General features: G+C 41.4%; 1 protein-coding gene across 1 annotated transcript; it reads left to right on the top strand.

Moving 5' to 3' along the window:
* The first annotated feature begins 30177 nt into the window (after positions 1–30177).
* On the top strand, positions 30178–142754 carry LOC143934811 (piezo-type mechanosensitive ion channel component 2-like). Its single transcript, XM_077458433.1, has 53 exons — positions 30178–30181; positions 33327–33428; positions 35847–35889; positions 46697–46859; positions 52866–53073; positions 54500–54713; positions 54813–54975; positions 55532–55621; positions 55941–56067; positions 59778–59890; positions 61030–61293; positions 61391–61496; positions 64242–64423; positions 65690–65838; positions 72407–72580; positions 72687–72728; positions 75719–75751; positions 82187–82290; positions 85736–85893; positions 86963–87139; positions 87627–87770; positions 89357–89557; positions 90607–90811; positions 94539–94640; positions 95897–96062; positions 99154–99397; positions 99714–99810; positions 100625–100787; positions 101156–101245; positions 102791–102891; positions 103900–103968; positions 105282–105394; positions 105876–105978; positions 106420–106488; positions 106577–106743; positions 107552–107739; positions 108812–108937; positions 109389–109607; positions 110233–110491; positions 111900–112088; positions 112537–112738; positions 119661–119790; positions 121793–121940; positions 122431–122645; positions 123485–123643; positions 126945–127092; positions 129829–130017; positions 132353–132445; positions 134311–134480; positions 135834–135950; positions 136710–136789; positions 137110–137338; positions 142298–142754. Exons 1-53 carry the CDS (start codon positions 30178–30180, stop codon positions 142551–142553), a joined length of 7767 nt encoding a protein of 2588 aa, XP_077314559.1. The 3' UTR covers positions 142554–142754.
* The last annotated feature ends 1425 nt before the right edge of the window (positions 142755–144179 follow it).

The raw sequence follows: 144179 nt of genomic DNA, 5'->3' as shown, positions 1-144179 counted from the left end.
GCCTGTGTTCCGCCTATCACGGACATCGTCTCATCCTCGTCCGTAGTACGAGGATGAGACGATGTCCGTGATAGGCGGAACACAGGCTGCTGGGAAATTCAGTGTTCCGCCTATCACAGGCGAAGGCGGAGGCGGAGGCGCGGCGTTTGAATGGTAGAATGTCCGCTGTCTGTCTGCTCGACACGCTGATCGAGCAGGCAGACAGCGATGACTCGAGTATAAGCCGAGGGGGGCACTTTCAGCCTCAAAAAAGAGGCTGAAAATCTCGGCTTATACTCGAGTATATACGGTATTTCTTTGTTTCTGTGACAGAATTATGCAAATAATTTTTCTTCATAAATTTTGGCCACAATTTATACTGCTACATATCTTTGGTAAAAATAACCCAAATTAGTGGATATTATTTGGTCTTTGTGAAAGTTATAGAGTCTACAAGCTGTGGTGCGAATCGCACACAATTGATCACATCTGATGTACTGGTGGCCTATCTCGCTTCTTGTGACCCGAACAAGTCAGGAAAGTACAAATACCCCCCAAATGACCCCTTTTTGGAAAGTAGACATTCCAAGGTATTTAGTAAGAGGCATGGTGAGCTTTTTGATGTTGTCATTTTTTCCCCACAATTCTTTGCAAAATTAAGATTTTTCATTTTTTTTTTTTCTCCACAAATTGTCATTGTAATAGGTTATTTCTCTCACATGGCATGTGTATACCACAAATGACACCCCCAAAAAAATTCTGCTACTCCTCCTGAGTATTACAATACCACATGTGTGTGACTTTTTCACAGCCTGGCCACATAGAGAGGCCCAACATGCAGGGAGCGCCATCACGTGTTCTAGGAGCATAAATTACACATCTAACTTGTTGACTACCTATTACACTTTTGAAATACCAGGACAATGACACGTGACACTGATGACAGATGGCACTGATACGTGGCAATGATGACACTTATACGTGGCACTGATGACACGTGGCACTGATGACAGATGGCACTAATATGTGGCACTGATGACAGATGGCACTAATATGTGGCACTGATGACAGATGGCACTAATATGTGGCACTGATGACAGATGGCACTAATATGTGGCACTGATGACAGATGATACTAATACGTGGCACTGATGACAAGTGGCACTAATACGTGGCACTGATGACAGATGGCACTGATAAGTGGCATTGATGACACGTGACACTGACAGGTGGCACTGATGACAAATGGCACTGATACGTGTCACTGATGACAGATGGCACTAATACGTGGCACTGATGACAGATGGCACTATGTGGCACTAATGACACATGGCACTGATGACAGATGGCACTGGGGACAAATGGCACTGACAACAGGTGGCACTGGGGACAGATAGCACTGAGGGCAGGTGGCACTGGGGTGGGGCAGGATGGCACTGGGGCAGGATGGCACTGGGGGAGGATGGCACTTTTTTTTTTACACTTTTTTTTTTTCTCTGTGCACTGACGGCTGCTGCAGCCGTTCATCTCTCCCCTCTCACACGCTGTCTGTGTGAGGAGGGAGAGCGGCGCTGAGAGATGATCTCATATGTTTACATATGAGATCATCTCCCATTGGACACGCTGATCACGCTATAAACGGCCGCTGTGATTGGCCGTTTACAGCGATCTGTGTTTGCCTGTCCCCGGGGGACACGGCGAACACAGAACTTCCGCGATGCGCGCCCGCGGCGGCGCGCATTGCGGAAGTAAACAATAGGACGTCCAGGGATGGCCAATTGCACGAAAGCGCCTGCTCTAAGGCCGTAAATCGGCTATAGGGCGGGCGCGAGGTGGTTAAAGAGGAAGTAAAGGCAACATTAAAAAAAAAAAAAAAAAAAAAGCACGCCCTGTAATGCAAAGGCATAATGAGCTAGTACGCATAGCATACTAGCTCATTATGAATAACTTACCTGAGAACGAAGCCCCCGAATCGGTCCTCCGTCTTCCTCTTCGCCGCTGCCATGTATCCCGGAGTGACTTCCGGGTCTCGCTGCTCCGGCGCTGTGATTCGCTGGAGCCGCGATGACGTCACTCCTGCGCATGCGCACGGGAGCCGACACTCGCAGCATATCGCCGCGATCTGTGGCCTGCCCCAGTGGGCCTGCGCGCCGCTATCTACGGCGCATGCTGTCTTCGGGTAAATATCTCCTAAACTGTATAGGTTTAGGAGATATTTCTTGGACCTACATGTAAGCCTTAATCTAGGCTTACCTGTAGGTCAAAGTTGGTTGTAAGGGTTTTCAACCACTTCAAAGAAGATATGAACTGTTGCTGAATGACATTTAAGGCGAGATTTACTAAAACTGATGCACACAGAATCTGGTGCAGCTGTGCATAGCAACCAATCAGCTTCTAGGTTTTATTGTCAAAGCTTAAAGTGTTACTAAAGTATTTTTTAAAAAGTAACAAACATATTATACTTACCTGCTATGTGCAATGGTTTTGCACAAAGCAGCCCCGATTCTTCTCTTCTCAGGTCTTCCACCGGCGCTCTGGGCTCCTCCTCTGCTTGCCAGTGGTGGCCCGTCCACTAAGGTTGCATTGTAGCCCCCGATCTACATGCAGAGATGTCGGATGCATGGATTCCAATGGGGTGGGGGGAATTGGTTATGGAAGCATGTGATTACAGCCAGAGGCTCTAATAGCCTTAAAAAAAAGGGTGGGCTCGGGGCACAGAGCACTGCGCTATGAGCCCACCCAGATGTGTTACAGTTTACAATAGCCAATTATTATTATTTAGGTTTTATATAGCGCCAACAGTTTGTGCATCGCTTTACAACATGAGGGCAGACATTACAGTTACATTACAATTTGGTACCATATTCAGCAGCGGTGCAGGATTGTTTGTCGCCCCTCTCCCAAAAACACTGCCCGCCACTGCCACTTGAGTGGAGATGCATAGAATGCATGAAGGTAAAAAGCCATCAGCCTTTAGAACCACTTTAATTTAACAATCTGAAGTTAGAATGTGATTGGTTACTACACAGAGCTGCACCAGATTATGTTTGCTCCAGTTATAGTAAATTTCCCCCCTAGTTTGCTAAAGCACTGTGTATTCTGAACAATTCTCATGTGATTTTTGGGAAAAATCTCAATTTTATTTATTTTTCTTTTGTGATACAGTGCATCACAACACGTAGTAGTGCAATAAGCCTGCAATTCTATTGGGGTGTGTGTGTGTTGGAAATGTGCCCAAAATTGTGCGTTTTTCTGACACACACAGAAATGCGCTGCCCTTTAGCAGACGGTGGCAGTGCCATTAATTTTTAATACTGGCCATACATGGTTCAGTTTATTTGTTTTTGTTTTTTTTGGTTCACCCAGCGGGTGTCTTGATTTCTTCATCTGCAAACTTATTTTTTTTTTTTTTTTAGTTGTCAAAAGTACTGAAACTGGAGTCAATCAGCAGGCTGCCAATAACATTTTAGAAGGATGTTTTTACTTGCTGTTCCTACATACTGCAATACATCTGAATCATGACAGTTGAACTGTAATAGGGGAAATATTAATCTTTCATAAGAAAGCCTGTACAGTTATTATTTATTTTATTTTTTTTTTTATTTTTTTTTTTTAGGATGGACAATCAGATTCTTGCAAAAGCCCAGTTGTGACAGCCTAGCTGACCACTGCAAATGTAAATATTAATTTTGCTACACAGCAATACCTTACGTAGATTATTCATAAGAGTGTTTTCCTGACAATCCGTGAGGCATCTCACATTAATACAATGCAGCGTCATCATATCAAGCCTCCTGTTGGCTCACTTGGAGCATTGCACGCTTTTCCACTTGTACATTGTGCAATAAAATGCTCTCATTACTCCACCTGTCATCAGCGATGATGAGAAGGACTTGAGTTTCCTTTCCATTTTAAAATTTGCTGTATCTAGTAGCTTGTCAATTATATACAGACATCTCAATGCTGATCATCGGCAGTTTTTTGTTCTGCTGATTACATTTATCCAGGGTCTGTTATTACAGCTATACAGACATCTGGAGCCAGGGAGGGAATGTTCACTTAAAGCTTTTTCCGTTGCTGTATATCAAAATATTAAATCTTATACCCACTAGCATGTTTTACTCAATAACTGAAGGCGAGAGTGCCCAAGAATGCAGACAGACCCAGGATAAACAGTAAGTCCATTGCGGGCTGTCCCAGCAACAGATAGATAGAAGACATATATATTTTTCCAGCTTCTACTCACCCAGTTGACAGTCTGGCTTTTGCGGTTCCCAGAACTGAATCAAGTAAAAATGCCAACTACTTTAACTTGATGTTTAACAAAGATGTATCAGGAAATGAAAAGTCTTAAATATTGCACTTACCAAAATATTATTTTTAAAGAAATGAACCTATTTAGATGCAGGATTAAAAATTATCACAGGCTGATCCTTTTTACCTAGCGTCCAGCTTTAAAGCGCAACATCATCTTGCCCCTGAAAACGCTGCAGTGTGTATAATGATGTACTTGCCTTTTGCTGATGTTTTCTGGATGGTCGCACGATGCACTGGGTCTTCTCCCTCTCCTGATCTTCTCTAGCAGTGGGCATTCCTCAAGGGTTGCAGAGAGTGGTACCGACATAATGTCATCAGCACCACCTTCTTAATCAGCCTTTTTCAACCTTTTGAACACAGAGGGACCTTTGAAATAACTTTACAGTCTCAGAAAACCCCTGCTAAAAATTACTATATCTACAACTCATGATACGCTCGTGTGATGGTCAGTGGGAAGAATGTTCCTTACACTTGTGGTCATTGTGAAGAGTTACCCCCATATAGATAGTGAAAAAGATCAATGGTGTCAGTGGGAACCTATCTGAGAGGCATAAAAAGCTCAAGGAACCCCTAGCATCCTTTGGAGTCTAGAGTAGTGATGGCAAACCTTGGCACCCCAGATGTTTTGGAACTACATTTCCCATAATGCTCAACTTCACAAGCATCATGGGAAATGTAGTTCCAAAACATCTGGGGTGCCAAGGTTCGCCATCACTGGTGTAGAGGAACCCTAGTTGAGAAACTCTGCTCTAAATTAGTACACTGTTAATAAAGGGCACCATGGTGATGCTCCTTCAGTGGACCATGACACTCTGCATTCGTAGAATGGCTTGAGCATCATTCAACCCAGAAGAATCAGAACATCTAGTGACGAGAATAAAGTACTGCAGGGGACAGTATTTGCAGCCTGAGCTGCTTTTTATTTTTGTAAACTGGCTAGGAACTCATATTGCATATTTTGCAAAAATGTACAATGCACCTGGTGTTGAGCTTTAAATTGCACCAAACTACCAAAAAGGTGAGCATAAAGCTTTTTTTCTTTTACAGGGTTGAAGCCACATGCAGGCAGGTAATTGGCATTTCCAGATAAAGATCATTAGTTGCAGCCATTGTATTACAGGTACCTTGTATATCAAGTCAAAATGTATTAAAACATTTTGCTTGTCTTGCAAAACACTCTCAAACCAAGGTTTTACTGTAATATGTTTAATTTAAAGCACTCTTCTGTTCCAGTATGTGGGTATGAAATTCAAGCTTCTAGGTCAACAAGCTCATTATTATAGGGGCAGCAAGGGTACTGATTGGCCACACTTTGGGGTGTGGAGACATAGCTGGGACAGGTAAGAACATTTACCAAATACCTATTGTCATCCCACCCCCAAGGTAAGCATTCCTTTTTTTTTTTTTTTTTTTTGCACATACATTTTTAATAATTTTAGTTCAGGGGTTTCAAACTGGAGGATATCCAACTGTTGCAGAACTAAAAATCCCATCATGCCTCTGCCTGAGGGAGTCATAACTATCAGCCTTGCAATGCCTCATGAGACTTGTAGTTTCCCAACAGCTGGAGGGTTGCAAGTTTGGGACCCCAGATTTAGATTGCAGAAAAAAAAATATATAGTATGATATACATTTGTTTACTTCACCACAAATGCTTAGTTGAATCTTTAGATTCATTTTGCTGAATATTTGCTATAGGTGCTGAAGTCATGGCTCACAACCCTCCAATCAACAGCCTTTGTAATTGCTTTTTTAATGTAGTGTGCTTTTCTTTTGCTTTGAGTAGCATTTGAGTTCCTTTTTGGTCTGTTTTTGGATTCATTTTCAAGTTGCTTCTACACTTCTAATTATTGTATGAGGAAGAAAAGCATTTTAGAAGAAGACAGATGCCCATGTACACATACCCTAGGACAGTGATGGCGAACCTTGGCACTCCAGATGTTTTGGAACTACATTTCCCACGATGCTCATGCACTCTGCAATGTAGCGGAGCATCATGGGAAATGTAGTTCCAAAACATCTGGAGTGCCAAGGTTCGCCATCACTGCCCTAGGATAAAAAGAGACCATAGAGCATTGATATAATGAGGGCCCTTCCCTTTTTGCTGTGTAAGCCCTGGTTCACATTGATGTGATTTGACATGTCAAATCACATGCCAAATTGGCGGCAATGCCGACTTTGTGCATCACCGATTCCCAAAAGTAGTTCCTGTACTACTTTTGGCGACTTGGGGGTGCGATTTGTATAGCGGCAACCGGCACAGATGTCTCTGAAATTGCCCCCGAAGTCAGACTGACATGCGGGTATGAAATTGTGTGTGTTCAGCTGATTTCAATCCCGCTGTCAGTGTTAACCTAGGCTAAATGTGACTGGCGTGTGTAGCATATCAAGAAAATAGCATAAAGTATGTAAAATCCTACACGTTATGCTCTGTGATTTTTAAAATTAAGGCATTGTCTATGGATTAGGCTTTATGGTGAGATTTAAGCATTAAGTGCAATTTGTTGTATGTTTAACCACTTGCCGACCGCCGCACGACGATGTACGTCGACAGAATGGCACGGGCAGGCATAAGGGCTTACATGTACGTCCTTGCCTGCCCGCCGGTCGGGGGCCTGATCGGGCCCCCGCCCAGTGCCTGCGGCGGTCGGTATTCGTTCGGGAGCGATCCCGGACGAGGGGACGGCCATTCATTCATGGCCACCCCCTCGCGATCGCTCCCGACGAATGAAAATGTCCCGTGACATCACTTCCTCTCCTGTAATGTAAACACAGGAGAGGAAGTGATGTATTCTCTCCTCCGTGTCGGTATTTTTTGTTCCGGCACCGAGGAGAGAGGTTCGGTGAGTTGCACCAACACACCACACATACAGTAGAACATGCCAGGCACACTCACACCCCCCCTTTACCCCCCAATCACCCCCCAATTACCCCTGCCCCCCCAGTCACAGTGACACCAATTGCTTTTTTTTTTTTTTTTTTTTTGCATTGGTGTCATTTGTGACTGTAATAACTGTTAGGGCAGTTAGGGTTAGCCCCCTTTAGTTATAATGTGCCCCCCTAACCCCCCCAATAAAGGTTTAACCCCGTGATCACCCCCCGTCGCCAGTGTCACTAAGGCTGGGTTCACATTGCAGCGGTTTATGAGAACGAATGTGATTCGCACTGCAGTGCAAATCACATCCGATCTCTGTGCGATTCGAGTTCAGCCATACAGATAGTATGGCTGAATTCGTGTCGCACCCGCCGCACCCGCCGCAAATTCGCACGGGACCCTTTTTTTGGCCCGCAGCAGAATCGGATCGCATGGGTGTTCACACCATGCGATCCGAGTTTGCAGATCGCACTGCGATATGCGAACTGATCTGGGGGTGTCATTAACATTTCACTGACACTCCCAGCAGTTCGCATAGGGCAGTGTGAACTGCCGCCGGGAGGCATGCGATGCGGGAACCCGCCGCGGATTCATGGCGTTCCCGCATCGCTCCAGTGTGAACCCAGCCTAATAAGCAATAGTTTTTCTGATCGCTGTATTAGTGTCACAGGTGACGCTAGTTAGGCAGGTAGGTATTTAGGTTCGCCGCAGCTTTTTATAGCGCCAGGGACCCCCATATACTACCGCATAAAGCCCCCTGATTGCCCCCTAGTTAACCCTTTCACCAGTGATCACCATATAACTGTTACAGGTGACGCTAGTTAGGCAGGTAGGTATTTAGGTTCGCCGCAGCTTTTTATAGCGCCAGGGACCCCCATATACTACCGCATAAAGCCCCCTGATTGCCCCCTAGTTAACCCTTTCACCAGTGATCACCATATAACTGTTACAGGTGACGCTGGTTGGTTAGTTATTTTTTTTATAGTTTCAGGGCACCCGCCATTTATTACCTCTCACTAGTGTACCCCTAAATTTACTACTACTGTCTACTTTCCAAAATGGGGTCATTTGGGGGGGGGGTTTGTGCCATCTTGGCATTTTATGGCCTTCAAAACTGTAACGCCCTTAAAAAGCCTGAAGGCGGTGCTTGGTTTTCGGGGCCCCGTACGCGGCTAGGCTCCCAAAAAGTCCCACATATGTGGTATCCCCGTACTCAGGAGAAGCAGCAGAATTTATTTTGGGGTGTCATTTCACATATACCCATAGCATGTGTGAGCAATATATCATTTAGTGACAACTTTGTGTAAAAAAAAAAAAAAAAAAATTTTTTTTGTCATTATTCAATCGCTTGAGGCAAAAAAAAAAAATATTCAATGGGCTCAACATGCCTCTTATCAATTTCCTTAGGGTGTCTACTTTCCAAAATGGGGTCATTTGGGGGGGTTTTGTACTGCCCTGCCATTTTAGCACCTCAAGAAATGAGATAGGCAGTCGTAAACTAAAAGCTGCGTAAATTCCAGAAAACTTACCTTAGTTTGTAGATGTGACAACTTTTGCGCAAACCAATAAATATACAATTATTGACTTTTTTTTTACCAAAGACATGTGGCTGAATACATTTTGGCCTAAATGTATGACTAAAATTGAGTTTATTGGATTTTTCTAATAACAAAAAGTAGAAAATATCATTTTTTTTCAAAATTTGCGGTCTTTTTACGTTTATATCGCAAAAAATAAAAATCGCAGAGGCAATCAAATACCATCAAAAGAAAGCTCTATTTGTGGGAAGAAAAGGACGCAAATTTTGTTTGGGTACAACATTGCATGACCGCGCAATTACCAGTTAAAGCAGCGCAGTGCCAAATTGTAAAAAGACCTCTGGTCATTGACCAGCAAAATGGTCCGGTCTGAAGGTGGTTAAAAGACAGCAGTAAAGACCTGGCAAAAGTCCAATAAACGCATTGAACAAGAAAAACATGGCAAAGGTTCTAATCCCTCCCCACCCCAATCCAAAAAAACAAAAGGTTTTAGCAACAGTTCCAATTTTTTGGTATTGAGAGAAAGTGGGCAGAATTCACTAAAGGTAATCACATGCGTATTACAGTCACGTAACCACTTAACGCATGCGGTAATTAAATTGTCAATTCACTATTGCTGGTATGCGGTATTTAGCGCAAACACTAAAAACGTTTGTTAAATACCGCATAAAAAGGCATTAGGGTCAATTCGCATAAGGAAATAAATAAATAAATGTATACGGTAATTAAGTACTGGTCCAAGCTTGCAATAACTATGATGATGGCCAGATCCTGGGTTTGAGCTAAGTGATTGGTTTAAAAAAATTGTCAGGAAAGTACAAGCTGGGGAAAGTGTCGGCTATATTCTACTCAGGAGTTGTCTCTGGAGGCTTGCAGACGGCACAGAGGATGGAGCCCTTTGAATCCAGTCTTCTGGAATATAACGTAATACAAAAGAGGAGGAGGTGAAGATCTTGAGTGGTCCTTTTTAAAGGGAATTTCTGGATAAATTCCAAATATCCAAGGCGCTAATCATGGAGCTGTATACCCAACTCATAGGGTATCTTAATTAAATTGTTGGCTGCCTTACACTTGTAAGCCCGGTACACACGATCAGAAAATCGTATGGGAAATATCGCTTTTGAAGTGATCGTATACTAATCGGATCGTTAGTACAGAGATTTCGAGAGCTGATCATGACAGTTCATCTGATAATATTCTATTGGACGTGCACAAATTTTTTTCGTACGATGCCAGATCATACGATTTTCATTTAACCACTTGCTTACTGTGCACTTAAACCCCCCTCCTGCCCAGACCAATTTTTAGCTTTTAGCGCTGTCACACTTTGACAATTGCAGTCATACAACACTGTACTCAAATTCAATTTTTATCATTTTTTTTTTCACACAAATATAGCTTTTTTTGGGGGGTATTTAATCACCTCTTGGGTTTTTATGTTTTGCTAAACAAACAAGAAAAGACAGAAATCTTTGAAAAAACAAAACAAAAAAACATTTCATAGTTTGTTATAAAATTTTGCAAACAGGTAATTTTTCTCCTTCATTGATATTCACTGATGAAGCTACGCTGATAGGCACAGATAAGGTGACACTGATGGGCACTGATGGACCCTGATAGGTTGCACTGAAGGGCACTGATGTCACTGATAGGTGGCACTGATGGGCACTGGTAGGTTGTATTGATAGGCAGCACTGGTGATGAGTCACTGATTGGGGACATTTATAGGTGGCGCCATGGGCACTGATGGGTGGCACTGTGGACACTGGTAGGCGGCACTGTTGTGTACTGGTAGGTGGCACAGGTGGGCACAGATGACTCTGCAGACCCTCTCCACAATCTGGACTGATGTCCCTCTCACAGCCACCGGTGTTTCGGCTTTTGTCACTTCACTAATAGTGCGAGGAGTAAAAATAGCCGATTACTGGTTCTATTTACATCACATAATCGGCTGTCATTGGTTGACAGCTGATCACGTGGTAAGGGGTTGGGATCGATCCCTTACTCCGATCTGTGATCAGCCAAGTCCCATAGACTCGTTGATCACAGAGTGCGTAGGCCACCATTTGGCTATAGCGCAGACGGGAAGAGGTTAATCCGTACAGCTATCAGTCGAAAATGCAATACAAATGCAGTACAACACATGATATCACTTCTGAATTTTTTTTTCTGTCATACGTGAATTTTCGTGACTTTAGTAAACTCGTCAGATTCGATCTGAGATTAGCATGCAAGAAAAAACAGACGATCATTTATCCGATAATCTCATTGTGTGTACTGGCCATTACACTTACACAAGCTTGTAAGATGCTTGCGATAAGGTACCTTTTTCAGGTATAATTCGGAAATATAACGCATGATTTTCAGGAGAGTTTATTTGTGATTGACACCAGTGTTTTTTAAAAATTTTTTGTTTTTTTTTGAACACTGTGTTATTTTACCGCATACTCGGATGCGGTAAAATATCACGCAGGGAATTGTGCCCAGTGTCATTTTCTGAAATGAGTATCCTACAACTAACACTTAGAGGTATTCCTCAACACATGTTCCACTGAATTATATCTATAACCATTCACACTGTCTGTGCTTTATTATTTAAAGGTTATTTAAAAGCATTCTGAGGTCAGGGCAAGCATTGGTAGAATTCAAAGTACCTCCTCTCCCTGTCCAGTTGGCAGAATGCTGCGGTTAAGCCTAGTCTTCCATTTTCTTTGCAGATGGTCGGAAGAATGCCTGGAACGGTATTTCCTATGTGCTTTTAAAAGCAGCAATGATAACCCAGGTAGGAATGTTCTATATATTTTATGTTTGTAAGGTGTATTTTAATTTGCCTATTACTGATGAAGGAGGAGACAATGAAGATTTGGTTCTTTGTAGCAATGAGATTCCCGATGATCTTTGCAGGTGAGCATTGGAAAGTAAGTGTCTGAATAGCTATGGGAGCCTGAGATTCCACATTGCTGGAAATTTCCATCCAAGTCTTGCACAATCCTGATGATAAGCTGAGATTGGCTTTTCAGCTGAACTACCTGTGTCACTGGCCTAGTGGAGTAGTTAGTATATGCCTGATAATAATCTCTTTAGCGGAAATACATTATTAATATTGCATTATGTCATCTTAAGTGAACTCTCCCCAAGAGGGTGTCAATCTTGGACAACAGCGATGTCCCATAGGAGATTCATAGCGAAAGTACTTGCCACAACAGAAACATTTTATTTTTGTGTGGAAATGCTCTTTATCTTTTTGTTTAGGTTTGAGCAGGAAGCCCATTTTGTTTAACTTTTCTACACAATAGCTATGCTTTACCTGTTTGGGAAGGGGAGCTGCAATCAAGTGCCCACATTTTGGTTATGCGCCTTTTACTACCTAAAGCTAATGTATATTTAGCCCATATTGGGCTTCTTCAGTAACAGTACACAGAGGAGGAGGAAGGTACAGTAGCCCATGGTAACTAGTCAGCATTTAACACCGTATTAAACTCAAAATCAAATGCCTATTATATTGCAGCTTACCAATCCCTAGATTTGATGGCTGTATTCATGTTCTCTTTTAGCCTTTCTTTCTTAAAGCGTTTGTTAACCCAAAAAAAATAAAAAAAGGATCCTGCTCCTTTTAAAGCATGTTATGTGACACAGTGCTAATTCTGTGTCATTTGGCCCCCTGTAGCACCTTTCAAAAAAACAAAAACAAAACCTGGCTGATCCTGCCAGTTTCTCCCCACGCTTCTGTAAACTGACCACGTTGTATCATGGCTGCTGAGACCAGATACCGTGGTCAGTTTACGTGCATCTGTCATCTGCAGCCTGCTATCTGTCTCCTCTCTGCTCCTGTGTCCTCCTCCTCCCCCTCTCCTTTATGTTTGTGTTTCAGCCACCCCTACCCTCCCCCTGCTGCTCTCATTACATTAACATGTATACACCAGTATTTAAATGAATAAGGATGTGTATCTATCACAGGGTGGTGTCTGTGGATACACTAAAAAAATTAAACAAAATGCCACGTCCTGGTTATCACTTTGTAAATATAGACATTAACAGGAAATGGGGGGGATTAGGGAGAAAAATAAAAAATATGGATGAAAGAACCTTCACATAAAAGACCTCAAGAGAAAAAATGTGGGTTCAGTTGGACTTTTTAGCCATAAAAGAAGTTGTAAACACAACCAATATATTCAAGAGAACTTATCTCTATTTATTATCAAAACAGAAAATATAAACAACCAAAAATATTTTTTTTTTTTACAAACACAAAATTTTTTTCCTCCTTATACATGCACATGACCTAATTGATCAGAGGTAATATAGTCCACTCAAAATTTCCAAAAAGGAAAAACAAAATACATATTTATATAAATATAAAATAGAGGATATCAACCATACAGTCGGAAATTACATATGTTCTGGTGCTCTACATGTTTCGCGTCTAATAGATAACGCTTCTTCAGGAGATGATAATAGTGTTATTTCTTCATAAGGTATGTCCCAATCAGGGAACCCAAGCCAACGGGGAAGGCAGAGAAGTTGACAAAATTTCAAACACCCATTTTTCCAAAAAAAGAAAAAAGGGGGGAGGGTAGAGATTGGATGGTAAATGAAAATATAGGTTTACAATTGGTGGGATCACTTCAACATTGTGTTGAGCCCTAGAGCTTCAAACATACGGTTTTAGTAGGTATTCATAATATGTAGGTAGCCGGGAGGTAAGTGGTGATAAATACTCTGGGTATCCCCTGAGCTTTAAGTGTAGTGATCTCCTCCAAAAAAATGGCGAGCCAAATTCCCGCTGGGTAGAGAGGGAAGACAAAAGGGGGAACCAAAAAGGCAGACTCTTCAGCCCGTTCGCCCCTATAGTGTTTGTTATTTGTGAAAATTATGGTATACACCATTAGCACTGCCTCCCATTGCAGTGTCCCCCTCTGTGAATGATTTATAAATATAAATGCTGTAAATACCTCATTTAAGAGCCAAGATTCCGATCACATTACCAGCCTGCTCTCTCCTCCTCCTCCTCCCCTCCAGACTGGCATCAGCAGAGGAATCTCAGCCCCGCCCGCTGCATCTCTCTCAGGCAGAAAGGAGAAACCTGGCTGGTCATGTGATCGCAATCTTGGCTGTGAAATTAGGTATTTGCAGTATTTTTTAAAAAAAATCACACACAGAGGGGGATACTTCAATAGGAGGCAGTGCTGATGGTGTATACAGGTTAGAATGGCTAAACAACCACTGTAATTTCATCTTGAGATACAGACAGTTAGGCCTCATGTACACTGCTGCTAGTAAACGGACGTTCGGAGGCAGTTGGAATCTTTTTTTCAACTGCCCCTGAACTCCTCCAATGTTATCTTATGTGTACATATACACAGGTTCGTTTAACGTCGTTTTTAGGCAGTTGCATATATAAGCTTTCCTTTGAAGGCAAAAAAATTTTTTCAGACACCAAAGTTTTTCGAAGTTTCATATGCCAAACACGTCTAAACGCGGCAACTCGCGCTTAGCCGCATTTCGTTTACAGGTGTTTCATTTTTGGCTAAAAAATGGCTTAAAAAATGGCTTTGGCTTAAAATAAATAAATAATAAAATTTTTTTTTTTCAAAAGCTTCTAAACACAAACGCGACATGTAAAAACACAGCAAAACGGACGTTTTAAACGTGGGTTACTATCTGTCAAGTTAAGTCATTCAGGAGAGGTTGTAAAAACGTCCCGTGTAAATTAAGCCTAAGTCTGTTATTTTTTAAAAGAACACGCTCTCCTGCAAGTGCAGCATGTTGAGATAAATCATTTACCATTGACGGGCTCAGTTCACACTGCCGCGACTTATTATAACACGTCACACCCCATTAACTGCAATAGAACCTTTCTATTCGGTGTGATTCAAGTCACCGCAACTTGGAAAAAGGTTCCTTTACTACTTTGGGGAGACTTCATCACGACTTGCATTGACTTCTGTTAAAGTGTTACTAAACCCAGGACCCTGCATTCACTTTATCTGGTCTCCCACAGTACACAGAACATGGAAATGCAATTATTTTAGAAAATATAAACTGATAAATACCTTTTCTCATCAGCAGTTAGAGCAGACAGACCCTCTGTCTGGACAGTGCTGATTGGCCCTGTGCTGATCACGTGCACTCTTCCTAGCAATACACTCCAAACTGAGCATGTGCAGCCTGTCCCCTAATGCTCTGTTAGATCAGGAAATGGTCTGGAGTCAGTGGAAGAAGATGACAATCAGAGAAGACAGGATCACACAGCCTTTTTACACAATGCAGAGGATTAACCCCTTAGATTCCACAGTGACTATAACAAGCATTCTTTACTGCATATACAGACAGATTTTTTTGCATAAAAGCCATAATAAAGTTGCGTGACTTCCCGGTCGCGGCAGTGTGAACTGGGCCTTACAATGACTGGCTTTTATTTATTTATGTAAAACCCTTATCCCAAAATAAAAATATTGCTGTAACTGCCCTGTGAGACAGAATTTGGCTTCAGTTTATTAGTGTATCTAAATCTGAGAGTCCGTCTAACACTCCCCTCCCCTCAGACTGACAATGCTGCTGTTCAAATTTGCCACCTGTGCTTATTCATCCAGAGTGGGGGCACTCTAATACAGGAGGTGTGTTACTGGCCAGATCACCAGGTGAAAACTAAGGGGAAAAAGCCTAAGGCCCCTTTCACACTGGGGGCGTTTTGCAGGCGCTATAGCGTTTAAAAATAGCGCCTGCAAATCACCCTAAAACAGCTGCTCCATTCACTCCAGTGTGAAAGTAAATGCCACCAAAAGAAAGTTCTATCTATCATATAAAAATGGTATGAAATGAATTTGGGTACAGTGTTGTATGGCCGCGTCAAAGTATCACAGTGCTGAAAGCTGCAAGATGGCCTGGACAGGAACGGGATGCCGATCTTCAAGTATTTCATTCTGTCCAGTCTCGAAATCTAGGAGCCCCTGCCAAGCAGCCTAGCCAATTCCTTAACATCTTTGCAGAATAGAAATCTATATAATCTTTGCAGAATACACGGCATTTAACCAGCACCTGAAGGTTCACAGTGTAATGCCGATCATCTATTTAAAAATTGGCAATCATAGATTCAATCTTTTCAAACAGTCTTTTGCCAGAAAACAAATAAAAGATTTATTGATCACATTTAATATAGAAAATCAGTGCTTTATGTAGAAAAAAAACATAAGCAGCTAGCACAGATGTTGCGAATAAAAAAAACAAACAAAAGCGCAGCACTACTAAATACAAATAATTATGTGAACACCTATCCAGCATATACAAAAGATAGTTATAATTTAGTGTGTGAACAATAAAAATATTGCAAATTTTTTGACTGTATTTTCCACAAGGCCTGATTTCTTATCAGTAAAAATGATTGATGACCTAACTGGCCATATGCACAGTTCACTTCTGAATTATGGAATTCCTAAAGTAATCATCCCTTTGAACAGATGTATCCGCAGCGTAAAACTGAAAATGCTGTGCAAATCTCACCCAGCCTTAGTGCTGCTGTGCAGAGTACAGGAAGCCAATATCAAGACGCATTTGGGTATTAATGATAGCGAATGTGTAAAATACATTGGGGCGGGGGATTCAATAAAGCTGCTGTGCCAATTTTCTGGCATTAATTGCTCCTGTTAATTTGTTGCTCTTAATTTAAAAAAAATCTGCAACAGTTCAGGTTCTGACAGCGACTCGTGCAATTCCAAACTCAGGTAGTTCTAATTAGCTCCACTTCTGCATTGTGGTGCAACACCTGTTCCAAATTCAAAATAAAATACAGATGTTCGTATCTTCCAAAAGTGGAGCTAATTAAGACGGACTTTGTTCTGGCTCTTGCATATAGAGAGAGAGAGAGATTCTGTGAAGTATTGTGCATGTTTACTAAGTGGCGCAACATGCGCTAAGTGCAAGTTCTAGAAAGGAACATGAATTTGCTGTGCCAATTGTAGAATGCACATGAGACACTTTTGCTAAATCTAACTGTGCCAGTCTTTATGAATTCTAGAGAATTATTTTTATTGAATACATTACTGGATGAAGTGATGGTCACACTTAAATGTTTTTAATGACATCCCAGTCTTAGTCCGTAGGGTTCAATATTGAGTTGGCCCACCCTTTGCAGCTTCAACTCTTCTGGGAAGGCTGTCCACAAGGCTTAGGATGGTGTCTATGGGAATGTTTGACCAAGTCTTCCAGAGGCACATTTGTGAGGTCAGGCACTGATGTGGACGAGAAGGCCTGGCTCGCAGTCTCAACTCTAATTCATCCCAAAGGTGTTCAATAAAGGTGTTCAATCATGAGTAAGCGCTAAATTTAGCGCGAAACGTGTCAGTATTTTTTCTTGTTCTATGTCCTCCTTTTCTGCTGTGGTTCATGTGATGTAGTGTTTTTTTTATTTGAACAATAAAGGCATGAACTATTCCAGATGCGATCCGGAGTGCGGCTGTCCATAGCTTTTTTTTCTTCCTTTATCTATTGGTTTGTGCATTTAGCCTGCACCTGGGACTCCCTTGTCTGGAAACTTCACAGTTTTTCAGGTAGACTGGCCTGGAGCGGTGGTCTTTCCCTCTCTCAATCAAGTTGAAATCAGGACTGCAGGACAGTCAAGCTCCTCCACCCCAAACTCGCTCATCCATGTCTTTATGGACCTTGCGTTCTGCACTGGTTCAAATCATTTGGTGGAGGGGGGATTATGGTGTGGGGGTTGTTTTTTCAGGGGTTTTGCTTGGCCCCTTAGTTCCAGTAAAGGGAACTCTTCAGGCGAAGCATGCCAAGACATTTTGGACAATTTCCTGCTCCCAACTTTGTGGGAACAGTTTGAGGATGGCCCCTTCCTGTTCCAACATGACTGTGCACCAGTGCACAAAGCAAGGTCCATAAAGACATGGATAGGGCGGCACAGTGGTATAGTAGTTAGCACTTTTGCCTAGCGGTAAAAAGGTTTGCTGGTTTAAGTCCCAACCACGACACTACCTGCCTGGAGTTAGCATGTTCTCTCTGTGCCTGCGTGCGTTTCCTCCGGATACTCCAGTTTCCTTCCACACTCCAAAGACATGTTGGTAGGTTAATTGTATCCTGTCTAAATTGGCCCTAGTATGTACGAATGTGAGTTAGGGACCTTAGATTGTAGGCTTCATGAGGGTAGGGACTGATGTAAATGTATAATAAATATGTAAAGCACTGCATAAATTGCCAGCTTTATATAAGTACCTGAAATAATAATGAGTGCGTTTTGGGGTGGAGAGTCCTGACCTCAACCCAATTATAACACCTTGGGGATGAATTAGCGCAGAGACTGCGAGCCAGGCCTTCTCGTCCAATATCAGTGTCTGACCTCACAAATGTGCTTCTGTAAAAATGGTCAAACATTCCCATAGACACACTCCTAAACCTTGTGGACAGCCTTCCCAGAAGAGTTGAAACTGTTATAGCTGCAAAGGGTGGGCCAATTCAATATTGTACCCCACAGTTAAAGAGTGGGATGCCATGAAAGTTCATGTGCATGTAAAGGCAGGCTTCCCAATACTTCTGACAGTAAAGTGTGTATATATACACAGAATAGAGAGGCCTGTGTGCAGCAAGCTTATCTTTTCTGTAGCTTATAGCCTTTACATTCCTCCCTCTAGTGGTCAAAATGATAGTTACACCATTTCATGTGTTTTTTTTTTTTGTCTTTGCATGACACTTGTATAATCACTTGATGCTTGAAGCGTCTCTAATCAAAGGAAAATATTTAAAATCTACTGCTTGATAGTGTTTAGCCTAGGTTCACACTGTTGCTGCTTTATAACCATGCAGATTTCAGTGCATTTTTGTGGTTTGTTTATGACCGTTTCTGTGTGCTTTTCATGTATTTTTGTGCTATATGTGCTTTTGTTATCGCAATGATTTGTAATATCATTGCTTCTAGGTGGAAGAGACTGGATTTCAAGCAAAAAAAATGCTTGTTCATTTATCATGATCTACCATTGAGGTCTATAGGGAGAAAAACGCACTGTATAAGCCCTTGTACACACGGTCGGACATTCCGCCGGAAAATGTCCGATCGGACCGTGTTGTCGGATAATCCGACTGTGTGTGGGCTCCATCGGACTGTTTCCGTCGGAATATCCGACAGACACATTTTAGAGCTGGGCTCTAAAACTTTCCGACAACATGATCCAATCGGACTTTGTCCGATTGTGTGTAGATAATTCCGATCGGACAAAGTGCCACGCATGCTCAGATCAAATTCCTACACCAAAGCTATTGGCTACTAGCCTGAACGTAGTCCCGTCGTAACGAAATAAAGTCATCACGTTACGTACAATCGGATTTTCCGACAACTTTGTCCGACCGTGTGTATGCAACACAAGTTTCGGACAAAATCCGTCAGAAAAAATCTGACGGATTTTGTTGTCGGGATGTCCAACCGTGTGTACAAGGGCTTAGACTAAAAGAAGCACATGCACCTTTCCAAAAAATTGCACCATACCATTTTGTATTGATGTGAACAGGCACCACAGAGAGTAATGTGATTTCCATTGTCATGTGTTGCAGCGTGATGGTTAACACTAGTGTGAACAGGTGTTACATGGGTAACATTATTTATTTTCTTTTTACACATTTTTTTTCTGTATATGGTATGATCCAATGCATTCAAGTGAAGGAACTGACCCCAAACATAAAGTATTTATGTGATTATACATTTAAATGCCTAGAACATGACCTTCTACTTATTACTTTAAGCCTGCATTCGTTTTAATTGATATTTATTTGATTCTAAATTTTGCTTTTCTTTTTATCCAGGGGAGGGGACTTTTCTAGCATTTGTGAGAATAATGCCACAATCCCGGTGTGGTTGCAGCTAGTCTATGCTGAATGGAGACTATGATGTCGGTCTGTAATGGCAGGTGGGGTAATATGAAATCTGGCTTCACTGCACAGCAGCACAGACCTTTTGACAATTGTAATAATGTCACATCACAAAATTGCTTTCAATAAGTAGAATATACTAGGTTTTCCCACTGAAAATGGCGGTGACCTTTTCCTGTAGCTGTCAACAATGCCCCTGCTAACTTCATTAGATTCCTGGGTTGTGTCTATAAAAAGAAGTCTATAAAAGTTTGTATTTTTTTATAGGAGTCTATAAAAGAATGCCTATCCCAAATATAGAACTGTGTAATGCTGCATTAAACATAAGACTTTGTGTACTTGTCCTGGATCTTATTATACTTGTCATTACTGTAATTTTGCTTAACTTGCCCCATGGTTAACAGGCTTGCTTGCATATATCCTTTTGAATGTCTTCTGGAGAACCCTGGAAGCACCAGAGTCCCTGATACTTCGCCATACAGGTTAAAAACACTTTGTTGTTGGGTACAGAGCTGGCAAACTCCTACCACATTTCCACTTGCCAGTAAGACATTTATAGTGATGGGCACTTGACATGTGCACAGTGGAGGCTGGTGCTCAAAATATTTTTAGTTTGTTTGCTAGTTAAGCTGTTAGGTGGACCAGTTCAGTGTTGTGTTACTGAATTTTTGGTTTACTTATGTTTGTTGGTGTTTGGATGAATTGTGCTTGCACTGTAAATAAATCTTCCTTTGAAAGAAGAAGTCCAGCCAAAGCTCATTTGGCTGGGCTTCTCCGATGGATCACAGGAGTGCAATTCATTTTGCATTCCTGTGACACGTTTTTAGCACGTACCCTAGATTGCAGATGTGTATTTTTGGCAGGATCACCAGGTTAAAATATAAGACAGAAATTCCTAAGGACTGTTAAGCTGCAATATATTATATATTTGTGTTTGGGATTAGATGCACTTTAATTCAACCCTTTAACTTTCTGTTATTTTTCTGGGGTAAGTGGAAACAGGTGCACACAATGAAAGTTCTTCCAAGTGTAAAGGGCTAGATAGTTGAAATACTAATATTGCAGACACTTCCCAGTAGTGTAATTATAGAAAAGTAGTATTCGTTGTGACAGAATCACCCAGGACAGAGGATTTTGGAGGGGACTGAATGTTAGCCTTTTGCCTACCGACTATGGGCCCTGGCATTTTGAGGGAGCTACAAGCATTTAGGAATATATTCTGTTTGTTATATAATGCAAAAGGACATTATTATTAGACAATCATTATTAGTGAAAGGAATGCCGATTAATAAGATCTGGAAAGCCCAGGTCTTTCACCCAATAGTTTATTGTGCTCATTAATACACCTCTGTTTCCTAGCGAACTATTGGGGCATATGTGTATTGTAAGTTGTAAGTGAGGAGACGGCAAGTCTACTCTGAAAGGTCATGTCTCTGAATTGCCAAGTCTGGGTAAATGATTCGATAATTGGCTCATGTTAATTTATGTTTCTGGTTACAGGTGTATTGTTATGCCCCATACACACAAGCAGATTTTCTGTCGGAAAAAACTTGGATGTTTTTTCTGAAGGAATTCCTCTCAAGCTTGGCACACAAAAGTTCTCTGAACTTTCGACCGTCAAGAAGGGTGAAGTACAACACTATGACGAGCCGAGAATATTAAGTTCAATGCTTTTGAGCATGCGTCACATTGTTTCCGAGCATGCATAGGAATTTTGCACGTCATAATTTGTACAGACGTTCAGAATTTCCGATCGGAACTTAAAAATAATGAAAAATAGAGAACATGCTCTCAATCTTTTGCTGGCTGGAATTCTGCCAGCAAAAGTCCGATGGAACATACACACAGGCGGAATTTCTGACCAAAAGCTCACTTGCGACTTTTGCTGGCAGAATTTCTGACCATGTGTATGGGGCATTAGAGTAATATGAGCAGAAGGGGAACCTTCACTTCATCTGTATATAAGACTGTATTCTTGTTCTAATAAACAGTTCATTTTCAGCAACCAAACGAGTATTGCCTTGTTTGTTGTTGGCAGCAGTTGGAATATCTGATATCCTATATTCAGACTGTGAGGAAGCAGTATATGACAAAAGCACTCAAGCAGAGTGTAGGATGCTTTGTTACATTGATGGCAAGCAGTGGGACGATTCCTGCAGTCTGGGACATCCAAACCTCCACCTTGGTCCAAGGTCCGGATAGCAGGAGAGGGGAGGTACATATACCACCTGCCATGGAAGAGGAATTCAGAAGGAGGTTGCAGCACAGAGGACCAGTATCAGAGCAGGTCCTGCTGGGATGGTATGATTCTATCCGCTGTGAACTCTGGAAGGAAACGCTAGTCCGTGAGCAGCGAAACCAGGGAAAAATTGTCACCTCCATCCAGGAAAAGTACTGATCGCAGTATGGATTGCGGGTGCTGTTTTTGGGAGAAAAAACCACAAGGATCAGACAGCTGAGTTTAAACAGGCTGGTCTGGACAGAAATTCGGCTGGATGAGAGCTACAGAGCCCTCCGATGGCACGTAGCCCAAGCATGTCCCTGGATAGCGGATGATAGCCCATTGGAAGGCTTTGGCTACATTGGCCTGGGTCTGTTGTACCAGGGACCCTAACTTTGGGAGTGATTTGGAGTGGCGGTTGGACGAAATCCATGGATTTCAGAGAAGAGCGACTGAATGTCGCGGAAGTGCACTGGGCATTGGAAGAGAGTTTCTGGCCATTCAGGAATGGGAGCTGGAGATCACCTACAGACAGCTGCTAGACTCTGCTCAGCGCCAGGGCTGTGCTCCCTTTGCCTTGGACTATCAGAAAATACCAGCAGACAGCTCTGAAATCCTGGCTGAAGAGTCGGCAAGATGGCTCCGCAGCTATGGACGTGGAGGTCTTATGGCGGATGCAGCAAGTGCTGACTGACCTTGACGAACCCGTTTCTGCACAGAGAATGCCAGAGAATCGGCAGTGGAAAATCTGGAGATTGCCACCCCCAAAGCTAAAGTACTGACAACAGGGCAGAGCTCTGCTAACCTCTGCCCAGCACCAATGGCATCTTCTGGGTTCCACAGACAGGAAATGATGAACCTCTATTCCCAGACACCAATTGCAGAGACAGGGGATTTGATAGACTTTTCTGCTGAGGAAGAACAACCTGGTGAGCCTTCAGCAGAAGAGCTGGTATCGGGGCCAAACTTCACTGAGCTGTGCCCAGCACCAACAGCAGTATCTGTGGAGTTATAAGGAACTTCCCCAGCTGAAACGCTGGCCAGCGGACAGAGGGTCCAAGACCTCTGCCCAACATCTGTGGCAGTCCCGAAGGCTCAGGGTGAGAAGATAGCAGTCACTTCCCAGCAGCAGATCAGGATACAGGGGGAGAAGGGAGAGGAGGTGTTCGTTGTCCCTCCCCAACAGTCGGCCAGGGTGGAGTAAATGGTCTTTCCTCCCTAGCAAAGATCCGTGCACCTGGGAGACAGTACCACAGATATGTCGTCCCAACAGCCAGATGAGGGAACGGAAAAGCATTTGTGTGCATCTTCAAAATTTGGCTTTTACAGGTATGACATCACCCCATCTGTTAAAAGCAAGAGCCACACATTTTGGACAATATAATGTCTGATCTTGCATTAAGTTTTTCAATGTTGAACTTTTATGTTTTGAAACATGGCTGCGTATGTAACCTAAAATAAAAAAAATATTATTATTTGTTACTTTAAAAAAAAAAAAAGGTTTTACAACCCACATGTGAATGTGTACGGAGTAAAAGATTTTATACTCGACACTGTGTGGCTGCTTCTTTCAATTATTTTTTGTGTTGAAGTTGGTGTTTACAATGGGTGTTATTTAATATGGGAAAAACCACTTGGCACTACAAGTGCACTAGGAGAACCTAGGAGACAGCAAAAAGAAACACAAGCAGTAAATCCAAAACAAGATTAAATATAAAATGTATTACAAATGTGCTGGCAAAGCAATGGCCCCCCTACCCGAATAATAGTCCAAATAATTTTGACACGCTTCAAGGATGCTTGGGGGGGCAAGCCAGGACAGGCCGCCTCCAGAGCCATCATTGTTTCCTTAAGTCCAGCCTCAGGCCCAACTGAGGCAACATAATTCGGATTATTTTGTTTTAAAAAGTTGTACAGGATGCAGTAAGATAACACAATGTGATTAAGTTTGTACTCCACCATATTTATGGCCATATTTATGGCCGTTTGAAATAGGCAGAACCGGCTGGCCAGGATCCCAAACGTGTTCTGCATGACTCCTTTTGGCTCTGGCCAGCCGGTAATTAAAAACTCTTCTCCGGGCTGAGGGTCCTCTGGGGGGAATGGCCTCATGACCTGGTTACCCAGACCGAATGCTTCATCTGCGACGAAGACAAATGGCAGTCCTTCGACGTTCACCTCCCGGGGGGGGGGGCAATCCCCAGCCACCACTCTCGAGACCGTAAGAAGGGAAAAAACTCTGGACATCGGCACTCCGGATGGAATCTGTAGTGACTTGTGCCTTTATTTTCAAGTAAAGATTACATCACATGAACTACAGCAAAAGGTAACATAGAAAAAAAAAATTCTGACTCGTTTCGCACTGAAATCAGTGCTTACTCATAGCTAGTGATCAATCCAAATAGGGGACAAATATATACTCTATAAGTGGCATCATGTGACTTTGATACTCTAATAGTGAAAATCCATAGCAGCTGCTAGACCATTATCTTGAAATCTCCACACATGTGATCCCTATAATTAGTCCGTAATATAAACCAGTGATCATGTAGTGATCATGTATTCTAAACCACCCCTACCCATTCACCTGGGGGAAAAATGTTAATAGAAAAACACAACACAGGTTTTTAAAATACTTTATTAGACAGCTCCGAGGGTCTTCTTCCGTCTTAGGGGGTCTTCTCACCAGACTCCTCCGCTATCTTCTGCTCTTTTACTAGCAGAGGAGCTCGGCTTTCTCCTTCATCGCCGCCGCTGTCCGGGGGTCTTCTTGCAACTGCGGGGGTCTTCTCCCGCTCTTCATTTCTTCTTGCCGGGCCTCCGCTTTCTTCTTCCAGTTCTTTTAGTAGCGTTGGCCGGTCTTCTGTCGCTGACGCCGCCGCCACCTTCTGCTTCTTCTCCATACTTATTCACATAGGGTGAGGGGCCTGAATCTGGGGGCCCCCTTATTAAAGGGGGCTCCCGGATTCTGATAAGCCCCCCCCACCCGCAGACCCCGACAACCAACGGCCAGGGTTGTCGGGAAGAGGCCCTTGTCCTCATCAACATGGGGACAAGGTGCTTTGGGGTGGGGGGGCGCACCCCAAAGCACCCCCCCATGTTGAGGGCACACGGGCTGGTATTGCTCAGGAGCAGGGGGTGCTCGCTCGTCCCCACCCCCTTTTCTGACTGACCCGGCTGCTTGCTCGGATGAGGGTCCGCTGTGGACTTTGAGGGGACCCCCACGCCGTTTTTTTCGGTGTAGGGGTCCCCCTTTAAATCCATACCAGGTGACGGGGCTAGCGAGGTGTCTTCCTTCGCTAGTCCTGGCTACCTGGAGCCACGTTCAAAATGAACGGACTTTACTCCGTGTGTGGGAAAGTCCATTCATTTCAAAAGTCCTGCAGACTAGCACACAGACGAGCGGATTGTCTGCCGGACTGCAGAGTCCGGTGGACAATTTTGAGTCAAGACTTTTTTTCTAAATCCGCTGGACTTTTGGGAACAAAAAGTCAGCCGGAGCCCACACACACGGGTAGATTGTCCGGTGGACTCTGGTCAGCCGGATAATCCGATTGTGTGTACACGGCATAAAGCACACCCGTTTTTTTGTTTTTTTTTTCTCTGTGAATGGAGAAGAGAGATGCAAAAAAAATAAAAATGCCTAGATCAAGGTTTAATCTAGGTCAGTGCCAGGGTTAGTGTTTGGGTCAATGTTAGGCAGGGTCAGTTTTCTTTTATAGTATCTGTGTCAATTCATGTCAGTGTGTTTTCAGGTAGGATTAAAAAAAAAAAGAAGCAAAGTGGGCAATATTGTTTTTTGGCTGTACTATGAGTACAAATAACAACTAACATACACCATATGGTATCGCTGCTATCGCCAGGAACAGAATTGATTTTGGGTTCTTCTTTGGTGGTATGTTATGGTAGTAGCAAGATATATACAGCTACATTTAAATTTTATCTTTTTTTTTAATTTTTTTTTACTATTTTGGGATAGTTTTCCTTTTGATAATAAAAAAAAATCAGTAGATATCCATTATCATATAACAGCAAATAAAGCCCAATTTTTGTCCTGGAAAAAAAGCAAGGTATAATTCACTTGGATGTAAAAAGTATGATGATCTGTACGGTTTTACTAACGCATAGTTAACACATAGTCAAAATTGTACTTAGGCATTCAGATTTGTTTTACCATTAGGCGCAAAGGGTTTAACTTGCTGCCTAATATATCCCACCCACTTTCAGACGCCATTGTAATGAGATGACCAATATAATTCACTTTACCTGTCAGTGGTCATTATGTTATGGCTAATCAGTGTATATGTTACTTGTGAGGAGAACCTGTTGTTTATCCCTGAATAGAAAAGCGCAGGTTCGTTTTAAATCAGATCTTTTTTTTTTATTTACAAAGGTGTCACTTCAGGGAGCACATAGAACTAAAGTGCTTTCACTTCGTAATTTGAATGTCTAGAATTTGAAATTTGAAATATTTCAGTGAAATTTTTATAAAGCAAAAAAGATGATTACATCTTGATTGTGTGATAAGCCAGCCTGTGTGAGTACACTGTGTGTCTGAAACAGAGATGGGAGGTTAGGTGCGGCAGTATGAATTGTCCAGAGAGGAGAGAGATATGAGGGCATAAAGATCAATAGATTCCTTCCCTCAGCTTGCAGGCACCTCCCCTCACTCTTCTGAGGACCTCTCACTCCTGGCTCTCATCTGACCAGTAAGGATATCAAGGTGAGTCTCTTTAAATTCCTGCCTAATGGAAATCCTGTAACCTCTTTCCAGTCACTTCTGGGCACAAAGCTTGACTAGAATATGTGACCCTTTTAGGTATTCAAGATGTGTGTCCTAATGTGACCCGACTACCCAACGGCCGAAGAATGGCAAATGAGCTGCTCTGTGGTCTTGTCTTTCGATTCTTTCTCCCAGTCTGCCTACTGGCGGGTATGTAACAAAATCTGCCTTTATATCTGTTCTCTGATCTATTTTTCTAATATCTGTCTTCTGTCATTAATTTATTATCTTGAACTTAGATTGTTACAATGTATTATGCTGCTCTTCAAAGAGAATTTTCCACCACCCGCACCAGTCTCTTCCACTGTGGAGATTATTGTCCATCATACCTGCCACAGTCCTAAATTCTAGGGCGAGTTAACTCGGAAACCAAATAACCTTCCGCTAGAAGAAGAAGAGAACCAGAACAAAAGCCACTGGGGTTGATTTACTAAAACTGAAGAGTAGCTAATCTGCTTCCAACTCCAGCTTGTTCCATTAGGCTTTGACAAAATAACCCTGGAAGCTGATTGGTTTCTATACAGGGTTGCACCAGATTTTGCACTCTCCAGTTTTAGTAAATCAACTGCATAGAAACATAGGGAGAAAATATAAACCCTTGGCAGATGATATTAACACTACGGGTATGTATTGATTACCCAAGCTCCTAGGTTTTTCTCATAATTTTTCTTTTTTGTCTTTCTTGTTGTAATATCTGCATTTAATTTTTTAAAAGAATTAACAAAATCGTTCATAGACTGGCGGCCAGATGTAAACGCATTCAATTTGATTATAAACAGTCATGCTTCTATTAGACAAGCATGCCAACACAGACAGCCATGGCACAATCCTTCTCATAATGGAAGCAATAGTAATCACTGGGGAATTCTACCCTGGCATAAAGACTCTTCTCCCTTCCTTGGCGTCCACTACAGCCTGAAGTGTTTCTATTAATAATAGCCTTCATGAACTCACAGATGAAAGAGAGAGAATATCTTCTAATATGTGTGGGTACCATAACCCCAATCGTAGCATAACTTACTTAGAATATAGATAGTTTACACCTTCAGTGGAAATTTTTTTGTTTTTGGAAGAAGTGTAATTGGTCAGGGTTGCTTCACTTGCCTTTCCTAAGTTGTGGACGCTGTAAGCAAAGCAGGACACTACATTAGACTCCCCTTTTCCTGCTGGGCACTAGAAACTCGGGGTGCAGCTCTTGTCTGTTTAAACAGCATAGCTAAATGTCTGAGGGTTGGAAATTGGCTTTCTACAGTGCTTTGAGCCAAAAATAGCTAACTGGGTCTCTCTTACTGCTTTTGGTGCTGGGAGGATGTGCAGAGAGTGGGATGACCACATGCACCAAAGCTGCTGAATCTGCACTGTGATCCCATCAGCACCCGCAGTTATTGGATGAATTTTGGGCTGTTTTTTTTTTTTTTTTCCAAAGTGCAATCTTCCAACTAACGTCTCTCTTTTTTTTCACTACTGTCATATTCTTTAGTATATCAGACAGTACCCACGTGAATTGTATCAGTAGCTATATTGAGATGTATAAACTTTCCATGCCTTTCAGCAGTTTCCCCCGTGCATATACATTGCAGCTGTAACCAAAAACCTGGAACACTTTGTTATTGCCAGGAATAATTTCAGTAGCCACAGATTAACCCTGTTCATGTCTTGCAGCAATATGTATCCGTTTCAATGGATTTTCGGTCATCTATTTTATCTACCTGATGCTCGTCCCTCTTTTGTCAAAGCCATCGTACACCACGATGAAAGGCAGGTGTCTGTAAACTTTACTAGTAGAATTGGATTAATGCTTGTTCTTCAGTAGCTTACCTTTATTTAAATATTGTGTTAATATTATCCAGTACAGCTGTCATCAGATGTTTTTGGTTTGTTTTTTTGTGTTTTTATATGAATGGATGAAAGCCTCATTTTTCTTCTGGCACTCCCTTCTTACCTGATAGATTTCAAGCTCTTCCACCTTCTCATTTCCTAGTTTATAGGACAACAGGCTATTACACTGCTTGTATTGCTGTTTTCTCATACAGTAATAGAGTATAAGGCTCTCCACCTACTATATGTTTTTTTTTTTTTATATCCTAGTAAATTACACGCTTCTCTGTCTTATGTAGTGCTAACTTGCAGACTGGTAAATATTTCTCTACTGTTTTTTTGTTTTTCTTCTTTATGGTATAATGGATAATAGACTTTTCCACCTTTCATTATTCTTTTATAGTCCAATAGACTGTAAACTCTTGTATTTTTGTGTTTTACCTTTTGTACTTAACTGTAACTATATAAGCTTGTCCACCTGTATTGTCACATTATACCCTTATAGATTGTGAGTTATTTCCACTTTGCGTCATTCCATTATGGCTTAAAGCTTGGTTCACACCTGAAAGTTGGCTACTTTTGTTAGTTTTTAGCAATTTTAATCTTTTTATTTATTTTTTTTATTTATTTTTTATGCATTTTCAGGCATGCATGTTTTTTTGTTTGGGGCTATTAAAGGAGAAGGAGTTTGTTGCAAGGCAGAAAAGTGCTCGAAAAACATGTATTTCTAATGTTTTCAGGCATTTTCAGATGCCCTTAATAAAATGTATAGGGCCAAAAACATGCTTTCCTTCTGCACAGAAGCTCATGTACTACTTTGGCATGACAAGTAACAGCACATTGCTTATATGTGAATGGCCCTCGTAGAATACCATGGATATCTGGTTTTGAATGTTCTCTTCTTAAAAAAGCGTGCGTCAGATCACTGAGGTGTGAATGGGGCCCAATAGTTTGTATGCTCTTCCACTTTCTCTCAGTCCTTCTATATCATTCCATTATTACATAGTTTATTGCAAGTTCTGACATCCTCTGTATTGCTTCATTGTATCCTAATGTATTGTCTAAATTACTCCATTACACCAAAAGTGCCTTTGAGGTTTTTTTTCCACCTCCCTGTATTGCAGCTATTCAGTCTCCATACAGTACTGTATTTCATGTCACATACTGTAATGGCTGCATGCATATTATTTTGTTTTAAATTTTTGAAGAATTTAAATAGAATTAAAAATTAATGTCAGAAAAGGTGGAATGGATCTCTACTGGTGGATAATGTCAAAATCAGCTTCTGTATAATTTGAAAGTGGTTTATTGTCTATTTTTCAATAAAACACATTAAAGCTGTTGCAGAATTTAACTGACACTAATGGGTCGTGGAACTTTTAAAAATTGTTACCGCTAACTGGGCCATACTTCAGTTATTGTATTATATCAAGGTGAATGTAATCAGCATTTTCAGCTTTCAGTAAACCTGCAGTCTGAATAAATTATTTAAAGTATTTAACTTTTGTTTTTTAGGGGAGTGTCCAGGGTGGCGGGAAGCTTGGAAAAAAGTTGAAGTTATACAAAATAAGCTTTTATACAAAATAATATGCACTTTATCTAGTTAGTACAGAGTTCTTGTTTTAAGAGTTTTGTATAGCAAAAACCTTTTTTTTCAGGTTTTTGTATGGAGTAGGGAAGTTATAATTCCTGTCAATTGCTTATGGCTGTCTGGAATTCTAGCTAGACAATTTTTATCCTCCTGTATTTGCCTTTGTAACCATTGTCACCTAGACAGAAAGTAATGGGTAATCCAAAGTTTTACAGTTGTTACCAGAACAAAAGGTGAGGGTTAATCATTCAGTGGAGACAGCTGCTCTGATGACAACTGTCTAATGTCTGGTACCCACGATGAGATTATCGATGAGATTATCGTAAGAACGATGGTCAGTTTGTTTGTTTTTTGTTTTGTTTTTTTGCATGCTAGTCTCATATCTCATATATTTTTTTGCATGCTAGTCTCATATCGAAAATGAGGAGTTACTAAAGTTGTGAATATGCACTATAAAAATTTTAAAGTGATGTAATGTATTGTATTTTCTGACAAAAACTGTACTGATTACATGAAAATCGTACAATCTAGTATCATCCGAGAACATTTTTCGTGCTTGTCCCATCTGATAACTTTGCATGAATTGTCCTGATCAGCTCTAAAAAGCTGTGTGCTAATGATTACATTATCCTACGATCGCTTCAAAAGTGTAAATTTTTGTACTATTTTCTGATTGTGCGTACGGGCCATAAGACAGGAATTTTCATCCCGTTTGTTGTTGCTTACATTCCATTGCGTCATTAGGACAGGGAGAGAAGGTAAATCTCTCCAACGGGAAACAGACAGCAAAAAATAAGCTGACATCGCTACATAGTAGGTGAGGTTGAAAAAAGACACAAGTCCATCAAGTCCAACCTATGTGTGTGATTATATGTCAGTATTACATTGTGTATTCCTGTATGTTGCGGTCGTTCAGGTGCTTATCTAATAGTTTTTTGAAACTATCGATGCTCCCCGCTGAGGCCACCGCCTGTGGAAGGGAATGCCACATCTTGCCGCTCTTACAGTAAAGAACCCTCTACATAGTTTAAGGTTAAACCTCTTTTCTTCTAATTTTAATGAGTGGCCACGAGTCTTGTTAAACTCCCCTTCTGTGAAAAAGTTTTATCCCTATTGTGGGGTCACCAGTACGGTATTTGTAAATTTAAATCATATCCCCTCTCAAGCATCCAGAGAGAATAAGTTCAGTGCTCAGCCTTTCAGCATAACTAATATCCTCCAGACCCTTTATTAGCTTAGTTGCCCTTCTTTGTACTTGCTCCATTTCCATTACATCCTTCCTGAGGACTGGCGCCCAGAACTGGACAGCATGCTCTAGGTGCGGCCAGTCCAGAGTCTTGTAGAGCGGGAGAATTATTGTTTAATCTCTGGAGTTGATCCCCTTTTTAATGCATGCCAATATTCAGTTGCCAATTTAATGCATGCCAATTTAGTTTGCTTATCTGACATTGTTTTTAGCTTTTCCTGACTCTATAAAATAGTGGAAAAAAAAACATTTTATCTATGCATATACTTTGAGGAGAACCTTTTAACCTCCCTGGCGGTACGATTATTTTGGATTTTAGGTGCTAAAAGCGGTACAATTATTTTGCATGAAAATTTGGCATTTTATATTGTAGTCCTGTAATTCTTAGCCCTTGTACACATGGTCGGACATTCCGATGGACAATGTCCGATAGGACCGTGTTGTCGGATAACAGTGTGTGGGCTCCTTCGGACTGTTTCCGTCAGAGTATCGGACGGACCAAGTTTTCCAGCTGGGCTATAAAATTTTCAGACAACATGATCCGATCGGACTTTGTCCAATCATGTGTAGAGAATTCTGATCAGACAAAGTGCCACGCATGCTCAGATCAAATTCCTAGACCAAAGCTATTGGCTACTAGCCTGAACGTAGTGCCGTCCTAACGAAATAACGTCATCATGTTAAGTACGATCGGATTTTCTGACAACTTTGTCCGACTGTGTGTATGCAACAGTTTCGGACAAAATCCGACGGATTTGGTTGTCGGAATGTCCGACCGTGTGTACTAGGGCTTAGGAATAACTCACTTAAATTTGTCCAAACCAGAGTCTAGCAGACATCCCGGGTATGATAAAGTTTGAAAAATGAAATCATAAATTATAATATAATAAATAACTATAAATAATTATACCAAATAATAATAATAATATAACAATAATAAAAATTATTCAATAATGTAATCAAATCAAAAACACTGAAATTTGCTCAGTTGCAGAATTGTCACTGTCATTACTTTTCAATATTTGATGATGGATCTCCCCACAAATCGCTATCGCTCAATTCTGCGAGTGATTACAATTTATTATCGCTGTTTTCTAGCTGGTCTAAAATAATTTTTGATGTAAAGTGACAGTTTTGGTTGCTATGAACAATCTCCAGTTTTCAGGCATAAACAAGTTTTTATAATATAAAACTGCATGCAGGACACTGGGCAGACCACTAGGGACAAAGGGGATGTGAAATTATTACATACAGCAATGTAATCTGTAAGATTACATTATACTGTATGTAATGTGTGTGTTTTACTTTTTTAATTTGGTGCCGATCTCCGTCTCCGTGTGTCGCAACACTTGCAGGGAACGGAGATCGGCTCCGTGATGAATTGAGCGGAGGACGAGCCGCTCATACAGCGGGGGGACATCGCTGGATCCAAGGGAGAAGGTAAGTAAACCTCCTCCTGGATTCAGCGATGGGGTCCAGAGTCTGGCTCGTGGTTACCGCTTTTTGTATAAAAATTCCACCCCAAGCCAGACTCGGGAATATTGCCAGGGGGGTTAATCTGCTTAAAAATGTAATTCTCACTTCAATCAGGCACCTCGAAATCGATTTCATGATAATCTGATTGTTGCTTTCGTCCAAAATTATCCGAAGGCACAAACAGGACATTTTTTGTTTAATCATTACAGTTTTTCGTTCGAAAATACAATATAAATACATTACATCACAACCGCATTTTTACTCTGTTGTGCGCAAATTTTCGTAGCTTTAGTGATCTCTTCATTTTCGATATGGAGACTAGCATGCAAAAAAAAGACGATCATTCGTCTGATATTCTCATTGTGTGTAGCAGGCTTTACCTGGGAGATTGGGTGTGAAATTTTTAGCTTTCTCCATAAAAAACGAATCCAGATTCACTCCCGATTGTTGTAAATGGCGATTAACAGCCTCATTGTCCATTAGGGCGTTGCGCAAGGTCACTTAAATGTGGGAAAAATTTAAAAACTTCAAAACTGTGAAATGTATGGCCAACAGCAGTCATTAATGTTGAATGTTCGGTGTGATAATATTGTATATGATTATTTTGTTTGTTCTTTAGGGCACACCGGACGATTTTTAAAGGCAATATACTATACCAGCTTCTTTCTTCTCCTTATACAGTCCTCTTTCCAAATTGCATTCAACTATGTGCCTCCCAAAGGTAACAGACTTGGAAAGAGGGAAAAGTGGGGGTTGTATTGTGAATATGTATAAGAACCACTTGTGATTGGAGACAGACAAGAATTTGAACATTCGATCTTAAGCTATTATATTTGCGCATGGTTACCCAATAATAAAATATTTGTCTCCTGTTTCCAGACTTCCAGATTTGTTTACTTTTCTGAGCTTGATACACCAGCTTAAGGCCCTGGTCACATTTGCCGATTTGGGATCGCAAGCAGAATCACAATTCTGCCCATGATTCCTAATTGTACTGCAATAGTGAAAAAACGCACCATGCATGTTTAAGTGCTATTCATTTTTAATGGCACCTCAAACATGGTGTCGCTTTGCTGTGATTGTTGCGTGATCAATTGCAGAAAACTGCATGGTCTGAAGGTTGTTACCCAAAATGGAGCAGGAGCTTCTTTTGGGCAACAAGCTTCTCACAATGCGATTTTGTCACAATTGTTGCGATGCAAATCTGTAGAACATTTGAGGGATAGCGCCTCAAACCCAAACATTTTTAATGGCTAAATGCCACTGCTACAGTGTGATTTGTAATCGCAGGCAGAATCGCAACAAAACTGCAGGTGTAAATGTGTGTAATGCCGTGTACATGCGACCGGACTTCTCGACGGACTTGGTCCGGTGGACAATCCGACAGACTTTGCAGCTGAGGTCCGCCGAACTTTCAAACGAATGGACTTGGCCACACATGATCACTCCAAAAGTCAGACGGATTCGAACGTGATGACGTAGAATAAGGAAGTTCATAGCCAGTAGCCAATAGCTGCCCTAGTGTCGGTTTTAGTCCGTCGGACTAGTACACAGACAACCGGATTTTTCGACCAGACTCAAGTCCATCGGAAAGATTTGAAGCAAATTTTATTTCTAGGTCCGTCCAGACTTTTGGGAAGAAAAAGTCAGCTGGAGCCCAAACACGATCGAATTGTCCGACAGATTCCAGTCCGCCGGACCAAGTCTGTCAAAAAGTCAGTTCATGTGTACGCGGCATAAGGGTCAGAGATTGCCTGAAGTCTCACACACTGGGGTTGATTTACTAAAGGCAAAATGTGCTCTTAGAAAGTGCAGTGCTCTCATTTTCCCCAAATGAATATGGTGAAGCTTCACTTTGTAAGGAATACCCAATCGGGTGCAAGGAAAAACAAAAACAAAAAAAACACAGCATTTTTGCTTGCACATGATTGGATGATGGAATTCAGCAGAGTTTCACCATATTCACTAAGTTCTTGGAAAAATTAGTACAACTGCACTTGCGAAGTGCAGAGTCTATTTGCCTTCAACCACTTGCTGACCGTATACTGTATATATACAGTGGCTTGGCAGCTCTCCTACACTTCTGGGTTGGGGGCGGGCAGGTACTTGACGTCTGCCAGCACACGCAGATTGTTCGTTACATAGACAGAACGGCAGATTGCCGTTCTGTCAGCAGGTAAGGCAAGGATTCTTTGTTTCTGCAAAGCAAGGACACAGAACTATACCATCCCCTGGTACAAGCACCTCCCACCGTTTTGTAAAACACCAACTAGGAACACATTTAACCTTTTGATCGTCCATTGATGTTAAAGAAGAAGTAAACCCTGATGGTTTTACTTCCTCTTTTTGTTTACAGCAAACCCTGCAAAGTAAAAGCATAATGGGCTAGTATGCATTGCATACTAGCCCATTATGTGGCACTTACCTGCAAACGAAGCCCTCGCTGTCCCGCTTCAGGAAGCATCCATCTTCGCCCCTTTTCCTTTCCGGGGCCGTGGCCAGTCAGACACGGAGGTCTGTTGCTTCACAGCGCATGTGCCGATGACATTGGCGCACTACAAAATAAATATCTCATAAACGGCCCACGTTTAGGAGATATTTCCACTACCTATATCTTATTCTAGGCTTACCTATAGGTAAAACTCACAATCGTGGCTATGCAACCACTTTAACCCCTTCCCAGCCAGGGTCATTAGTATAGTGACCGTGCATATTTTTTAGCACTGATCCCTGTATTAGTGTCACTGTTCCCTAAAAATGTGTCAGTTAGTGCCCTGACTGTCTGCACCGCCATTACTGGTAAAAAAAAAAATCCATAAATCTATCCCATAGTTTGTAGGCACTATAACTTTTGCACTAACCTTTTATTGGGATTTCACATTTTAATAAAAGGTTTCATTTACATGCATTTGCAAATATTGTGAAAGCCACAATCCATACCAAGGGATGTGTTTTTTATGCATCTGAGCTTTTTGTGGTTGTTGTTGTTTTTTTTTCTTTTTTCTTTTTAAATACCCTAATGGAGTATAACATTGCTATGATGAAAATCTTTACGGACATTGAAAAAGTGCTTTTTACTCAAAGTCTGTATGGTCAAATATCTTTACAAGAGCTCTTAATAATGATCTGTTCTTTCCAGATTACCTCTGGGAGGAGATCCTGGAACACTTTGGAATTGTAAGGTGAGATTGATATATATTAAGACATAGTGTATTAACCATTTTTCTCAACATTCACACTATCTTCATTACACAAATGCACCTTTACTGATATTTCTAGCAGATATTTCACTATGTATGTATGTATGTATGTATGTATGTATGTATGCATGTGTATGTCATATTAAAGAGGTTTTCTAGTTGAGCCTCAATTTTCCTGGTCACTTTTGGTCTCCCGGAGAAGCAATACAAGTTTTAAGCTTAAAGTGTATGTCAGGGGGGGGAAAAAAAACATATGTAGAACATCTTTGTAATACATGCAAGTTTACCTATGTTTTATCCCTTTTAACCCTTTGCCATCTGGGGCAATTGTGCCGTTTTTCACATACCTGTTAAAATCTGTATTTTTTTTTTTTGCTACAAAATTCCTTACAACCCCCAAATATGATATGTTTTCTAAAATCGGAGGCCCTGTAGAATAAAATGGTGGCTGTTGAAATTTATGTTTGTCACATAATATTTGCGTAGCCATTTATCAAACGCAAATTATCAGGAAAATATATAATAAATGAGTTTTAGTTTACACACAATATATTACCCAATTTTTTGAAGAATATAAAATATGATATTGCATCAGTAGGTATCAAACTTGTCAACTGCACCCTGCCGTACCTAAAATAGTTTAAAAGCCTTTATCATTTAAAAGTTAAACATGAGCTATGACGCTAGAATTATTGCTCTCACTCCAACGTTCACAGCGATACTTCATATGTGTGGTGCAGTTGCTGTCTAGATATGCGTGCTGTACCTACAGTATGTGCACGTGTATTTTAATTTTATATATATTTTTTAACACTTTTAAAACTTTTTTTTAACTTTATTACTATCACAAGGGGCAAACAAGCCCCTTGTAATAGCTTTAGGCAGCGACAGACACCCTTTAGGAAAGATATTAGGGGTCTATTAGACCGCTAATCCCTCCTCTGCCCTCCAAGATGGCCAATCCCACAGAGATCTGTTTGGCTGCTTCTTCCCTGGCTGTACTTGTTGGGGGAAACGCAACATTGAGGATTTTTTCACTTCCAGCTTCATTCGTCACAGGGGAGATCGGTGAATGGATGTTCTTCCATCTCCTCTGTGTACAGCTGACCAGACCACTTTCAGCAGTTATGACTCCGCAGTGGAATGGGAGAGACTGAGAACTACGGCAGGGGTGGAAGGGGGGGTTGCCCTTTCAAGCACTATAAAGGTGATCCAGCAGCTGTAAAGCTGCTGAGATTACTTTTACACCAGTTGGAAAAAAAAAACAATACCAGGATCATGGCTGCAGCTGCACTTGCTTCTGAGGCAGAATATACAGTGGTGTGAAAAAGTGTTTCCCCCCTTCCTCATTTCCTGTTCCTTTGCATGTTTGTCACACTTAAGTGTTTCGGAACATCAAACCAATTTAAACAATAGTCAAGGACAACACAAGTAAACACAAAATGCAATTTGTAAATGAAGGTGTTTATTATTAAAGGTGAAAAAAAATCCAAACCATCATGGCCCTGTGTGAAAAAGTGATTGCCCCCCTTGTTAAAACATACTATAACTGTGGTTGTCCACACCTGAGTTCAATTTCTCTAGCCACACCCAGGCCTGATTATTGCCACACCTGTTCACAATCAAGGCATCACTTAAATAGGAGCTGCTTGACACAGTAAGGTCCACCAGAAGATCCTTAAAAGCTACACATCATGCCGAGACCCAAAGAAATTCAGGAACAATTGAGAAAGAAAGTAATTGAGATCTATCAGTCTGGAAAGGGTTATAAAGCCATTTCCAAAGCTTTGGGAATCCAGCGAACCACAGTGAGAGCCATTATCCACAAATGGCGAAGACATGGAACAGTGGTGAACCTTCCCAGGAGTGGCCGGTCGCCCAAAATTACCCCAAGAGCGCAGCGACGACTCATCCAAGAGGTCACAAAAGACCCCACAACAACGTCCAAGGAACTGCAGGCCTCACTTGCCTCAGTTAAGGTCAGCGTTCATGCCTCCACCATCAGGAAAAGACTGGGCAAAAATGGCCTGCATGGCAGAGTTCCAAGGAGAAAACCACTGCTGAGCAAAAATAACATCAAAGCTTGTCTCAATTTCTCCACAACACATCTTGATGATCCCCAAGACTTTTGGGACAACATTCTGTGGACCGATGAGACAAAAGTGGAACTCTTTGGAAGGTGTGTGTCCAAGTATATCTGACGTAGAAGGAACACTGCATTTCATAAAAAGAACATTATACCAACAGTAAAATATGGTGGTGGTAGTGTGATGGTCTGGGGCTGTTTTGCTGCTTCAGGACCTGGAAGACTTGCCGTGATAAAAGGAACTATGAATTCTGCTGTCTACCAAGAGATCCTGAAGGAGAATGTCCGACCATCTGTTTGTGTACTCAAGCTGAAACGAACTTGGGTTCTGCAGCAGGACAATGATCCTAAACACACCAGCAAGTCCACCACCGAATGGCTGAAGAAAAACAAAATGAAGACTTTGGAGTGGCCTAGCCAAAGTCCTGACCTGAATCCTATTGAGATGTTGTGGTATGACCTTAAAAAGGCCGTTCATGCTCGAAAACCCTCTAATGTAACTGAATTAGGACAATTCTGCAAAGATGAGTGGGCCAAAATTCCTCCAGGACGCTGTAAAAGCCTCATTGCACGTTATCGCAAACGCTTGGTTGCAGTTGTTGCTGCTAAGGGTGGCCCAACCAGTTATTAGGTTTAGGGGGCAATCACTTTTTCACACAGGGCCATGATGGTTTGGATTTTTTTTCACCTTTAATAATAAACACCTTCATTTACAAATTGCATTTTGTGTTTACTTGTGTTGTCCTTGACTATTGTTTAAATTGGTTTGATGTTCCGAAACACTTAAGTGTGACAAACATGCAAAGGAACAGGAAATGAGGAAGGGGGCAAACACTTTTTCACACCACTGTATGTACCCTAAAGAGGAAGGGGGGGGGAGTAGTTAAAGACCCGGCAAGTGCAGAAAAATGCCTGCTGATATGACAGAAATGCACTCTGCTCTTAATTTCCAGTTGTGCACTGCTAACAAGATTTTGTGCACGAAAAAGGTCAGCCCATCCCAGTTATCCTTTGCTTGCTGTACACAAGTGCATGGCCTCAGTCGACAGCCTCAAGGAGCACTATGGAAGTCTAAGGGAAGAGGTGTCCAAGGGAGGAGGTGTCACTGTTGCGCCAAGATCTCCAGAAAATTAGAGAACATATCACTGCCACATGTGTACTGGACATTAATTGAAGTTCTTTATGCGCAGTTGCGCCAAACTGCTTTTTGCCTGACCAGAGGCTTCTTCTAGTGTGCATCACCAGCTACTACCTTTTGACCTGTCCTAGTGTATCAGATGACGCTCGCTTTTGCAATGCAGTCTCTTTACGAGGCTTACGTATAGCTTTCCAGTCTGCCTGCTGAGCCCCTGGAGGACATGTCTCTCTGTGTATGACCACTAGACATCGCTCTTATTACCATCTGTTACACCCGCTATGACAGCTACACTAGTAGTGACATGGAATGCTTGTGGAGTACATAACCACTTGAAAAATACAATGATTACCTCCTGCCTTTAGTAGTTCTCCAAGAGACTCCTCTCACCAAAAAAAAAGTAATCTGCTCCAGTACTCCTAGGTTGAAAAGAGCATACCACTCTACCCACAAATCCTACTCACATGGGGTGAGTGTGTTGATTTACAGAGCACTGGCTTTTCAGGAGGTGGACTACAGGAATGCTTTGCTTTTTTTTTTTTTTTTTTTTTTTTTTTTATTGCAGGCTTTCCACCTTTTTATGTTTGTATTAGCATGTGTTTACATTCTCCCCCATTTTCGAGGGAAGTGTTGCAATCATTGTGTGCCAGAGGTGGTAGTAACAGCGCTCACCTACTATTAATTACACCTACTGCAGGCTCACCTGCTATTAATTTACATTTTGTTTTTTCAAAAATCTGTGTGAATATGTGAAAAAAATAATATATAAAAGGTGTAACTGAAAAGTGCCTACGTGACAATATCTCTCAAAAAATGTCTCGCATAAAATGATATACAAAAATGAAAAGAAACCAATATTGTATGAGAAAAATCAGGTGGATATTCTACATATATAAATCCCTAGCCATATGCATAGAAAAAACATTTGTGAAAAGACCTACTTCACATATAAACGTTAAATTCACTTATTGCGATTTATCAAAAGTGCAAAAAATGCTTTGGTGCTAAACATGCAAAAAAGTGCCTTATTAACAATGATGACAATAACTACTGCAAAAAAGTGCTGCGTGCTACTTAAAGTGCCATAGTATATATATTTTCTGTCCTTGTGCGATTATAAAGTCGCTAAATTGTAGCATGCGTTTTTTAGTTGATATGAAAGTCCAACGGCAAAAAAGACAATACAGCTCCAATAAAAGTTCTTCTATAGCAAAGGTGACTGTGTGCTTTAATTTTCAGTGGATTCCTGGATTGCAACCGGTGCGATTTTTCGTGTAAAAGGACAATAATCCGCACTCACCAGCTCCCTCTCCCCTTAAGGGGTTAATGCGCCTCCACAGTGTAAGCCCCTGTGTCGCTGTGCAGAGCTGGTCCAGTTAATATCCAGTAGTAATCCAAAGATTTCCTCATTTTTTTATTATTATTATTATTATTATTATTATTATTATTATTCCCCAATTGTAATGTGGATACAAATTGGGGGGGTCTTGCAGTTACATTTTATTTCATTTCCATTTCTCATTCTCATTTTTATTGGCATTTTTATTTTGCACACTTCACTATTATGCTCAAAAAATTTTTAAATCCTTAGTGTGACCCAAATCTAATTGTTTTGTTTTGTTTTAACTTTATTAAGTGCAGAATTTTATTTTGTATTCACCATCGCTGCACAACAAACACTGAACCGCCCCTTGTATTTATGACACATCAGGTGTCTGTGACTTTTGTTTTTTTCCTCCTCCTTCCCTAAGTACGGGCAGTGCAGTTGGTGGTTCGTGCAAGCGCCACAGAGGCATTCACCTATTGGGCTTTATAAATTCTCATATTCCAGTAGGTAAAATGTAATGACAGTACACCCTATATAAAGAGAGTGGAGCACCAAGATGGCCGCTCCAGGCGACGTCCGATGACGAAACGCGTAGGGAGTGGCCTAAGGTGAATACACTCTCGCATAGCGGCGGCGGTGAATTCAAAACACGTTGTAACCCACATCCATTTTAACATATTTTTAACCTCTAATGTGTGAGTAGCTTTCTATTTTACTTAATAAAGTGTTTTTAAAAACTGGATTACACTATGTTTGCCTCATCTTGCTTTTAATGAGGAAATCTTTGGATTACCACTGGATATTAACTGGACCAGCTCTGCACAGCGACACAGGGGCTTACACTGTGGAGGCGCATTAACCCCTTAAGGGGAGAGGGAGCTGGTGAGTGCGGATTATTGTCTTTTTACACGAAAAATCGCACCGGTTGCAATCCAGGAATCCACTGAAAATTAAAGCACACAGTCACCTTTGCTATAGAAGAACTTTTATTGGAGCTGTATTGTCTTTTTTGCCGTTGGACTTTCAAACGCATGCTACAATTTAGCAACTTTATAATCGCACAAGGACAGAAAATTTATATACTATGACACTTTAACCACTTTCAGACCGGACCATTTTGCTGGTAAATGACCAGAGGTCTTTTTACAATTTGGCACTGCGCTGCTTTAACTGGTAATTGCGCGGCCATGCAATGTTGTACCCAAACAAAATTTGCGTCCTTTTCTTCCCACAAATGGAGCTTTCTTTTGATGGTATTTGATTGCCTCTGAGATTTTTATTTTTTGCGATATAAATGGAAAAAGACCGCAAATTTTGAAAAAAAATGATATTTTCTACTTTTTGTTATTAGAAAAATCCAATAAATTCAATTTTAGTCATACATTTAGGCCAAAATGTATTCAGCCACATGTCTTTGGTAAAAAAAAAGTCAATAATTGTATATTTATTGGTTTGCGCAAAAGTTGTCACATCTACAAACTAAGGTACGTTTTCTGGAATTTACGCAGCTTTTAGTTTACGACTGCCTATCTCATTTCTTGAGGTGCTAAAATGGCAGGGCAGTACAAAACCCCCCCAAATGACCCCATTTTGGAAAGTAGACCCCCTAAGGAAATTGATAAGTGGCATGTTGAGCCCATCGAATATTTTATTTTTTTGTCTCAAGCGATTGAATAATGACAAAAAAATAATTTTTTTTTTTTTTTTTTACACAAAGTTGTCACTAAATGATATATTGCTCACACATGCTATGGGCATATGTGAAATGACACCCCAAAATAAATTCTGCTGCTTCTCCTGAGTACGGGGATACCACACGTGTGGGATTTTTTGGGAGCCTAGCCGCGTACAGGGCCCCGAAAGCCAAGAACCGCCTTCAGGTTTTCTAAGGGCGTAAATATTTGACTTCACTCCTCACTACCTATTACAGTTTTGAAGGCCATAAAATGCCAAGATGGCACAAAACCCCCACAAATGACCCCATTTTAGAAAGTAGACACCCCAAGCTATTTGCTGAGAGGCATTTTGAGTCCATGGAATATTTTATATTTTGCCACAAGTTGCGGGAAAATTACAAACTTTAATTTTTTTTTTTTTTTTTTTTCACAAAGTTGTCACTAAATGATATATTGCTCACGCATGCTATGGGCATATGTGAAATGACACCCCAAAATAAATTCTGCTGCTTCTCCTGAGTACGGGGATACCACATATGTGGGACTTTTTGGGAGCCTAGCCACGTACGGGGCCCCGAAAACCAAGAACCGCCTTCAGGTTTTCTAAGGGCGTAAATATTTGACTTCACTCCTCACTACCTATTACAGTTTTGAAGGCCATAAAATGCCAAGATGGCACAAAACCCCCACAAATGACCCCATTTTAGAAAGTAGACACCCCAAGCTATTTGCTGAGAGGCATGTTGAGTCCATGGAATATTTTATATTTTGCCACAAGTTGCGGGAAAATTACAAACTTTTTTTTTTTTTTCACAAAGTTGTCACTAAAGCATATATTGCTCACGCATGCCATGGGCATATGTGAAATGACACCCCAAAATAAATTCTGCTGCTTCTCCTGAGTACGGGGATACCACATATGTGGGACTTTTTGGGAGCCTAGCCGCGTACGGGGCCCCGAAAACCAAGCACCGCCTTCAGGCTTTCTAAGGGCGTTACAGTTTTGAAGGCCATAAAATGCCAAGATGGCACAAACCCCCCCCCCAAATGACCCCATTTTGGAAAGTAGACACCCCTAAATTTAGGGGTACACTAGTGAGACTAGGTAATAAATGGCGGGTGCCCTGAAACTATAAAAAAAATAACTAACCAACCAGCGTCACCTGTAACAGTTATATGGTGATCACTGGTGAAAGGGTTAACTAGGGGGCAATCAGGGGGTTTTATGCGGTAGTATATGGGGGTCCCTGGCGCTATAAAAAGCTGCGGCGAACCTAAATACCTACCTGCCTAACTAGCGTCACCTGTGACACTAATACAGTGATCAGAAAAACGATCGCTTATTAGGCTGGGTTCACACTGGAGCGATGTGGGAACGCCACGAATGCGCGGCGGGTTCCCGCATCACATGCCTCCCGGCGGCAGTTCACACTGCCCTATGCGAACTGCTGGGAGTGTCAGTGAAATGTTAATGACACCCCCAGATCAGTTCGCATATCGCAGTGCGAGCTGCAAACTCGGATCGCATGGTGTGAACACCCATGCGATCCGATTCTGCTGCGGACCAAAAAAAGGGTCCCGTGCGAGTTTGCGGCGGGTGCGGCGGGTGCGACACGAATTCAGCCATACTATCTGTATGGCTGAACTCGAATCGCACAGAGATCGGATGTGATTTGCACTGCAGTGCGGTGCGAATCACATCCGTTCTCATAAACCGCTGCAATGTGAACCCAGCCTTAGTGACACTGGCAACGGGGGGTGATCACGGGGTTAAACCTTTATTGGGGGGGTTAGGGGGGTACCTTAGAACTAAAGGGGGCTAACCCTAACTGCCCTAACAGTTATTACAGTCACAAATGACACCAATGCAAAAAAAAAAAAAAAAAAAAAAAAAAGCAATTGGTGTCACTGTGACTGGGGGGGCAGGGGTAATTGGGGGGGTGATCGGGGGGTAAAGGGGGGGTGTGAGTGTGCCTGGCATGTTCTACTGTATGTGTGGTGTGTTGGTGCAACTCACCGAACCTCTCTCCTCGGTGCCGGAACGAAAAATACCGACACGGAGAGAATACATCACTTCCTCTCCTGTGTTTACATTACAGGAGAGGAAGTGATGTCACGGAGGATTTCCATTCGTCGAGAGCGATCGCGAGGGGGTGGCCATGAATGAATGGCCGCCCCCTCATCCCGGATCGCTCTCGAAGGAATGCCGACCGCCGCAGGCACCGGGGGGGGGCCCGATCGGGCCCCCCACCCGCGGGCAGGCAGGGACTTATATATACGCCCATATGCCTGCCCGTGCCATTCTGCCGACGTATATCGTCGTGCGGCGGTCGGCAAGTGGTTAAGTAGCACGCAGCACTTTTTTGCAGTAGTTATTGTCATCATTGTTAATAAGGCACTTTTTTGCATGTTTAACACCAAAGCATTTTTGCACTTTTGATAAATCGCAATAAGTGAATTTAACGTTTATATGTGAAGTAGGTCTTTTCACAATTTTTTTTCTATGCATATGGCTAGGGATTTATATATGTAGAATATCCACTTGATTTTTCTCATACAATATTGGTTTCTTTTCATTTTTGTATATCATTTTATGCGAGACATTTTTTGAGAGATATTGTCACGTAGGCACTTTTCAGTTACACCTTTTATATATTACTTTTTTCACATATTCACACAGATTTTTTAAAAAACAAAATGTAAATTAATAGCAGGTGAGCCTGCAGTAGGTGTAATTAATAGTAGGTGAGCGCCGTTACTACCACCTCTGGCACATATTCACGTCTTTTCACCTTCTGGGTGAATTTATATGGTAGTGGCAGCCCCTTTTTCTTAACATTAGGGTTCTAATTCTGTTTTTTAGGTTGTTCACATATAGTAATTCAATTTTATTTCACATTTAGGGTCCATAGCGCACCTACCCCCTTTTTTCTAATCATTGTTGATATACCTGGTTGATAAACCTGATGTCCCGTTATTGATTTTGGGGGACTTTAATTACTACCTAGATCCCCTCATGGATTGATATCCATATACTCTCACCTTCTGGAGGAAGGGGAACAGACCTTGAGTGATTCCTTTCGGAAGTGGGTTGGATAGACGTATGGGGACACAAATTCTCTCATGATAAGCAATTTTTCTGCTTCTCTAAAACACAGGTCTCTCTCTAGTATAGACCTTTATATTGGTACCTTCCCATATGACCATCTTGGCATTCATGATTCAGTACCTCCCATGTGGGATTTTGGATCATTCTCCTTTTAGTAGTATGGGCATTATGCTGGTGGATCTGGTGGGAGCGTCTATGACCATATTATCCGTTTACTTGATTTTCTATAACGGACACAGACTGGGAGTCCTTGCTGCTATCTTTGAGCTAAAAAGGATTTCTAATTAGGGGCGACATATAGAAATATATGACTGCTCATGTAGCTCTAACACCATGGAGAAGATTTTAGCTACCAGATCTGGTGTTGACTGCTATCTTTGAGACTGCTCCATAATTGAAAAACTGTGGCCTTTAGTTACCTTTTTATCAAGATAAGCCCCTTTGGAAAAAAAAATCACCAGTTGTGCTGCATTGTCTGTCTTGTTTTTAAAGATCAACTGTGGGATCCACCAAATCGATTTGATCCACATGTACTAGTGAAGAAGATCGTCGAAACGTGTCGCATTTACGTGTGGATTGTCTTGGATTTAAACATTTTGTGAAACCTCCAAACAGACATTAGTTTTATTGTGATGTTTTAATTGATACAAATAAAAGATTGTTTTAATAGAATGTAGTATCTGGTGTGTGTGTGTGTGTGTGTGTGTGTGTGTGTGTATGTATGTATGTATGTATATGTGTGTATATATATATATATATAAGTTCCACAAAAAGCCCATGGCTACCTAATAAGAATTTTGTTATGTATACCGTATACTCCCTTAGTAGTATGACTGACAGCCCAGCCTCTGACCAATCTACCTTGTGCCCCCTGGAAGCTCAATGTATTTTAACTACAGCTGTTTCCCTCTCATAATTGTATAGAACAGCTTATTCATTCCTTTTTCCTCAACCACGCCCATTATCAGATTCAGGATGTATTGCAGAAACGGGAAACATTCAAAGCTTATATTAGAGGGGTCTTTATAGCAGATCTTAATGCTGCCAAAAAAGCCTCTTCAGATCTCACCAATAGGGTGAAAGACCAGGTGCATCAACTTGAATTAGCGTGCATCACCAACCCGTCTGACTTTGCAATGGAGGCTTGGATGTCAGCTCAAGGTTCTGTGGACCAGCTACAATCCTCCGCTGGGGAGCGTAAACTTTTTTAAAAAATTTTTTTTAATTTTTTTTTCACTAAATTGGCATTTTTTCAGGAGGGGGAGAAAACCTGCCACCTACTTGCCAAAATTGCTCAATCCCAACAATCTTCCCCAGTATTGCAATCCTACGCTCTAAAACCAGCCAGTACAGATTACTAAGGGGCTTGCCACAGTTTCAATATATCATCAGTGTAGGGTTACTCTGTTCATAAAACAATAATAATTAGCACATTTGTTCATGTTTACTGTTCCAGACTCACAAATGTTGACCCTTGGAATATAGTTCGCCTTCTTGCCTCAGACATTGGGATGTTTTTCTCAGGTTACTTCATCCGAAGAACCTGTAAGAAGCTGGTGCGATCGGGAGCTCCCAAACTTAACGTTTGTGTCAGCAGTGAAGAGGAAGAGGAGGAAGAGGTAAAAAGTTCTGTACAGTATTCAATATTTAAAGTATTAAATGTAATCTGTTTGCTCTGTATGGGCAAAGTATATACAATAACAATAAATGCTTTAAATAACATAACACCAATGTGCAAACAAAGCTCAAAGGAAAATCTTTATAATATAAAAATATATATTCAGTAAAGTTTTATGATTACATTTCTATTATAGATCTACCCCTGCACCCTTAGTTTTCCATAAGACAGCACTTCTCATAGGAAAACGGCTATTAAATTTTTTCTTTTCCACATGTATTTAGGAACAGTTTAATGCTGGGATGATTTGTATTCCTTTTTGGATGTAAAAGGAAAAACAAAGTGATTCATAAATATCTACACTTAAGGCTGGGTTCACACTATTGTGAAATGGTTGCGGAATCTCTCTAGGGAGCCGGTTCACATATCTCCAATGCAGCTCAGGTGCGAATTTGCACAGGAGCCCTGTGCATCTTTTGGTCTGATTCAGGTCCGAATTCAGCCCAAAATTCAGCACAATTTTCATCCTCTTGGCTCTGTATGCCACAAGAATAAAATTAACCACTTTCTGACCAATGCACAATGATGTACATCGGCACAATGGCACGGCTGGGAAAATGGGCGTACAGGTACGTCCCCTCTAAATTGCGGCATCGTGGGCGCGCGTGATCGTGTCACGGAGTGGAAGAATGGGGAGAGGCCTATGTAAACAAGACATTTCCCTGTTCTGCCTAGCAACATGACAGAGATCTACTGCTCCCTGTCATCGGGAGCAGTGATCTCTGTCATGTTCTAGTGAAACAAACCCCACCCCCAGTTAGAATCACTCCCTAGGACACACCTAACCCCTTGATCGCCCCCTAGCGTTTAACCCCTTCCCTGCCAGTGTCCTTTATACAGTAATCAGTGCATTTTTATAGCACTGATTGCTGTATAAGTGACAATGGTCCCAAAATAGTGTCAAAAGTGTCTGATATGTCCGCCATAATGTCACAGTCACAATAAAAATCACAGATCACCACCATTACTGATAAAAAAAATTTATGATAAAAATGCTGTAAATCTATCCCCTATTTTGTAGACGCTATAACTTTTGTGCAAACCAATCAATATATGCTTATTGATAAAAAAAATTCGGCCTAAACTGAGAAAGAAATTTAGTTTTTTTTTATATTTTTTTGGGGGATATTTATTATAATAAAAAGTAAAAAATATTGATTTTTTTTCCAAAATTGTCGCTCTTTTTTTTGTTTATGGTGCAAAAAATAAAAACTGCAGAGGTGATCAAATACAACCAAAAGAAAGCTCTATTTGTGTGAAAAAAAAAAAGGACATCAATTTTGTTTTGGTGCACTGTCGCATGACCGTGCAACTGTCAGTTAAAGCGACGCAGTGCAGTATCACAAAAAGTGCTCTGGTTAGGAAAGGGGTAAATCCTTCCGGGCTGAAGTGGTTAAAATAAAACAATCCAAATGAATTTGAAGTGCAGACTTTTGTCTTTAAAGCAGAGTTCCACTGTTTTATAAGTTTATTAAAAGTCAGCAGCTACAAAAAGTGTAGCTGCTGACTTTTAATAAACAGACACTCACCTGTCCCACGGTCCAGCTATGTGGCCACCCAAAGCCTCGCTCCTCTCCCCCTCCTCTCAGCGGTGCCGTCATTACTACTGTGGACACCCAGCTGTAATAGCTTGTGGCTTCACACAGTGCATGTGCGAGTCGTGCTGCGTTCTAGTGGCCAAGCAATCTTCTGGGACCTGGCGTGTGCCAGAAGATTGCAGAGTGGGAGGGGCCGCCTAGGGGAGAGGAGAAGTCTCCTAGGCAGCCAAGCAAAGGAAGGAGGAAGTGAGACAGGCAGTACCTGTCATAACCAGGTATCCTCTCACCCCCCCCCCCCCCCCCCAAAAAAAAATTACATACCAAATGTGGCATGTAAGGAGGCGTGGAGTGCTTAAACCGGAAGTTCCACTTTTGGGTGGACTCAGCTTTAATTCAAGGGGTTGAAAATAAATATGAAGTACAAATTTTAGGAACTGCAACCATTTTTATACACGGTCCCCCCATTTCAGGGGCTTAAATGTAATTGGACAAATGAATGTAATCATAAATAAAATGTTAATTTTTTAATATTTTGTTGAGAATTCTTAACTGGCAATGACTGCCTGAAGTCTGGAACCCATGGACATTACCAAAAACTGGGTTTCCTCCTTTCTGATGCTTTGCCAGACTCTGACTGCAACTGTCTTCAGTTGCTTTTGCTTCATCTCCACTCCACTCAGTATCTTATCCTAATTTATAGCCATCAGAAAGTAGAACTGTTATGGTAATTCTCAGACCTTGTAAAAGCAGAAAAGAACAGGCTTCCCATATAGACTCATCTCGGGAATAAAACGTACTCCTAAATTATTATATACAGTATCTCACAAAAGTGAGTACACCCCTCACATTTTTGTAACTATTTTATTATATCATTTCATGTGACAACACTGAAGAAATGACACTTTGCTACAATTTGCTGTCCCCTCAAAATAACCCAACACACAGTCATTAATTTCTAAACCACGGGCAGCAAAAGTGAGTACACCCCTAAAGGAAAATGTCCAAATTTAGCCCAATTAGCCATTTTCCCTCCCCGGTGTCATGTGACTCGTTAGTGTTACAAGGTCTCAGGTGTAAATGAGGAGCAGGTGTGTTAAATTTGATATCACTCGCACTCTCTTATACTGGTCACTGGAAGTTCAGCATGACATCTCATGGCAAATAACTCTCTGAGGATCTGAAAAAAAGAATTGTTGCTCTACATAAAGAGGGCCTACGCTATAGAAAGATTGCCAAGACCCTGAAACTGAGCTGCAGCACGGTGGCCAAGACCATACAGTGGTTTAACAGGACAGGTTCCACTCAGAACAGGCCACGCCATGGTCGACCAAAGAAGTTGAGCGCATGTGCTCAGCATCATACACAGAGGTTGTCTTTGGAAAATGGATGTATGAGTGCTGCCAGCATTGCTGCAGAGGTTGAAGGGGGGGGGGGGGGGGTCAGCCTGTCAGTGCTCAGACCATATGCCGCATACTGCATCAAATTTGTCTGCATGGCTGTTGTCCCAGAAGGAAGCCTCTTCTAAAGATAATACACAAGAAAACCTGCAAACAGTTTGCTGAAGACAAGCAGAAAAAGGACATGGATTACTGGAACCAAGTCCTGTGGTCCGCTGAGACCAAGATAAACTTATTTGGCTCAGATGGTGTCAAGCATGGGTGGCGGAAACCAGGTGAGGAGTACAAAGACAAGTGTGTCTTGCCTACAGTCAAGCATGGTGGTGGGAGTGTCATGGTCTAGGGCTTCATGAGTGCTGCCGGCACTGGGGATCTACAGTTCATTAAGGGAACCATGAATGCCAACATCTACTGTGACATACTGAAGCAGAGCATGATACCCTCCCTTCAGAGACTGGGCCGCAGGGCAGTATTCCCACATAATGACCCCAAACACACCTCCAAGATGACCACTGCCTTGCTAAAGAAGCTGAGGGTAAAGGTGATGGACTGGTCAAGCATGTCTCCAGACCTAAACCCTATTGAGCATCTGTGGGGCATCCTCAAATGGAAGGTGGAGGAGCGCAATGTCTCTAACATCCACCAGCTCTGTGATGTCGTCATGGAGGAGTGGAAGAGGACTCCAGTGGCAACCTGTGAAGCTCTGGTGAACTCCATACCCAAGAGCAGGGCTCGAGTCCTGCTGGAACGCATGGGAACGCAGTCCCTGCACTTTTTTCACAGCAGGAACACCGTTCCCTTTGCAGGACTAGAGCCACCCGAGGCTCTAGCACAGGCATCAACTAAATGGTGGACCGCGGGCCAAGTCAGTCAATGATCTGTGCGGCCCCGGTGCGGTCACGCCATTTAAGATTTGCTTTCTGCCGCTGCCTGCTAGCTGTGTTGTCTTCACAGAGCTGACATCGGAAGAGCAGCACAGCGATGCACGGAGGGCAGGGGCTGGCCCAGTTAACTGATTGGTTGATAGAATGCAGAGCGGTTTTATTAACCAATCAGTTAACTGGGGCAGGTCCCGCCCTCTGTCCATCCCTTTGCTGCACTTCCGATGTCAGCTCTGTGCCTCCAATGTCATCTGCTGTGTCCTGTGTAAGGTAAGACAGGGAAGAGGGCACTGTTATAAAGGATGGAGGGGGAAAGTATCAGAAACGGAAAGAAATGAGGAGGGGTGATATAAAAGGGAGGCAGGGCAGGAATGTGAAGGGGGGGTTCTACAAAGGGGGTGAGGGCAGGAATGTAAAGGGGGTGCCATAAAGTGGGTGAGCAAAGGAATGTGAAGGGGGTTCTATAAAGGGGGTGAAGACAGGAATGTGAAGAAGGGTGCTATAAAAGGGGCTGAGGACAGGTTTAAATTTTAAAACTGGCTACTTGGTCACCTTCTGTAGTATGTCGCATTCACAGTCCGGTCATCTCCTGTAGTCGCAGTCGCAGTCTGGTCATCTCCTGTAGTCGCATTCGCAGTCTGGTCATCTCCTGTACTATGTCGCATTCGCAGTCTGGTCATCTCCTGTACTATGTCGCATTCGCAGTCTGGTCATCTCCTTTACTATGTCGCATTCGCAGTCTGGTCATTTCCTGTAGTCGCAATCGCAGTCTGGTCATCTCCTGTAGTATGTCGCATTCAGTCTGGTCATCTCCTGTAGTATGTCACATTCACAGTCTGGTCATCTCCTGTAGTATGTCGCAGTCTGGTCATCTCCTGTAGTATGTCGCATTCGCAGTCTGGTCATCTCCTGTAGTATGTCGCATTCGCAGTCTGGCCATCTCCTGTAGTATGTCGCATTCGCAGTCTGGTCATCTCCTGTAGTCGCATTCGCAGTCTGGTCATCTCTTGTAGTATGTCGCATTCGCAGTCTGGTCATCTCCTGTAGTCGCATTCGCAGTCTGGTCATCTCCTGTAGTATGTCGCATTCGCAGTCTGGTCATCTCCTGTAGTCGCATTCGCAGTCTGGTCATCTCCTGTAGTCGCATTCGCAGTCTGGTCATCTCTTGTAGCATGTCATATTTGCAGTCACTGTATTTTCTGTGAAATATATATATATGCATATGAGCGTATCATTTTTTATTTTATTTTTTGGTGGAGGAGTGGATTTTGGGTGGGAGTTTCCACACTTTTTCCCCAGGACTTGACCCCTGCCCAAGAGGGTTAAGGCAGTGCTGGAAAATAATGGTGGCCCCATAAAATATTGACACTTTGGGCCCAATTTGGACACTTCCACTTAGGGGTGTACTCACTTTTGTTGCCAGCAGTTTAGACATTATTAGCTGTGTGTTGAGTTATTTTGAGGGGACAACAAATTTACACTGTTATACAAGCTGTACACTCACTATTTTACATTGTAGCAAAGTGTCATTTGTTCAGTGTTGTCACATGAAATGATATAATAAACTAGTTACAAAAATGTGAGGGGTGTACTCACTTTTGTGAGATACTGTACCTGTGGTTTTGTAAAATAAATTGTGTATAATGAATAACTAGTGCTCAGCAGTTGAACATAAGAGAATTGTGGGTCATCTTCTGTGTGTGTGTTCACCCGCGTTCTTATTGCTATGGCAAAAAACAGACTGTAGTTTCTTGCCAGACTGCTGTGGAATGGAGACCAAGTAGTTTCTAAATGCTTATCAGTTGCCATGAGAAGGGCCGCTGCCCTTTTAGAAGCTGTCTTGCTAGAGTTAGAGACTACTATATGGGGTCACGTGTGTTAGATACTTAAAGCCACCAGTGATTCCATCTTAAAAATGTTGCTCATGCCTCCTTAGTGGTGCACTAAAATGCAACAAAGACTGTTGTAGTCAGTGTGGCAAAGTAGTCATACTCCATCATGTGAACTGTAGGCACATACTTGACATTGGTCCAGCTATACTCATGCATTGACACACTTCTATTACCCTGTTACCTTAGTAGAATATGTGAGATTAGTCTATGTTTTTGATTTATTAATTTTTTTGCAACAGGAATCTGAAACAGAGAGTGAGACAGAAGAGAGTGACAATGAGACGGATTTCTCAACAGATGATGAAACCCTTGATAAGGATGTCAATGACACTCGGGCAAAGCTGATTGAGAAGATCACATCCTTAGTTGCTGCAATGAAGTTGTTGTTTGAGGCCCTCTTTACCACAGCTGGAAAAGTTGTGGTCACCATTCTCTTGGGCTTGTCTGGTGAGTATATAAAACTTCTTTTGAGGGTATATTTAGTGGTCTTGATAAAATTACATTCTGAATAATGGATACCATATTGCATTGAACCCACCGAAACAATATGTTGTCTATCCCAGATTTAATTTCCTGCTACAGGTCTAAATATCTATGCACCATTATTTTTCTTTCAAAGAGTTTGTACAAAATAAGAGGACACTGGTTAAAGATGGACTCTGGGATAGTTTTCTATTTGGAACTAATAATTCCTGGCCCTTTTTGTACAATTCCCAGCATCAACACAGCTAGCTTTCAGAACAGGCTGTGTATGAAGGCGTGTACTATTTTTGATTTTGAACAAAGCTGTTCTCTGTGAGGCGGGACTTGGGAGGTTTGGACTCTTCCTGTATGTGTGGCTGGGCGTGACTGAATGCCAATTAGGATGTATTCCATCCCACCTTCCATCAGAGCTATGAAGGAAGTTACATCATTTGCACAAACTGAGACTACAGGGGGTTGTGTTTTAGACTAGAGAGAGAGCAGGAAGCGGTTATGGAAAGCATTCTGTCTACATTAGACTATACAGACTGTCACATGTTACATAGCCACAACTAAAACCTGGAATATCAGGAGATCTGCAAACAGAGCGATATGGTGCAGAGGTATGATCCTATGCTGGGACTAATCATTCCATTCAGCTCTAGTGAAAAGAGTTGGAGTTGAGCTTTAATCACACAGTACAGGACTTGTATTCATAGACCTTGGCTTAGATGCAGGATACCGTCAGTTGATGGGACACTAGCAAATAAAATTGGTAGGGGCACCCCCAGTGTGCACTCATAACCTTGTCCACTACATGAAACTCCAGTTTGTTTTGTTTTTTTGCTAGTGTCCTTAGGTGATGGACCTGTTCTCTGGAGAAGTATTTTTCTATTTACCATTCAATTGTTTTAGAATTCTGCCTGATGGATATTTGTCTGCCATTTTCTAAAACACATAGAGTGGGAATGATGGATAGACCTGGTACCTCATCTTAGCCATCTGCTTTCAACCCAAGATCATTTTGTATTTGGATACCGGGGTACGAAAAAGTCTCCATTTCCCCATTTAGATTTTATGTATTGATGTGTAGGATAATAATAAAACCGAGATCTTGTGAGCAACTCGTACACTTTTATTTCTTTTGTTAAATCTTTATAATGTTGTGCAACCCAGTGACCACCTGTCTCAGCCTAAAGCTGAACTTCAGGCAGATATGAAAGACTCCAGTTATTGCAGCTCTGTATTCACTAATGCAATGTTACCAAGGAACATGTTTATGTATTTAATCCCTGTATTTAGCTGTTTGCCTGGAGTTCAGCTTTAAAAATGTCCCTTTTAATAGTGTATTTGTTTTTTAAGTTGCTGTTTTTCTGTAAATTCCATGATCATTGTGTTTTATCTTTTTCAGGAATCATTCTGCCTTCTGTGACATCTGCCCTGTATTTCTCTATCTTCATGTTTTTATGTTCATGGTGGGCTTGTAATCGCAGTATTAGCCTAGTGACCTTTAGCAGCCTCTGTGTCATGGCTGCCATCTTCAGTGCTGGTCACCTGACAGCTGTCTATCTGTATCAGCTTCCTTACTTTCAAGAAATCATCCCACCTCAGGATTTGTTTGCTAGGTGAGGACCCGATTTAATTTTTTCAGTGGTTTTAATGAGATTTCCTTTTTTGACAGGTGTTTACCAGGAAGTAATTTGTTGTATATTCTACCTCCTTAGGCTTTTCGGGATGACGGCCATTATCAGGACTAATCATACAGAATCATGGGTCATACATCTTCACCAGGGTCTGCACTGGCCCATTTTCACAAACCCATTTATGCTACTTATTTTGTACTATACGTTGGTCATGCTGCTGCAGCAGTGGACCCAACTGCCAGTGGTAGGTTAGAAGTGATTTGGATGGTGGCAAGCTGTATAACTTAGTAGTAGATCAAGAGCTGTTATCAATAGGGTTTTTAAAGAATGCAATGACAGTAGCTCAAATGCTTTAAGGAGACACTACTGCTAGACTATTCAGTTTTAAAAAAAAAATCCTATAAGTTTTTATGTGCATTTAACATATTTTAGGCATGTTGTTTACCTGTAAAGGTGGGACACTCCTGGAAGAGGAGAGAATGTGTAACGAACGATGGGGGCCATGCTTTGGAATCTACTAGTCATATATGTGCTAGCAAATTCAAAGGCACATTGTAAGGGAATTTCAAAATTAATGGAAAACAATAATACTGCAAGTAAGCATTTAAAATGCTTGATTTTTCAGTGCCTAAATGTGTCTTTCATAATCTGAAGCTACTGGTAGTCAGAATCATTGACAATTTGGACATTGATCATCATGTCTATAGTTCGCTTTAGATATAGGAGATAAACAGGTAGGACGAGAAGATCACATGCAGCACAGAGAATCCAGTTTAATTTTCAGCACTTGCTGTTTCCAGGAGGAACCTGCAAGCAAGAAAGAAAAGCCCACCAACAATGACCACCATATGGATGGAATGTTGTGGACCACCAATGCTGAATTGATACAAGTAAGTGACTCTGTCTGATTGTCATTGCTGCAAAACTATACAAATAAGTATTGTCCTGCAGGGATGGTGGTGTTGTAGATAACTGGTTGGTCTGCCTTTGTGCTTTTGATAATGTTTGTTGCTAATCAATTGATGAATATCATTTTATGAATAGGCGTTTAACTAATACAAAAATTTCCTATTTAACCAACTGAGGCATTACAATCAAAAGATAGTAATTCACAGTCAACAAGTTCAACATCATTTTACTGTTGTTTGCTTTAACCTTGTGTAAGGTGATTGGTTTTTGTGACTTATGTTTTTTTCCTCCCAACTACAGCCTGGTTATCTAATGCCTAATGGGTGGCAAGAGTTACCTCTGTTAAAATGTGAATTACAACAAGCACACACAGACTTCTCAGTGCCCATATATACTGAAGATGTAGAGGACCCCGATGAGGAGTCTGGTCAGTATGAAATCTTTATGAGCCTTTAATTTACCCCCAAATAATTTGAGTGCTGAAAATGTCACGAGAGGAGTTAAAGTTCAGTCATTTGCAGCAATAGGGTGTCATTACATCCTACATGGGATGTTTTTTAAAACTGAATTTACACTGCTGGGACAAATACAAGGGCTGCCATTGCTGACTGTCTTCTGAAAGTGATAACTGTCTAGGAGAAGTCAGGTCATTGAGGGCATCTAGTATTATCAGAAGAGATTTTCAGCAGTGGTGCAGCTCTCTACGCGCCTGCTATCTCACCTCTGACCGTGAGTGACGGCATGCCGTCCTGATGTGATTACGAAGCGCCTTCATAGGGGGAGAGAAGCACTGACAGAGAAGGGCTGGTTGCGGTCTGTCTAGGCTTGTGCCGTATGCAGGAGCACACTCGACGCATCGTTACAGTAACAGGTCAGGTACAGATGACTACAGTATAGCTATTAGCGGTGCCAGCTAGTGTGTACTGTGAAGCATACTGCCAGCACTTCACCTGTGCCCCCCCCCCTCCCTCCAGCACATTGTACTGCCCTTTCAGCCCTTGCCTTGTACCGCTCCTGCCTGTACCCATCATCTCTACAAGGTGGACCCTGTAAGGGGTGCGCCAGCTTCTCCTTCCACCATCTCTAGGTGGCACAGTCAGACCGTCATCTAAGCTTATGGTCTCAAGAATCAGGTTACACCCTTTCATTTCTAAGTGCCATCCTACTAGATTTGTGAGTGTTTTTTGGGCTTTTTAGCATCAAGCAACTGTTACTTATATTAACCATGTGGTCTACCATGTGGTATTCTGATCATTTCTGTTCTAACAAGGTGAACAATGCTGCCTCATCTGATGGCATCTTTGGGTATAAGGTCCTGTTAGATGGCTCTGTGATTATCAGGCAGTCCTCAGTTTTAGCTTCTTTTCTATGGCCTATTTAGCATTTGTTTTCTGTGTTGCCCCCACCAACACCCCCCACCTCCTTCAGCTGGACTACTTATAAAAATACAGAAGGTTTAATATTTCCTGTGTCCCTAAATGGATGAGAAACGAAATAGGATTTTTGTTCTCGCTGAAAAAGTCATTTTTCTTGGAGTCAATTGAAGGACGCAGGTCCCACCTCTCTCTTCATTTAGGATCATGAATGCTGGTAATAGTGCTATCCTAACCTGGCCTATTGTTTTTGGTGTTTGCCAGTGTCCAGTTCTCCTGTAAGGCAGTCATATAATCCAAGGTATAAGACTTTAGTGTTCCTTCCTCAATGGACTCCAAAAAAGTACAAAACCCTATAAAACCACTCGCTGCTGATCTTGGGTCTTTCAAAGGGCCATGAACTGGTAGATGCATACAAGCGATAAAATGCCCATAAAATTTGGATGATAGATAGTTAGATGTTAGAGGCACAGGCTTGATCTGGCTCAGATTTGTCTATAAACATGTATGCCCTTGTTATTTTAGTTTTCCACATATGTGCTGTATGAAGTCGGAAAAAAAATCTCCAGATGAAAGTACAAAGTGTGTTCACATGTTCTCCTTACGTGTGTGTGTGTGTGTGTGTGTGTGTGTGTGTGTGTGTGTGTGTGTGTATTTAAGGACTTGGTCCAGCCAGCAGAGTGGGTTTTAGGGCATTGTACCCGATCTTGATCATTCTGTGTCTTTCCCTCACTCTTTGGGTGTGTGTGTATATATATATTGTTGTGCTTTTAAGGACATTTTCCCGCACAATATTTATTAAGTAATTTTTAACGAAGATATTTTTAAGATACAGAATCAGTCTATATGACACAGTCTATATATGTGAAACTTATTCACGGAGACGAGTGATCATACAAAATAGCTACATTTATTGGTTGACAGAAAACAAATATTTACATGAAATATTAAAATACAGATTACATTACTTGATCATTTTGACAATTAATAGAAACACCCTCAGACTGGGCGTAGTAGTACCTTGGACACAATTATCACCATTATCATTTCTCGGTAGAATCAATAACCTATTGATAATTGACAATTAAACAGAATGTCTGTATTTCACACATCCAACCGTTACTATACTGCAGGTAAGTAAGTGGTTAACAATGTGAAATAAATTAGACATTTGTTTGTCAATAAAATTGGCATCTATGCAAAAAGAAATGTATGAAAAATTTAATTTAGAGAAAAATCTAAAAGGCGGTTATTGATTCGGGAGAAGTATTTCAATAATAGAATATTCAAAAACATCAATATTTAAGAGAACATAAAATAGATGATAAACATATATTTACCCATTTCCAATATGGCTATTAGTATGGAGTATTAGTTACCAGGAATTTTAAGATGGCTGCCGTGGCTTCAACATTCCAAGGAGCAGGGATCTTCATGAATGTAAAATGTGTATTCATGCATGTCTTCCAGTGTCCCTTCTCAGGGGGGGTCCCTAAGCTTCCCCCTGACTCTCTCCCCCCAGCTCTCCTCCGAGCTTCCCCTTTTTCTTTCCCTTCTCATCTTTCTAGTTTCTTAAATATCCTCTTCAACAAAAGGATTATAAAATTATACTAAGTTCTGCCCAGAGGGTATGTGTTCCCCCCTCATTGGCCGACAGACTTAATGGTTAGCTTTCCCGGGAGTCTCGTGATTTTAAGGTAATAGCACCTTCCACCACCAGGTGTCTCACCTATGTTGGGTGTTTTATTTCTTTAAGTGAATATTTTTCTAATTCTGTAATATGTGTTCGTTATTTATATGTTCTAACGAATATATTCGAGTGTTCAAGAATTATGGCATAATGTAGAATACTCTTTAACATAAATTTCAATAATCACTTGCATAAATTGTTGATATATATGTATATCAATGTATATCTGTTAATCTTTAGTCCGTTTAGAAAGGACACAGGTTAGATATATCACAAACAATATCACATACAATTATTATCTATATGGATCCATGTATAATTTGGGTATCCAATCAATATTTGTTTATCTAAACATAGGTTAAATTCTTATACAATTATAATCATGATTATATGTTTTTCATAATACTAATTTGTTGCTAAAACACTTCTACTTATAATCACACTTTCATATATAATTCTTTATGACAAAGTTCTTTAGATCATTAGATACTAAATTTATAATCTCAGTTGTGACCTATGTATAAATTGAATGGCTTAGAAAAATATAGATGATACTGGTAGATGAATCTTACAGCATGTTTTGGGATGAACTCTGAGCTTCCAATAAATGATTAAATGGGTTAGCTGTGTCCTTCAATATGTTTTTGGATGAGGCGTCAGCTATTTGCACGGTTGTATATTGTCCAAATAGTCTTTTACTTACGTACAATGGGGTTCTCTAGTTAAGGGTTATTTCCATGTGATAAATACTTATGCAAGTTTGGCCTTCTCACTCTAACCAACAAAATAAGTAAACAGCTTTTTATTTGGTGACAGAAGATACCATTGTTTCAGCGAGTTTCTTTTTTAAACACAGGTTTTGTAAAAGTTTAACAAGAACTAATCCTTTCAACATTTGGAAAAAAAAACCTGCGAGATCTTGTACTTTGCTTTAAAGGTCTCCAAGAGGTCACAGTTCAATAAAATACTGAAATCCCTCATCTCGGCCAGCGAATATTAAATGTATTTCTTCATGAATTCACAACAATATATATATATATGTATATTTAATTTTTTCCTTTAATTACTGTTTAGAAAACATAGAAACAGAGGAGCCCACTACAACCGAGAAAAAACCTGGCGGAATTGCTGTGCTGGGTCAATTTATCATGCAGCAGAGCTATGTCAGTGCACTGATTGTAATGATGGTAAGAAACTGTGATTTATGTAGGTATTAGCGGTCCATGATTCATTAACAAGATTAATTATCTGATCCTTCTCAATATTTACTTGCCTTACTGCATTGACCCCTCTGTTTTCACCATAGTTCCCCCTCACCAGACAGAAACTCTGTGACCCACATAGTTTTCCCCCTACGATAAATTGCATTTAGCACAATAACAAAAGCCCTAGCATGTTTACAATAGGTGGACACTGCTCGTTGAGTGGATAGTGGTGCTCACCGACCCTCAATATGTCATAATAGATGAAATGGCTACACAGGCTTATATACTAAATTAATTCCGTTGAAGCTAACACATTTTCTATACAATGTGACGTTATTATCAAAATTGTAATGTCTGTTTCTATCTATGTGTTACTGTATGATATACTTTCCTGTATGATATACTCTCCTTTCTTAATAAAATAAGATTGAACTAAAGATTAATTATCTAAGAGATAAATAAAAAGGTAAACATACACAACTGGTCAGGTCATTTGGCAATTTTTTGCTGTACATGCCAGCTTTGAGTTTACCTGTACTGAAATTCAGAAAGCATGCTCCAACATCTGCCTTGATTTGTAACCGTAACTAGTGTTGTCCACAAAGCACAAAGTATAAGGCAGGCTTCAGGGCTTACGGAGGGTCAAAACTTGTGGTAAATATTTTACCAAACATTACATTAAACAACAGCATGCAGACAAAAGTTACTAGGTATTCCTACTGCGATTTTATTTAAGATTTTTGTCTTTGTAATTGTTTTAAATGCTTGGAAAACAGTCATGTGCAATGTACAGACACACCCCACTTTTAAGTACACAACGGGCTTTATTTACTAAAGTTGGAAAGTGCAAAATCAGGCTCACTTTTGCATAGAAATCAATGAGCTTCCAGTTTTCATTACCAAAGCTTAATTGAACAAACTGGGATTTAGAACTCCTTGGATTCTATGCGGAAGTGAGCCTGATTTTGCACTTTCTAGCTTTAGTAAACCCCATTGTGTACTTAAAAGTGGGGTATGCCTGTATAAATATTAAAATTAATAAATTTTTTGTGTTTTGAACGTTTACTCATGTTTTGCTTCAATTTTTAGCCCAAGTTGTTTTATTCTGTCTATTTTTCCAGATTTGGAGCATAACGCATAACAGCTGGTTAACATTTGTACTATTAATATGGTCATGTGTTATTTGGATGATGCGGGACCGTCGCCGCTACGCCATGCTAAGTGCTCCTTTCTTGGCTTCCTACGCCAACATTTTGGTCATTCAGAATTTTTTTGTTGGACTCAACATTACCCAAGAAGAGCTGTTCCCTGGCATCCCCACAGCTGTCCTCATTGACTTTGATCTGAAACTATATTCAATGCCATGCGGGCACCTTGGACTGAAGGTAAGGCTAACAACTTTCTTTACCACTAATATGACTTTTCTTGTTTTGCCTAAGAGGTAAAATAGCAATGGGTTAGTAGTGAATCATTTTCTTCCAGATCTTCTATGCACTTATATTCTGGGTACTGTTGCGGCAGAACTTGAAAGAGCGGGAAATTGAAGGAGATCAAGAATCTCTAAAAGAGGTTTTAGTAGAGGAAAGTGGTAAGTAAACAACCTATTTTTTTTTTTTTTATATCAGAGAAAGTTTATTAAATAACAACAAAACATATAAGTACAACTTGCAGCTTACATCTCAAGCATAAATTTTTGTCACAGCATATAAACTTTTTAACATTTATTTCACCACTTCCCCCACTTCACATGCCACATCGTCCCATCCTCCTCATACATTGGCACTGTATATCCTAGCTGCACCTTGATTCTCCCATACAGAATCACTTACAGTGGGTGTCTAACAGTTAATGCCCCCCCCCCCCCAACTCAAATTTCACTTCCCTTGCTCTTATCTCAGCATTCTGTCCATGACCAGATCAACCGGTGAAAGGCCAGGAGTATCCAACCAAAGTGCCCAGAGTTTCTCAAATTTTTCCGGTCGCCCTCTATGTTGAAAAATGTACTTTTCCATCCTAATAGTGTCCCCCATTTGGGCAATCCACTCCCCCAGTGTTGGAGGCTCGGTCGCCTTCCAATCCTCGGTCGCCTTCCAATGCCAAAGAATCATCTTCCGTGCCTGGAACAGGGCCCTGGCCACGGCCTGTCCACTATTGTTCCCCATGGAAACGTCGTCTAGGATCCCAAGTAGACACAGTTTCGGGTCTGAGGGTATGGTAATCTGAAACACTCTGTTAATAGTGTCCAGCACCCCTGTTCAGAATAGGTGTAGTTTAAGGCATCTCCACAGCAGGTGGATCAAATCCCTGTGATCTCTCGCGCACCTGGGGCAGTCTGAGTCCTGTCGCACCCCCATCCTAAACAGTCTGTCAGGCGTGTAGTGTACTCTGTGCACAATATATAATTGAGATAGCCGCTGGGCCACATTTACCGAGCAATATTGTACTGCCTGTAGTGCCTCCTCCCATTGCTCATCCACAAATGTACCACAATCCCTCTTCCATTTATTTAGTGCCGTCTGCGGGAATCCCCCGAGGCAGGCAGTTAGGACCATAGAGTAAGTTCTGGAGATAAAGCCCTGGAACTGTGTTGCTTTAGCCATAGATCTGAAGATCGGGGTCGGTGAAAGAGTCCACGTGGTTCCCCCCGCCTGCGCCTTCACTGCATGTTGCGTAAACAACCTATTTATTTGGAAGGAGTTTATAAACATTAGTTTTAGTAGAATTTCAAAATCTGATTTTAAATAACTTACACTAACCGGATATATAGCCCAATTGATCTCTCTGTTTTAATCAGCTAAATACATTCCATGGTCAAAAAAACATAAGGCGTGTAAAATAATTTTCTTTAGAAATCGCCCACAGCCTGGGAAAAAAAGGCTGTCTTCTGCCAACCTGTTGCAAATAAGAGCTTATACTGTTTGTGAGGAAGTTGTGGTCTCTTTTGCAGAGATCCAGCACATCACCTGCTGAGGAAAGCTAGAGCTTTCCAATCAGCGGGGAGCAGAAGTCTCCACTACAAGTGCATGCGACAAGGTAATGCAGGAAAGACAGCAAATGCTTGACAATGTCCTTCATGGTAAGATTGCCAGGTATCATTTTAGCAAAAGCTGTAGTTTTAAAAGAATTAAAATGAACTATCATCATAAAGATTATATGAGGTTTATTGAGTTTGTATCCACATCAACTCTAACGTCACAATATTGTGAAACCCTTAAACTCTATAGTTTTGTCCAATTAAACTAAACAAATATTAAAGTGAAAGTAAAGGATATTTTTTTATTTTCTTTGCAAAAATATTGCACAGAAAGTTCCCTTACCTCCTCTCCTGGAAGTCTCCTGCTGATCTGCTTCTTCCTCTTCCAGGTGCCCCGTTACTGGCCTTAAGGGGGCACTCCTGTGTGCAGGCTTCTGTGCTGGGCTGTGTACGCCCAAAGGGAAAGGAAGGCGAATGTAAGCCACACACTTCATCCTCTTTACAGGAGTTTTACTATGGCTCCTGCTGCTCTCAAAGTCTCCTGTGAAAGCAGTAAGGGAATGAAGCAGTGCTGCAGCGGAGACATCGCTGGAATGGTGACAGGAGCCAGGTAAGTGTTTAGGGATGGAGGTGGGGAGAACAGGTAATGGGGTGTTTTTTTACCCTAATGGAGGGAATGCATTAAGATGGAAAAAAAAAATTGACTTTAGAAACACTTTACATTTGCTCCATACTAGTGTTTTGCAACACCTTGACACTCTAGCACCCTAGTCTGTCTTATGATGGAGGTACATGATGCCTCCATCATAAGAAGGTCTCATTCTCCTCTTAATTAATTTTACATTCATCTGACATGATATAGAATTCATCAGTAAGGGTAATACCCCTTAGTTATGGACAGAGGTGGGAATGCTGTCAAATGGGGTTAACAACTGAGTTTGGACTCTAAGTAGTAATTTGCTGCAATCTGTACTGACTTTAAGCACTTTATTGGAGAATTTGCATATTGTGTTTTGATATGGGTGCTGGATTTCCACCTCTCCACCATTTAACTTTGCGAGATGGAAGAGATACTAGACCCATTCTACTTTCCTCAGTCTCTGCAGGAGCATTTTACCAGCGGCCATATGCATCACATGCATTTTTATCTAAGCATTCGGTATGTTCTAGGTGAATGTCATTTCACAAAGCTAACACACAAGAATACAGATTCCTTTGTTGAAAAAGTGACTGTTCTTTTCAGCTGTATCCAATGAGTTTTGAAAAATGCATAAAAATGGATAAAGTTAAGATTCTTATGCCTGTATTAAAGGTTTGTGAATTGAACCTAATATTCATTTTTTTCTCTTCTACTTTCAGAGACTGAAGAACCCCCAAATGCCTTTGTGGAGATGATTGGCTTGTTGGTGCGGGGTGCATTGGTGAAGTACTGGATTTATTTCTGTGGTGCCATGTTTTTCGTCATCAGTTTCAGCGGAAAGGTTGTGGTGTACAAGATCCTCTACATTGTGCTGTTTCTCTTCTGTGTGTCCTTGTACAAGGTGAGCCAAGCAATATAGTACGTTTTTAGTAGCCAGGGCATAGAGGGATTCCTTAGAGAAGAGACTGTACAATTATCACAAAGAATTTACAGTCTATATATTTGTTTTCATCTGTTTTTGCGTGTACTTTGCTGTTTCACAGAATTGCTTGTTACATTCATATCCACCACAAGGGTACATAGGAAATAACTGGATGGTGCTGAAAAATTACATGCTGCATTTTTCCACAGTGCATCAGATGGCACTGCAGGTTACTGGAACACATGGCAACGTGCTGCTGTGCAGAGACTATGGGTTTGATTTACTAAAGGCAAATAGGCAAGAGCAATTGCTCCAGAGCTCCATCATCCAAACTTGTGCAAGCAAAAATTCAGTTTTTTTTTTTTTTTTCCTTGCAAGTGGTTGGGTATTCTTTGTCAAGTGAAACTTTACCTCATTTACTAACCTTTGTAGCAATTGCACCTGCAGAGTGCAACTGCACTTTGCAAAGTGCACAGTCTATTTGCCTTTAGTAAATCAACCCCTATGAATGAAGTGTAAATGGGCGCACTCAATAAAGTAAAAAAAAAAAAAAAAAAAGGAAAATAAAAGGAATCAGTGCTATACATTTGAATAGTGCACCACCCCTCCTCTCATCACCTGTCACAATGCTAAAACAGAGCATTTTAGTGTGCAGCTGGTGTGAATGTGTCCTAAAATTTGTTTGGCTTTCAATGAGAAGAGCCAGATGAGTTTAGGACTGCTCATGCGTGGTATAAGGGATTTCTTGAAACCTTGCAGTACATATATCATAGATGGATAGATTGGCAGAAGGCTGAGTAATATTCTTTATTTTAACCCTTGCCTAAATTCCCACTGTAAAGAGTGGCATTTCTGTCTGAATGGTTGCAACCCTGCAGCCCTATATTTTTTATTTTACAGTATTCCTTTAAGGAAGAGCAAATATCCTATAATTTTATTGTAGACTGAGTAATAAGTGTGCCATTTATGTCTAAAAAAACATCTGTCAGCCTGGGTTATGAAGTCCCACTCACTCTCTCTTTTTTGATATGAGGTTATGTAAAAAGCAACTAAAATATGATGTCTGAGTGGACTAAGTTTTTTTTTTTTTTTTTTTTTTTTTTTTTTTTTTTTTTTCACCCTACTGTTCTTCCTTAAATTGCCATTATAAGGGTCCAACATGTTTTTTAAGATTGACCCTAAGTGCATCTTGTTGACAAAACCACGTTTAAGCTTTTGCAGTTAATTTTTTGCTTAATTTTTTAGATTCATTATGAATGGTGGCGGAGAATCCTGAAGTATTTCTGGATTACTGTGGTTTCCTATTCAATGGTGGTCCTCATTGCCGTTTATGTCTATCAGTTCAAGACCATATCTGGGTTTTTCCTCCAGATCTTGGGCATGTCAGAGGAAGGGTGAGGAGAAGCTTTACATTTTACATGGCAAATAAACGTTCAGCTTTACAAAGGGCACATCGATTTTGGGGAATTGATTTGAAATAATTGTGTGGTTCCATAGCTGTAGAAGCAATGGGCCATTCTAAGACATCCTGGGCATGTTTTCACCAAACATTGCAGAAAAAGATCTTCATCTAAACTGTCCATATAACCTCAATGCAATTTTAGAGAGTCTAAACCCATACTATAATAAAACAATATTTATGGGGTCCTCGCATGGGTGACACGGAGTCAATGAACACTTGTGAGTTCTGTTTTTTTTCTCCAATATTGTTCTTCTTTTACAGAAGATAAAGTGCTTTTAAGATGTGTATTGTATCTGTTTATTTTAGTAAACTTGTTTGCTTTCTTGTCCACTGTGTGGCATAGAAAGTCTTAAACCCTTGGGTTTACTGCTGGTTACAGAATGATTGCACACTGGCAAATAAAAACTGTAGCCTATCCTAGGGTATAACCCTCCTACTAGATGTATCTCCAGTTATTTGTTAGTGTCCTAGGAGGATAGACTTTTTTTCAGCTCTGCTGTTTTAAAGACTAACTTATCTTCTATCAACCATTATTCTTCAATGAACACTCTTCTGCATATTGCTGCTGGTGTTTCCCACCAAATGCAGCTTTTTGGTACGATTATCCTTGGCCTGGCATTTGGACTATACCACATCTAGACCTTACTGCACTGGACATTGTGGGATAATCCTGGAAGTGACCTTTGGGCACAGGGCTCTGTGTGGGCACTTTCCAGACTGGTACTGGTTAAGTTAACTATGAACCACTTTCCAGGTATGACAGCACATTTAGTAGTCAAGGGCTATCGTTCAAAAAATATAGATAAACGCAGAGGGACTAGACAGGCATGCCCATTATCCCCCATATTGTTCATTATGGCATGGGAACCACTAGCCATCAAAATACAAGGTCACCCAGAGGTACAGGGAGTTCAATGCGGAGATCGCGAACATAAATGCGCGTTATTCGTGGATGATTTGTTACTTCTTTCTTCCCCAGTCACCTCTCTACCCACTCTACACATAATATTAAAACATTTCACATCAATCACAGGCCTGCAAGTGAATCATTCAAAATTCCAAGCACTTAATATATCCTTACCAGCACATATAATTCAAGGTTTACGAAGCTCTTACTCATTTAAATGGCAGAACGAGGCACCTCCCATATTTGGGAGTCTTTTAACGCCATCCTTCTCTACACTATACAAACGAAACTACCCACCCTTGTTTAAAAAACTAGTAGAGGATCTGGAGAGATGGTCAAACAAGCCTCCATCCTGGTTCGGTCGGCTGTACTCTGTTAAAATGACTATTTTGCCAAAGATATATATTGTATATATTATTATGTATTGTATGTATTTGTTCAGGACTCTCCCCATAGCAATTGTGCGATCTGATCTGGGGAAGTTTAAGAAAAAAATGGTGGAATTTATATGGGGAAACAAAAGACCTAGGGTGAATAGACGAACATTATATACACCTAAACCGAGGGGGGCCTGGGGGTACCAGATCTGCTTAAGTACTATCATGCAGCGCAATTGTCCCAACTAATTTGATTTCACACACGGCGGCCAAAACCACTTTGGATGACAATAGAATCCTCCTTGTACCCTAATAGAGAGATAAGACATTTAATGTGGATGAAAGGGAGCGATAGACTGACAATCTTGTCCCCGACCCTATCCTTCTCTTTAAATCTATGGGACAGATTGATAACTTCATACAACTTTAAGTCCCCACATACCCCACTAGCCTCTCTGCTTAATAATCCTTCATTCACCCCAGGTCTTCATCCCCAAGAATTTTTGTGGTGGACTAATAAGGGACTGCTCCGTATAGCAGACTTGTGTGATCATAGAGGTGCTCTGTCAAAACAGGTTCTCCAGGAAAAGTACCATCTCCCAAATTCAGAATTTTAACACTACACTCAGATAGCCCATTATCTAGCAACATTAAACCGCATCTCGGATCTAACTACATCCACTTCTATGGAAAATTTCTGCAGGAGCCTTGACAAGCACACTGGTCACATCTCGCAGGTTTATAGTATCTTAACTTCGACTTTTCAAAAATAGTTTTACATGCACAAATGGGAGTAAGATATAGAAATCAATTTAGAAGCTGAAGAATGGTGCAAAATGTCGCAATTTGCGTCTAAATCATTTATCAATACCTCGCTGATAGAGGCAAACTACAAAGTCTTGATGAGGTGGTATATGGTCCCAGCGAGGGTTGCTAACTTTGTCCCGGGGGCTTCCCCGCAGTGCTTCAGGGGTTGTAATATAGATGGCACCATGTTTCACACATGGCGGACATGACCAAAAGTGCAAAGGTTTTGTATACGCACATATAACTTCATATATTCAAGCAAACCTTACTAAGTCACCCCTGCAGGCATTGTTGGGATGCCCAGTGGAGGGGACATCGAGGTACACGAAGCGACTCATTGCTTTCATATTTGTTACAGCAAGAATAGCGATCGCAAAATCTTGGAAATCCCCAATGATCCCTTTCACCTGCTAAAATCAAAACTTTCATGGATAATGGTGAATGAATGCCTTTCGGCGGTCTTAAACGACAATGTAGCTTTGTTCAATAAAATATGGTACCCTTGGATCAATTACCTCTCGACCACATAGTGAGATGGGAGTGGCTCAGAGGCTCTTCTCTCCAGGTTAGGGGTTGCCCCCCCCCCCCCCCCCCACTATCCTCTACTTTTCTTTCTACCCTTTTCTTTCTCTCTCTCTCTCTCTCTACTATCAATTGGAGCTGGCCTTCAGGGGCTCACGGACTATCCAGGGCCTCTGGATCCACCTAGAAGCTATTCTAGTTGGTCACACCTAGAGGAAGTGACAGAGAGAGAAGGGCCTCTCCTCACAGTTCTCAGAGTGACATGTTGAAGCACACTTGTGCACCATTTAGAGGGGGCTCCTTCTTTTAGTTTTATATCTCGAGTTTCATTCATAGGTAATATCCGGTTCAGATCTATCCTCGCTGAATGAATCTAAAGTGGGGACAGGGATATATTTAACCTCACAAAAATACAAGGCAATGTAGGATGTAACCGACCTGTAATACCTGTACATCTACTTGACACTAAGATGATAAATGTTCATTTTGTACTTGTTAAAATTTGCTGAATAAAAATATTGGAAAAGAACCACTTTCCAGGTCTGGACTTTACTATGGTGAGTGTAAACATTGTAGAAAAAAAAAGCTGACATCATTCTGCTGGATAGAGTGTTGCGTGCACATTCTGTATATGCTTTCCCACCAAACAACATTGAGGAAGCATCTCAGTGCTGCTGCTCCTTCTGCAAAGAGCCATGTGAAACTTTGATGTTTGATTCTAGTTGCCAGCCTACAGTGGCTTTGGTCACCTTCAGACACTCGACCCTGTACTTTTAGGCCTTGTTTCTGACCTTGTGCCTGTACAATTCTTGCCGCTCTGTGGCTGCAACATGTCTGATTCTAGACAAGGTGGGGACATTCCCGTTGTTCTGGGTGCCCCCAGCATGCTCTCCACTAAAGGCTCATTTAGAACTTGTGGTTGAAGTGGGCATTAAAAATGCACAGTTGAGCTGTGTTTTTTTGTGCCCTCCAGCCACCCCCCTTATGCTACAAAGGCAGTTGATGGGAGTGTTCACATGCCGTAGTCATGCAAGCAGCCCCTAGTTTTTATGTTGGGCTTGTAAGCGGTTGCTGTGGTTGTGGTGTTTGCATCCCTGCTGGGTTTTTCACATTCTGTTGCATTGGAAGTAGCCACTAAAACAAGGTGAGAGGAAATTCAGAATTTTACTTTCGACTTAGGGGGTGAAGAGAAATACCAAATGGTGACAGCTATCAAAGGTGGGATTTACCCAATTTTTTTTGAGATTTCCACCTATTGTTCTGGAGATTTGACAATAAAAAATCCAAAATCCCCCAAAAGGGGCCACGGACAGCAATGAAAATCTAAGAGTGGTTCTAAACTACATTCCAAAAGCAACACTTTTAACCACTGTTGTTCCACCTTAAGATAGGCACACCTTTGTTCACATTTTTTTTTTCTAAATTCCTGCCGCCCTATGTACCAATATAGCATTAATGTACCGTATTTATCGGCGTATAACACGCACCCCAAGTTTAGGAGGGAGTTTTAAAGAAAAAAACTTTTAGGAGTTTGAGGAAAAAAAACTTACATTTAAATGCCCATTAATGCAGCCTTGTCAGTGTCATTTGCAGCCTTGTCAGTCATTTGCAGCCTTGTATTGCAGCCTTGTCAGTCTATTGCAGCCTTGTCCGTCATTTTCAGGCTTCCATTGCAGCCTTGTCAGTCATTTGCAGCCTTGTCAGTGTCTTTTGCAGGCTTGCCGTTTTAAAAAGCTCGGTAGCTCTCACCCATTCTCGGCAGCTTTCCAAATGCCGCCGAGATCGGCCAAGTGCGGCAGAAAATAACTGAAAGCCGCTGAGAACAGCAGAAAAGCCGCAGAGAAGCTGACAATCAGTGAGGGAACGGCTTATAACACGCACCCACGATTTTCCCCTGATTTTAAGTAATTGCGATTACTTATTTTTCAAAAATATCTAAGCTTTCCATCAAATCTACAGACACTTACTTGACTTGTCTTCATCCATGTTTCCAAACATATTCCATTAGTAATGTCTTACTTCCTGGTCATGACACAGGAAGGAGTTGACCAGCTGACCTTATTAGTCTACACCCTGCATCATCCACTCTCCTACCTACCCACCCACCCATTCTCGGCTGCATGTTTTTTAAATGAAATGCAATCAATCAGTGATCACCCTTCTTACTAAATACACAATCAGATTGGATAGTGCATGGTCATCTTTATGCAAGTACATAGGAGGGAGCGGACAGAAACACTCAGCTTTCAAGCCCTTTTCACACCTCTGCATAGTGGGAACTCGCATTATGAGTTTTTTTTTGTTTTAAGGGGGGGGGGTGGTGTTGGGTTGATGTTTTGCAGCATTTTCACTCATCACACATAGGGCAGCCCATCCAACTGAGTGATAGTAGAGCTAAAGGATTTAGTACAATCAGATTGTATAGTGTATGGTCTCCTTTATACACCTAAAATTACTAGTTGTAGCACACCAAACACAGACGCAAACACATTTTGCCATGTGAAAAAAAACAAATGGCAAATGCTGCAAAATGCATAGTAAAAAACGTGCATCTCACTATGCTAGATTTGAATAGGGACTGAAAGTGAAATTGGTGCAGTAACACAATGAGGCTCCATTAACATCTGTGCGTTCCCTTGCATTTGCACTGCACCACAAATCACAGTAAAAAAAAGTTCTAAAACTTCTTTAGGGCGATTGTTGCATACCGGGCAGCCTATTCAGGTGGATGGGCTGCCCTTTGTGTGATGAGTGAAAATGCTGTTGGTGCAGATGGGTGACCTATTAACTCTAGATAACTCTTAGATATGTAAGATGTGAGATTTCCCATCCAAAGCTCTTGGCTTAGCCTTTTCTTTTAGATTTTCACCTTTTTAGACATTTAATAAAAATAAATGTGAGAATGTGGCACCTTATAATGACCATACTAATGTCTAAGCCCTTGTACACACGGTCGGAAATTCCGATGGAAACGGTCCGATCGGATTATATTGATGGAAAATCCGATCGTGTGTGGGCTCTATCGGACTTTTTCTGTCAGAAATTCCGACAGAAAAAATTTGAGAGCAGGATCTCTCGTTTTTAGAGAATTCCGATCGGACAAAGTGCCACGCATGCTCAGATCAAAGTACGAGAGCAAAGCTATTGGCTACTAGCCTCAACGTAGTTCCATCGTAACGCACGAACATCATCACGTTATGAACGATCGGATGTTCCGACAACTTTGTCCGACCGCGTGTATGCAACACCAGTTTCGGACAAAATCCGTCGGAAAAAATCTGACGGATTTTGTTGTCGGAATGTCCGACCGTTTTTACAAGGGCTAAGAGTGCTGAGATCTTGCCAACATACTGTAGATTTAGCAGATTGGCAGACAGCAAGTTTATCAAAAAAAATCTCATATCAGCTTATCTTTGGGCTCACATCAATGGGAAGATACAGCTTGCTTTCTGGTACATTTTGCTTGCTTTTCACATCCATTTGAGACACAGTTGACGCTCCTCCTAAAGGGCAGCTGTCTCTTTTATAAGCTGCATTTACCTGATTCAGGACCCTTTGTCAAGGAGGTTAGAGCTTATGCAAATGGCATCAATTCAACATGAAGTTGAGATACTACTATGCTCATTCAGAAATTTTGCATTCCCATGAATTTGTATGAGAATTCAAAACCCTTTTGACGTAAACAAAAGCCTGTCAACACAGGCCCTTAAGCTGCTATTGGGTTGTATAGGAAAAGGGAACTCTGGCATGAAAAAAGGTCTTCTGACACAGGCCCTTCATCTTTCATTTGAGTAGACAGACCAAAAAAAATACAGTGAAGAAATAGAGGTTGTACTCAAAGTTTGTGAACTTTTGCTCTTTTCTCTTATATCTTTATGAACCTGCAGCCTTAAGGATATTGGCTTGGAGCAGTACAGCACTGTGGAGCTATTCGCTGGCATACTGCTTCCCTCATCATTTCTCCTGGCCTGCATCCTCCAGCTCTACTACTTCAATGAGGACTTCCTGAAGCTGACAGATCTCAATAACATCCCCATCAACGAAGGAGGCGTTAATGACAGGTCAGTACAGTGAGAGTGCTCTGGGGATGCCTCATCTATTAAGTAGTAACACCAGCCTTAAATTTTAGCAGAAGTTAATATGTTTTATGTTTTCTTATGTGAACAGTAAGAAGAAAATGGAGAACCGGGTACTTATTCTTTCCACTATGTGAGTATTAACATACTTGTTTTATATATTTTTCCTTTTTGCACTGACTCAGTGATGTAGCATTAGAACCATCACCTATAAGATTTACATGGGAACTCTGGAATCTGTAAAGAACTGGCTATCTGTAGTTCTGGAAAGGTTTTGGCATGGTCATTGGTTGTTGCATTGACAAAATTATGTTAATCCCTGCTAGGCTTCTATACTGTGCTATATACAGTATGTTTAACCCAAACAGCAGTGCATCATAATTAAATTTTATGTCACCAGGTTCTGAATCCACTGTAATTTACAGAATATCACAGATTTGGACAATGGCGATGATGTAGGGATTTGGTTATAGCATTGGATTAGGGATTAAGGCTATGGCTGTAGACTAAGGATTTGGCCCAGATGAGGATTTCAGTTACTACTTTGGAGTAGGAATTTTGGCTTCTGCTGTGGAGTAAAGATTTGGTTATGGCTCTAGGTATTTTACCATGGCCATGGACTACGGATTTGGCCTATGGGCATGGAGTAGGGATTTGGGCCATTGTTGTTGAGGGCTTTCAGTTAATCTGGGCTTAAGGATTTGGGATAAGGATGTTGAGTAGGAGTTTGGCGAAGAGCTGTGGGATTTGGGTTGTGGCTGTGAGGTAGGATTTGGGTTATGGCTGGGGAGAAAGGCTATCCGTTATGACTCCAAAGTAGTCAGTGCTATATAAGAACCCCTAGCAGTTCTCCAATCATGGCACAAGGATTAAAACAAGGAATGTAACATATTGGATTGGACAACATAGGTGTTAACTCTTAGGAGGTAGCAAGCCCTTGTTAGCATTGTACATTTTCAATCCTATTCATCCATAGAAAAGAGAATGCTTTAGCTTTCCAATACCCTCAGTGCCCACTATTCTTGGTGAGGGATTTGAAATTTAGTGGGCATCCTTAAGTGAATTTGCTTCACTAGCTCAGAGTTGGCCTTTTTTTCTGTTTTATGAAGACATATGTAAAATATTCTCCATTTAACAAAAGTATGGAACAGTAAGAACAGAATTAAAACTTAATGCTCGCTTTAAGAGTATATTAAATAAGGGAATTAGCCAGTGCATCCCATTGGGTAATAAATTTAAAAGAGCGAACAAAAGTCCTGGATGGGTTAACGCCAATGTAAAAAATGCAGATAAAAGCAAAAGAGAAGGCCTTCAAAAAAAAAATACAAGGTTGAGGGATCATCATCAGCATTCAAACTTTATAAAGAATGCAACAAGAAATGTAATGGTGCAATTAGGGCGGCTAAGATAGCACATGAAATTCTTTAAGTATGTAAACAGTAAAAAAGGGACGACAGACCATATTGACCCCATAAAAGATGAGGAAGGACATCTGGTTACAAAGGATGGGGAAATGGCGAAGGTATTGAATTTATTCTCCTCAGTCTTCACAAGGGAATCGGGGGGGTAACGAGTAACCAAAACTGCAGTGTTTATCCTCATGATACGTCACAGGAAGCACCCTCATGGCTAACAGAGGACAGAATTAGAATTAGACTTGGGAAACATTAATAAATCACTAGGACCGGATGGCTTGCACCCGAGGGTACTTGGGGAACTCAGTCAAGTAATTGCCAGTCCATTGTTCCTAATTTTTGCTGACAGTCTACTGACTGGAATGGTACCAGCGGATTGGAGAAAAGCTAGTGTAGCACCAATATTTAAAAAGGACCCAAAATGCATCCCTGGGAATTACAGACCAGTTAGCCTAAAATCAAAAGTATGTAAGCTCTTGGAGTGGATGATAAAGGACTACATAAAAGATTTTAGTAATGAAAATGGTATCATTAGCAATAATCAGCATGAATTCATGCAGAATCGTTCTTGCCAAACCAATCTGTTGCCTTCTATGAGGAGGTGAGTTGCCATCTAGATTAAGGAAGTCCCATAGGCGTGCTGTATCCGGATTTTGAAAAAGCATTTGACACAATTCCCCTTAAACGTTTTACTGTACAAAATAAAGTCTGTTGGGATGGACTAAAGGGTAAGTACATGGATTGAAAACTGGCTACAAGGGTTAGTTCAGAGGGTGGTAATAAATGGGGAATTCTTGGAATGGTCAGGAGTGGGTAGTGGGGTCCCACAGGGTTCTGTGCTGGGACTAATCCTATTTAATTTGTTCATAAACAACCTGGAGGATGGGGTAAACGGTTCAATCTCTGTATTTGTAGATGGTACGAAGCTAAGCAGGGCAATAACTTCTCCACAGGATGTGGAAACCTTGCAAGAAGATCTGAACAAATTAATAGGGTAGGCAACTACGTGGCAAATGAGGTTTAATGTAGAAAAATGTAAAATAATGCATTTGGGTGGCAAAAATATGAATGCAATCTATACATTAGGGGGAGAACCTCTGGGTAAATCTAGAAAGGACCCGGGGGTCCTAGTAGATGACAGGTTAAGCAATGGCATGCAATGCCAAGCTGCTGCTAATGACGCAAACAGAATATTGGCATGCATTAAAAAAGGCATTAACTCCAGGGATAAAGCAATAATTCTCCTGCTCTACAAGACTCTGCTCTGGCCTCACCTGGAATATGCGGTCCAGTTCTGGGCACCATTCCTCTGGAAGGATGTACTGAAATTATTCTCTCTGGAGAAGAGATGCTTTGAGCGGGGATATGATTTCAATTTACAAATACCATACTGGTGACCCCACAATAGAGATAAAAAGAGGTTTAACCTTAAACTGCGTAGAGGGTTCTTTACTGTAAGAGCAGCAAGGATGTGAAATTCCCTTCCACAGGCAGTGGTCTCAGCGGGGGGCATCGATGGTTTCAAAAAAATATTAAACATCTGAACGACCGCAACATACATTAATACTGACATATAATCACACACATAGGTTGGACTTGTGTCTTTTTTCAACCTCGCCTACTATGTAAGTATGTAAAACAACTGTCCCTGACCATATTTGAAAAAGAGTACAAAATAAACATTTTCATTTCTCTGTCCCTTTTTCAGGTTAAAGGAAAACCTTGGCAATCTACAGAAGACGTAAGGAACAGAGGGATTCTGGCTTCTTGAAACACTTGCAACAACTGAACCGAGTGCTTATTTTCCTGAGGATACTGTTGTTCTATGCTATGAGTGATTATATGTGACTAAAGGCTGCCATCACTAAAAACTGATTTCAGATTTGGGCAGGGAATTAATGGCTACTTGTCTCTTTGAGACTCCCGTGTGAAATTTCAATATAAATTATTTAATTCTGCTGCACTACCAAGAATCACAACACTGTCATTTTGCTTTGTATTAGCCTTGGCAATTGGGTGTAACGCATAACTTAGATTTCAGTTTTGGTTGAAATTAGCCTTTTAAAGCAAGATTAATCAGCCTTACTTATCAAGATATTATTTACGTGGACTAACCTATAGCAATAAATCAAACTACAGCTTTTATTCAGTATCATTATTGGTTATTGATTGCTCTGGGCTACTACACTTTCCACACTGATGTTCACTAGGGATGAGCATGGGTGCATTCGGATGTGCTTCGGGAATTGCATGAAAAAACCCATCAGGAAGCTGTCACTTGTAATTTCCAAATCATTTGTAGCTGAGGCATTCCCCGTCCTGCAACCACACTTTTTTTTACAGGAGTTTAGGACACTGGTAAAAATAAAAAATTGGAAGCCAGTCCCATGTAACCCATCATCTATCCAGTATGCCCAGTGTTCTAGTAAGTAAATAATCTGCTCTATAGTCCCATTTTAATGCCTACCTAAAATTACTGTTACCTTGGGCCACCAAGAACTCACATCATCACTAGTTGCCTGCATTGGTGAGTGCTCAAGGCCTTGCCTTACATTGGGCATAATTTATTTGCGCTGTGCCATGCAACTTGTCTTCTCAAGGACAGTCTGGCTGCTGCAGATGCAGCTTGTACTTCCCTAGTGGTTCTGGGTGTGTTTTATCCGATATTTCCTGAACAAGTGTCTGTAATATAGAACCTGGGACTTCTGTCATTCTTCAGCTACATCAGGTAGAGTGGAGATGTTCTCTCTGTCCACTTTGGACTTTGTTTTTATCTGTTTGTGCCCAATTACTGGAGCAGTAAGCACCAGAGCATGCTCAGAGCCTCTGTGAGCAATCTCCAGCATATTCTATTTCTGACCTTTATAGGCCACTAAAGTAATCTGTGGTCAAGGGCTCTGTTACCATCTCTGGTTCCTATTCAGAGTCCAAACAGTTTATTCCGATGGAGGCTGTTTTAAGCCACCTAAAAATGACTCCGGTTTACAAGATGTTGTGTCTAACCTAAATGATGCAGTGCAATATATCCTGCATGTTGAGACTCAGCCTTGGATCTTTTAAAGCTCCTACAACCTCAAAGACCTTCCTGCTACTCCCATTGTTTACATTTTTCCTCTATGAGGACTAAGAACACCCTATAGGATCCTGGACCTCTCCTGAGAGTATGTCAGAGCTTTTTCCTTTTGATGGGGAATTTAAAACTTGGTGGTCTCTCCCCACCATAGAAGTCCCAATGATCTATGTTAACAGGCATACCAGTAAATGTGTTGATGGCATTTTTACCTCCTGGGATTTCACCGACACAGTTAAATTCCCTTCTTAGATTCCAGTTTGAAATAACTCTCCGTCCTGTTTTGACAGTGACGTTAATATGTCAAATCATGAAAGAATAGGTAAAAATCCCCTAGAGAGGATGGCTGGCTGGCATAGACTCTCATTTTAGAGCACATGGAGAAAATGTCTAGAGATTTATGCTTTAGTTGTGATAGATTTTTGGAAGCATCCAAACTCATGTCTTATGTGGACTGATGTCTGTTCACATGCGTAGTAAGGCGCCAATAATACGGCCTACGAACATCTGATTTGGTTATTCTTTGTTATTAACAACACCACTGGTGGTCAGAGCATACTTCTACCTCGGTGCAGGACATGCAGTAGCGGAAGAACCCTATCCTTTTACTTTATCCACATCTACAGCAATGGTAGCCTATAGCCATTCAGGCTCTCTCTCAGGCAATAGGACTTTTAGTCAAATGTCATCTAACTCCTGTAGTCAAGCCATCTGCATGAATGTGCACCCTCACTTCCAGCAGTGGTGGGCTCTTTGTTCATCCAGCTGGATCCCATGGTAGTTTACCTTTCTGGCATTTTGGGTGCTGAGGTCACCATCTTTAGCCTTCAGTCTAGACATTTGATTCGGGCATCACCCTCTCCACTATTCTGATTATGCTGCATGTCTTTGTGCATTTTCCCTGGTTTGTCTGGGTTCCCCACACCCTGGGATGTCTGATTCCTACTCTGGTAGACCTTTGTCCATGAGAGTTCTATCCCATTTAGATTTGAACTGCTCCCTGCAGGAGCTCTACCCTTTTTTTCTGAGGACCACTTGACCTACAAGGGTGACATAGACCAGTTCCTACTGCTTCCTTCCCTTTTAAGGACATGATCTTTTTAGTGTCTTGCAGCAGCATTTGTTTCTGATCACAGTACTGGCCATTATTTTTTTATTTTTGGCATTCCCATTGTGGAACGCTCAGTTTTATGGATTATTGCAGTCTGACCAGTACGGAGAGACCCATTGTCAGCAGAGCTCATCTGGATTCAGATTTTAAGGTGTCTAGTGCTGGTAACCTTGGGTCAACAGGTGGGGCTGTTCAGCTCAGGCCCTTATGTAAATCCACATTTGTGGACCTTTGACCCCTTTATTATCTGTCAAAGGGGTAGTTGGGGGATGCAAGAAGTCCCAGGTGCAATCTGCTGGTCTCTTCTCTTCACTCTTGGAGGTGGTTTCTGGTGGGTGTATCTTCATACTTGGGACTTTTGTCTGGTTCCCAAGAACAGTCCCTGATTAATCAGGGGTTCCTTTTTGTGTTTCAATATTCTGACCTGATCTTCATTAGACATCACCTGAGCACTGCAGGATCTTTTCCTCAGGAAAGGTGTGGGGACTCTCCCTGAAGCAGGTTGAGTGACCTAGTTTCTTCCCTGAGTGGCGCGGAGTGTATCTTTCCTGACCACACGGTCTCTTCTAGAGAAAAGGCATTGTCTTCTGAATGGCCTCAGTGGATGGGCTTTATGTTGAAGGGAGAGGGGAGACTTGAATGCTCCTCTTTTCCTTCTTGCATGGAAGTGTCCATCACTGAATTGCCCTGTACTTCCTTTTACAGTCAGCAAGGAGAGCTTGCTGGGACCCTGTGCAGTTCTCCCCTATGGGGAATAGTGTAAGTCCAAAGGCCTTCCTGGGACCTGATCACCATGGTACGTCCTCCACCCGAGGCTGAATTGCATTCTTCTAAGGAAGCTCTTTTCATTCCTCCTTTCCTGTCTTCACTCAAGCAGATGTTCTAAGTAGTGCGAATAAGATTCCTACCGTTTGCACTTCAGCTGTGGATGTTCTTCTGATCCAGGGTGGTTTGGATGATTTTTAGATTTTTGTGTATACTTTCCTCAATGCCTACCCTCTGTGTGGGTACTGCTCACTCACCTTACCTCCTCCTTCAGGTGGACTTCAGGGTTGGTACCCTTGTTTTTTTTTTTCTACTAGTCTTAGGGATTATTTTTTTGTATCAGTTAGGATAGGCTGTTGAGAGGGCTTTCACAATCATTGTTTTTCCTGTTTTCAAGCTTTCTAAACAAAAGGCTCGTTTACAGTGCTTCAGATTTTAAGGGGGGGGGGGGGGGGGGTGGCAGACTGTGTGGCCAGTGGGAGTAGAAAAAGTCCTGGCATTAGAGGGAGTAAACAATGTGCCATCTTTGATATTATATGAAATATTAGCGCCCCGTTGTTGGTGTCAGTGGGAGGAATAGTGCACCAATGTTGGTGTCAGTTGGAGAAATAGTGCCCCACTGTTGGTATCAGTGCAGAAATGATTGCCTCATTGTTGGTGTCAGTGGGTGGAATAGTGCCTAATATCAGCGGGAGAAATAGTCCCCCAAGGGCCGGATAGGAGTATGCAAAGGGCCGCATTCGCCCCCTGGCCTGCAGTTTGGAGATCACTGCTGTAGAAGATTGGTTGTCTGATCAGGCAAATTCTTTATCACGGATCCTCCTTTCCCTAAATTCCAAACGTTAGAAATGTTAGGCCTGAGTTTTCTGCTAATGACCTTCATTACTTAAAGCTTGGCCCTCTGGGATCTTTACTTAAATTGAACACAATTTTTAAGGAATAACAGTTACTGCTCATGGAATAAAACAGCAGTATTTAGCCACGTTTTGTCTTATAGCCCTCTTGCCCCATTATGGAATGTCATTCCTCCTGCTTAGTTTTCTTTATAAGGTGTAAGAAATGTATGGGGCTAAAACAACTAATTGACTATAATCAATTATAAAAATAGTTGTCAACTCATTATCAATTAGTTGGTCAGACAATTAGTTGGCCTTCACACAGAATTAATTATTTGTTTACATATCCAGAAATACAGTGCAGCACACTTACAGCTCAGTGCACTGTTCATACTGTACATGTCAGTATACACGGTGCAGCACACATACAGCTCAGTGTACACTGTTCATGCATGTCGGTACACATACAGCTCAGTTCAGTGTTCATACATGCCATTATACACAATGCAGCACACATACAGCTCAGTATGCTGTTTAGACAGAAGGAAGTGATTTAAACTGATTCTAAAATGTAAAACCAAATTCTTAAAAAAAAAAAAAGTCTGAACCCGGAGGCGCTGGAGCCGATAGACTGGGGACAATATAAGGCAGGGGTAGGCAATCTTTGAGGGATGGAGATCTACTAGAACAATGATGAAGTCAAAGATCACTGGGCATAGTTTCTCCCTCCCTCCCTCCCCCCCAAAAAAAACAGTAAGACTGACCCCCCCCCCCCCCCTTTCATGTTTTTTTTTTTACAAAAATAAGTAGTACAAGAGTCCAGGGATCATAAATGTGTTGCACTCAGAATGCAGGGATTGCACTCAAAATGCAGGGATCGGGAGTGCGTTGCACTCAGAATGCAGGGATTGAGAGTGCGTTGTGTTCAGAATGCAAGGACAGGAGTGTGTTGCTCTCAGAATGCAAGGATCAGGAGTGGGCTGTGCTCAGAATGCAGGGATCAGGAGTATGTTAGGCTCAGAATGCAGGGATCAGGAGTATGTTAGGCTCAGAATGCAGGGATCAGCAGTATGTTAGGCTCAGAATGCAGGGTTTTGGGGGGGGGGGGGGGTGGAGGGTGATGTGAAGGGTGGTAGAAGACACTGCTATGGAGATGACCCTGCCCATAACAATGTCCTCTGCCCCCTTCACATCACCTCCCACACACACATACACTGGTGTCTTCTGCCCCCCTCCCTTTCCCCTATAGTAGTAATCTCTGCCTCACATAGCATAGTCTCCTGTTTGCACAGTGGAGACCGGGAGGCAGCATAGCTCTGGACAGAGGGGCAGAGTGACTTTTCATATTAGCAAGCGGGAGATTGATTACTTAGGACCACCCTTTGTCCTAGCAACCAAACACCTGTGGTTAAGCATAAAAAGTTTGTATGGCCCTCCGTCCTGAGCTGTGCTTCCTCCCGGTCTCTGCTGTTCACTGATCACAGCAGCAGAGGAGACTGGGGGCAGGAGGGTCAAAGGAGGAGCAGGACACATAAGGCATAGCGGAGCTTGAGACTGGGTTTGAGAAAGGACGAGCATATAAAGGCGGGGGTTGGCGGTGTGGGAACCTGTTCGCAGTCTACCTGTCACCTGCCTGCTGTCGACAGGTGGACTGCAATCGACGGGTTGCCGACCCCCGATATATATAAGGCATTACAATTTCACTTTAAAGTAAACATTTACCAGTATTGTGCATTATATTTAAAATCATTATATACATTGAAAAAAGGCTCAGCCTTTATTAGTACTTTATTCCTCCCCCCCACCCTTCATATAGCTTTATGTCTGACTCTCAGTTAAAATACCCTGTATGACTTCTGGGTGTAATATATATATTATTACTTTCAGTTTCACAGTATAAATGAACACCTTAGTAGTGATTGATTGCTGTTTTTATTTATGCTATTAAGGGCTAATATTTGTTTTTTTTAACCCCATCGTTTTTTTTAACCCCATCATCACAGGTGATACAAAAAGTATAGTGCTGCTACTAAATGCCTTAGGGACAACAGGCACCCTATAATCAAGCTATGACAAGGGAGTCTGTCATGCATAATATTATATCACAGTCCTGCAAAACAATGTTTTTTTTTTTTTTTTCATTTTGATCGGAGTCTGGTCATATGTACCAGATTCAACCTCTAATAGTATGTGAGTGTATGTATCTGTGTGTGTGTGTGTGTGTGTGTGTGTGTATGTATATGTATGTATGTGTATATATATATATATATATAATATAATATAATATTCCCCTATTATTCTCAGAGTGGATTAGATATTTTGGTCCCTAACCATATAGCTTGTTATTTATATTTACCACTACATATAGATATTCAATCTATGCATGTTGTACAGGCTGGAAACTGAGAAGCAGAACAGCGCCAGTCAAAGCACGCTGGAGAAGATTGATGACATTGTGGTAGATGCAGAGACGACCACAGAAGGCACACAATCTGCAGGTGATTAACAGATTGTCCTGTGTATGTTATATTGTAAGAGCCCGTATATACAGGTGACTGTGAACGCTTTCACTTTGAATCTGTGGAGTTTTTACAGATTTACAACAATTTCCACGGTTGAACAATATACAGTTGTGCTGAAAAGTTTGCATACCCTGGTAGAAATTGGAAAATATAACCGTATTTAAAGAGGAAGTAAACCCTGATGAGTTTACTTCCTCTTTCATTCCCTGCAAAGGAAAAGCATAATGGACTACTATGCATAGCATAGTAGCCCATTATGTGTCACTTACCTGACACAGGAGCCAGCGAAGTCACCGCTGTCCCCTGTAGTCTGCCGCATCCATCTTCTCGGTGGGTCTCGCAGCTCCGCAACTGTCATTCAGCGAAGCCGCGATAACGTCACTCCCGCGCATGCGCACGGGAGCCAAGACGCGCGGCATTTCGCAGCATCTTTGTTATCGAGAATGCCACACTCAGGGCGCATGCGCCGTAGACAGCGGTGCCCGTCTTCGGGCAAATATCTCCTTAACCGTATAGGTTTGGGAGATATTTCTTGGACCTACAGGTAAGCCTTAATCTAGGCTTACCTGTAGGTCAAAGTGGTTTGTAAGGGTTTACAACCACTTTAAATGAACAAATAGTGGCGCTAATATCTCAATATTACTGTGAAGCAATTACTATAACACCATTTGATGGTGACAACAACACAAACTGTGAAAAATGAATCCACTAAAATAAAAAATGTACAAATATAAAAATATGCAAAAAAACTAAGTGCAAAAAGCTCTCAATTAAAGTCCATAAAAGTGGTAATCTCCAAGTGATTAACTAAGTTGTGATTCTTCTATAATATTCAAAGATGAACTGTCTTCCACCACATCATATGTGACAGTGAATCCGCTCCCTTAAGTAACTCACTCAGCAAATATAAATGCCTTGCACTCTCATGCTCGGCATCAAAACTTTTAAGCCCGCCAGGGTTAATAGTGTTCCCGATATCTGAATGTGTACAACAGAAAGGGATTACTCCACATGTAAATGAAAATAGTGCATGGAATAGTGTAATAACGTAAAACCATTTATTGTGTAAAACTAAATCTTCAACCATTAAACTCACATCAATTCAGTCACAAAAAGCATCAAAGGCAAACTCCTGTTAAGCAACTGCTGCGGTGTATTTTTGTCACCCGCGATGCAATATCTATCTCACACCCACTCTCTCATCAGTATCGATACGTCACATCCGGTAAGACGTCTTGCGTCATAGATGGTTGCCGTACAGCCAAGCCCCGAAATGTTTTGTCATCTCGACTTATTCATGGGACTGTCGAGATGATGAAACCTTTCGAACCATCTATGGCCGGCTCAACTTTCATTTATTAGACTTCAGTACCAACGCTGTATCCTGGCCTAGGCCGACAAGGCCCAGGCCTAGGGGAGCACGGAAAGAGTCCCCTACGGATTACATTACAATGTTAGTCTAGTGCCAATCTTATGGGGCGGACTGAGCTGAGAGGCAAATTAGTCTGGCACCCCCATAAAGCGGCCGCACTGCTTCCAGTATGTGGGCAGCCGGCATTCCACAACTATGGGGGCAGGCCGCTTCTAATTTTGATTGGCCTATCATCCTGGACCACAAACCTTCCTCACTGTGCTATTTGTTCTGCTGCACCATTGGCACGTTTATATATTCTTAGTCCTCTCCATAAAATTACCAGAAATTTGTGCTTAAAGAAGAACTATAGGCAACGCTTTTTTTAAAACATTTTGGATAGAATAAGTGAGGGTTATAGCCCCTGTTCATTTATTTTTTACCATCCCTGTCCCAATTCAGAGATTTCCCTTCACTTCCTGCCCCATAGCCAAACAGGAAGTAAGAGGAAATCTATGTCCTCAGAACTAGTGTCCTGTCAGAAACCATGAACCAGACGGAGACAGAAATACAATTAAATCACACTTGTTTGTTAATAAAAAAATAAAAAGGTAAACAGAGTAAACATAGTCAAAGCATAGCCAGAGTCCAGTAACCGGATCGAGTAGTCAGCCAGGCCAGAGTTCAATAACCAGATCGGGTAATCATCCAGGCCAGAAGTCAGGGATCCAAGTAGAGGAACAGCAAGCAGGATAAAGGAGCCAGAAGGGATGTCAGCAAGCCAGTCTTTAAACGGGAATGCAGGAGATGGTTTCTTGTGATGTGACCAAGGCGAAGGCAGAGATTAAGTGAGCTGTAAGTAGGCAGGTCAGACGAGCAGGATCAGGAACAGCTGGGTAACTGTGGAGGAAGATGAGAGCTGGCAATTAGCCGACAGCTGAGCAGCCAGCCCAGAGAAGGAAGGGCTAACTAAGCCAGCCCTGACATGTCCCCACTCGAAAATTTCATGGCGGGTCTTAAACAGCAAGGGGTGTGGCCTTGACAGGAAGGGGTGTGTCATATTTAAATTAGGGGGTGCACGAGTTTAGTCAGGCCTAGGGCAGCACAAAACCTAAATACACTACTGTTCAGTACATTGTTCCAGAAGGTCTGGTCTTGATGTATGTTCAATAGCAAACCCTTATCTTGCTCTAATTTTTTTGTAAATTTTTTTGTAAAGGCTTTTTCTTAACATGCCTCTCATGAAGGCTGAGTTGGTGGGGTCTCTTTCTGAGTGTTGATGCATGACTTTGACTCCAACTTTTGCAAAAGTTACCTGAACACCCCACAATTAAATTTGGGGTTCTTGGAGACTTCTTTTGGCCTTGTACGGTCAGCTCTCGTGTTCAATTTGCTCAGTTAGCCAGACCTAGATAGCAGTTGTTTGAAATGTACACCACATGTAGATTAATTTTCATACACTGAAATAACTGGATTGAAATTGTTTGGTGATCTTTTTTTAATACCCTTTTAGACTCAAATGCATCCACAACTTTCTTTCTGAGAGGCTTAGAAAGCTCAATCTCAAAGTGAAAAGCAAAGGTGTCTGAGGTTTAAATAAGACAGGTTCCACTTGCATACTCCCCAAAGGAGGTTCTCATCCTTGGCGCCTAATTTGGAACACGGAAATTCTAATTTTGTGGATTTGAAATGGTGGTAAATGTTAAGATGTTCCTACTTTTTTCACATTACAAATCTACATTGTCATTATTTAAATCATAAAAATGAATAGGACACTAGTTCTGGTGACCCTGTGACAACTGTGGAGGGATTTGCCCTTAATTCCTGTTTTGGCTTTGGGACAGGAAGTGAAGGTAAATCTCCCTAATCAGTCACAGATTGCAAAGAAATAACTTGACAGGGGTTTTAACCCTCCCTTACTATATCCAGATTGAAAAAAATGTGTTATCTTTAATTATACATTAATACACGTGTTTTCTAAGTAAAGAGGAATTGATGCTTTTGAAAATCCAGGAACTTTATTAATAATACATTATATGGTAAAGTTTAACCAATGCCACTTTTCAACAGAGACAAACCCCTGGATTCTTGTGATTGACAAGTTGATGTCCATGCTCCTAACTCTGCTGAATTTCATCCATGCTGTGCAAGTACTCGTGTGGAGGTTGCTAGAACTACACATTATCAAGATTGTGTCCACCATTATCATCTGGATCACACTCCAAGAGGTATCAAAGAATATCCAAAAGCATCATAGTCACCACCTTTAAGTGAATCTGTGCGCAGACTGTGCACACTAAAATATTTACATTCTGAACAAGCAGTAAAAGCATGTTAAAACAAGCCCCCATTAACCTTGCTAGTTATAGGCACTTAAGCCCCTTTCACACTGGGGCGGTTTTCCGGCACTACAGCACTAAAAATAGCGCCTGTGTAGCGCCTGAAAAAAACGGCCCCTTTCACTCCAGCGTGAAAGCCGGAGGGCTTTCACACTGGAGCGGTGCGCTAGCAGGACATTGGAAAAAGTGACTTACCCTACTTGTGGAGGGTATCAGTGACTGTCTTCTAGACAACTGTCAAGACAGCAGTCTTCCCCATGACCGTGTAACCTTCTGAACCAGACTGAGAGACCATTTAAAGGCTTAGGAAACCTTTACAGGTGTTTTCAGTTAATTAGCTGATTAGAGTGCACCACGAGTCTACAATATTCTATTTTTCTGAGATACTGAATTTTGGGTTGTCATTAGATGTAAGCCATAATCCTCAAAATTAAAGGGAGAAATGCTGGAAATATATCCATGTGTGTATTGAATCCATATATGAGTTTGACTTTTTGAATTTAATTACTGAAATTAACTTTTTGTTGATATGCTAATTTTTTAAGATGCACCTGTATATATGTGTGTGTGTATGTATGTGTGTGTATATGTATATGTATGTGTATATATATATATATATATATATATATATATATATATATATATATATATATAATATAATTATATTATCAGTAAAGTTGACCTTTCCATTATCAGTTAGAAGTAAGATACCCCCCCATTGAGAGGATGGGGAATTTATTCCAATGACCTAATTTTGGAGTCTGTTTGATAAGAGTTTAGATGAGTCCAATGACTTGGAGGCACTCACCTTTCTCCAAGCTCTTAATTGTCCCTAATAACAGCTTATGGTTCAAGGTGGTATTCCTCTGTCCTAAAATATGCTGAAGAACCTTTTTAAGTGGTAAGTTTTTATAAACCTATATGACAAAGTACAAACCTTGCTGCGTTGTATTTTCAGGTGTCTCTGATGAATTGTCTTTTCTATATGCCCTGGGTATTTGCGCTTCCATATTCACACCTCCGTCCATATGCATCCAACATCTCTACCGTATGGTCCTGTATCATGGTCATCTGCAAAATGATGTATCAGTTAAAATTTGTTAAACCACTCGAGTATTCCTCTAACTGCACCGAGGTCAGTACACACAATAATGTTTCCATTAATTGAGTGAAAGCTCAGTAATGATTTTATAGGGGTGATTGGTTGTGGGGCGTAATCAAGCACTGGGTCATGCTTATCCCCAACTAATTTAGAAGGGGATCCCTGGAAATAATTCACAAATGCCTCATTGAACTTCCGTTTATTTGTAGGCTCTCAAAGATCAGTGGAAGGTTTTCTTTTACTTTTAATTTCCAGTAGTGCTAAAGCTTACCTAGTTATTATCAGGTGCTGTTGGCTTAACCTTTCTGATTATATGTATTCTGGGCTCTTTAGAAAACTTTCTTTAGTCTATTTCACAGTTCTGTTTCCAACAAAGTAGACATGGCTAGTGGGTAATTTAGTCCCACCAGCTTCAAATTCAACCTCTGACAGCACCTTACAGCAGCTATACATCTAAATTATATGTTGTTTTTTTATATCATCAATTTCAATGCATAGTGTGATTGTTGTTCCTTCTTAGGGCTTATACCACAATGGAAGTCTCCACAGTCCAATTTCGGATGAGCTTTTACAGAAATCTGTGTTATATGTGGCACCCGTGGACCCTGCTTTGTGGTGTGGAGGTCTGCGTAAATGTGCAGACAGTGTTTTGCCCTGTCTCCAGGTAAGATTTATGTTATCTGTCCTTTTCTTTATATACAGTATACACAGAGAGAAAATTCTGGCTTTAGAGGAGTTGAAGTAATTTTATACTTGGTGCAGGGTGATCATATCAATGCATTGGGGTTCACTTACTAAAGGCAAATAGGTTATTCACTTTGCAGGGGAATTTTTGTTAGCTTAGTGAATAAGGTGAAGTTGACTTCCAATAACCAATCACCTGCAATCAAGAATACTGTTGTGTTTGTTTTCCCTTGCATGTTATTGGGGATTCTGTGAATTTACATCCTATTGACCAAGCTAAGTGACAGTTCCCTTGCACAGAGAATCGTTTAAACACCTTTAGTAAATAAACTCCATTGTGTCTAGTTATCCTCCAAACTGAGCTGTAACCTGTATAGTTTTCCTCTTCCTGTGAGCAAAGTGAATGGGAAGCTTCTCAACACGTATGATTTAATGCTTGGATACCTCATGTTCACTTCTCCTGATTCAAATCTCAGTCAGCCTTATGGGTCCATGAACAGCTGCATTGTTTAGGCTTTATTCACACAGGTGTACCATAGCCTACACCCATGCAAGGGCTGTGTTTTACCCTTATGGGGATGCACAGGTGTTCCATGCATCCCACTGCATACAGTCCCTTCCATGTCAGTTGGGATACAGCAGCTGCAAGGACAAAGGCGCTCCTCCTAATTTAACACAGGGGCAAACATGGTCCTCACACAGGTGTACGTTGTAGTACTCCCATGTGAACGAGGCCTTGCACATGTGGATGTTCTGATTTATGAGAGTATCTACAGGAAACCTTGTCTGAAGCAGTCTCTTTAGTCTTTAGAAAGCAGTTTGATTTCCTCTTTTAGAGGAGAAATAAACAGAAGTCTGTGATTTTGTTTTGAGGGCGCCAATTCTTTACTCAGACAGTTTCATAAATGAGGCCAGATGTGTATCGCACATATGCAGCCTTCTCATATTTTATGTATTCACCGTTTTCTGGATCACACATGCCTCCATTTTTACTAAAAAACTGTGACATTGTGGATAAAGCACTATGATTTCCTATTTTTTTTTTTTTTGTAAACTTATATTCAAGCTGTAGGGTTTACTACCCTAAATAGAGGAGACAGGTGAGGTGTACATAGTACACCTAGTGTGAAACGGAATTCAAGTGAATATTTGCTAATGTTTTTAGGGAAGATCTAGAATTGTTAATTGTACCTGAGCAATACGTACTCTTTATCTTGAATGCCTCTTAAAAAATTTTTAGGACCCTTCCTGGTATGTGAGGGTGCCTACAGTCTCATAGCTGTAAAATTTTGAGTGAGTTATCACCACTGTATTGCTTGTTCTCTTTGCTGGAGACTCTAACCTACCTCTATCAGGATGGCCACCTTTTAGACAGGCTCATTGCAGAACAAGTCAAGGTGAATCCCTAATGGGAAAGAATCAGCTGCAGGGAGTACAAAGGTAATACTAGTCCTTTGCCCTCTTCCCGCCTTTTTGTGTGATGCAGCCTTCAGAATTCAGATCCTTTTTAAATTAATATTTCCAATACAATGAGAGACATTTGTCATTGATCATTTCTCCTTGTAGAACCATCTCCTTGTTCTTGCTCTAATGGCTATTGAAGCAACTGTATACCGCCACCAACTTTATTACCGGGTACACAACAAGCTCACAACCCCCATTACTGGAAGCATCTTTGACAACATCACACGGAAGAATCTTGATGATGGACTTGTTAACTGTGCAAAGTATTTTATCAATTACTTTTTTTACAAGTTTGGACTGGAGGTGAGATGCTGGGTCTAAACATACTTGCTTATGAAATTCTAAACCAATTTAGGTCACTTGTTAGAATAGTATGTAATACATTGTTAAAGAAAAACTGCATACCAAATAGGTTTATTGAGGTTTGTCAGAGAACCACAAAATACAACCATGTTTTTCTCCTTGAAATGGGGGAGGAGCCAATAGGCAGTGGAGTGGCTGATACTATGAAAAATGTCAAATTTATACTAAAGCTTTTGTTACATTATGACTGCATATCTTACAGTAGAATAGAAATAATCTATGACATTATAAAAGTAGTGCTCCTTTCCTTGTTAAAGTGGAAAAAAAGCCTAACGCTAACTGTTCTTGAAAACTCTCCCTCCCTCCTATGTATCCTGCATACCCTGTATAAAAAGACCCCTCCTCTTCCCTGCAGCAGCTTCTTACTGACACAGGGGAGCCAGAGGTGCAGCATTATGTATGGTAACTGGAAATAGATTAAAGAGAGGTATGCACACAGATCTTTTTTATGCAGGATAGGTAGGAGGATGGGGGGAGCTAATGTTTTTAGGGAAAGATGTGTTGATTTTTCTTCCACTTTAAGACCTGTTTTTTTTTTTTTTTTTTTTTTTTAATGATTTATAAATGTTATACTTGCCTCCCCTGTGCTTCTTCTCACATCCCTCGTTGGTGCGCTTGGCACCACCTGCCCCCTCGCTAAGTGCCCCCAAAGCAAGCTTGCTATCGGGGCACTCATGCGTGCTCACTTCAGAGCTGGCTCTGTATGTCCATAGATGCACAGAGCACAGCTTGGTCTCGCCCCTCGCTCCCTCCTCACTAGCTGTGATTGACAGCATTGGGAGCCAATGTGCTCTTATGCACATTGCTGGATCAAGATCAAGCTCAGTTAAGTATAAGGGGAGGCTGGCGGGAGAGCTGGACAAAGTCTGTTTTTTACCTTAATGTAGAGAATGCATATAGGTAATAAGCCTTCAGCCTTTAGAACCACTTTATGGTTTGACACAAAAAAAAAATAGAAGCTGATTACTTTACACATCCCAATTTTTCAGGTTTGTTTTGTGATCTCGGTAAACGTGATTGGACAACGGATGGATTTTTATGCTGCTCTGCACGCTGGTTGGCTGCTCTACTTACTGTACCTGCGCCGTCGAAAAACCATAGCAGAGGTCTGGCCAAGATACTGCTGTTTTATTGCTAGCATAATGACTGTCCAATACCTTCTTTGTATTGGCATCCCTCCAGCATTCTGCACAGGTAACCATACTTATATTTGTCCTTTTTAACTGCTCGTGTCTGCAGATCATAAAAACAAAGTTCTGTTCAAGTTGGGGCCGATTTTAGGTAATAACTGAATGCTGCAGCAGAGAGACTACTTATAAGATTTTTATCCACTTCGCATCCAGGCCAATTCTGACATTTCTCTCCTACATGTAAAATTCCTAATTTATTTGCTAGAAAATTACATAGAACCCCCAAACATTATATATGTTTTTTTAGCAAAGACCCTAGAGAATACAATGGCACTCATTGCACGGTATTATCTCGCACGGTATTTGCGCAGCAATTTTTCAAACACGTTTTTTTCAGAAACAAAAACTGTTTCATGCTTAAAAAAAACAAAAAAAAAACAGTAAAGTTAGCCCAATTTTTTTGCATAATGTGAAAGAGGAGGATACACCGAGTAAATAGATACCCAACATGTCACGCTTAAAAATTGCGCGCGCTCGTGGAATGGCGCCAAACTTTGGTATTTAAAAATCCCCATAGGCGACGCTTTAAATTTTTTTACTGGTTACATATTTTGGGTTACAGAGGAGGTCTAGGGCTAGAATTATTGTTCTCGCTCTAACGTTCACGGCGATACCTCACATGTGTGGTTTGAACACCGTTTTCACATGTGGAAAGGACTTACGTATGTGTTCGCTTCTGTGTGCGAGCTCACGGGGACAGGGGCGCTTTAAATTTTCTTTTTTTTATTGTTCTTCTTTTTTTTTTTTTTTTTTTTTAGTTTTACACTTAAAAATAAATAAATAAATTGATGACTTTTATTCCTATTACAAGGAATGTAAACATCCCTTGTAATAGTATAATAATAATAATAATAATACATCACTAGCTTAGTCTCTAAATACCAACCTTCTCGTCCTCTTCGTTCCTCTCAAGACCTGCTGCTCTCTAGCTCCCTCATCACCTCCTCCCATACTCGCCTCCAGGACTTTTCCAAAGCCTCCCCAATCCTATGGAATGCCCTACCCCAATCTGTCCGCTTATCTCCTACTTAGCTTTTAGACGATCCCTGAAAACACTTCTCTTCAGAGAAGCCTACCCCACCCACACCTAACTGTATTTTCATTTTCTCCATCAGCTCATCCTCCACAGTTATTACCTTTTGTTTCAACTTGACCCTCCCTTCTAGATTGTAAGCTCTAACGAGCAGGGCCCTCTGATCCCTCCTGTACTGAATTGTATTGTAAGTGTACTGTCTGCCCTCATATTGTAAAGCGCTGCGCAAACTGTTGGCGCTATATAAATCCTGAATAATAATAATAATAGGAATATGGCATGATCGGACATATTTACAGTGAGATATGGGGTCAATAAGACCCCATATCTCACCTCTAGGCTGGGAAGAATAAAAAAAAAAACCCAAAAAAACGATCCTGGCTTACTAGCCAGATTGGCGCCGTTAATTTGAATACCGAGGCCGGGCGTGACGTCATAACATCGCGCCCAGCCTCCGAACGATCATAGAGACTCCAGGGACAATCTAGTCCACCGGAAATCTCTATGGTTACTTGCTGGGGCCGTCGGATCCTGTGACTGACTCACCGATGGAAACGGTGAGTCGGTAGAAGCACCGGAGGGCGGCGGGAGGGGGGGGGCGTCCCCTCCCCCCGCCCGTAAGAATGATCAAGTTGCGGAACAGCCGCTATGATCGTTCTTTTGGTGCAGGGAATCGCCGGCTGAAAACGGCAATATCTGAATGATGTCTGTGGCCTCAGGCATCATTTAGATATAACCACTGAAAGCCCATGACATCAATAGACGTAGTGTGGGAACCAAGTGGTTAGTCAACTTTATTTCTATTCAGTTCTAGTAGAATGCACAGTGCATGAATATAAATTCTATGTTTTCATACTATTCAAATATTCCTAGAATAATATTGGAGGTATAGGGCTAAAAAGTATAAGAAGGGTTCAGCTGTATTGCCAATTGTTTTTTTTTTGCCAATGTCGTTTTTATCTCTTATATTAAATATCATAGTGCCGTATAATTCTTCCTCTCTATTTATACTTTCTTGAGGTATTTTTTTTTGTATGTCACAGAATAATGTTCTTACAGAAGTGGTATATTTGTTACAATAGAAAAAGAAATGGGGGTACCAACACTGTGCCGGAAATATTAGTGAATAATAATGTAGTATTGGTTGCTGCTCCTTATTTAGTGAGCCACTAATAAGTGCAAATAATATATGAGAGGCTTTGAGATCCATGTTTGGGTGTGCCTGGGCTTAACCCGTCGGATCTGACCATGGATAGGCTTCTAGGCCTGAATGTGGGTTGGTTATATGGCTTGAACTTAATTTAGACATAGTACTGACTTGGGCATGTATTTTCTTTATGTACGTTGCATGGTATTCATGTTACTTGCTTCCTGATTTAAACATAATGCAGTAACTGTTGACATGAATCTGGTTTATCTTTGCATAATGTACAATGTATGTGGTTGGCTATGTTCTTCTAAATAGTATGTAACCAATAGTTTTTGCTTGGCTAAAAAATAAGTGCAAATAAGATGAAAAGAAATGGGTGCTATCTGTAGCTTTTGTCCTAATAGCCTTTTGTTACTACAATATCACATTACAGAAACTTCAGCTAGAATGTTTTGTGTTATATGGTCATGCTAGCTGGATCCATTCAGTTTTTCCACTTTTCATGAAGGTTCATAGTTGCATAGTAGGTAAGGTTGACTAAAGACAATAGTTCACCTGGTTCAACCTGTGTAGGTGTACGCATGTCAGTAATTATTTCCCATATCCCTGTATGGTGTGTTCTTTAAGATGCACGTCAAAGAGTCTTTTAACATATCAATACTCCCCATTTCCACCACTAATTGTGGAAGAGAGTTCCACATCCTTATCGCCCAAACAGTGAAAAAACCCCTGCTCTTCTCCTCCAATCTCATTGTGTGGCCCCGTGTCCTCTTGGCCCCTGTACACACGGTCAGAGATTTCGACAACCAAATCCGTCGGATTTTGTCCGTCGGATCTTGTCCGAAACTGTTGCATACACACGGTCGGACTAAGTAGTCGAAAAATCTGATCTTTCAGAACGTGATGACGTAATTTCGTTACGATGGGACTACATTCAGGCTAGTAGCCAATAGCTTTGATGTAGGAATTTGATCTGAGCATGCGTGGCACTTGGTCCGATCAAAATTCGTTACACATGATCGGAGTATGTCCGACCGGCCCAGCTGGTCAGGAAATATTTCCAACATGTTGGAAAATTGGGTCCGACAGATATTCCGACGGAATTAGTCCGATGCATACCACACACAGTCGGATTATCCGACGACCCGGTCCGATAGGACACATTCCGACGGATTCTCCGACCGTGTGTACAAGGGCTTACACTCCCTGAGACTGAATAATTTTTTTCCTACATTGGAATCACCATTGAGATATTTGCAAATCGCTATCATGTCCCCTCTCAAGCGTCTCTTCTCCAGCGAGAATAAATTTAGTGCCTGTAGTCGGTCCACATAATTGAGGTCCTCCATTTATGAGGAACGAATATAGGCACTAAATTTGTTCTCGCTTGAGAAGAGACGCTTATGGATTTCTTTACACCCTAGTGTCCAACAATTATGGAAATGTATAAGATCTCATTCTGTGATTGGGAGTGGAGGAGGTAGGTCATACTGCTTGTTGGTATGTTATTGCTTACTCTAAAAACCATTGGCTACTTTTCTCGCACAGATTATCCATGGCGCGTATTGCCAGTGAAGCCCAGATCCAACCTCATCAAGTGGCTTTACCTGCCTGATTTTGCCAAAGCCCCTGATCCCGGATTCCTGCTATGTATGTAATTCACAGTTGGCATGGATATAACAAATTCTTGTGAAAAAAATGCATATTTGTTGCTTAACATGATCAGTTTGTTTATTGCGTTCAAGCCTTTTTCCAAAGTACATTTGAAAAGAAAAAGTGATTTAATTGCAGTGTGCAGTATAGGTTTTGTGGAACCCTAGGGTTCCCCCTGAGATTGATAGGGGTTTCTATGTGCAATAGTGAATTGATCCCCAACCTCATAGCCACACAAGGGGACAATTTTCCACTAACCACCAATGTAAGAGGGTCCCTTTGACATTGACTATTGTAGGGGAACCCCAAAAAATATTATTTCATGATTACTACTGTAAGGTTATTTTGTTTTATAGAGCAGGGGGGTGATAAAAATGATATGTCCTGGGTGTTAAATGCACTTGGGTAGGCTACAGTCTTTATTTTATATAAAACTTTCTATAATTAACTGATCATACTAAAATACCACAAGGTACATGTAGATTTAGAAGTTTTAGCAGGGTTTTCCAGAGGCATGAAAATGATTTCAAGGGTTCCTCCAAGTTAAATGGTTGAGGAAGGCTGCTATAGCTTGAAAGATTACAGTAGGAAAAATACCAGAGTAGTGATTCTGAATAGGGGTTAGAATATCTTGCCATTTGTGTCCCCCAAGGATATAACAAACGTTTAGGCAATCGAAAAATTTGTTACCACAGCATTTCATATCCTGATATGTGTTTGTTGTACCCTGTATTTGTGTAAAAAGTATCCTGTTCTCTTTGCATTGCTTCCTTTGTGTAAAATACCTGGTGATCCTTCCAGCCCCCCTGATTTCCTATTTCAAACTGACCATGCTAGGCATAGAAGCCCATCGATCCCAGGCATGGTCCATTTTCTGTCTGTAGTGGGAGAACAGGCTGCCTGTCCTCCAATGATCACACTTGTGCTAAAAGGCCCCCGCACAACCATTCACTGGGATGGTCAATGTATGCGATTCCTCCATCCCCACCTCCCTAAGTCCCTCATGCAGCTGAGAAAAAAAATGAAATAAAGAAGAGAATATATTTTATTTATATATGTATATATTATACACACACACGTTTTGGCTTGCATTTCTATTTTAAACTGAATGAGTAAGGTAAGGGTTCACATGTACTTTAAGTGGGCTGGCATGTACCTACAGGTGAAACCTGTCTTGGGTTGAATAAACTTTTCATGTTACATAGATGTTCTATTGTGGGGATATAATTAATACTACATCTTATTTTATACAGACGATGCTATGCTGCTGCTCTTTGCCTCCTTGCAGTGGCAGGTGTTTGAGGATGAGAACTTGGCTTGTGTCCGTATGTTGGCTGGGGACAACATTGAAATCAGTAAGGATTTGGATCCAGGAGACTTGTGCCAGTATAGCCCTGTTCCTAATTTTCTACACAGTAGGTGAGTCATGGAAAGCCTCAGAATGCAGGCAGATATATGCCTAGGAAAGGTAAACTGCCTCTATACAGTACAATCTGCCATGAGGTGGATGATAGTGTTTAAGGCCGGGTTCACACCTCTGCGATGCGGGAACGTCGCGAATCCGCGGCGTTTTCCCGCATCACATTACTCCCGCCGGCAGTTCACACTGCCCTATGCGGATGGCTGGGAGTGTCAATGATATGTTAATGACACCCCCAGATCCGTCCGCATATCGCAATGCGATCTGCCAACTCGCACAGGAATCGGATCGCATGGTGTGAACCCCCATGCGATCCGATTCTGTTGCGGACCAAAAAAAGGGGTCCCGTGCGAGTTTGCTGCGGGAGCGATGCGAATTCAGCCATACTATCTGTATGGCTGAACTCGCATCGCTACGGAGATCGGATGTGATTTGCGGTGCGAATCACATCCGGATCTCCCCCCGCAGCAGTGTGAACCCAGCCTAAAGCACAGAACGTGTGCCGCTGTCACTGCCAAGATAAATTGATGCGGAGTGTTCTTGCAATGACAGTGGTTTGCATGATGTATTTTAATTCTTTAAACCTAGTAGCTAATTAACCCAGCAGAAATGCAAAAATCTCCACCCTGAAGTTTTTACACTAAGGCCTCATGCACACGAGACGCAGATGAAACCTCTGTCAAAAAAAAGCTGAAACGCGCGTTTAGAAACGCGCGTTTTGCCGCGTTTGCATGTCGCGTTTAGACGCGTTTAGACGCGTTTAGACGCGTTTGCGTTTAGACGCGTTTATAAAGATAACATCATGTAGACCCTCCCCAAGCTCTCAAAGCATTTTTTTTAACTATTTCTGCTATTTTGATCAGAGTGAGCAGCAGCAGCATAGAGAGCAGTTGTACACTTGCATTTGCCGTGTCACTTGCCACGGCACCTGCCACAAGTTGTGGATTGTCCACTTGCCACGTCACTTGCCACAAGTTGGGGATTGTCCACTTGCCACATCACCTGCCACGTCACCTGCCACAAATTGTGGATTGTCCACTTGCCACGTCACTTGCCACATCACCTGCCACGAGATGTGGATTGTCCACTTTCCACGTCATCTGCCATGCCACCTGCCACAAGCTGTGGATTGTCCACTTGCCACGTCACCAGCCACATCACCTGCCACAAGTTGTGGATTGTCTACTTGCCGCGTCACTTGCCACATCACCTGCCACGTCACTTGCCACATCACCTGCCACAAGTTGTGGATTGTTCACTTGCCACGTCACCTGCCACGTCACCTGCCACAAGTTGTGGATTGTCCACTTGCCACGTCACTTGCCACGTCACCTGCCACGTCACTTGCCACGTCACCTGCCACAAGTTTTGGATTGTCCACTTGCCATGTCACTTGCCACGTCAGCTGCCACGTCACTTGCCACGAGATGTGGATTGTCCACTTTCCACGTCATCTGCCATGCCACCTGCCACAAGCTGTGGATTGTCCACTTGACACGTCACCAGCCACATCACCTGCCACAAGTTGTGGATTGTCCACTTGCCACGTGACTTGCCACATCACCTGCCACGTCACTTGCCACATCACCTGCCACAAGTTGTGGATTGTCTACTTGCCGCGTCACTTGCCACTTCACCTGTCACGTCACTTGCCACGTCACCTGCCACAAGTTGTGGATTGTTCACTTGCCACGTCACCTGCCACATCACCTGCCACAAGTTGTGGATTGTCCACTTGCCACGTCACTTGCCACAAGCTGTGGATTGTCCACTTGCCACATCACTTGCCACGTCACCTGCCACGTCACTTGCCACGTCACCTGCCACAAGTTTTGGATTGTCCACTTGCCACGTCAGCTGCCACGTCACTTGCCACATCACCTGCCACGTCACCTGCCACAAGTTGTGGATTGTCCACTTGCCACATCACCTGCCACGTCACTTGCCACAAGATGTGGATTGTCCACTTGTCACATCACCTGCCACATCACTTGCCACATAACCTGCCACAAGTTGTGGATTGTCCACTTGCCACGTCACTTGCCACAAGATGTGGATTGTCCACTTTCCACGTCACCTGCCATGCCATCTGCCACAAGTTGTGGATTGTCCACTTACCACGTCACCAGCCACATCACCTGCCACAAGTTGTGGATTGTCCACTTGCCACACCACTTTCCACGTCACCTGCCACGTCACCTGACACAAGATGTGGATTGTCCACTTGCCACGTCACCAGCCACATCACCTGCCACAAGTTGTGGATCGTCCACTTGCCACGTCCCTTGCCACGTCCCCTGCCACGTCACCTGCCACAAGTGGATTGTCCACTTGCCACGTCACTTGCCACGTCACCTGCCACAAGTTATGGATTGTCCACTTGCCACGTCACATGCCAGTCACCTGCCACAAGTTGTTGATTTTCCACTTGCCACGTCACCTGCCAAGTCACTTGCCGCGTCACCTGCCAGGTCACTTGCCACGTCACCTGCCACAAGTTGTCTATTGTCCACTTTCCACGTCACTTGCCACTTCACCTGCCACGTCACTTGCCACAAGTTGTGGATTGTCCACTTGCCACATCACTTGCCACCTGCCATGTCACTTGCCACAAGTTGTGGATTGTCCACTTGCCACGTCACTTGCCACAAGTTGTGGATTGTCCACTTGCAATTGCAATTGTTTAAAATATTTTTCTAATGGTTTTTCATCATTTGCAATCATTTTTGAGATTTTTAATGTAAAAAAAAAGGTCACCTTTAAAAACGCATATAAACGCAAACGCGGCTAAACGCGGTTGCCGCGTTCAGCCGCGTTTAGCCGCGTTTAGCCCCGTTTTGCGTCTGAAACGCAGAAATTTTTGTCTCTGAACGCATTTTTTTGCTTCTGGAAAAACGTGATTAAACGCAACTGCATATAAACGCAAAAAAACGAGACTGTGTGCATGGACACATAGGATAACATTGAATGAGTTCAGGTGCAGTTGAAAAAACTGTCCAACTGCATCTGAACGCGCGTTTAACTGCGTCTCGTGTGCATGAGGCCTAACAGATTTGCTTTAGTCACATACCTCTGCTTTGTTGAACTCAGGTCTTACCTAGACATGGCAAAAGTGGTGGTGTTCAGCTTCCATTTCTGGTTTGTGCTATGCCTAATCTTCATCACCGGAACAACCCGTATAAACATCCTGTGTATGGGATACCTGATGGCTTGTTTCCATTTCATGCTGTTTGGGGGCAGCCTTCTGCTGAAACCGGTCCGTCATTTGCTAAAGCTGTGGAACTATCTAATTGTCTACACTGCCTTCACCATCACCATGAAGAACCTTCTTTCAGTATGTATGCTCAATGTTTTTTGTTATGTTTGATTATATTCTGGTTTATGCAGTTAGACTGATAATAGAACCACCAGAATGTGCATCTTGCACATTCCGGTGGTTCTATTATTAGTCTGCATCAACCAGAATATAATCAAGTGCATATTTATTTTTAATAATGGCAGATAAAGATATTTTTATGACAAGCAGAAATTCCAAGATTTTATTGTGTAGTTGTAAAAATATGTTCTAGTCAGAGGAAATCTGGCATTTTTGTTATCCTTCTTGGGGAACTTCTTCCTACTGATACAAAAATAAATATTTTCTTTTCCAGATTGGAGCTTGTGTATACCTAGATAAATTAATGAAGAATAACTGCTGGCTGATCCAGACTTTCAGCATGTTCTGCACAATCAAAGGCTATGACTTGAGTAGGTTTTCTTATTTTTTTGTTGTTATGTTTTAGTAGGTTATTGATCCATCCACCCAAATAAGGTAATTCATTTATAGGCAGACTGTGGAGAGTTCAGACAACTTTTAGATTTTATAGCAACTACAGCTGTGAAAGCTCCATGGCATAGGCTATGCGATTGCCTATTGTAGTGTTTTCATTTACTTTGGGGCTTTTCCACTATTCTCATTCTCTATAATTTCCACAATGAATCAAAACCAATTACACATCCTGTCAGAAAAATGGAACCTCTATGCAGTGGCAACAGCAAGTGTGCAGATATTGGATCTTAAAGTGATTGTCGCTTTAAAAACAAAAAAGCTGCAATGAGGTGTAAAGTGCAGGTATACAGAGGTGCCAAAACATACCTGGAGCAACCCACAGTCCCTGCATTTAAATTTGAATGTCAGGCAAGGCATTTTGTGTTTTTTTCTTTTTTTTCTTGATAGTGTTGAAATTTGTCCATCCTATACTGCCTCCTGCTATTTTCTGTTGAACTGTGAGACAGCCCATCAGAGTGATGAGAAAATAAAATATGTGGGAACCTGGAGGAAGCAGGTAAACGTCAGCTAGAAAGATCCGAAAGAGACTGCAGGGTGATGAAGGTAGAAACTCTATAACTAAAAACACCAGAACTCTCATTTGCATCTTCTCAGAAAAATGTAAGGTGCCTTTAGGTGATTTAAGTTCCCACCTAACAAAACTAACATGGTCGATTTGGGCGGATGGATCTTTTAGGAATCTTGTGGCGAGTGTGTGTTTACCATGCAATGTGAAATTGACCTTCTTTGCAGATATCCCATCGGATGACGCATGCGAGCTGCCTGAAAATGAAGCAGGAATTGTATGGGATGCAATCTGTTTTACGTTTCTTCTAATACAGCGGCGTGTGTTCTGCAGCTATTACTTCCTGTATGTTGTGGCAGATCTGAAGGCGTCCAAACTCCTGGCTTCCAGGTATTGCTCACTTTTTAGATGTTTTTCATTGTCGCCAGATGTCACCTAATGTGGATTAGCAAGCTCCTTCCTAAGAGTGGAGTGAGGAGCCACAGCCTAAAGGGTATATAGGTATTATAAGGGAGAACATACAGTATAAATTGCACCAACCTGCAAATGAAAGGTAAAACGGTTTAGCTTTAAAGTTGAATTTCAGCAAACTCCATATGCTTGGAAAAATAACTGTGTGCTAGTTTTAATTTAAACTGCAATTTAATTATTTATGAATACATAACTGGACCAAATGGTATATTCTGTGCAAAAATTTATTGTATAAGTAAATGAAAAAAACTAAAAAGGTGCAATTTCTTTTGGATTGAAATACTTAGAGGAGCAGAGCTGTTTGAAGAGAAAGTTAAGAAGGTTGTGGCGGTACGTCTGGAGGAAGAGAAGAAATGTTCCCAGGCAATGAAGAAGCAGTGAGTGATTCTGATCACGTTATCAGTGTCTGCAGTTTAGGACCTTTCTTCTTGGACACATATGCATCTTACTGCCTTGTTTCCCATGTGCCCTTGTTCCCGAGCAGTGCTATGTGAAGCATTTTGGTGTAATATATTTTCTTTATTCAGTATGGCATGTGGGCATCTGGACTGGCATAAGAGGGGACTGTTGAGGAGGTTTTGTTTGCTTCTGGCGAGTTTTGTATTTCAGTACATGTTTATGGGAATGCAGAATCCACTGAAGCAGTTCAGAAGGAGGTCAACTGCAGGTCAAATGCAGCAGTGATCGAATACCATCAATGCAAGCCCAGACCAATATTAAGTGTTAAATTATAGTTTTTGGATATACCTAGTAAATATAGCTGTACGTAGGACTGTCTTTAATATTAATTGGACCCTGGGAAAACATTTTTTTTGCACCCACCCATGCTGCTGACAGGGCCCAGGGAGTTACATAGATGGCCCACAGCTTACCGCTCCCCTGTCACAACACGGCCGACTGCATGGACAGTAAACTAGCGAAGAGGGCAGGTAGATGAGTCGGGAGGGGGAGGAGAGGATTGGCTTTTGCCCTGCATTAAATATAGCCCTGGCTGTACAGGCCAACCGAGTTTCATTATTACATGATTCATTGTAAAATAATGCATTTGGGTGCCAAAAATACGAATGCAATCTACGCGCTAGGGGGAGAACCTCTGGGGGAATCTAGGATGGAAAAGGACCCAGGGTCCCAGTAGATGATAGGCTCAGCAATGGCATGCAATGACAAGCTGCTGCAAGCAAAGCCAACAGAATATTAATATTAAATACATGCATTAAAAAGGGGATTAACTCCAAAGATAAAACGATAATTCTCCCTCTCTACAAGACTCTGGTCCGGCCGCACCTGGAGTTTGCCTTCCAGTTCTGGGCACTAGTCCTCAGATGCTGGAACTGGAGAGGGTCCAGAGAAGTGCAACAAAGCTAATTAAGGAACCAGAGGACCTTCGTTATGAGGAAAGATTACAAACATTGAACTTATTCTCTCTGGAGAAGAGACGCTTGAGAGGGGATATGATTTCAATGTACAAATACCGTACTGGTGACCCCACAATAGGGATAAAACTTTTCCGTGCAAGGGAATTTAAAAAGACAAACAGCCATTGACTAAAATTAGAAGAGAAGCAGTTTAAACTGCGTAGAGGGTTATTTATGGTAAGATCGGTAAGGACGGGGAATTCTCTTCCACAAGCAGTGGTTTCAGCAGGGAGCATAGACGATTTAAAAAAACTATTAGATAAGCACCTAAACTACCACAACATACAGGGATATACAATGTATATACAATGTAAAACTGACATAAAAGCACACACGCAGGTTGGACTTGATGGACTTGTGTCTTTTTTCATCCTCACAAACTAAGTAACTATGTCAAATTATTACATGATTCATGATTCGCTTTGCTTTACTAAATAATAATTGTATAAGGGTGTGCTAAATTTTTCTTTTTGCACATTACATCTATCTTTATGTATAAATTGATAGGATGGAACAGATCAAATCCAAGCAGAAGGCAACTGATGAGGCGAAGGCTCGGAAAGCGAGTGCAACTGAGGATGCCTCTGAGTCATCAGCAAAGGACAAAGGTAAAAAAAATATTTTAATATTCTTTCTGGGAACTAAAAGTCTAACATTTTAAAATGCAAGGTAGTTTAGCTCAGATGAATCTGGTACCCATGTAACAAGGTAGGAAGGGACGCTATTGATGATAGTAGGCTTCTATCTGTCCATCCTGTGAACCTCCTTGCGTTCCAGTAATCACAATTCTATTAGGCCACACTTTATATGCCTTGATTTTATAGAGAAGGATATTTGTTGGGTTAATACAAAAGATGTGTGCATGTTTAAAGAAGGTGACTGGAAATAGCAGGCAAACGAGTATTTGCAAGTATTTCTTAGGTAATAAACATAGCGCCAATCCCTGAAAGGGGGCACTGGATGTTTTCAGTCTCTTCTGCCTTGCACCTGTGTTAACTCGCCCTACCTAGACCTAAGACTACACTGATGCACTTGTAGTTATTTCATTGGGCTTTATTTAAAAGGCAAAGCATGTAGAAGGAAACAGTGGATTAAACAAACAGGGCAAATACAGTTTGATATGTGACACCAATTACCAATTTAATCCCCAGCCCTGCAATTTGTGATGCTGTTTAAGGCTTCATGCACACGGGATGTTGTTCAACCTCTCCTGAACGATTTAAATTGACAGCTAGAAACTGGCATCCAAAAGGGCATTTACATGTTGCGCTTAGCCACGTTTGCGTCTAGAAACATTTGTAAAAATTAAAAACATCTGTCGACGAAACACTGCTAAAAGCGAGTTACTGCGTTTACAAGCTGTTGCAGTCATTTGGCGTTTCAAATACCTCTGAACATCCGTCTGAACCCATTTTTTTGCGTTCCAAAAAAAGCTTCTAAACTCAATTGCCTAGAAATTACTATAAACGACCCTGTGTACATGTACTGATAAGATAACATAGAGGAGATTTCAGGGGCAGCTGAAAAAAAATGGCCAACTACTCCTAAATGTCCGTTTACCAGGAGCAGTGTACATGAGGCCTTACTGTCTGCTTTTTGTTCTCTGTATCTTCCAGAAGAAGTTGATAAAAAAGAAAAAGATGGAAAAAAAAAGTGGTGGCAGCCCTGGGTGACCCACACAACAAGTAAGTTGCACAGAAGTGGGATATTTTGTAGAGGTATGGATTGTCAGTGTTAATCGTGTTTCCTTGCTTCTTGGTTACATACTGTGTGTGTTTGGATGAAGGAAACCAATGATTCTGTGCATTCAGCATCTCATACTTCCTTTTGTGGTTGATCTAGAAGTGAAACCTGTCTTTTCTATGTATATTCAAACTTCCTTCATTGGCATATGTGTACCATTTAAAATGTATAAACTCTCAATATCTTTTTTTCAACACATCTGAGGTAATAATTACACTCAGTTATTTCCTATATGCATGCTCACCTTCATTTTATATAGAATAACGCATCATTTCTGTAACGTTGTTTTTCTTCTATTCGGTTCTCTAATAGCCTTAAAGTAAAACTCCAGCTCGCATACCATTAGTTGTGAACAGAGTGGGCAAGGGTTAGAGCTTCTGCCAGGATTTTATTCTTGGAGTTAATTTCTTAACTGCAACATGTTCACTGATTGACAAAGTCAAACGTCACTGCTAATCCTTGTAAACTTAATTTATATCTGGAGGTAATACAACTTAATAGAGCATAGAGTGCACTGGATAGTGCAGTAATACACTGTAACAAAGCAATAAAAAAAAGATGAATAGTTGTATTTGCAAGAGGATTCTAGTTAACAGTCTTGACCGCAGGATGATACGCAAATGAAGGCACAGAGCCCCAAAACACATAAGTGGCATCCAGTTATCCCCAGGTTGCTCAGCCCCCTCTCCTATGCTGTCCAGCATTCTCTGCTACGTTATACAATATTATCCTTGCCTGTGTTCCAGTTGGGGTAGATTTGCCCTCACTTCTTATCCCCATCACTGAGACGGCAATCAAATTCGCTCCAAGGTAAACACAAATGGCCACACACACAACTGGTTTTAAATAGGTTGCTCCAAACATAGATATTTTGAAAGAGAAGTGGGATGTTCCAGTTGGTAGGATACTTCATTGAGCAAAATACTAGTTAAACACTGCATAGGCTTCATTTGGAGTTTGCGCACATCACAGATAGTGGTTGTTTACAAAAACGTTTTTGTTATTTTTCTTCAATTTTTTATTTTTATTTTACTTTTTATGATGTTTCTTTTTCTCCCTTTTATGTGTGTTATTTAAATGCTTGTAAAACACACAAGCCTTGAACACATTTATATTTGTATAAAAAGTGTATTGATACTTTCACAAGTTTTCTTATGAGGAGTTGGACTCCAAAAGTTTGTACTATTTGATCTTATGTACAATAAAACTATTTTCTGATTTACAAATAAAAATGTTAATGTCTGATTGTGTTTAGTGGTTCGTAGTGGAACCTACAGCCTGTTTGATACGGACAGTGAGGATGAGGAGGAAGAGACTCGAGAGGAAAAGAGAGAGGAGGAACCCCCTAAAAAGAAAACTGCATTTCAGGTAGAGTATTGCACTACTGTTTCCACTATACTTTTTTTTTTTTTTTTTTTTATTTGGAATAAGTTTTAGACCTAGATAGAACATTTGTCTAATTTTTATTATCTGCAACACGTTTGAAGTCAATTTTGTAAACCGTGCAGGGGAGCTCCTATGTTTGTATGTCTAAATTACATAGAAAAGGTTACTTTTATTTTATGTGGCCTCCTGTATCTGAATTTTTGTAAGATTTAAGACACGCAGAGTTCTGTGATTGAGGAGGAGAGCGTTTGCTGCTATTGTATCACCAGTTGGCCAGAAAATCTGCCGTAACTTGGCTAACATCATGTTTTATGTACCAGTATTTTTAAGAGTAGCTACAGAAGACCAGTCTTCCACCAAGAATGATAGGTAGTGATCTAAAGCAGACACAGGCAAAGAAGGGCTGTTTTATACAGGTGGCCTGAAAGAGAAAAATACTTTTACACTCTGTGATTTTCTTCAGCTAGCCTATGAAGCCTGGACCACCAGCTCAAAATCTGCTCTTAATCTGAGAAAGAACGATGAGATTACCATCCGTAAGGAGATGGAAAAACAACAACCAGAAGGTAAATTATATTCTGCATTGCTGATTAGTGGAGACTGGAGCTAAGGGAAAAAATTGCTCAAATAAACCAGCCAGTGATGCCTGTAAATGTGAATTCCCACCCTGCATGCTTACCCTAGGTCAGTGATTTATTTGATAGTGAAAGAAGCATCGTCCTGACAGAGGCTGAAGCAAAAGAATGTTAAAGAAAAGACAAAGTTGCCCCTCTCTCTCTCTCTCTCTCTCTCTACTTTGGGTCCTTGACTGTGGGTCAGTGACTCAATGCCAGATACGCAACTATTGGTTTTAGGAAAGGCCACAAATGACAGCAAATGTATTTTTTTCAGAATGATTTTCCTGGGAAAAAAAATTTAAATTGCAATTTCCTTATGATTGTAATTGGAAATTATTATGTTTGTCTGCACTCTTTTTGTTTTTAATTTGTATTACTGTTTTCACAAAGGAAAGCCAGAGGAATCTCAGCATGATGAAACAGAGACAGAAAGCCAGGATGATACTGTAGAAGGGCCGGGTAAGTGATTATAACAACACTGTGGATTTCTAGTTATATATTTAGGTACACAATGTTGACTTGTTGCTTGTATGTACCTGTATGGCAGAGAATATCATTCAGAGGATCATCAATATTGTCAAGTTCTCCTGGGTCTTCATCCAAGCTCTCACAGATGACACCATTGAAACCCTCAACACTTTCTGCAAGGATAGTGTAGACATCGCTACGGTACTAAGGATGGAACGGTGTATGCTGCAAAGGAACCTGGACAAGGTTGGTCATGCTGAATGTTTTACTTGTGCTTTCATCTTCGTTTTTGTTAGGTAGGTCATGCACAGTTAAAATCTTAGCTGGTTCAGCAGGAACTGGCCAAGATTCGAACCGTATATGGGCAGGTTGAACGCACTAGGTTGATTGATCAATCGACTTGGGTACACCAGCCTGCCAAATGTATTTGCGATTATCTCTAGCAGCTGCAGTAGCCACTATTAATAATCACTGCCCCCCACCCCTGAGCAGACAATTGCTCGGCAGGAGGGATTCTCTTATCAGCACTGTCTGTGTTGATGGGGGAATCCTGTCCACCGTCTATGATCGGCCTTACTGATGCTGTGTTGACTGCTGTATACAGTGCCCCATGTGTTCAGCAATGAGTATTGATACCTGAATTCAGCAGAGATAATGGCTGTCTTTGTGGTGACTTCTAAACATGTTATGCCCAGGCATCTCCAGAGCTCGGCTATCAACCCTTTAAATAAACTTGTGCTTAAAAATGAAGTCCGTTTATTTAAAATTCCATCTGTATAATATAAGGAAATTTTAATTTAGGAGCAAAAATTTACCTGGCCACCGGGTCTTTGTTGATAAAGAAATTCTGATGGAAACTGTTCAGGATAAGCCTCCTATTTACTGACTTTGCCTGGATGTCAGTGCCCCAAGATTAAACAGCAGAGATCATGTGACCATGGTACTTTTACCTAGCACTGGACAATGTCTGCCTTATCTAAATTAGCATATGCCTAAATCGTGTAGATTGTATGTTAAAACCTTTTCAAGAATTTTTTTGTTTTTTTATCTTCAGGGTAAAGAAGCCTCACAGGAATGTATAACAGAGTATTATAAAGCCAAGCAGCTATCTCGGACTTGCACCTTATCTAGTGAAGAAGGAGAACAACACAGCAGTCACATCGAAGAGGAGACTATTCTCCCCAAGAGGCTGGAAATCTGTAAGATCCTCAGTGTAGAATCTCAGGACAGCTATGTATCCAGGTAATCCAACTGCATACTAATATTATCCTTGTTCAAAATTATAAATAATAAGTATGCATTCATCAAATATTATACAGAGACATAGGAATGGCTGTCATACACTGGCTAGTTCTGCAAGCAGTGCAGGACATTCAAGAATGATTTGTTTGACATAGCATTGTTAATGGGGCAAGCAGAGGTGTTAACCGCTTGTGCCCAACTATGACTCTGATTCAGGCAGTGTAGGCATATCTATGCAAATGCATTTGTGCACATAAGTCCTGTCTACATGCAAGGTCCTGGTCAAATATGGTTCATCAAGACTGTAATTTTTAATGTTCTCCCCAACTTTCAGAAGCCTTAGAATGGACATAAACTGTTAAATGCAAAAGAGAGGGGGAATTGGGACTTTAAATGAAGGAATCACTGAGGCATCTGCTCCTGACGAGTGGAAAAATCCATGAAACGCGTTGAGCTACACTTGATGCCACAGTTAATACTCCATATGGATTGATTCTTATCCAGCATTTTTATATTGTACGATATTATATTTTTTAATAGACATATACACACCATGTGGGCACATGTGCCGGTCTTGGGCAGGTTGCCGTGGCATCTATGTGCCATGGTATCTACTTATATATATTTTTTATTACCCTGATCATGTGTTATCATGTTTGTACTAATTCGTTCATCATGTTTATGCTTTTTATATGTGCTTTGTACTATATATCAAATCAATAAATACTCTTTATGCTTTTAGATTTATGTCATCAATTGAATATTATATACTTACAACTCACCTCCACTATCCAATCGCTTCATCTAAAGTCCCAAATTACCCCCTAGTTTGTATAAACTGTTAAATAACCACAACAGATGCAGCTGATTTAAGCATATATAGCAAAAACTCAGGGCGGTTCAGACCTTTTCACTAGAATCACCTCTGGTTGAAAGCACTGACTAGCTTGCATATGATTTTTTCAGCTGGTTGGAGACCTAGCAGGTGGGGCTAAATCCCGCAGTTGTAGAGAAGAAATAAAATCTGCATTTATAAAACTCACCTTGGTTTTGTTTTTGTTTGCATTGTCAGTTGTGTCACAGAGGATTTAGTTCTATCTTATGAAGAACCTTCATGCCCCATAGACAGCCCAAAACGTCGGATTCCCCAGCGCATGCAAGCATTTGACTGCACTTCTGTTGATAGCTTGGATTCAAGGTAAATTGAGCTTTTGAAACTGGAAAGGATTCCAAAGCATTGTGTATTGTTAAACAATACACGATAAGAAAATAATGTATGTACTGAGATCATAACGGAATCACCTAATACAAGACAATCGGCCTTCCTTCACATTGTCACTAAACTTACTAGCACAATTAAGGAGACAATGAAATCTATAGAGGTACACTGAAGTCATTCTCTATTACATACTAAACAGAAAAGCCAGTAAAAAGGGTTTCGTTTCTGCCATGGCTCCAGAGTACCCCACATTCCCCCCCGGAATCACACTGACATTTATTGTTGGATAAAAGCACAGATTTAATCTGTATATTCAGCCTGTCACAACTGTGTCACTGAAGTTTATGGTGCTCAACTGTCATTTTGGTTTAGAAACATTAAAGCACAGCTGACATTTGACATTTGTTAACTTGAACTCTTAAACTTGCAGTCCGGAGCATCTTGAAGATGAACTGGCTTCGGGTCAGGAAGGTGACTATGAAGGGGATGCAGAGATGACTGAGCGCACAGGAACAGAGATCCCACCTTCTTATAGCACAGTTATCGGTAAAGATGTCCAGCAGCCTTCGGATGCGGAGGACTCCTTAAGCAGCAAACCACTTGCAGAGATACCCAAATGTCTGACTGCTAGTGAACTTCTGCTCAACAAGTAAGGAACTTTGTCACAAAGTAACTCACACCAGACGTTTCATTGAATAGTAGATCTTTTCAGACATAATTAAGATGTATTTCTTTTTTATTTGTAGTAAGTGTTCTTTAAATGAAAGGGCTGTGGTATCAATTACAGGGACATGAAACCAAGATGCAAGCATTTGTAATGTGATTTGTTGCTGCACACATACCACCTTGTACCACCTGGCTTGTGTCTGGACAGCTCAATGTTCCTGTCTTGTTTGATGTTGCAGCAGTAGAAAATCTGAAGAAGCTCCACTGATAGCATGTTCTAAAAATCAGGAGACTTAAATAGAATGTGGTCCTGGCTCAGTCTGACTGCCTACATGCTGTATAGGAAAAGCATAGACAGGTCAGAATGGGTATCTGAATTAGTGTGAGTGATGACATGAAAACCGCAGGAACTAGCAGCCTGAATCCTCAACAAACAATAGGCTGGAAAGGGTTTGGGTATATAGTAGAGATAACATTCTCTCTGAAAATTGATCTAGTTATGTCAGATGTATCCCTCAATGAGTACAGTATGAAGAGCATGTGTTTAAGAGGTTTGTATGCACAGATGTCTAATGATCTACCCCTGTTGCTGTATTGTGTTCCTCCAGGATGTTTTATGATGAGGAGCTGGAAGAGTCGGATAGGTTTTACCAGTCTCTTCCTCGTCCTCTGCGTCTTGGCTTTGCTCTCTATAACACCATTGTGTCCAAATCCGAAATGCTGTGTTACTTTGTAATCATCCTCAACCAGATGGTGTCTGCTTCCATCCTCTCTTTAATCCTGCCCATCCTCATCTTCCTCTGGGCAATGCTGTCAGTGCCCAGGCCTACAAAACGCTTCTGGATGACTGCCATCATCTACACTGAGGTCTGTATCTTGGGCTGCACTGTCTGCGTACTGTCATTAGTGCTCGTGTCTGCTTGTTTTTGTTTCTTAATTTTTGTTCAAAATTTTTATTTACATCTAAAAGTAAAAAAAGAACTTCACCAAAATGAAAAATAAAGAAAATGTAACAAAAAACATGGGCTTCAAGCAATTGTGCGCCTTCTATCCTGTCTGTTGTGTGTATGAGGGGTATCCGTGAGCTTTGATTGGAGTCATCTATAAAATGGCTGAGCAGTGCAGTTCCAAAATTATGTGGCTTGGCTGAGTGACAGCCCTCACATGGACACCTTTAGGGTAACCTTTGACAGGATCAAATCTGCCCCCTGCCTGATCATAGGAGCTCAAGTACCAGCTTACATGAAAGTAAAAGATTAGATACTCCGACAGAGAGATTTTGCTGTTAATGTTTCCGAAGGTGAATTATGTTTGTGTAATAATGATCACCCCTGACTGCTGGAGGTGCTCATCAACTCCAGGGTTACTTGTCAACTCCAATTTTCGAAAATCGTCCAAAAATTTTCAAATCTGGTGATAGAAAATGGTTCATGTTACTACAGTTATTTCAGATAAGTACAGTAGGAGTGGCCATAGAAGGGCACATTTTCCATGTTATTTGTGAGTATTGCAATTTTTCTAAGCTCTTCAAGGATGCAAACAAGGCTGTCTAGCATTTGTAGGTGCTTGTTATGACCAATATGGGGTTGATTTACTAAAACTGGAGCGTGCCAAATCTGGTGCATCTGTAAATGGTAGCCAATCAGCTTCTGACTTCTTGTTCAAATAGGCTTGACAAAAATACCTGGAAGCTGATGGGTTTCTGGGTAGAGCCACACCATTCTTTGCACCGTCCTGCTTTAGTAAATCAACCTCCTATGTCTTTTCCAGGTTGTTAGCTATCCTTTATATGTAGAAATTTTTTTGTATAAAGTAATTTGTTGTTATTTGCAAAAAAATCTTACTGCCCATTCAGAAAGTCTGTAGTGAGAGTAAAACATACTGTCATACAGGGGCTGATTTACTAAAACTGGAGAGTGCAAAATCTGGCGCAGCTCTGCATAGAAACCAATCGGCTTCCAGTTTTTTTTTTTTTGTCAAAGCTTAATTGAACAAGCGGGAGTTAGAAGCTGATTAGCTACCATGCACAGCTGCACCAGATTTTGCATTCTCCAGTTTTAGTAAATCAATCCCATGGTGTCTTTACTGGTTTCTGCACGTGGTGCCACGAGTCCTGCTTGTGATAATACTGGTTATGGGCACTAGCACATATGCCGAGATAACAAAAAGGGCTATGTCCACTTTATATTTTATAAATGTCTATTTTCTCTTCTGCTACATTCTTTCCCCTCCAGTTGATTAAATATTCTTTGGGAACGTTTTCTTTGTTGAATAGATTACAGTTGTCCTCAAGTATTCTTTCCAGTTTGGCTTCTTTCCATGGACTTCCACAGTGTATCGGAGCATGAACGCCGACAAACCATTCAGGTTACCCAACATAATTGGCATTGAAAAAAAAGATGGTTATGTACATTTTGACCTCATCCAGCTCCTGGCTTTGTTTTTACACCGCTCTATCCTGAAAGTAAGTCTTTCCTACTTAAGGTGTCCTGGAAAGTATAAAGTAAAGAACTGTAGACCTTGGTGATAGAATAGTCTCCAATGTATGTGTTGTCTTCATCCACCAGTCAGTAACAAAACTGAGATACATTTGAGGTTTTACTAAGGTTTGTGGCAACACAGACAGTTCTCGCTTATATAAGTTAGGCAAACTTAGGCTCAATCATAATGCAAGGTTGTCAGAACAGTATATTAACCAATAGAAGGTAATCAACTTCAGCCTATAGCCGTCAAATTAACGAAAAGATTGGTTGCTGTTGTTTACTGTGCATTACAGTTGCTCTTTGTACTACCTAACTGGTTAAGTCCAGGTGTGCTCCCTAAATCATACATACAAAAGTCATCATCCCAACCTCTGAACTGTCACATCAGCCACCAGAGCCAGGGGCAGTAACCATAAATGTCTTATACAGGCCCATGGACTATGGGACAACAAGGAAGTCTGCATGCCTGAGTCTAAAAAGAAGAAAAAGTCCAGACGCCAGAAAAAACGAGGCAGTAAAGGCGAGGATGACACCAGCTCCGGCATTGTACCATGGCACCTCTTCAAGCATCAAAATCCATCAAAGAATGTTTTTAGAAAAAGAAGAGCTTCACAAAAGGCCGTTACTGAAGGTAATACCACTTTGAGGAGGCACATATAGTGCTGACAACAATCATTCTATTAAGTTTTTTACTGAGAATTCCTAGAGGCCAAAAATGTAATTAACTTGTTTAACCACTTAAGAACAGAGCCTTGTTTTGAGAGTTGGTATTTACTGGTTTGAAACCTTCTTTTTTGATAGAAAATTGCTTAGAACCCCCAAACGATTATATATATTTTTTCTAACACCCTAGAGAATAAAATGGCGGTCGTCTGTCACACCGTATTTGCGCAGCGGTCTTTCAAGCGCACTTTTTTTGGAAAAAATACACTTTTTTTAAATTAAAAAATAAGACAATAGTAAACTTAGCTCAATTTTTTTTACATTGTGAAAGATGATGTTACTCCGAGTAAATTGATACAACATGTCACGCTTCAGAATTGCGCCCGCTCGTGGAATGGCGACAAACTTTTACCCTTAAAAATCTACATAGGCGATGTTTAAAAAATTCTACAGGTTGGACGTTTTGAGTTACAGAGGAGGTCTAGGGCTAGAATTGTTGCTCTCGCTCTAACGATTGCAGTGATACATCATATATATTTATATGTTGTTTGAAAAAAAAAGTCCCTTTTAAGAGCTATGGGCGGAAGTGACGTTTTGACGTCGCTTCCGCCCTTCAATGGTATGGAGTCAGGTGGGGGCCATCTTCCCCCTTACTCAGCTCCTTACCACACAGGGAGAAGGATCCGATCACCTCCACTACTACCGATGACTCTAGTAAGACCCCTTTCACACCACACCGCCCATAGCGTTGGCGGTAAAACGCTGCTATTAGCCCCTCTCCCGCCACCGATAAAAGTAATCTGCCACAAAGACCACTTTTATCTGAAAGCCACCCGCCCACTGAAGAAGAGGATGCTTGGATTATGACAGCTAGCTGCTGCCATAACAATGATATTACTCTTCAAAGTGCTGACGTATAATGATGGCGGGCAAGTGGTTAAAATAACATTTAGGACAGTGAAGTTAAAGCGTTTGTTACCCCAACATGTGATGTTCCTGATATCTGCCTGCTGTACGATGTACTTGTATGATAAAATATCCTGCTCTCTTTGTATTACTTCATTTGTGTGAAATCCCTGGTGTTTATTCCTGTCCCTCTTCTTTCCTATTAGAATCTGACCACACTAAGCTGGAGAGCCCACCATGGTCAGTTCTCTAGCTATGCTGGGAACTCAATGTGCTCTCTTCCAATGATCAGACTTGTCCTAACACACCTCCCCTGCACAGCCATTCACTGAAAAGCTCAGTGTACTGCTGCTTCTCCTCCCCCAGCTCTTATGCAGCTGAGAACAGAGGGAATGTGATCTTGTATAAAAAGTTTATTCATAGTGGGGTTTTTTCATATCTATACAAAAACGTTTTGCCTTTTGTTTCCATTTTAAAATGAATGGCTACCATAACTTTAAAGTGGTTGCAAAGGGTCAAGTTTTTTTTACCTTCTTGAATTCTATGTATGAAGGTAAAAAACCTTCTGTGTGCAGAAGCCGCTCTAATACTTACCTGAGCCCCATCTCGATCCAGCAATGTGCACGAGAGCCTCGGCTCTCCCGTCTCTCCTCACTGTCTGAGACAGCAGTGGTAGCCATTGGCTCTCGCTACTGTTAATCGCAGCCAGTGAGCCAATGAGGAGAGCGTGGGGCCAGATCAGGCTGCGCTCTGTGTGTAAATGGAGACACGGAGCAGGGGCTCGGGATCCAGGAGGCTTGCTATGGGGGCACTAGGCATGAGGGAGGAGCCTGGAGCCACCAGTGGGGGACCTGAAAAGAGGCGTGTTGGGGCTGCTCTGTGCAAAATCACTGCACAAAGCAGGCAAGGATGACAGGTTTGTTATTTACCGTAACAAAAACAAAGAAAACCAAACCTTTAACCACTTGCCGACCGCCGCACGCCGATGTACGTCGGCAGAATGGCACGGGCAGGCATAAGGGCTTACATGTACGTCCCTTGCCTCCCGCGGGTCGGGGGCCCGATCGGGCCCCCGCCCGGTGCCTGCGGCGGTCGGTATTCGTTCGGGAGCGATCCCGGACGAGGGGACGGCCATTCATTCATGGCCACCCCCTCGCGATCGCTCCCGGCGAATGAAATTGTCCGGTGACATCACTTCCTCTCCTGTAATGTAAACACAGGAGAGGAAGTGATGTATTCTCTCCTCCGTGTCGGTAGTTTTCGTTCCGGCACCGAGGAGAGAGCATCGGTGAGTTGCACAAGCACTACACTACACAGTAGAACATGCCAGGCACACTCACACCCCCCCTTTACCCCCCGATCACCCCCCAATTACCCCTGCCCCCCCAGTCACAGTGACACCAATTGCTTTTTTTTTTTTGCATTGGTGTCATTTGTGACTGTAATAACTGTTAGGGCAGTTAGGGTTAGCCCCCTTTAGTTCTAATGTGCCCCCCTAACCCCCCCAATAAAGGTTTAACCCCGTGATCACCCCCCGTCGCCAGTGTCACTAAGGCAGGGTTCACATTGCAGCGGTTTATGAGAACGAATGTGATTCGCACCGCACTGCAGTGCAAATCACATCCGATCTCTGTGCGATTCGAGTTCAGCCATTCGCCGCACCCGCCGCAAATTCGCACGGGACCCTTTTTTTGGCCCGCAGCAGAATCGGATCGCATGGGTGTTCACACCATGCGATCCGAGTTTGCAGATCGCACTGCGATATGCGAACTGATCTGGGGGTGTCAGTAACATTTCACTGACACCCCCAGCAGTTCGCATAGGGCAGTGTGAACTGCCGCCGGGAGGCATGCGATGCGGGAACCCGCTGCGGATTCGTGGCGTTTCCGCATCGCTACAGTGTGAACCCAGCCTAATAAGCGATCATTTTTCTGATCGCCGTATTAGTGTCACAGGTGACGCTAGTTAGGCAGGTAGGTATTTAGGTTCGCCGCAGCTTTTTATAGCGCCAGGGACCCCCATATACTACCGCATAAAGCCCCCTGATTGCCCCCTAGTTAACCCTTTCACCAGTGATCACCATATAACTGTTACAGGTGACGCTGGTTGGTTAGTTATTTTTTTATAGTTTCAGGGCACCCGCCATTTATTACCTAATAAAGGTTTAACCCCCTGATCACCCGGCGGGTGTCATTTGTGACTGTAATAACTGTTAGGGCAGTTAGGGTTAGCCCCCTTTAGTTCTAAGGTACCCCCCTAACCCCCCCAATAAAGGTTTAACCCCGTGATCACCCCCCGTCGCCAGTGTCACTAAGGCTGGGTTCACATTGCAGCGGTTTATGAGAACGGATGTGATTCGCACCGCACTGCAGTGCAAATCACATCCGATCTCTGTGCGATTCGAGTTCAGCCATACAGATAGTATGGCTGAATTCGTGTCGCACCCGCCGCAAACTCGCACGGGACCCTTTTTTTGGTCCGCAACAGAATCGGATCGCATGGGTGTTCACACCATGCGATCCGAGTTTGCAGATCGCACTGCGATATGCGAACTGATCTGGGGGTGTCATTAACATTTCACTGACACTCCCAGCAGTTCGCATAGGGCAGTGTGAACTGCCGCCGGGAGGCATGCGATGTGGGAACCCGCCGCGGATTCGTGGCGTTCCCGCATCGCTCCAGTGTGAACCCAGCCTAATAAGCGATCGTTTTTCTGATCGCTGTATTAGTGTCACAGGTGACGCTAGTTAGGCAGGTAGGTATTTAGGTTCGCCGCAGCTTTTTATAGCGCCAGGGACCCCCATATACTACCGCATAAAGCCCCCTGATTGCCCCCTAGTTAACCCTTTCACCAGTGATCACCATATAACTGTTACAGGTGACGCTGATTGGTTAGTTATTTTTTTTATAGTTTCAGGGCACCCGCCATTTATTACCTAGTCTCACTAGTGTACCCCTAAATTTAGGGGTGTCTACTTTCCAAAATGGGGTCATTTGGGGGGGGGGTTGTGCCATCTTGGCATTTTATGGCCTTCAAAACTGTAACGCCCTTAGAAAGCCTGAAGGCGGTGCTTGGTTTTCGGGGCCCCGTACGCGGCTAGGCTCCCAAAAAGTCCCACATATGTGGTATCCCCGTACTCAGGAGAAGCAGCAGAATTTATTTTGGGGTGTCATTTCACATATGCCCATGGCATGCGTGAGCAATATATCATTTAGTGACAACTTTGTGAAAAAAAAAAAAAAAAAAAAGTTTGTCATTTTCCCGCAACTTGTGGCAAAATATAAAATATTCCATGGACTCAACATGCCTCTCAGCAAATAGCTTGGGGTGTCTACTTTCTAAAATGGGGTCATTTGTGGGGGTTTTGTGCCATCTTGGCATTTTATGGCCTTCAAAACTGTAATAGGTAGTGAGGAGTGAAGTCAAATATTTACACCCTTAGAAAACCTGAAGGCGGTTCTTGGCTTTCGGGGCCCCGTACGCGGCTAGGCTCCCAAAAAGTCCCACATATGTGGTATCCCCGTACTCAGGAGAAGCAGCAGAATTTATTTTGGGGTGTCATTTCACATATGCCCATAGCATGTGTGAGCAATATATCATTTAGTGACAACTTTGTGAAAAAAAAATAAAAAAAAATTAAAGTTTGTAATTTTCCCGCAACTTGTGGCAAAATATAAAATATTCCATGGACTCAAAATGCCTCTCAGCAAATAGCTTGGGGTGTCTACTTTCTAAAATGGGGTAATTTGTGGGGGTTTTGTGCCATCTTGGCATTTTATGGCCTTCAAAACTGTAATAGGTAGTGAGGCGTGAAATCAAAAATTTACGCCCTTAGAAAGCCTGAAGGCGGTGCTTGGTTTTTGGGGCCCCGTACGCGGCTAGGCTCCCAAAAAGTCCCACATATGTGGTATCCCCATACTCAGGAGAAGCAGCAGAATTTATTTTGGGGTGTCATTTCACATATGCCCATAGCATGTGTGAGCAATATATCATTTAGTGACAACTTTGTGTAAAAAAAAAAAAAAAAATTTTTTTTGTCATTATTCAATCGCTTGAGGCAAAAAAATTAAATATTCAATGGGCTCAACATGTCACTTATCAATTTCCTCAGGGTGTCTACTTTCCAAAATGGGGTCATTTGGGGGGGTTTTGTACTGCCCTGCCATTTTAGCACCTCAAGAAATGAGATAGGCAGTCGTAAACTAAAAGCTGCGTAAATTCCAGAAAACGTACCTTAGTTTGTAGATGTGACAACTTTTGCGCAAACCAATAAATATACAATTATTGACTTTTTTTTTACCAAAGACATGTGGCTGAATACATTTTGGCCTAAATGTATGACTAAAATTGAGTTTATTGGATTTTTCTAATAACAAAAAGTAGAAAATATAATTTTTTTTCAAAATTTGCGGTCTTTTTACGTTTATATCGCAAAAAATAAAAATCGCAGAGGCAATCAAATACCATCAAAAGAAAGCTCTATTTGTGGGAAGAAAAGGACGCAAATTTTGTTTGGGTACAACATTGCATGACCGCGCAATTACCAGTTAAAGCAGCGCAGTGCCAAATTGTAAAAAGACCTCTGGTCATTTACCAGCAAAATGGTCCGGTCTGAAACTGGTTAATATCACTTTAAAGTGTATGTAAACGATTTTTTTCATTTTGGGTATATTAGCGTTAGAATCATTCTCAGGCTTTTTTTTTTTTTTTCTTTTAACTGTGTCCCCTAGGCAGAACCACAATCACTATTTTCCGCCTGGTGACCATGGTTGCTGAGACAGAAAATAATAAGAAATCCAAAATTTTGAATTGTTGCCAGACACAGAAATAGAGAGGAATTACAGAGTTTTCTCTCCAAAGAGCTGTATTTCCAACTCTATCATGCTCTTACCAGTTAACAATAACTTATGAATATTCTTCCAATAAGAACACATATCTCAAAGACAGAGCAGATTTTTCCTCACTTTTGGGGAGATTTACTCTCATTTCCTGTTGTGGCTGCAAGAAAAATGAAAGCAAACAAAAAAGTTTTGGCTTTAAATATACTTGTATATAAGGGAGTTTATTTCACTTGTTTACTTATACTATGTAGCATTAAAGCAGAACTATTAGCCAAAGCTTTTTTGGTCATACTTCTCATATGGATCACAGAAGCACAGTTTGTTCTGCACTTCTGTGACCCATTTTCAGCTGACAGCGGGCTAAAGTCCACTGTTGGCTGATATTACTCAGCCAGTCCAGGCTCGGTAAAGCTCCTGACCATATGGTCGGGATCCATCCAGCAGCCTGGAATGACACCTGGCTCAGCCTTCCAGCAATTCACTGAGAGCCTGAGCCAGCCCACCTCCCACCACAGCTCAGCACTCCAGTGAGCACTGGAGGGGACAGCAGGGAGCTGCTGACAGTCACGGCTCTCTGCTCAGAGCAGGGGGAGAACTGAGCGATCAGTGGTGTTTGATTTCTCAGTTCTCACTGCAGAGGGCCGGGGGACAGATGCAGCATTGGATCAAACTGCATCCACCTCGGTGAGTATAACAGTTTTTTTGTTTTTGTTTTTTAATCCCAAACTTCTCTTTTAATGTTTGAGATCCTGTTGTGCAATTATTTGAATTATTTATCCATGGTGAATGTATCATGACACCACAGCATCACTTTTCTTATTTTTTATGGAGACACAGCTGGACTATAGGCAATAAAATGTTGTATAGCCATAACATAAAGTACTAATCAGTTTTACCTTTGTGTCTTATGAGGTAAAACTATAGGCCAGAGAATTGAATCTAGTCTTTATTGTACCTTTCTACTGCCATATGGGGATTAGGAAAGTAGGCAAAATGGCAAATGTCCTTAACTGCAATACTCCATGTTTTCTTCATGACCATTTTCCTTGAATACAGACATAACTGCTAAACCCAATAATCCCTAAGGAGGCTTTGCTTAAAAAAAAAATAACCTAGCAGTGTCATTTTTGTGTTCCTGACAGGCACACCCCAAAAGAAAGAACCCAAAAGCAGATGGAATTGCTTCAAACGGAACCCCAAAAAAAAGCGTTTGTCACTGAAAGAGAGACTAAAGCAACAGTGGATCAAACTGAAGAAGCTGACGGTGAAAATGTAATCTTGCAACTGTTGATCATTTTTTGTAAGCGCAGTGTCCTGCGCCTGTATACGTTTTTCATACACCAGTTTAACAGAAGTGTTGGTAGTAGAGAATTGGACAGAAATGTACAGTACATGCAGAAAATGGAAAGCAGACTTTAGAGACATTAGTGCTAACTTTCTTGGTCCTTGAAATACTATAATTCTATGATGTAATTGGCTACATCACAACAAAAATGCAGGTATTACAGTTAGTAGTTACGGTAGCTATCTACACATAGTCACAGCACCCAATAATAAACAGTGATAATTCACAATAATGAGGGGTAAAAGTCTTTATGAAGTGCCGCTGGGCTTAAAATGAGTTGGTGTTTTTCACCTCTGTGCTAGATTTCTTAAAAGTTATCTTATATCTACCAGCTTAAAAAAATAGTTATGATAATGTGGCTATAAATCTACACAAAATCATACTACAGTACAATAAAACATACAGGGAGAGCACAAAAACACTCCCCGATTTCCAATAGATATATAATGTAACTTTGTATTGTTACATATTGGCGGCTACAGTTGCATCAACTCATTTCGATGTGGTATCAGTTGGCGTCACACACACTCTATGTGCGCCCCACCCGTTACTCCGCAAACATTGATGCAATCAAGCTCGGACCAGACTCTCTGCAGCAAATCCAGCAAGATCGAGTTTACAGCTACAGTGATGCGTTCTTGCAGATCATCCAAGGTTGCGGGTTGTGAAGGTACATACACTCTGCCCTTCACGTACCCCCAAAGGATAAAGTCACAAATGGTTAGATCCGGTGATCTCGGGGGCCACATGCTGAAACGCCTGGTCATTTTATCCAGCACAGCCAATCCATGTGCTTGTTGAGAAATTAGTGGACAGCGGTAGGCCAGGCCCCATCTTGCTAAAAAATGTAGTCACCACCCTCAGCAACTAGTTCTGGAATCAACCAGTTGGTTAGCATTTCCAGGTCAAGTAGGTTTGCCCCCTCAAAGATAAACTACTTGAAATCAAGGAGTGTTTTTGTGCTCACCCTGTGTTAACAGGAAAAATTTGAGTAGGGTGCAGCAAGGGTAGGTCAGACAGGTACAGAGATTGTAATCCTTGTATGCAGCAATTGGCACTGAAAAAAAATAAAAATTAAAAAAGCAGCATAGAACTGTATCTGTAGCCCAACTGCATTACAGTAATAAAGAAAGTTCAACTTGAATTCAATTGTTAGTTCTACATCAAGGTGAGTCCTCGCTCAATTGGTTTTAGCAGTAGCAGAATGTCAGTCTATTTATCCTGTTTTTCTTGCAAATATCTTTTATTTTCTTTAACCATGTACAGTAAAACCTTGGTTTAAGAGCATTTTGCAAGACAAGCAAATGTTTTTAAATAAATTTTGACTTGATATACAAGTAGCGTCATGTCACAACTGAGTATAAAAGAGAAGAGAGGCTCCTCGAAGTGTAGCAATATGGTCACATTTAATTAAGTTACAACATTTAGCAACATATCCTCTCTTCTCTTTTATTATCTGTAGCTCCTGCTGTATTTTGCTTCTAATCCCCTTGTGGAGGCTTCCATTTATGGATGGACATTTTATTGTACACAGCCTGGTCACATTGCTATAATCTTTTTATATGGACTATAAACTGAAACACTTCTGAATAAATGGTTGTGGAACGAATCATTTGAGTTTCCATTATTTCTTATGGGGAAATTTGCTTTGATATACAAGTGCTTTGGATTACAAGCATGTTTCTGGAACAAATTATACTTGCAATCCAAGGTTTTACTGTATGTAGCTGCACTTAAAATGGTGCATTAAAAATTTGAAAAATTGGCTTTAATTTTGGGGTTATGTGCATGCCCCTAACAATCAAACACAATCCTTTCTTTTATTTTCAAATTTAGTTGTTGTGGACAAATTATTATTTTTTCTTTTTAAAGCAGAAACTTTCTTGCATGGAGCCTAATATGAACAGGTTTTTCTTTTCTGTCACACAGAGCGCTGCAAATCTACCTGCCGATCAGACAGTTCTTCTATGATATCATACACCCGGAGTACAGCCCAGTATGCGATGTCTATGCCATCATGTTCCTGGTCGATGTTATCAATTTCATTATTGTTATCTTTGGGTACTGGGCATTTGGGGTAAGGATGCACTGCTCTAGTACTGGACATTTATTGCCCTATTTATAAAAGTTCCTAAAGAAATAAAATGTCCTGGTCTCCTTCTAGCAGCCAGAATTCCGCTTCAGTCTTCTTAAAGTAATAAGTGTATTTTGGTGACTGTTTATTGTTCTCATAGACATTAAGGGATAGGAGAAAATGGGATGTTTTAAAAAAAAAAAAAATTACTGTAAAAATGTGGATGATCAACAACTCTGCCCCCAGACATCCCTTCCAGATTGTATAGTCATGCCCCTGACCTTCAGTGGGATAACACCAGAACAACTTGGTCAGAATACCCCCACCCCCAGCCTACTAATAGGATCTTTTGGAAGCAGCAGAATACTGATTTATAGATTATATTACATCTGGGTGCGCTTTTGCTTGTGATTTTGACACCTCTGAAGCTGCCCTTAAAGTTTTAGAAAATGTCCCCACTCAGTAAATACTGACGGCCTGTATTTATTTGCAGAAACACTCGGCTGCAGCAGATATCACTGAGTCGCTGTCGGAGGACCAGGTACCAGAAGCCTTTCTAGTGATGCTTCTCTTACAGTTTGGCACCATGATCGTTGACAGAGCCATCTATCTGCGCAAAACAATGTTCGGCAAGTGTGTCTTCCAGGTTGTCCTGGTTTTCGGGATTCACTTCTGGATGTTTTTTATCTTACCTGGAGTCACCGAAAGGTATGGTGACATAATACATTTTCACAGTCCCTATTGTCAAAGAACAGGTCCACTTCATGGTTTCTAACGGATGATACTAAAGTCAGAAATGATATTATCATAGGTAATACTTTCAAGAATCATATAAAGTCATGATCCACCATGGCTTTAATAATATTTTGTCAGTTGAAAATACAAATTCCTAAAAATGGAGAGCTATCCAGTCCCCTCCTGACTGAATAACCTTACTACTGGCCATGGAGACTGCCTGTTACAGGGGTAGGCCAGCTCTCAACTTCAATAGCAAGTGTCAGAGTCATTGAGATGCATTTACCTCTAGTGCCTGATATTTTAAGGATGGCATTTTAGCTTGTTTTAGGACCTGACAGGTAAGTGCTTAACAAAGGTTAAACTAGCCAAGCACCATCCACTGTAATGTTGATCCTCAGACCTGGTCCAACTGTTAAATACAAATCTAAAATGCTTACCTAAAAACCCATTACAATGCTGCAAGTTTTAGAGCTTTTGGAAGCTAGTGACGATGTTCCTGCTTTATACTCATACAGTCAGTTTATTAAAGTTTAATAATTAACAGACGTTTATTCATGCTATTGACCATTTATTCAGATTATCAGGCATCAGGTAATGCTTCAATAGCATACTTTTGTTTTTGGGAAGCAGATAATGTAGAAAGACTGAGGACAGCTTGATAGGCAGCTTGAAGCACCACCATCAGAGGTTCCGGAGAGCCATGTGTCATTCACAAGTCACTAACCTGCAGTAGAGTATTTTTTTTTTTTTTAATGCTCAGTACACTACTTGTGTCTTATCTTTGTCCGTATTATGTTTGTGTTTTGCAGGAGATTTAACACAAATAACGTTGCCCAGTTGTGGTACTTTGTTAAGTGTTTGTATTTTGGACTGTCTGCATATCAGATCAAGTGTGGCTACCCCAACCGAGTCCTGGGAAACTTCCTGACAAAGAGTTACAACTGCATCAACCTCTTCCTCTTCCAGGGGTGAGGAAATCTGTTTACTTATCTATTTACCCCTGATCAAACAGGCTTTGTGACACCTTTTACATTCTGCAGGGCATCTGAATTGATGTAGTTTCGGAGTTTCTGATCTAACGTCAGTGGAACGTTAATGAAACTAATTGCTCTGTAAAGAATTTAAATGTGCTCTTGTTACTTTACATAGTCAGTCTTTTTCTTCTTTCCTACTTAAAGTTGAATCCTGGGCAGAAATAAAAATACCACCATTATATATAATGGTGATATAACCACCTGCATATAGAGCAGTCTGAAAAGGCAAACACCCCCCCCCCCCCCCTGCCAGGTCTGCCCTTACCCCATCCAAGTTGTGGGCAGCCTCCCTGGTTTCTCCTGCCCACCAATCCGGTCTAAAAACCGGCTTCCTGTCCTGATTGGCCTGGAAGGAGAAGCAGGAAGACCATAGCATATGTTGATTCGCTAATGTCACAAGTGGGTGGGCTCGCTCCAAGCCCAACCTTTTTGAAGCCAATTAGAGCTCCAGGCTCTAATAATCATGTGCTTAAAAAAAAAAAAAAAAAAAAAAAGCTTGTAGAAATCTGTGTGTCCGGCGCCCCACAGGGAGATTAGGGGGCGGCGTTCCTTATGGACTGGCTGCCGCTGATGGAGAGCAATACAAATAAAGAGACTTTAATAATGCACTACCACTCAAAAAAGTACATACATAGAGTAAGATCCAAAACTTTATTTATATCAAATCATACCAGCGAAAAAACTGGTTTATTATACCTAAAAGTCATATAAACTTGAAAAAATCTTTCAAAACAATGTACATCATAAGCACAAAACTGAACAATATCCCTGATATGTTAGGCCCCACCCACAGGAGACAAATTACTTTTCACTTCTCCGGAAAAGGGGCAATATAAATACCATCCACCAGATATACATATTGGTTCACTTCATCACATCACGTAAAAAGTAGAAAATGCACTTGTAGACTGTGGAGGGGCTTCTGATTTTTTTTTTTTTTCGGCATTTCACAGGCATGCTTCCTCAGGAGAGGGGTGTTCTAAAAGGTAGCAAGTTATGATGCTAAACTCTGGTTAACATCCACCGCCAGGAAAATAGTGGGAAGAGAGAGCAGCTAGTGAAAATTTGAGAAGCCTTAAGGTTCTTATTGTATCCAAAATAAATCATAGGGGTAAAACAGCCATAAGCGCTCACATCACCAGGACAGACATAAAAGTATCACAACAGTGTGTTAATGTGGTTTCACGGTCCAATCACAGGCTGGGATCCCAAAAAGTTAAGTTTTTTTCAACTGAAGTGATGTTCACTAGGAGGCCCAAGCAAAGACCTAGTCCTGTTGTCTGGTAGGAATGCCAGGAACACAAGAAAGGTTGCACAGTACGTTACATAGAAGGTATTAACTACTTGCCTACAGGTCACTTTTTACCCCCATCGTGCCCAGGCCAATTTTCAGCTTTCAGCGATGTCACAATGACAATTGAGCGGTCATGCAACACTGTAACCATATGAAATTTTGTATAATTTGTTTCACATGAATAGATCTTTCTTTTGGTGGTATTTATTCACCTCTGAGTTTTTTATTTTTTGCTAAACAAACAAAGACCTGACATTTTGAAGATTTTTTTTTTTTATAGTTTATTACAAAATTTAGCAAATGGGCAATTTTTCTCCTTCACTGATGGGCTCTGATAGGCGGCACTAAAGGGCACTGATGAGGAGGCACTGATTGGCAGCACTGATGGTTTAACAGAAGCCTGTCATCGGCTCTCTTCTTCTCTCATCACGCTATCGGCGTGAGGGAATAAAAGCCGATAACTGGCTTGTGTTTACATCCGTGATCAGCTGTCATTGGACAGAGCTGATCATGTGGTAAAGGGCCTGTCGATCACAGAGTGCCCCATCTGCATGCGGCAGGGGGTGTGATCATGGGAAGACATCAAAGTAAGCCCACACTGTAGTCATCTTTCAGCTATAGCGCGGGCGGAAACTGGTTAAAGACATTCCGTCCTTAAAGTAGAAGTCTGGTCAAAAGCTAAGCTTAAACTTACTCCCCACCTCACTCTAAGCTCTATGTTAACTATAAAGCAAAGATGTCTATACTTACCTAATCTAAGCCCTTGTACACACGGTCGGAGATTCCGACGGAATGTGTCCTATCGGACCGTTTTGTCGGATATTCCGACTGTGTGGTCTGCATCGGACTGTTTCCGTCGGAATACCCGTCGGACCAAATTTTCCAACTTGCTGGAAATATTTTCCGACAAACTGCTCCGATCAGACATACTCCGATCATGTGTAGAGAATTCCGATCGGACAAAGTGCCAATCATGCTCAGATCAAATTCCTACATCAAAGCTATTGGCTACTAGCCTGAGCGTAGTCCCGTCGTAACGAAATAACGTCATCGCCTTCTGAACGATCGGATTTTCCGACAACTTCGTCCGACCGTGTGTATGCAACAGTTTCGGACAAAATCCAACGGATTTGGTTGTCAGAATGTCCGACCGTGTGTACAAGGGCTAAGAGCACTCCAGTCTGGTCACGTGATTGGGTCCCAGTGTTGGCTACAGTGTAGAGGAGGGACAGACAAACATGGGTGCCCCATAGTAAGTCTATAGGAGATGTCCCCGTCCAGGCTCTGCAGTTGTTGTTGGTGCTCTTCTCCATCCTAAAGTCGCTTTTGGAGAAATAACATAACCGGACTGGAGTTCTTAGCTTAGCTAAGTATAGACATCTTCCCTTTACAGGGTAGTTAGTATAAGGCTTAGAATAGGGGCAGGAGTAGGTTTAAGCTTAGTTAGCTTTTGATTGGATTGCCATTTACATTTTCAGAAAGAGGTCAACAAAGGCAGACCAAATATTTCTCCTCGTACAAGGATTCACCCTCTGTATGTAGTCTGTTTACCTTCATCGAGAGTGAAAAAAAAATAAAAAAAATTTGGGTAGTCACTGGCACAAGAATAGAAGCCTTCCAATAGGACACTAGTTTTGGTGACAACCAGTAATTTCCTCACTTCCTGTGTTGGCTATGGGAAAAGAGGTGAAGGGAAATCACTCCACTCCAATGGGACACAGATGGCAAACAAACTGACAGGGGCTATAACCATCCCTTACTCTATCCCAAATAAAAAAAGAAGCTTTGCCGTTAGTTCTTTAGTATTTGATGGGCTGATTGGCAACATGTATCTTCCTTACACTGTCAAGCCATGATGACTTTTTTTTAACTCTGAGAAATTACATATATGATTACATAGCTTTTATTTTTCAATATGATGTATAATTGTTTGCTGTACAGTTTCCGAATGGTCCCATTCCTGACTGAAATGAGAGCTGTGATGGATTGGATATGGACTGACACGACTCTCAGCCTATCCAGCTGGATCTGTGTGGAGGATCTCTATGCCAATATCTTCATTATGAAGTGCTGGAGGGAATCTGAGAAGGTATGAAGTTTGTATGATCAGGAGTCGTGACTGATAGAAACTGGTGTTCAGGAGAAATGTATGCATCACCCTTACACATCTATTGTTACCTTGACATCCATGGCGTGTCACACTGACTTGACTTTTTGTTGATGAGGTCAAGTAGGCTGAAACAGTCCTGTGTATGAGTTAGCAATCATTAGAATTGCTTATGTGGAGAGTACATAGAGGTTTAAATTGCCTGCTAAAAATGCCACTTTTTCATGGCGATTTTAAACCCTCCAAGTCACTGACTTGTACATGTTTGCAGATTAGGCGTTCTGGCTGCAGGCTTGTTCCAGGTCAGTGACTTTCATGCTGATGTCATTTGATTAAAGTTTATAGAAAAAGTTCATCAATGGCACCTGTGCTTTTCTCTGAAGCCTCTTTTATAAACCAAGTGGATGAGGACACTTGCAGGCTTGTCATATTGGCATGTACCCAGAATGCTTTTCTAAGAAGCTTGGTTGCTTTTATTCTTTAAGATAAAAGGACAAACTCAAAGTTGTTTGCTGGAGACGTATTTTAGGTATCAGTGAGGAGTGTTCAAAAATAAAAAAAAATTAAATAACGAGAACTACTAATATTGTGTTTCAGGTAGATCATATAACTAAGAGATTGAACTGATATGGTAACTTCCTCTCCCTTTTCCTTCCTTTCCTAATGTTTAGCAACCTACCCTTGTTTACAGAATATTTCCGTTTGGGGTAAACAAGGATTCATTTATTATTCAAGAGTAATACACTATTGTATTGTACTGCGAAAAAAATCATAATAGATACTGGTAAGGTATTTTGGTGTCTTATATATGTATAGGACAAAATTATTGAACCAAAATGTTGATGTACTACTTTGTTATATACAGTGGGGCAAAAAAGTATTTAGTCAGACACCAATTGTGCAAGTTCTCCCACTTAAAAAGATGAGAGAGGCCTGTAATTGTCATCATAGGTATACCTCAACTATGAGAGACAAAATGTGGAAACAAATCCAGACAATCACATTGTCTGATTTTTGAAAGAATTTATTTGCAAATTATGGTGGAAAATAAGTATTTTTTTCAATATCAAAAGTTCATCTCAATACTCCATAGTATCCAAAGGTTTTCTATGGGGTTAAGATCTGGAGACTGGCCAGGCCACTCCAGGACCTTGAAACCTTTGTTGCCGGGGGGGGGGAGGCTCTCTCCTCCAAACACAACGAGTTGTGTTTCTACCAAACAGTTCTACTTTGGTTTCACCTGACCATATGACATTCTCCCAATCCTCTTCTGCATCATCCAAATGCTCTCTAGCAAAACTCAGACGTTCCTGGACATGTACTGGCTTAAGCAGGGGGACACGTCTAGCACTGCAGGATCTGAGTCCATGGCGGCATAGTGTGTTACTGATGGTAGCCTTTGTTACGTCGGTCCCAGCTCTTTGCAGGTCATTCACTAGGTCCCCCCCCCCCCCCGTGTGGTTCTGGGATTTTTGCTCACCGTTCTTGTGATCATTTTGACCCCACGTGGTGAGATCTTGTGTGGAGCCCCAGATTGAGGCAGATTATCAGTGGTCTTGTATGTCTTCCATTTTCTAATTATTGCTCCCACAGTTGATTTCTTCACACCAAGCTGCTTGCCTTTTGCAGATTCAGTCTTTCCAGCCTGGTGCAGGTCTACGATTTTGTTTCTGGTGTCCTTAGACAGCTCTTTAGTCTTCACCATAATGGAGTTTGGAGTGTGACTGTTTGAGGTTGTGAACAAGTGTCTTTTATACTGATAACAAGTTCAAACAGGTGCCATTAATACAGGTAATGAGTGGAGGACAGAGGAGCCTCTTACAGAAGAAGATACAGGTCTGTGAGAGCCAGAAATCTTGCTTGTTTGTAGGTGACCAAATACTTGCATACTTAATATTTGAAAATAAATTCTTTAAAAAATCAGACGTGATTGTCTGGATTTATTTGCATTTTGTCTCTCATAGTTGAGGTATACCTATGATGGACAATTACAGGCCTCTCTCATCTTTTTAAGTGGGAGAACATGCACAATTGATGGCTGACTAAATACTTTTTTGCCCCACTGTATCTGAAAAACTCAATAAAAATATTTGAACTAAAAATGAGTATTCAATACTCTTCTTATGTCCCCCTCCCCCTTTTATTTCTCCTTTTGCCTGCTCCCCCTCCCCCGGTTGACACACATTAGCTCTAATGCTGCATCTACCCATGATGGGTGTCGGACCCCTATATCGCGCAGCTAACCCAATGCTCTCATGTATGCAACACTGCCTTGGCCAGATTGGCCCACGTTATTTGATGTATCGTATGTATGCCTGCTATGTATGTTATCTTCTGTTTCTTTCTTTTTTTTCAATAAAGTTTGTTTTTCGAAAAAAAAAAAAGAGTATTCAAAACCTTGTATATGTTTACTGTCAGGAGAGATGGAAAATATTGTGAAGACACTCAACCTGCCCCATGTGACAGCACAGGGTTCCTGAGTGTTCGATCACATAGCACCAGAGCTGCCACATTATCCACGTAGAAGGAAGGGTAGTAAGTCATATGTTCTGTTATACAGAGTAATACTGGTTATTTTTGTTCACTGTTGGTGGCTGAACAGATTGGCAGGGGAGTGAAACATCTGAGTGATGTGCAGTTGAGAAGTGTGGCAGTTAAGTGGACCTGCTGTTTTGCCCTGCATTCAAGAGGTTAATTTTATATTTGTAAACTTTTCAGAAATATCCAGAGCCCCCAGGCCAGAAGAAAAAGAAAATTGTCAAGTACGGAATGGGAGGAGTTATTATTTTTGCACTCATCTGTATTGTTTGGTTCCCACTCCTGTTTATGTCACTGGTGAAATCTGTGGCCGGGGTGACAAATCAGCCTTTGGATGTTTCCATGCAGATAAGCATCAGTGGTTATGAGGTAAGAATGTACTCAAGTAATGGTATTGCATTTTCAATAAATATCCTTCCAGGCCCTGCCTCAAAGCACCATACATGACACTGTTACCTTCCTTGGATATTGGAGGACTCCATACAGTAGCAGTACCACCATTAAGGCGCGAAGAGACCAACTGAGAAACCCCTGAATGGCCTGGAGCTGCAAATGTTATTTGGGTCAGATATACAGTATGTATAGAAAAGAATCGGCCCCCCTTTAAAATATTCACATGTTGTTGCTTTTAGCAGCCTGAAATAAAAACAGACACATTTTTTGTTTTATCTACTCAGTGCAACATATAACATCCAAGTGAAAGATCTAATACCAACATGTCAGGGAAAAAAAAAAAATCAAAAACCGTATCATGAAGTTGGCAAAAGGTTTAGCCCCTTGTGTCAGTATTTTGTTGAGCTTCTTTTTTCTTTAATTACAGCCTTTAGTCCATTGGGATGTCTCTACTAACTTTGCACATCTAGACTTTGTTATATGTGCCCACTCTTCTTTGCAGAACTGCTCAAGTTCAGTTAAATTTGATGGTGAACATTTGTGGACTGCAGTCTTCCAATCATTCCACAGATTTTTAATGAGTTTTAAGTCTGAGCTCTGACTAGTCCATTCAGGGACATTCACCTTTTTCTCCTTCAACCACTGTGTGGTAATTTTTGTTGTGTGCTTTGTGTCATTGTCATTCTGGAAGGTAAACCTTCTTCCCATTGACAACTTTCTGGCACAGGGCAGCAGATTTACCTGATGGTATTTTGCCCCATCCATTTTCCGTCTATCCTTAAAAGTGCTCCAGTGAAACACCCCCATAACAGGATATTTCCACCACCATGCTTTACTGTAGGAATGGTGTTATTTGGATGGTGAGCTGTATTGCATTTCCGCCAGACATATTGTTTGGTGTTGAGGCCAAATTAATTTAATTTTAGTCTCATCTGACCATAACCCCTTTTTCCATGTGGCCTCAGAATCTACAAGGTGTGTTTTGGCAAAGCACAGTCGTGACTGTATGTGGCCTTTCTTCAGGAGTGGCTTTTTTTCTTGCAACCCTCCCATATAAGCCATATTTGTGGAGAATTTATGATATTGTTGTCACATGCACATAATGACCACCCTTTGTCATAAATGCCTGCAACTGCTTCAGAGTTGCTGTAGGCCTCTTGGTAGCCTCTCTGCCCAGTTTCCTCCTGGCTCTTTCATCCAGTTTGGAGTGACGTCCTGATCCAGCGAGGAGGTCTGTGTTGTATCAAATACCTTCCATTTCTTAGTACAAAACTTGAATGTGCTTCTAGGCATTGATAAAGCCTTTAAAAAAAATAAAAAATCCCCGTGATCTTTTGACAGTGCCTTGCCACCCACAGTTCATTGTTTGCTTCAGATGCTACAGGAAAGCTCTTTTCATGCTGAGATAATCAAAATGTCCACAGCTGATCAGTTGAAAGTTTAAATGGCTTTGTGTGCCACTGAGAAGGTGATTAGCTACACCTGATTGAGTTTACAAGCCATTTTTAGGTGTGGGGGGGGGGGGGGGGTGATCCTTTTTCCAACTCACTGATGCTGCTTTTGAATTAAAAAAAACGGACATGTTGGTTTTATATCTTTCACTTGGATATTAGAAGTAGTAGAGTAAATACAGCTGGATAAAATAAAAAATGTCTGTCTTTATTTTAGGCTGCAAAGCAACAAAATGTGATTAATTTAAAGGGAGTCATTCTTTTCTATACCCTCTGTATGTGCTGCCCCACCATCTTCTAAGTAATGCAACATAAAAGTTACAGATTGAAGTCTTTATTGAAGGAGTTGTGCAAAGTATAAATAAGAACTTATTTTGAAGTTATGCTGCTTGTTTCTTCTGTTTGCAGCAAACATAAATAGGTTGATACAGCTTAAAGGATTCCTCCACGTAAATTACAGTGGGGTCAATTTACTAAACCTCAAGAGTGCCAAATCTGGTGCAACATTGTAGACCCATTATCTTCTAACTTCAGCTTGCTCAATTAAGCTTTGACAAAAGAAAAAAACTGGAAGCTGAACGGTTTCTATGCAGATCTGCACCATATTTTGCACTTTCCAGTTTTAGTAATGTGTCTTCAGCATCACTCCCCACCTTGATGATCATTACGAGAGGATGGGTGGGGGGGGTGCGCACTTCTAAACAGGCACATTGATTCTTCACAAATACTCCACTTAGTTTTCATTCTATACTGTGATAATTAATGTCAGCAATGTTACTTTTCAAGTACCACTACTAATCATGTTTTTAAAGAAATACGCTTTCTATGTTTTTTTGTTTTCTCTCTTTTGAATTATTCAGCCTCTGTTTACTATGAGTGCCCAGCAGCAGAACTTGGTCCCCTTCTCTCAGGGAGCGTTTGATCAGCTGACATACAGTTACGCCTTACACCCCGTGAGTACACATTGATATACTGAAATACGGGGAGGTTTATTTAGCAATACGTAGAATCCAGCAGTGGGAATAAGACTGTTAATTGGTATAGTAAAGACCAAAAAAGCTGCAGGAACAGGGACACAAAAGGCTCTTTTTAGTAGAGTTCCTACGAGGTATAAGAAGTAGTATGTAGGTTTAAATAAACCTCTCTACTTTTTTTGGTTTGCTAAATATAGAATTTAAAATGTTTTGATAGATCTGTTTTAGAACTGCAAAAAATATTTTTTTTTTTACTTGTCATATATTTTATTTCTTTTTTTTTAGTCCTTTGACAGACACAGGACTTAATTGATGTCTGAACAGCCTACAGGTTTGGACACAGGCATACAGAAAATGTTGTAAGCCCCATACAACCCCTCCTCTACCTAGCATGCCTCAATTTTGTGAGCAAGCAGTACCCGGGGCTCAGAGGTCTGGGACCTATGCCCCCCTGAGAAAAACTATTTTATGCTAAGTACAAAGATCTTATTTTCTCATTCGTGACAGACATGGGTGATGCCTTGTATTTAGTAGTGACAGTGCAGTCACAAGTGGCGCACTCACCATTGCCCAGCATAGGGAGATAGTCAATCATTCTGTTGCAGGGAAAGTTCTCAAACCTTCCCAGAGATGAAGGTCCTGCAGCACTGGATGATTACTAGGGCATATCAAAATAGAATACTGACTCCCTGCAGGGTCTGCTGATAAAGCAGGAACTGTCTGTTCTGGGGAGTCAGACATAAGTCCCCAATATGGTAAGACTGGAGCCATAGAAGACCTCCCAGGGCAACGGGAAAGAACCAGCTTGTCTCCGGCTAAAAGCTGACAGGTTGTGCCTGGAGCTTCTTGATCCAAGCAAACTATTTAAATGTCGGACCCTGAATTCAGGCTCCCAGACATAAAAAGGGAGGCTGAACAGGACTGAGTGGCTGCATGCAAAAGGGAGACCATGTTAGGAGGCACTGCCTAGTAAACCTGAAGAGTTAAGCGGGAGAAGATAAAGGTCCACAGGTACAATATCCCCTTGCAAGGACCAAAATGGAACTAGTGCTACATGGTGACTCAAGAGTACCAAAGCCAGAAACCTGGGGAGCCTGACTCTCTTCAAAAGGAGGGTCTCCTGAGTTTTCCACAGTTTGACCAGCTCAAGCAGCGGTGCAGCAAAGTATCTTGATTGAAGTCACAGAAGCTTAAAAAATAAAATAATAAAAATAGCAGTGTATTACAGAATCTTGACTGACATTTCAAGGAAAAAAGTCCAGCAAAATTAATTAGTTTTATTCAGTGGAGCTAGAAAAAAAAGGTGTCCAACCTCCCAGGGGTTGCCTTGAGACTTTTTCTGTATGCCAGTGTCCCTACCTTTTGTAGGCAGTAAAAAAAAGGAACTGGTACTGAGTTCTTGTGTCTCCCAATGGGCAATTGAGAATATACCCATTACACTTATATACACTTCCTGTAAGGAGCCCTCACCGGTTCCGATTTTGTACTATAGCCTGATTAGCCTTTATTTTGTAGAAATCTGATAGTGGAAGTGGTTCAGTATTTTTACAAGGAACACTTGACAGGGTTGACACCATTCAGTCCACAAAGATGATGTGTGTTGTCAGCCCACAGGGCTTAGGAGCTGAATATTTTCATTTCTGAGAGATGAACACCTGTACTGTAGATGTACATCTTTTTTGTACTGGCAGGGTTTTTAAAGGGATAAAACATGAGGAATTGTATTATTTTTTTTAACTTGCCAGCATCCCCATCTATAATTGGGATTGAGTATGCCCTTTCACATCTTGTTTCATTGAGGGCAATTTATCTGATGCACAGTATTTGTTTTCTTCTGCTCATAGTCTGCCATGCAGTTTATAGTTAATTATATGCCAGAGGACATTGTTACCGCTAAAATAAAGAGCAATGCCAGCCTTCTGTGGACTATCAGCCCAGCAAGCCGAGAGGCCATGATCGAGGAGCTATCTGAATCCACTCATATCTACTTTGATGTTCATTGGAGCATCCTCAGGTACAGAGGGGCACATGCATAAATTTGCTGGGAAAAGCCAGCATCACACCATAGTTTTTCTGCATGCTACCCTATTAAGAGAACCTTCTCTCAAACATGATGGCAGTGGGGTTGATTTACTAAAACTAGAGAGTGCAAAATCTGGGGCAGCTGTGCATGGTGGCCAATCGGCTTCTAACTTCAGCTTGTTTAACCACTTAAGGACCAGGCCTGTTACTGAGATTTGTTGTTTACAAGTTAAAAACATTTTTTTTTTGCTAGAAAATTACTTGGAACCCCCAAACATTATACAACTTTTTTTCTTACACCGTAGAGAATAAAATAGCGGTCTTTGCAATACTTTCTGTCACACTGTATTTGCACAGCGGTCTTACAAGTGCACTTTTTTTGGGGGAAAAAATGCACTTTTTTAATTAAAAAATAAGACAACAGTAAAGTTAGCCCAATTTTTTTTATATATTGTGAAAGATAATGTTACACTGAGTAAATTGATACCCAACAAGTCACGCTTCAAAATTGTGCATGCTCGTGGAATGGCGACGACATTTTACCCTTAAAAATCTCCATAGGCGACGTTTAAAAAAAAAATTCTACAGAGGAGGTCTAGGCCTAGAATTATTGCTCTCACTTTACCGATTGCGGCGATACCTCACATGTGTGGTTTGAACACCGTTTTCATATGCGGGCGCTACTCACGTATGAGTTCGCTTCTGCACGCGAGCTTGGTGGGACAGGGCGAGTTTAAAAAAAAAAAAAAATCTTATATATTTTACCTTTTTATTTTTACACTGTTCTTTTTTTTTTTTTAATTTGTCACTATTATTCCTATTACAAGGAATGTAAACATCCCTTGTATTAAAAAAAAAAAAAAAAAAAAAAAAAAAAAAAGCATGACCGGACCTCTTAAATAGGAGATCTGGGGTCAAAAAGACCTCAGATCTGATATTTACACTAAAATGCAATTAAAAAAAAATCTGCCGTCGAGACCACTATTATCGGAGACCAGGCCGGCTGCTGAAGAAGAGGATACCAGGGTTATGGCAGCCAGCTGCTGCCATAACAAAGATATCCGTCTTCAAAGTTAGGACGTATATTGGCGTGCGGCGGTCCAGAAGTGGTTAGGTTTCGACAAAAAAAAGCCGATTTGTTTCTATGTAGAGCTGCCCCAGATTTTGCACTCTCCAGTTTTATTAAATCAACCCAGTCTCTCTAAGGGACACAGTGTGCAATCAACTGCTCACTGTCTGCTGTGCTGGCAAATCTCATCTCACCTTACCCTGACTGCTACAAAATTTAACCAGGCCAGGAATTGTATTGTGTATACTGTACCATGACTATTGTGTTCTGTTCCAGGAATGCATCTATTGTAAAGAGCGCAGAGAGCTTTGGAAAACACACAGTGTGCTATGATGATGCAGAAACCCGTGACCAGATTGTTCAGATGTTGAGAGGGGAAAGAAGAGAGCCATTGTATGATATGTTTGTCTACGTCTGTGTTGTCTAATATTTATCCCCCTGCCAAAGCCGAGTATTTTGTAGTGGAGCAGCTCAGTCATAGTGGTCCCTGTGTAAGACCCAAGCATGGGGTTTCTATAAACCAGAATGATGTATTAACAACCAAGTCTATCTGTGCTCTGCCATAATGAAGCTACACCTATTAGCATGTCAAAAAACATGTCATGATTATGCCACCCACGTTTGTCAAAGTGTATGAGAATATGCAAAAGGCTGCTTTGTCATTATATTAAAATAAGGCAAATATAGGAGCAGCAATTTACAGATTCAGCATACCTAGAGGGACTTGTCTAAAGACTTGTATGGATGCATCTTTACCTTCCAAATCTGTTTGGAATAGGCAGCCAATTTGTGTATCTGCCCCACAAAGAATATGCCCATGGTGGTAAGAAAGAAGCAAAAGTGTTTGCAAAGTAAAGGACAGTCTGACCTGGGAGGGGCCCAGTTCCAGCAGACGTGTTTGGGCCATTGATGGCTACATAGCATTTCTCAGGAGCTCCCTGATGGTGGCAACTATGCCTGGTAGTAGTTCATAAGAAGCCCATGTGGCAGGGCGGCACAGTTAGGGGACAGGGTGATGTCAAGGAATTTAATGGCAGATCGCCAGGTATAGGAACCAATAATAAAAGACGGACTTGTATAAATATTTAGAATGACTTATGAAATTGCCTTACAATGTGGACGCTTTTTTTTTTTTTTTTTTTTTTTTTTTAGGATGCTGAAGAACATTTTGCCAAAGCACCTCAGAGCAAACGCTGGCCCTGAGGCCAAAATTGCCCACCGTCTCAAGACAGGTAATAACTAAATATGATAACAGCTAAATCTAAAAGGATCTGCCACATTGCAAAATATCAGTGAAAAGGCTCCGTTGGAAGCCGACATGCACAGACGTGTGCCGTGTGTTTGTTTCAGGCCTCAGGCACTGCCTGCAGTGAAGCAGAACAGGGTTACACAGCGGTAGCTTCTATTTCATGTCATTTATCTGCTGCAATAAACAGTGATGGGATGGGTGTAGAGTGGACTTTTTGATGTGCGACTAAAATCCTCTTCTCCTTATTGCCAGACTACTAAAACGATAGAAATCCTTTTCACCTCCATCTGGTCTCTCCTTTAGACTTTTCAGATAAGCCAGAAGACATTGAGAAATATGCCTTTTTCCGGAATCTAACCCTCAAACTGCAGCAGTTGACTGTTAACAGCACATCAGGCCAGGTGACGGAGTGGTGGGTTATTCAGGAGTGGCATCCAGCCTGCGGGGCAAATGGCTGTGCTAAGAATATAGAACTTGTAATTTACAATGATAAAGCCAGTCCTCAGAGCCTTGGATTCCTAGCTGGATACGGGTAAGAGCTGCCTCTTTTTAATACTATCTTCCTAAATAGGCTTACCTATCAAAGAGTAACCATGCAAATTGCCTATAACATCCAGATTAATATTCTCTAGCGTTCACTGAGCGACACAGCTTGATGGTAAGAAATCAGGGTTATGACGCTTCCCTCAGGAGATATGGACACTAGACACATACAACTCTAAAGGCATGTCCCCTAAAGTCTATAACCTCTCTGACGCTAATCTTGCTCAACTTCCTTTTGGGGAATGGGTATTCTTTTTTTCTGCCATATTAGTGTTTTGGCAAATTTGGTTAAAATTTTCTGCAATCTACAGCTACTGGTAGATTTAAGCTGGATATTGGAAATCCTGGAAGTCTCTCCAGTTAGCCAATGAGCTCAGGTTTTTCTAGCTCATTATACTTTTGTTCCCTTTGCAATGGTCTGGCAGCGATACACCTGCCTATCAAGTTTACACAGGACTCATATATATGGTATACATGGGGATTCCTTGCTGAGTTACCTGTCCTCATCTCTGAAAACCCACTTTGTGGTAATGGGTGTATCAGGCTTTACAGTGTTGGGTATTTTAGCTTTTGCTGCACCTAATGCGGTCTAGGTATGCCATATTTTCAGAAGTTGCAGAAGTTATCAGGATCTGTGTAAAGCACATAAAGATTTCTGCTCTGTGCTTGTCTATTTTTACTATACTAAAGCAAACTGTGCATAGTTTTCAGGCTTGGGGTGATTCTCCTCTTTATTTTTACCTAGGGCTGTTACTTGTATTGACACTGGGGCCAGGCAGTATGTATGCCCCAACCATCATTTTAAACTTCCTATGGTTTTCTTCTTTTTAGCCAGGATCTTTGTTGACATTACTACTGGAAAGGAGCTAGCACATGGCAAACATATCTCCTTTTGTGGCTTCATCTCATCTGTGGAGTACTCTGAAGCTGCTAAAGCCAGCCTGCATATAAGAACATATTTTTTATGGCAACAGATGCAGCCTTTTGGTGCTGCTCTTTGCCTGCAGTAGCAGTGGGCACAGCCTTTCCTAGGTACACCTATAACGTTCAGCTGGTCTATGGTATTCTTATAGGAGTGTACATGTCTGCTGTTGGGAAAAGCCAGCTCCAAATTTTACTAGCTTCTTGATTGAAGAAGAAGCAAGACAGGTTTGTTTCCAGAACCTGGGATCCAACAGTGGGCAGAGCAGATGCCCTAGTGGCACCAGTATACCCTGATCTACACATTTTCGCCATTAAAACTTTTATCTCGTCTATGTTGAATGATTAAGGCTCCGAGTATTCCAGTCATTCCATTCCTTTTTGCCCCCCTCATTGGTCTGGGTCAAAGATTGTGCTATCTCAGCCTTGTTTGTGTGTAAACGGACTTGCTGTGCCCGTTACACGATCTCTTGCCTCAAGGACTAATCTTTCACCCTGCTTTTTGGTTGCTGGAATTGCTGACCTGGTTGTTGAAAGGTGTGTAGACTTATTTTCATTGATGTGAATCTATGGGTGTTTCCACATGTACCATTTCAGTGAGCTGTGTTCTTTTTGCCATTTTGGGTGGAACAACATATATTCCTTAGTACCATCAATGATCAGGTCTAGTCTTTTTCAACACCCCCTTGCTAATCATGTACTGATTTGTACTTAGTATTCAATGGGGTACACATATTGCTCCACTCCAACTGTGGGATTTAAATCAAGTATTGTCAATGCAACAAAGACCTCCATTTGAACCCATTTATGACATCTCCCTGACATTACTATTCCATAAAGTTAGCCTTTCTTGTGGCCATTGCTTCTGGCAGAAGAGTTTCTGAGTATTTCATGCTGTCTCCCAAAAAGCTCTATTTGATCTTATGTAGAAACAGGGTGGTGAGTACTATCAGATGTTTTTTTTTTTTTTTGTCATTCCAAAGTAACCTAGAAAAGGTTTCTGTGCATTCATCTAAGGCTCGCCCATTCCTAAAAGTCTTGGAGGATAATTTTATGGGTCAGTTGGTAGACGCACCAACTAGAAATAAAGCGTTAATGGATCTACTGATTACCAACAATACAGACCTGATCACGGATATACGGGGCAATTTAGGTAACAGCGATCACAGGTCAATTGGCTTCAGTATAAATCACACAAATGGGAAACATAAGGGGTATACAAAGACACTGAATTTCAAAAGAGCCAACTTCCCTAAACTACGAACCTTGCTAGAAGGCATAACTTGGGATAAAATCTTAGGAACAAAGAACACGGAGGAGAGATGGGTTTGCTATAAGTGCATTAGATAATGCATCCCACTAGGTAATAAATTTAAAAGTCAACAAAAGTCCTGAATGGCTTAACTCCAATATAAAAGCAAAGGAGAAGGCCTTCAAAAAATACAAGGTTGAGGGATCATCATCAGCATTCATGCTTTATAAAGAATGTAATGAGAAATGTAAAGGTTGCAATAAGGACAGCTAGGCTAGAACATGAAAGGCATAGCGGAGGAGAGCAAACAAAATCCCAAGGAATCTTTATGTAAACAGTAAAAAAGGCAAACAGACCATATTGGCCCCATAAAGAATGAGGAAGTACATCTGGTTACAAAGGATGGGGAGATGGCGAAGGTATTGAATTTATAATTCTCTTCAGTCTTCACGAGAGAATCAGGGGGCTTCAGTAACCAAAACTGCAGTGTTAATCCTCATGACAGGAAGCACCTCCATGGTTAACAGAGGACAGAATTACAATTAGACTTGGGTAACTTAACATTAATAAAGCACCGGGACAAGATGGCTTGCACCTGAGGGTACTTGGAATTCAGTCAAGGAATTGACAGACCATTGTTCCTAATTTTTACTTATAGTCTACGAACTGGAATGGTACCAACTGATTGAAGAAAAGCCAATGTAAGACCAATATTTAAAAAGGGCCCAAAAATACATTGGGGGAAATTTCGATGAGCGGAAGGTCCATTTTAGGGTGGACCGCCGCTTTAAAGTGGGAAGAAAAGAGGTTTAACCTTAAACTACATAGAGGGTCCTTTACTGTAAGAGTGGCAAGGATGTGGCATTCCCTTCCAAAGGCGGTGGTCTCAGCGGGAGCATCGATAGTTTCAAGAAACTATTAGGTAAACACCTGAACGCCCGCAACATACAGGGATATACAATGTAATATGACATATAATCACACACGGGTTGGACTTGTGTCTTTTTTTTTTTTCCAAACCTCACCTACTATGTAAGGTTTTCCAGCTCCATTATTTCTAAGTGGATTAAACAGGTTGTTCTGGCCTATGAGTTTCATTATAAAGTGTCTACTTTGCTTGTAAAGCTAAACTCCAGGAATTGAGCAAAATGTACCCTTTGCAGCTTCTTGGGCTGTTGTAATATGATATTCTGTACATACTTTCTCTAAGTTTTTTACAAGGTTGATGTGACTGCCTCAGTATATGTTAGTTTTTGCAAGTTTCTACAAGTCTATATTTAATTGCCATGGTTTCCATTTTAGTTTATTTTTCTTCTTCCTAGCTGTGTTGTTTGGGTGTATCCAAGCCTCAGTTTGGACTGCTTTTGCATGTTCCTATCAAGATGTGTCCCTCAATGGAGAATAAATAGGAGTTTTGTGCCTGTAGTGTGGGACAGAGCTCGATAGTAAGAAACCTGGGTTATATACTGTTGCCTGCAGGAGAAATGGACACTAGGCACATAGAAAAGTGAAGGCCAGCCCCCCTTCATGCTATAACTTCTTCTACATCAACCCTAATCTGTATTAACATGCAGTCTAAATAGAGAATGAGAACATGTGGTTATTTTTTTTTGCGCTATATACAAAAAAAGGCCAACATTCATTCTCTCTGCCACCATCTACTCCTTCAACCTCCAGCCGTAGCAGGCCAATTTCGTACTACATCCTCCCTGAATGCACACCTGATTGTTGCATTCCTCCTCAGCAACCTACATTTAGTGCATCACTCCCACAGAACCCGCATTCACCATCTAATCATCAGCATTCTCCTGTAACCTGAACACACACACACACCTTCCCAGGCAACTTACTTTCACCTTGTGATCACATTACATCCCTTCTTGCAATCTTCATAATGCACTTCACTCTCTGTCAACCTTCATTCAAAAATCCCTCCTAGTACATTTCTCCCCATGAACCTGAGTTCACACCCCAATCCTCCCCGAAGCCCTGAATATTTCCATCCTCAGCAACCTGCATTCAATCCTCCCCATCATAGTGCATCACTCACTATTAAGCAACCTACATTCACCTCCCCAAAAAAAAAAACATCCCTCGTTCTGTCAACCTACATAAAGCACATCCCTCCTTGGAACCAGCATTCACCACAGCAATCTACACAAGTACAGCATTCTCCAACAACCTACATTCACCCCCTACAGCTCAAGCCTCCCAGACAACCTGCATTCACAACACATTCCAGCCTGGAAATCACAGCTCATCACTCACTGCATTCATACACAAATCATAGCAAAATTTGCCCCAGTACCTTGAATTCCCCCTCCCCTTGCATCCTTCCTTGGTAGCATACATGTAATGCATTACCCCCACTATCACAGATCATCCCACCCTAGTAAACTACATATTGTGATGGGGGGGGGGGGTGAATGAAGGCTGCCTGGACGAGATGCATACCCCCCTGAATGCACATTGTATCCCTTTTTTGCCAACCTACATACAAGAGCATCATTTCCACAGGACCTGCATTCAAATCTTCCCTCAGAAGCATTGCACCTTGGCAGCCAACATTTAACACAATCACATCCCTCATCCGCACACATAATGAAAACAAAGTAGTGTAAATATTTTGGCCCACCCAGCATTTGTTGCAGACTTCCAAAGATCTGAAATTAGCACTTTTCATTACTGAGTGATAAAAGTTACATACCTCTGCTGCCAAGCTAGTATCCACTTTTTGCAATATAATAACCCATATTTCTGATTTGTTTTTTTCAGCATTGTTGGCCTTTACATGTCGGTTGTTCTGGTCATTGGCAAATTCATCCGAGAGTTCTTCAATGGGATCTCACGCTCCATCATGTTTGAAGAACTACCAAACGTTGACCGCATTTTAAAACTTTGCACAGACATCTTCTTGGTGCGTGAGACAGGAGACTTAGACCTGGAGGAACAATTGTTTGCCAAACTGATCTTCCTCTACAGATCTCCCGAGACCATGATCAAATGGACCAGAGAACGACATGACGAGTGACCTTCACAGATGTCAACCAAGGACTCTCCCCTGTACTTCTAAGAACACTGAGTTACAAAAGGTGTGGACTGCAGGCTAGTACCATGTCATTATGTATTAGAATTGAGCTGCAGAAAAATGGAGCTCGAAGGATGCAATGGGAATACACATTTACATAATAATTTGTATGCAACTAAAAAAAATAAACACTAGTAAACCATTGATTTATACAAAGTATCTGAAATGTGCATTGTAGATAGCTATAATCTGTAAGCTAAACCGTTTTTTGGATCAAAAGAATGAAAAAAATGCTGTTTTATAGACATTTGATAATCTTGGTGCTGTTTTAGGAGGGAAGGTGAAGAGTAAAAGAACTGACATACACTGGGCCATATTCAAGCTTTCCATCAGCAATCCCCCACCATTCTAAATAGTTTCAAAGTGCCTAAAAATTATTGAAGTTAATTTGAAAACCCATAAAACAAAAAAATATATATACATACACATACACACACACACACACACCTAGTACTGGGTTGTTGTTTTTTCCACCACAAGTTGATTGTTTGGTTACTCCAAATTGGCAGAAATTGCTGTGGGTAAACAAAAAAAGCAAGTAAAGTTGCACAGACCAATGCCATTCCTGAGCTGACCAGCACTGTGTGATGCTGGAACTAAAAACAAGCACTGCTCCTGTGTAACATACATGGACACTGGTGAATGTAACCTTTCAATCCACTTCAAAGTAAACAGTTTTAGGAGCGATACAGAAAATGATCCCAAATTTTATGACCGCCCTCTTGCTTCACTGACCTGGAACATTGACGTCCTTTTTTTCCCACAAATAGCGCTTTCTTTTGGTGGTATTTGATCACCCCTGCGGGTTTTATTTTTTGCGCTACAAACAAAAATACAGCGACAATTTTGAAAAAAAAAAACGCATTATTTTTAACTTTTTGTTATAATAAATATCCCCCAAAAATATATAAAACTTTTTTCCCTCATTTTAGGCCGATACGTATTCTTCTACATATTTTTGGTAAAAAAAACAAAAAAAAACGCAATAAGCGATTGATTGGTTTGCGTAAAAGTTATAGCGTTTACAAAATAGGGGATAGTTTTATGGCATTTTTAGTAATTTTTTTTTTTTTACTAGTAATGGCGGCGATCAGTTTTATTGTGACTGCGACATTATGGCGGACACATTGGACATTTTTGGGACCATTGTCATTTATACAGCAATCAGTGCTATACAAATGCAGTGATTCCTGTGTAAATGACACTGGCAGTTAAGGGGTTAACCAGTGGGTGGCAGTGTAGGGGTTAGGTGTTCCTAGGTGTGTGTCACTAACTGTTGGGGGCTGGGCTTTCATTTAGTGAACACTGATCTCTGCTCCAATCACATGGAGCAGAGATCAGCGTCACTAGTTGCTAGGCAGAACGGTGAGATGCTGTTTACAACGGCATCTCTCCGTTCAGCCGCCTGGTAAGACGATTGCGGGTATGCCCGTGGCGATCGAGTCCATGGGATCCGCGACTGGACTCACTGGGGTCCCGAACAGCACGCCACCGGCGGCGCGCTCATGATGGCAGGGCGGCATTGGACGTACCTGTACGCCAATATGCCTGCCCGTGCCATTCTGCCGA

The sequence above is a fragment of the Lithobates pipiens genome, unplaced genomic scaffold (genome assembly GCF_037356315.1).
Source record: "Lithobates pipiens isolate NorthernLeopardFrog02 unplaced genomic scaffold, aLitPip1_a1.2 Scaffold_28, whole genome shotgun sequence".
In the NCBI taxonomy this organism is placed as follows: Eukaryota; Metazoa; Chordata; class Amphibia; order Anura; family Ranidae; genus Lithobates; species Lithobates pipiens.
The sequence above is the reverse complement of the archived record's forward strand: the minus strand, read 5'-3'. Positions and strand labels throughout refer to the sequence as shown.

Excerpts from the sequence above, each read along its gene's own strand:
- LOC143934811 (XM_077458433.1), top strand. Across the intron at positions 102,892-103,899 it reads GTCATCAGCAAAGGACAAAG|AAGAAGTTGATAAAAAAGAA; the intron begins GTAAAAAAAATA and ends TGTATCTTCCAG. Across the intron at positions 137,339-142,297 it reads GGATTCCTAGCTGGATACGG|CATTGTTGGCCTTTACATGT; the intron begins GTAAGAGCTGCC and ends TGTTTTTTTCAG.